At 41.5% G+C, this 144,179-nt stretch overlaps 1 protein-coding gene across 1 annotated transcript; it reads right to left on the bottom strand.

Annotated features, from left to right (window-relative positions):
• Positions 1-30,932: 30,932 nt before the first annotated feature.
• Positions 30,933-140,463, bottom strand: chrna11 (cholinergic receptor, nicotinic, alpha 11). Its single transcript, XM_062985549.1, has 10 exons — positions 140,112-140,463; positions 130,854-131,029; positions 118,675-118,719; positions 117,775-117,884; positions 115,283-115,362; positions 83,966-84,133; positions 77,738-77,932; positions 60,587-60,673; positions 47,841-47,950; positions 30,933-31,676 (listed from the first exon to the last, which is right to left on the bottom strand). Exons 1-10 carry the CDS (start codon positions 140,461-140,463, stop codon positions 30,933-30,935), a joined length of 2,067 nt encoding a protein of 688 aa, XP_062841619.1.
• Between the last annotated feature and the right edge of the window lie 3,716 nt (positions 140,464-144,179).

The raw sequence follows: 144,179 nt of genomic DNA, 5'->3' as shown, positions 1-144,179 counted from the left end.
GGTGCTGGAGCCTATCCCAGCTTTTCAATGGGCGCAAGGCAAACAGTAACCCTGGACGGGGGAGGCCAGTCCATCGCAGGTCAGACACACATACACACACACCTATTCACGTATAGGGCAATTCAGTGTCTCCAATTAACCTGACTACATGTTTTTGGACTGTGGGAGGAAACCCACGCAGACACAGGGAGAGCCTGCAAACTACACACAGAAGGAATCGAACCCAGGACCTTCTTGTTGTAAGGCGACAGTGCTACCCACTTAGCCACCATTAAAAATGAACAAATACTTTTTATTTGGAACTGTAATTTAAAGAGGCAGCATATCATAAATATTATTAACTTAATAATAGCCGATATAACAGCCTGCCTGATGGAATGGGAGCCACACATCTACTGGTTATTATCTGTGAGGCTTTTCACATGTTCTTACCAGTCTGCCTTGGTCTCCTCTGGGTATTCTGGTTGGTTTTCTCTCACCTCCCAACACATGAAGTTAAATTGGCAGCTATAAAGTGGCTCTTGTTGTGAGAGAATCTGTAAGTGTGTGTTGCCCTGTGATGAATCGGTTTGTCCAGGGTATATTACTGCCTTGTGTCCAGTGTTTTTATGTGGTGCAAGATTTGCCACAATCCTGACCAAAATAAAGTGGGTAGTAAAAAAGAATGAAAGACTAATGCTTTGGGTGGAATGGTGGCTCAGTGGGTAGCACTGTCACTTCACAGCAAGAAGGTGGTGGGTTTGATTCCCAGGTGAAACAGTCCGGGTCCTTTCTGTGTGAGTTTCCTCCGGATGCTCTGGTTTCCTCCTACAAGTCTAAAGACATACATTCAGGTTAATTGGAGATACAAAAATTTCCCTAGCTGTACATGTGAGTGTGTTTGCTTTGTGATGGACTGGCGACCTATCCAGGGTGTTTCCTACCTTTCTCCCAATTAATCGTACCCACTGTGACCCTGAATGTGTTCTCCCCTCGTCTCTCGCATAAGCCCATTCGTTACAACCTAACACAATGCAATTTTATTTTACTGACAAAAATGGTTTATTTAGGGGTTACATATCTGTACACACCCTTAGCCTAATACTTGGTTGATGCACCTTTGGCAAAAATTACAGCTTCAAGGCATCTTGGGAAAGAAGCTACGAGCTTGGCACACTTGTTTCTGGACATTTTTGTCCATTCCACTTGGCATATCCTTGCAAGCTCCGTCAGGTTGGGGAGCATCGGTACACAGCCATTTTCAGCTCCTTCCACAGATTTTCAATTGGTTTCAGGTCCTTGAGCCACTCAAGGACATTCACAGACTCTGAAGCCACTCCTTTGTTCTCTTGGCTGTGTGCTTCGGGTCGTTGTCATGTTGGAAGGTAAACCTTCGCCACAGTCCGAGGTCCAGAGTGCTGGAGCAGATTTTCTTCAAGGATCTCGGTGTACCCTGGTCCCGCTGCTGAAAAGCATTCTCACATCGTGATGCTACCACCGCCATGCTTCCCTCCACTGTAGTGATGGCATTAGTCAGGTGATGAGCGGTGCTTGGTTTCCTCCAGACGTGATGCTTGGTATTCACGCCAAAAATTTCAATTTTGGTTTCATCATACCGGAGAATCTTGTTTCTCATGGTTTGAGAGTCCTCTAGGTGCCTTTTACTAAGGCGTGGCTTCCGTCTGGCCACTCTACCATAAAGCCGTGATTCGTGGAGTGCTGCCTGGATGGTTGATCTTCTGGTAGGTTCTCCTATCTCCACAAGGATATGCCGGAGCTCTGTCAGACTGACCCTCGGGTTCCTGCTCACCTCCCTGACCAAGTCCCGTCTTCCCCGATCGCTCAGTTTGGCCAGGTGGTCAGGTCTAGGAAGATTTTTTGTGGTTCCAAACTTCTTCTATTTATGAATGATGGTGGCCATTGTACTCTTTGGGAGCTGTAAAGCTGCAGCAATTGTTTTGTACCCTTCTCCAGATCTATGTTTAACACAATCCTGTTTCTGAGGTCTGCAGATCATTCCTTTGACCCCATGACTTGGAGTTTGCTCTGATATGCGCTGTCAACCGTGGGATCTTATACAGGCAGGTCTTATATAGGCAATCCCCAATCATGTCCAATCTATTAAATTTACCATAGGTGGACTCAAATTAAATTGTAGAAACATCTCAAGCAGTATCAGTGAAAACAAAATGCACCTCAGCTCACTTCTGGGTGTCAAATCAAAGGGTGTGCACACTTGTGTACATATGATATTTTACACTGTGACAAAAATGAACTCTATGTATTATAGAATGAGTCTGTAATGTAATAAAACGTGGAGAAGGTGAAAGGGGTGTGCAGACTTTCCGGCTTGACTGTATTTCCAGTTGTTTAAAGCTAAGAGATTAGACTTGAAGATTTTTTTTAAAAAGCAAGTGTTCCAATCTGTCCAATAATTGTCTATTTTTTGTTTATGATAAATTCAATTCTGCATGCATGTGTCGCTGTAATTTAAGCTGTGGGTCCAGCTCTTCAAAGCGCTGTAGTTCATTTCTCCATAAATCCAACCCAAGGCCAAGAGATCGCTCCGTCTCTCCAGCATCGATCCCCCCCCCTCAACCCTCTCTTCATTCATATCCTCTTCTCGTCCCCCACCCTCCTTCCTGAACGAGCAATCAATTAAAGCCCTGTCCGACGAGGACTCGGCATCAGCATTTCCCCTCTCTTATTTCCTTTCCCCCTCGTCTTCTCCGTCCTTCCATCCTCCTCTCGTTCATTCCCCGGATCGCTTTTTCATCTAATAACGGCGATCCAGTCAAGAAAAGATGGAGTGCGGCTCACAGCGGATTATAACAGAATACTTTATTTAACAATCAGGAAATGGAGTGTGTCTGCGTCTGTAGAGTGTGTTAAAGAGTGAGAGAGAGCGTGAGCATTTATCAGTTTCTGTCACATTTAAACATTAATGTTGAAAAAGGGCATAGAGGAAATCTCTCTGTAAGTGGTTGAAGAGAAGCATTCGCTCATAAAATCAGACATTACATATGCTGTGGAGTTTAGTACTTTATAAACACATCATTTTCTGCCTTTTTACAATATACACCGATCAGCCATAACATTAAAACCACCTCCTTGTTCAGCTCCACTTACCATATAGAAGCATTTTGTAGTTCTACAATTACTGCCTGTAGTCCATCTGTTTCTCTACATACTTTTTTAGCCTGCTTTCACCCTGTTCTTTAATGATCAGGACCCTCACAGGACCACCACAGAGTAGGTATTATTTAGGTGGTGGATCATTCTCAGCGCTGCAGTGACACTGACATGATGGTGGTATGAGTGGATAAGAGTGATGGTGGTGCCATGGTGATGGTGGACGCTGGCGCATTTGGCTGCCGCTACCGTTACCGTATTTTACCGTATTTTACCGTATTTTATTGTATTTTTATCGTTTTTCGTTTTCATCTTTTTACACACCTTGTGGATCTATTTCTTTTATGTTACTTTTGATACTTTTATTTGTGCTTTTGATACTTTTTGTTCTTTCTACTGTACATCGCGTCTGCGGCCGGTGGTGAACGGTGGATGAGTTTTCCTGGGATCGGCACGATGTTGAACTATTCCGTTGACCAGCTGAGGAAGTTCAACAACTGCACTACTCCATCGTGTATTTCAGTCATCAAACAGCTTGGACTCCTTCGCCGGCCTCGTTATATTCACAGGGGCTCCCGGAGAAAGCTTGTTTATCTTCGAAACGGTAACGCTATTCCATCCTTCTGGTCAGCCGTGCGCACTGTCGCTCCGCAAACACGTCATCAGAGCGCTGCTGCCTTGCACACCAGTAGCGGTGTAGTCTCCATGACAACGCTGTCCACGGAGTGGGATAGGAAACGCGGAGTGGACTTAGCAAATCTCCGTTCTCTTCCTCGTTCCTCACAGCCAACTACACAACAATACCACTTGAAAATGGCATTGCTTAATGTTCGTTCACTCAACACAAAAAGTACTGTACTCAGTGAATTTATATCTGACAGTGAACTAGACTTTTTCTGTCTCACTGAAACTTGGCATAAACCCTTGGATTATTTTATGTTAAATCAGACCACGCCAATGGGATACTCGTATATTGATGAACCTCGTATGGAAGGGCGAGGTGGTGGTGTTGCTGCAGTCTATAGGGATGATACAGTGTATCACAAAAGTGAGTACACCCCTCACATTTCTGCAGATATTTAAGTATATCTTTTCATGGGACAACACTGACAAAATGACACTTTGACACAATGAAAAGTAGTCTGTGTGCAGCTTATATAACAGTGTAAATTTATTCTTCCCTCAAAATAACTCAATATACAGCCATTAATGTCTAAACCACCGGCAACAAAAGTGAGTACACCCCTAAGAGACTACACCCCTAAATGTCCAAATTGAGCACTGCTTGTCATTTTCCCTCCAAAATGTCATGTGATTTGTTAGTGTTACTAGGTCTCAGGTGTGCATAGGGAGCAGGTGTGTTCAATGTAGTAGTACAGCTCTCACACTCTCTCATACTGGTCACTGAAAGTTCCAACATGGCACCTCATGGCAAAGAACTCTCTGAGGATCTTAAAAGACGAATTGTTGCGCTACATGAAGATGGCCAAGGCTACAAGAAGATTGCCAACACCCTGAAACTGAGCTGCAGCACAGTGGCCAAGATCATCCAGCGTTTTAAAAGAGCAGAGTCCACTCCTAACAGACCTCGCGTTGGTCGTCCAAAGAAGCTGAGTGCACGTGCTCAGCGTCATATCCAACTGCTGTCTTTGAAAGATAGGCGCAGGAGTGCTGTCAGCATTGCTGCAGAGATTGAAAAGGTGGGGGGTCAGCCTGTCAGTGCTCAGACCATACGCCGCACACTACATCAAATTGGTCTGCATGGCTGTCACCCCAGAAGGAAGCCTCTTCTGAAGTCTCTACACAAGAAAGCCCGCAAACAGTTTGCTGAAGACATGTCAACAAAGGACATGGAGTACTGGAACCATGTCCTATGGTCTGATGAGACCAAGATTAATTTGTTTGGTTCAGATGGTCTCAAGCATGTGTGGCGGCAATCAGGTGAGGAGTACAAAGATAAGTGTGTCATGCCTAAAGTCAAGCATGGTGGTGGGAATGCCATGGTCTGGGGCTGCATGAGTGCAGCAGGTGTTGGGGAGTTACATTTCATTGAGGGACACATGAACTCCAATATGTACTGTGAAATACTGAAGCAGATCATGATCCCCTCCCTCCGGAAACTGGGTCGCAGGGCAGTGTTCCAGCATGATAATGACCCCAAACACACCTCTAAGACGACCACTGCTTTATTGAAGAGGCTGAGGGTAAAGGTGATGGACTGGCCAAGCATGTCTCCAGACCTAAACCCAATAGAACATCTTTGGGGCATCCTCAAGCGGAAGGTGGACGAGCGCAAAGTCTCGAATATCCGCCAGCTCCGTGATGTCGTCATGGAGGAGTGGAAAAGCATTCCAGTGGCAACCTGTGAAGCTCTGGTAAACTCCATGCCCAGGAGAGTTAAGGCAGTTCTGGGAAATAATGGTGGCCACACAAAATATTGACACTTCAGGAACTTTCACTAAGGGGTGTACTCACTTTTGTTGCCGGTGGTTTAGACATTAATGGCTGTATATTGAGTTATTTTGAGGGAAGAATAAATTTACACTGTTATATAAGCTGCACACAGACTACTTTTCATTGTGTCAAAGTGTCATTTTGTCAGTGTTGTCCCATGAAAAGATATACTTCAATATCTGCAGAAATGTGAGGGGTGTACTCACTTTTGTGATACACTGTATTAAAATAACCACTTTGTCTTTTCCTGCTGCTCTTTCTTTTGAACACCTGGCTTTCAAGTTGTCAGGGCCTACTCCTCTGGTCACTGCTGTAGTTTATCGTCCGCCAAAGCCAAACGCTTCCTTTCTCTCTGATTTTTCAGATTTTTTAACCCAGCTTAGTGCCCTCTCATCCTCTGTACTGCTTATGGGTGATTTTAACATCCATATTGATGACAACAACTGTAAATTTGCCAGGGAATTTTTGGAATTGTTACAGTGTTTTAATTTCACACAACATATACATTTTCCAACTCATAAAAAAGGTCATACTCTTGACCTTGTCTGCTCTACTGGTGTCCTAGTTCATCAGCCGTCCAGCCATGACCTTACTGTCTCTGATCATTTGACAATCATCATGGACATTGAGGTCACTAGGCCCATCACTAGAGCTAAACGTAAAATATCCTTCAGGAATCTTCAATATATCTCTCCCTCTGCTTTCTCAGATTCTCTTGTTAAAAAGATGTCTGTCTGTCCTGTACTGTCTAGTAATTCATCTGACCTTGTCGATTACTATAATGACATACTCGCCTCATGTCTTGATGAGCTGGCTCCTTTGAGAACCAAATTTGTTTCATTTAGTCATTCCGCACCATGGTACACAATTGAGCTTCACCAAATGAAATCCCGTAAACGCCAGCTTGAAAGACTTTATAAGAAAACCGGTCTAACAGTACATTATCAGATTTATTCTGATTATCTTCAACATTACAAAGACGCTCTTACGGCAGCCCGATCCACTTACTATTCCGAACTCATACATGCTGGATCAACAAATCCTAAGACTCTCTTTTCCACAATAAATAAACTTCTCAAACCAATTGACAATACTACCAATTCCTTTACAGTTGACAAGTGTAACTCTTACCTCTCATTTTTTCAAACAAAAGTTGAGAATATCCACAATTTTCTGACAGTTTCCCCTGTCATCTCTGTTTCTCCGCCTATCTCATCTCAATTTATTACCCAGCCTCTGTCTCAGTTCTCACCTGTGTCTCTTTTGGACCTATCTGAGATCTTAACAGGGATGCGAAGCTCCACTTGTGTTTTGGATCCTGCTCCATCAAAACTTGTTAAGGGTTGTTTTCCAGTTATCTCATCACTTATCACAGAGATAATCAATTCCTCTCTTAGTTCTGGCTCAGTCCCTCAATCACTCAAATTGGCTGCTGTTACTCCCATACTTAAAAAACCTGGACTTGACTCTAACATTATGAGTAACTTTCGGCCCATTTCCAATCTTCCATTTCTGTCGAAAATACTGGAACGTGTTGTTGCCTCACAGCTCAAAGATCACCTAAATTCCAATAATCTATTTGAATCATTTCAGTCTGGTTTCCGCCCCCAGCACAGCACTGAGTCAGCCCTCCTCAAAGTCACAAATGACCTTCTTCTTTCCTCAGACTCTGGACAAATTAATATTCTCGTCCTCCTTGATCTTACTGCAGCTTTTGACACCATTAATCACTCCATTCTTCTGTCCCGCCTTGAATCCTCTGTCAACATCACTGGTACTGCCCTTTTGTGGTTAAGGTCATATCTCATAAACAGACAACAGTTTGTTAATATCAACAATTGTAGTTCTGCCATTGCTCCACTGTCCCAAGGCGTTCCCCAAGGCTCAGTGTTAGGTCCCCTTTTGTTTATTCTTTATATGCTCCCCCTTGGTGACATCATACGTCGGCATGGTTTACATTTCCACTGCTATGCTGATGATATTCAGCTTTACATCTCCTCCAAATCCATTAATACTGAACTTCACTCCACTCTGACAAATTGCATCACTGAAATGAAATTGTGGATGAAAGCTAATTTCCTCAAATTAAACTGTGAAAAATCAGATATGATCATCGTAGGTCCTACAACCCTGGCAAAAACCACAAAAAATTTTCAAATTACCATTGATAATGACACTTTGTCTCCGTCTTCTAACATCCGAAATCTTGGTGTAATTTTTGATGGCAACCTCTCTTTTGACCGCCATGTAAATCACATCACCAAAACTGCTTTCTTTCATCTAAAAAACATAGCACGTCTACGTCCATCACTCTCCTTTTCTGCCGCCGAAACCTTGATTCATGCTTTTATTACATCCAGAATTGATTATTGCAATAGCATCCTTTATGGTACATCTAACAAAATCCTAAAAAAACTTCAGTATATCCAGAATTCAGCTGCTCGCCTCCTTACTCATACTCGCTCCCGTGATCATATTACACCTGTTCTACAAAAACTTCATTGGCTTCCCGTTGCTCAACGCATTCAATTCAAAATTCTTCTATTCACTCACAAAGCTCTCCATAATCAGGCCCCATCCTACCTCACCGACCTGCTCCATCAGCACATTCCCTCCCGTAGCCTTCGCTCTTCTGAGGCTAACCTACTGTCCATACCCTCTAGGACCAAGCACCGGACCTGGGGTGACAGGGCCTTTTCCATAGCTGCTCCATCTTTATGGAATGCTCTCCCCAAACACCTACGAGATTGTCCTGACCTGTCCAAATTCAAGTCACTTCTCAAAACTCATCTATTCAGAGTGGCATTTAACTTGTAACAACACAAAATAAATGCTTTTATTTTTGCTATTCTTTTTAATAGTTTTTATACTTAGATCACGACAGAAATGTGAAGTCCTAGATCCTAAAACTTGTAAAGTTTTCAGTTTCCTGATTGCATGTAAATCTGTCCTGTTTCTGTCTAATTTTAAGAAATTGTTCTATATTTGTTGTTCTCTCTCATAATTTAGCTAATTTTTAATGAACTGTCTTATGCTGCTCTCTTTGTTTTTATCTTAATTATTCTTGATGTTGATGTACTATTTTGATTTTGTACTATGATTTGTATGGTGTATGTACGTATTTGTTTTGATTATTTGTCTTATGTAAAGCGTCTTTGAGTATCTTGAAAAGCGCTATATAAATAAAATGTATTATTATTATTATAAGACACAGCAGCGCTGCTGGAGTTTTTAAATACCGTGTCCACTCACTGTCCACTCTATTAGACACTCCTACCTAGTTGGTTCACCTTGTAGATGTAAAGTCAGAGCCGATCACTCATCTATTGCTGCTGTTTGAGTTGGTCATCTTCTAGACCTTCATCAGTGGTCACAGGACTCTGCCCATAGGGCACTGTTGGCTGGATATTTTTGGTTGGTGGACTATTCTCAGTCCAGCAGCGACACTGAGCTGATTAAAAACTCCATCAGCGCTGCTGTGTCTGATCCACTCATACCAACAAAACACACACTAACACACCACCACCATGTCAGTGTCACTGCACTGCTGAGAATGATCCACCACCCAAATAATACCTACTCTGTGGTGGTCCTGTGGGGGTCCTGACCATTGAAGAACAGCATGAAAGGGGGCTAACAAAGCATGCAGAGAAACAGTCAGTGGACTATAGTCAGTAATTGTAGAACTACAAAGTGCTCCTATATGGTAAGTGGAGCTGATAAAATGGACAGTGAGTGTAGAAACAAGGAAGTGGTTTTAATGTTATGGCTGATCGGTGTATTTTCACAATATTAAATGTTTATTAATTGACTTTACTGCCTTGTTCTTTTGGGTGTCAAAGATCCCAGTGTTGTGTGGGTAAAATAAAATGACATTGAGTTTAAATTAACCAGATTAATTAACCAGACAGAAAGAGAGAGGTGGAAGTTTAGCTATGAATTGAAAATTTGGGGGATTAAATGTACCTGGCCTCATTCTAAACATTTCTGCCATATTAAACACCTGAAATACAGACGTTCCGACCATTACTCAAATGGCTAGACGACTGGGTCATAGCATCTCCAAAACTGCAGCTCTTGTGGGGTGTTCCCGGTCTGCAGTGGTCAGCATCTATTAAAAGTAATCCAAGGAAGGAACAGTGGTAAACCGGCGACAGGGTCATGGGTGGCCAAGGCTCATTGATGCACGTGGGTGGTCCAATCCAACAGACGACCTGCTGTAGCTCAAATACATAGAAAGGTGTCAGAATACACAGTGCATTGCAGTTTGTTGTGTATGGGGCTGCATAGCAGCAGACCAGTCAGGGTGTCCATGCTGACCCCTGTCCACCACCAAAAGCAGCAACAATGGGCACGTGAGCATCGGAATTGGACCACGGAGCAATGGAAGAAGGTGGCCTGGTCTGATGAATCACGTTTTCTCTTACATCACGTGGATGGCCAGGTGCGTGTGCGTCACTTACCTGGGTAACACATGGCACCGGGATGCACTATGGGAAGAAAGCAAGCCGGCGAAAGGAGTGTGATGCTTTGGGCAATGTTCTTTGTCTCAGCCACTCCAAAACCTTCATCTTGTTTCTTCTAAGCCATACAGAGGTGAACTTGTTTTTGTAAACTGTGCTATGGATCATTGTCCTGCTGCATAGCCTAACTGTGCTTCAGCTTTAGATCATGAACCTTCAGGATTTTCAGATAGAGAGCAGAATCCATAATTCAATCAGTTATGACTAGTCATCCAGGCCCTGCAGAAGCAAAACAGCCCCAGACCATCACACTACCACCACTATGTTTCACTCTTCGTATGATGCTCTTGTAGTGGAATGCAGGGTTAGATTTATACCAGATGTAACAGGACTCATGAATTTGAAAAACTTCCACATTTGACTCATCAGTTTACAGAATTCTATCCTGAAAGTGTTGGGGTCATCTGGATGTTTGAATGTGGCGCCCCCTTATCTCGATAAGTAACCGACAACGCCACCCCTTGATTTAAACCTAGAGCAAAGGGGAGCTCTGATTGGAAGAAACTTAGAAACACGGTTAAAGAATATACAATGTTTTTATTTATTAAACAAGACTGGAAAGCCGCTCAGGTGGCACAGCGGTAAAACACACGCTGTTCACCAGAGCTGAGATCGTTTCGAATCTCGGCTCTGCCTTGCCGGCTGAGGCTGAGTGGCTACATGAACAATGATTGGCCTGTTGTTCAGATAAGGGGTGGGACTAAGCCGGATAGGGACTCTCTCTCAGACTAGTGTGATTACGACCTTTGCTGGCTGGTTGGTGGCACCTGCACGGAGATGGGGAAGGAGTGCGGTAGAGGGTGTGGCTCTCCGTGCACAGCGCTGTACCGCGCTACACTAGTCAAGCGTAGGTGATAAGATGTTCGATTGCTGTGCACGTGTCGGAGGGGGCGTGGAGCAGCCTCGTCCTCCCCAATCAGGAGCAGGGACCAGCATTAGTGAGAGGATGATTGACGGGTAGAAATTGGATCCGCTAAAGTTGGAGAAAAAGGGGTAAAAAATAAAAATACAAAAATACAAAAAAGATGTAAAACTGTAAAGTTACATGTCGCTGTCAGTTTACTCACTTAAAAAGCATAAGAAGCTAAAATGTCACCTATCTAATAAAGTTGGTCAGGCACCACCGGTGCTGGGAGACCAACCAGAGGCTCCAGGCTCATCAACACAGCCCATCAAAAATAGGTGTGGCACCCCAAATTTGGCCCTACAAACCAAATCACTCCAGTGAACACGATACCAGCACCCCAATGACTTAGTCCCCAACTTCAGTCCTGACCAAACTTTAGAATAAAGTGGCAAAGCACTTCTAATGATAACATATAAATATACAGAATTTGGGGTGCAGCAATGAAATAGGTAACACCACAATTAAAAGAACACTGCTAAAAGAGAACAGCTACTAGAGAACAGCAGAAGAGAACAGCAGCCAGCACCCAGCACTGTGGTATCAGCCAAATTCACAGAAGCAATCAACATGATTATAGCATACACTTGGCAACTTCCGAGCCTCCTTGTTGTATTTCTGGTAGATAAACGGGGAGATGCACTGAAGCTATAGGAGCCACACACACTTAGCTCCTTTCTTCCCCTGGACTCGTCTACAAGCATACACACCACAACACTTCTGCCACATGGCTCAAACAAATGTTCTGCTACCGTGAAGGCAGCTTCATCCTGGCTCACCTAGCCTAGCAGCCCAAAGGGGGTCTATATAAATGCCTTCCCCAGGACCCCTGGTCTGACCACACAGCTGCCTGCTCCACCTTTTCCACAAGTAATCACAGGCTACGATTACACCAGCTACACATAGATGCCATTTTTGCCCAATCTCTTTCTTATTGTGGAATTGTGTACATCAACCTTAACTGAGAATAGTGAGTCCTGCAGGTATTTAAATATTCATCCGAGTTCTTTTTGTGAAGTGGAAAAAATATTATCGAGAATTGTTTGTTCTAGTGGGAAAGTACAGGCTGTTGCGATCCGTTAATCGTATGACACTTTTATGATACCATTGTAAGGTTGAGCAGGCTGTTTTTAGAAGATAGAATACACCCTGTCTCAAGGAAAACTATTTAAAACCGGTTCCAACTACTATTGGGGTTTCTTGGAAGAAGCAGACTGTGAATAACCTTAATTGCTTAATCCAGTCCGGGTCCAGGTATTCTTTGTCTTATTTTACAAAGGCTTTTCACCAGAAAAGGAATCGGGAGGAATTTCGGTGCGTAAAGGCCAAGGGCGCAAGCTTAAGCTGAATTCCTGTGATCTTCAATCCCTCACACGGCACTGCATCAAGAACCGCCACTCAACAATAGCTGATATAACCACATGGGTGAAGGATTACTTTGGCAAACCTTTGTCAAGCACTATAATACAGAGTTACATGCACAAATACCACTTAAAACTTTACTGTGCAAAAAAAGAAGCCTTATGTTAACCATGTCCAGAAGCGGCGTCAACTTTTCTAGGCTCGGAGGTATCTAGGATGGACCATCACACAGTGGAAACGTGTATTAAGGTCAGATGAATCAGCATTCCAGGTCTTTTTTTTGGAAAAAAATGGACGCTGTGTGCCATCCAGACTGTTATCAGCAACAAGTTCAAAAGCCAGGGTCTGTCATGGTATGGGGGTGTGTCAGTGCCCTTGGCAAAGGTCATTTACACTTCTGTGATGCAGCATTAATGCAGAAAAGTACATTGAGATCTTAGAGCAACATGTGCTGCCTTCAAGACGTCATCTTTTCCATGGACGTCCATGCAAAACCACATGCTGCACACATTACAAAGGCATGGCTGCAGAAGAAGAGGGTACGGGTACTGGACTGGCCTGCCTGCAGTCCTGACCTGTCCCCAATAGAGAATGTGTGGAGAATTTTGAAAGGAAAAATGCGACAACGACGATCCCGTACTGTTGCACATCTAAAGACGTGTTTGCAGGAAGAATGGGACAAAATAAAAGCTGAAACACTAAATCACTTGAAGTGTGGTGTGGTGAAAAGGAATGGCAACATTACAAAGTGGTAAATGCTTTACTGTACCAACTTTTTTAGGAATGTGTTGCAGGCCTGAAATGCAGGAATGGATGTTTATTAATACATGAAATATATTGTATGTAATGTAATGATGCATTTTTATTTAATTAGCATTTTCCATACTATCCCAACTTTTTCTGATTTGGGGTTGTAGATCGGTCACCAGTGCTCTGTAATGTAATCTTTGAAGAAGCCATAACTTTACAAAAACTTAGATTTTAAGGTCTCACAGCTTATTTGATGGGTTAGAAATTCAATTTCACTTAATGCGGCCTCTTATCCCCTTAAATCTTATGAAAGAGAAAGACATATGCTAAGCTCTTGAATGAGAATCTTAATAAAAGGAAAATGATATTTATGACGGAGCATTAGGTAGGAAATTAATTTGACATAAGCCATTCTTTTAAGGTCAAATAGATATTTCTCTTTAGTATTGTTATCATTGTGCTAAGGATTATTTCCCCAGTGCAAACTCGATTCAAAATTCCTTAAAAAGCTAATAACATTTATACCAGTGCTCTCAGCCTTCTTCAGGTCTGTTTTTACACTCATTGTTCATTTCATTAGCTCCACCTACCATATACTGTAGAAGCACTTTGTAGTTCCACAATTACTGACTATAGTCCATCTATTTCTCTACATACTTTTTTAGCCTGCTTTCACCCTGTTCTTCAGTGGTCAGGACTCTCCCAGGACCACTACAGAGTAGGTATTATTTAGGTGGTGGATCATTCTCAGCACTGCAGTGACACTGACATGGTGAAAATCCAAGGTAAAATCCAAGCTTTCTTAAGGAGGCAATAATTAAAGCTATATCTGTATATACTATATTTCAAACGTTTAGTGCGGACATTACATTACATTTACATTTTCAGCATTTAGCAGACACTCTTATCCAGAGCGACTTACAGAAGTGCTTCCATAGTAAACCTTACTTTACTCCAGTTTAAGTATGTACAGTAAGTAACACCATAAAGTTACTTTTGGTCAGTTCTCTTGATCTCCTTTAAGGGGCAACAGAGAGGGAATTACCTATATCTTTCTTCTGTGAAAGGAAGTAGTCACAGCATTTCCTGATGGAAGCTAAAGTGGTTTGCTACTCTGTTTGTTTGCTGCTTTGCATGTGTGCTGATCGTTTTGAGGATTTTAAAGCTCCTTTCCTTAAACTTAAATGTTTGACGCCTAGATGTAAGTACTCTGAACCATGTTTATTAAGGAAATGGTTGTCATTAATTTTGGTATAGTTTATATTTTGGAAATATTATGGAAGGTAGTAATGCTAATGCTATACGCTAACCTCCATTGTTAATTCACATTGGTAATGTATGTACTGTATATTCTTACTTGTGTAGAAAAGGAGTTTATTTAGGAAATCCATTAACCATATTTAACTGCTGTTTTCCGCAATATTAACCAGATCAGACCAGACCAGACCAGTTTGCCTTAGGAATTAAGAATACCCTTTATTCTTAAGAACGTAACATCAGCGGGAAGGCTTCAGAGCATATCTGACCAGACCTTCCCCGAACTGTTAAAACTTGTGTCTTTCCACGTGAAATGCATACAGTTCGTGGTTTAATTTTATTGGCTAATCCCAAATGTCCATGCGTTTGACCATGCATGTTCACAGGGCAGCTTATATCATTAAACAAATAAAACTGAAAAAAATACTTTTAAACACAAGTTGTAAAATGTAATGAACACAAATGGAAATTGATTGTGAGGAAAAAGTTAGTACACCCTATGTTCTAATAGCTGGCTGAAATAACCTCAATTATGTTTCCTACAACCATCTACCAGTCTCTGACATCGACTGGGAGAAAGTTTTTTTCCCTACTCCTCCATGAAAAAATTCTTCAGATGTATGAAGACCCCACATCATCTCAATAGGATTAAGATCTGGGCTTTGACTTGGCCATTCCAGAACTCTCCATTTATTTCCTTTGAGCCATTCCTTGGTGGATTTACTTGGATGTTTTGGGTTGTTGGCATGTTGCATGGTCCACCTCTGCTTCAGGTTCGGTATTTGGACAGATGGTCTTACATTTTCCTCAAGCACCCTCTGATACAGTGAAGAATTCATCGTGGATTCTATAATGGAGAGCTGGCCAGGCCCTGCTGCTGCAAGGCAGCCCCAAACCATGACATTTCCACCTGCATGCTCCACAGTTGGTATGAGGTTCTTGTGCTCAAATGCTGTGTTTGGTTTGCGCCAAACATGTCTTCTGTTACTGTGCCCAAATAATTCAACTTTGGATTAATATGTCCAAAGCACATTGTTCCAAAAGTCCTGGTCTTTGTCTAGGTGTTCTCTGGCAAACTTTAGTCTTGCCCTGATGTTTTCTTTTTACAGCAAGGGTTTCCTCCTTGCTCACCTCCCATGAAAATCAAACATGTGCAGTCTCTTTCTCATGGTAGATGCATGTATCTTGACATCAACTGTGGCAAGAGCTACCTGTAGGTCCTGTGATGACATTGTAGGATTATTGGAGACTTCTTTACACATCTTGCGGTCTGCTCTTGGACTGAACTTGTTAGGACGGCCTAACCTGGCCATGTTGGCAGTTGTTTTAAATGTTCTCCACTTGTAAATGATTTTCCGGACAGTGGAATGGCTAATTTCTAATTGTTTTGAGATCATTTTAAATCCCTTCCCAGACTCATAAGCATCTACAACCTTCTTTCTGAAGGCCTCAGAGAGCTCTTTAGATCTCACCATGGTGATAACACTCACTTCAACAATCAAGAGCAAACCAAACTAATGTCTGAGGTTTAAATAAAACTCCAATGTCCTCTAACGATGGTCTAATCATGGCAGCTGATGTGGTGACCGGATTCTAATTTTAGACATTTTAAGTAGTAATAAATGTGGGGGTGTCCTAACTTTTTCCTCACAATAAACTTTCATTTTTGTTCATTACATTTTACAACTTGTGTTTAAAAAGTAATTTTTAACATTCTTTAGTTTAATGGTATAAGCGCCATCTCTCAGTACTGTTCAAATGAAGCTCAAATGTTCATATGTTTAAATATGTTTAAAAAGACAAAGGTTTTCATGGGGTGTCCTAACTTTTTCACATGACTGTATATATATATATATATATATTTGTATTAACAGTGTTATTTTATTGTTGTATTTATGTGATATGTATATATGTATGTATATACACACACATACTGTATATATGTATACAGTGAGGAAAATAAGTATTTGATACACTGCCGATTTTGCAAGTTTTCCCACCTACAAAGAATGGAGAGGCCTGTAATTTTTATCGTAGGGACACTTCACCTGTGAGAGACAGAATCTAAAAAAACAATCCAGAAAATCACATTGTATGATTTTTAAATAATTAATTTGCAAGTAAGTATTTGATACAATGAAAAAACAGAACTTAATATTTGGTACAGAAACCTTTACAGAGGTCAGACGTTTCCTGTAGTTCTTGACCAAGTTTGCACACACTGCAGCAGGGATTTTGGCCCACTCCTCCATACAGATCTTCTCCAGATCTTTCAGGTTTCGGGGCTGTCGCTGGGCAACATTGAGTTTCAGCTTCCTCCAAAGATTTTCTGTTGGGTTCAGGTCTGGAGACTGGCTAGGCCACTCCAGGACCTTGAAATGCTTCTTACGGAGCCACTCCTTAGTTGCCCTGGCTGTGTGTTTCGGGTCATTGTCATGCTGGAAGACCCAGTCACGACCCATCTTCAATGCTCTTACTGAGGGAAGGAGATTGTTGGCCAAAATCTCACTATACATGACCCCATCCATCCTCCCTTCAATACGGTGCAGTTGTCCTGTCCCCTTTGCAGAAAAGCACCCCCAAAGTATGATGTTTCCACCCCCATGCTTCACGGTTGGGCGGGTTTGTACTCATCCATCTTCTTCCTCCAAACACGGCGAGTGCAGTTGATACCAAAAAGCTCTATTTTGGTCTCATCTGACCACATGACCTTCTCCCATGCCTCCTCTGGATCATCCAGATGGTCATTGGTGATCTTCAAACGGGCCTGGACATGTGCTGGCATGAGCAGGGGGACCTTGCGTGCCCTGCAGGATTTTAATCCATAGCGATGTAGTGTGTTACTAACGGTAATCTTTGAGACTGTGGTCCCAGCTCTCTTCAGGTCATTGACCAGGTCCTCCCGTGTGGTTCTGGGCTGATTTCTGACCTTTCTCAGGATCATCCTTACCCCACGAGGTGAGATCTTGCTTGGAGCAGCAGACCAAGGAAGATTGACAGTCATCTCGTGTTTCTTCCATTTTCTAATAATTGCGCCAACAATTGTTGCCTTCTCACCAAGCTGCTTGCTATTGTCCTGTAGCCCATCCCAGCCTTGTGCAGGTCTACAATTTTGTCCCTGGTGTCCTTAGACAGCTCTTTGGTCTTGGCCATGGTGAAGAGGTAGAAGTGTGATTGATCGAGTGTGTGGACAGGCGTCTTTTATATAGGTTACAAGTTGAAACAGGTGCAATAAATATAGGTAATGAGTGCAGAATAGGAGGGCTTCTTAAAGAAAAACTAACAGGTCTGTGAGAGCCAGAATTATATATATACTATTATATATATATACTTGAATTATTATATACATAAAATTCCACCACAGTGGATTTTGGAAATTGACATCTAACTTCAACAAGGACTAAATGAAGGTTTGGACAAGGACCGCATCATACTGGTAGCTCAGGATTACATTGATGTGGACTCCTGGTAAGGCTTAAAAGCTTTGAACTTTACCAAGCCTACTGTGGTCAACTTTCTGGACTTATTTTAAATAACACTGGGAAGAGGACATTTGTAAATAATACAGTTTTTTGTTTAATGAGTGTTTTCTGGGAAGGAGTGTATATTTAAAAAACTTAACACAGGATAAGAAGTTCAGGGGAACCTCACTCAGTTTATTTTTCTGTGTACACCTAGTAAACAGTCCAAGAAGACAAATCTGCTGAAACCCTGTTAGAACCAAAGAGAGACTCAGCAGTACGGACAGACAAGGAATATTATTCCACCACTTATGTGCAAGTACAGAGAAGAGCCTTGATGCTGGTCTTCCTTGAGTTCTGGGTGGGGGATCAAGTCGAGCGAGACTAGTGGCTCGGAGGTTGCAGAGTTTTATTAGCCCTCAAAGGTAGCTTGGGGCTGGTCCATTCTTGGCTTTGTAGATGAGCATCAGTGTTTTAAACTGAATGCGTGCAGCTACAGGATGCCAGTGAAGAGAACGCAGCAGTGGGGTGATGTGGCAGTGTTTAGGTTGGTTAAAAACCTGCCAGGAGGGAGTTGCAGTAGTCCAACCGTGAGATTACAAGTGACTGCACAAGAATTCTTCCATGGAGAGAAATGGACGAATCTTCTTGATGTAGAGGAGGAACCGGCACGATCTTGTCATGCTGGCTACATGAGTAGAGGTCGTCAGCTGGTTATCCAAGACAACACCAAGTCTTCTTACATTATCAGACGGTCTGATCTGGGAGTCATCAAGAGAGATGACTAGGTCCTGGTTTGGAGATTGATCTCCAGGAATAAGTAACAGCTCTGTCTTGCTGGGATTGAGTTTTAGATGATTTAGCTGAGACTTGTGTGTCTGAAGGAGGAAATGACAGAATGAGTTGAGTATCATCTGCATAGGAGTGGTAAGAGAAGCCATGGCAGGCTATGACCCTACCCAGAGAGTGGGTGTAGATAGAGAATAAAAGTGGGCCAAGTAGGGAGCCATAACATGCTGGACATGCTACGGATTTTTTGGTCAATAGTACAGAAATGACTACTGGGGAAGGGTTACACATGCTCCCTGGAGACCAATTTTGTCTGCTGCAGGTATTGCCAATTGTTAGGGCCGCCCAGCCGAGTCTCGGGGAGTTTAGAATCCCAGTGCTGGTGCACTAGCGGGATATCCCTCTGCGCCACCTGGGCGCCATTAGGGATTTCTTGTTGAAAAGTGCTCCGTCATCTTTTCCTGGGAGCCCAGTCATTATGGCAATTTGCAACTTTGGACGGATGATTTGTCTTTATAAGTGGCAGGCTCTTTCCAGATTTTTTTGATCCATGCTGAGCACAGGATGCACCAGTCAGTGGAGTGGCTGTCCTGCTCAGTTGATTGCCATCCCCAGTTTGTTCTGGGTTTCCTCTGTTGCTTAAATATTTATGTTGTGTATTAGCAATGTTGTTTTAAGCTATACCGGTGGCCAAATTTCCCTTGTCAATACATCTAGATAGATCCATCTATCAATCTATTAATTGATCTACTATATAGAGCAGAAACATGGTCCTTCACTGTAATGCTACTTGAATTCTTTTTATTTGATGACCACACACCCTGTGTAGTGTTTGGCAACCTTTTATCTATCACAGAATTATACAGTTGTTGTCAACAACCTCCTTGAAATAAGTTCACCACTGTAATTCTCTTGAAGCATTTGTTTGCTAAACCTTTTTGTACAAGCTGATTAAACTCTCCACTGCCGGGCCACCTGTCTATAATATTAAGTGCTGTCAAGCTGATTCAGAGACCTGGCAACCGCATGGATAGTGTTTTCTTTTGTCTGGGTGTTCAGGCATCCTAATGGCTCGTTCATTGTTTATTGATATTCTATCTGTCCCATTTTTTATTGTAGAGCTTTCACATCCATTAAGAACCAAGGGGGCAAGCCATAGCCTAGTGGTTAAGGCACAGGACTAGTAATCCAAAGGTTGCTGGTTCAAGCCCCACCACTGCTAGGTTGCTGCTGTTGGGCCCTTGAGCAAGGCCCTTAACCCTCAGTTGCTCAGACTGTATACTGTAACTGTAATGTAAGTCGCTTTGGATAAAGGCGTCTGCTAAATGCTAAAAATGTAAAAAAATGTAACCACAGAGAAGACCATTGATTGAATAGTTCAGATCTTCGACACGCAGCAAGAGAGACGTGTTCACGTTTGAAGGTATTTTTTTTTCCAGTTCTTTCATTCTTGTTCTGCCTAGTTTCAGTCTGTGTTGTATTTTCTGTTTCTAACTTCTTCCTCCAATCTTGAATATTAATCATCTTTCTCAAATCCTGCTTCTCTTATTATACATATACCATATAGGTATCAAGTTCACATTATCTGTCCCATTAAATTATGTAATTCTCGCCCATTTAATTGTCTATATTGAAAATAATAGAAATGTGACAATATAAAGGCCTTTATTTAGAAATGACATCAGAATTGTTTGATTATTAACTGAGTGTAAATTAAAGATGGTGTACTGTCATTATGAAGTGGAACTGTTCTGTGGAAACTAGAGAATTCCTTTTAATAACAGTCTATATTGAAAATAATAATGTGACAATATAAAGGCCTTTATTAAGAAATGACACATCAGAATTGCTTGATATTAACTGAGTAAACTACTGATGGTGTACTATCATTTTGATGTGAAATTGTTCTGTGGAAACTAGAGAATTCCTTTTAATAACAGTCTATATTGAAAAAAAAAAAGGTTTGTTTGTTTTAGGATTTTAATGTCATGTTTTACACTTTGGTTACATTAATGACAGGAACGGTAGTTACTCATTACACAAGATTCATCAGTTCACAAGTTTATATCAAACACAGTCCAGGACAATTTAGTGTCTCCAATTCACCTCACTTGCATGTTTTTGGACTGTGGGAGGAAACCGGAGCACCCGGAGGAAACCGACACAGACACAGGGAGAACATGCAAACTCCACACAGAAAGGACCCGGACTGCCCCACCTAGGGATGGAACCCAGGACCTTCTTGCTGTGAGGTCACAGTGCTACCCACCACCGTGCCACCCCCTGTGGTCCTGGGAGAGTCCTGAGTGAAAGGGGGTTAACAAAGTATGTAGAGAAATAGATGGACTACAGTCAGTAATTGTAGACCTACAACGTGCTTCTATATGGTAAGTGGAGCTGGAGGTGGTTTTAATGTTATGGTTGATCAGTGTATATATGTACAGTGTATCACAAAAGTGAGTACACCCCTCACATTTCTGCAGATATTTAAGTATATCTTTTCATGGGACAACACTGACAAAATGACACTTTGACACAATGAAAAGTAGTCTGTGTGCAGCTTATATAACAGTGTAAATTTATTCTTCCCTCAAAATTACTCAATATACAGCCATTAATGTCTAAACCACCGGCAACAAAAGTGAGTACACCCCTAAGATAGTACACCCCTAAATGTCCAAATTGAGCACTGCTTGTGATTTTCCCTCCAAAATGTCATGTGACTCGTTAGTGTTACTAGGTCTCAGGTGTGCATAGGGAGCAGGTGTGTTCAATTTAGTAGTACAGCTCTCACACTCTCTCATACTGGTCACTGAAAGTTCCAACATGGCACCTCATGGCAAAGAACTCTCTGAGGATCTTAAAAGACGAATTGTTGCGCTACATGAAGATGGCCAAGGCTACAAGAAGATTGCCAACACCCTGAAACTGAGCTGCAGCACAGTGGCCAAGATCATCCAGCGTTTTAAAAGAGCAGGGTCCACTCAGAACAGACCTCGCGTTGGTCGTCCAAAGAAGCTGAGTGCACGTGCTCAGCGTCACATCCAACTGCTGTCTTTGAAAGATAGGCGCAGGAGTGCTGTCAGCATTGCTGCAGAGATTGAAAAGGTGGGGGGTCAGCCTGTCAGTGCTCAGACCATACGCCGCATACTACATCAAATTGGTCTGCATGGCTGTCACCCCAGAAGGAAGCCTCTTCTGAAGTCTCTACACAAGAAAGCCCGCAAACAGTTTGCTGAAGACATGTCAACAAAGGACATGGATTACTGGAACCATGTCCTATGGTCTGATGAGACCAAGATTAATTTGTTTGGTTCAGATGGTCTCAAGCATGTGTGGCGGCAATCAGGTGAGGAGTACAAAGATAAGTGTGTCATGCCTACAGTCAAGCATGGTGGTGGGAATGCCATGGTCTGGGGCTGCATGAGTGCAGCAGGTGTTGGGGAGTTACATTTCATTGAGGGACACATGAACTCCAATATGTACTGTGAAATACTGAAGCAGAGCATGATCCCCTCCCTCCGGAAACTGGGTCGCAGGGCAGTGTTCCAGCATGATAATTACCCCAAACACACCTCTAAGATGACCACTGCTTTATTGAAGAGGCTGAGGGTAAAGGTGATGGACTGGCCAAGCATGTCTCCAGACCTAAACCCAATAGAACATCTTTGGGGCATCCTCAAGCGGAAGGTGGAGGAGCGCAAAGTCTCGAATATCCGCCAGCTCCGTGATGTCGTCATGGAGGAGTGGAAAAGCATTCCAGTGGCAACCTGTGAAGCTCTGGTACACTCCATGCCCAGGAGAGTTAAGGCAGTTCTGGGAAATAATGGTGGCCACACAAAATATTGACACTTCAGGAACTTTCACTAAGGGGTGTACTCACTTTTGTTGCCAGTGGTTTAGACATTAATGGCTGTATATTGAGTAATTTTGAGGGAAGAATAAATTTACACTGTTATATAAGCTGCACACAGACTACTTTTCATTGTGTCAAAGTGTCATTTTGTCAGTGTTGTCCCATGAAAAGATATACTTAAATATCTGCAGAAATGTGAGGGGTGTACTCACTTTTGTGATACACTGTATGTATATCTGTTGCCTTGTACTGAGCAATGACAAAGTTCTTTCTATCCATCCATACATCCATACATCAAGTATCTATCCATCAAGTATCTATCCATCTATCTCCATCCATTTTTCCATCCATCCATCAAGTATCTATCCATCTATCTCCATCCATCCATCCATCTATCCAAGTATCTATCCATCTATCTCCATCCATCCATCTATCCATCCATCCATCAAGTATCTATCCATCTATCTCTATCCATCTATCTCCATCCATCCATCCATCCATCCATCCATCTATCCATCTATCCCCATCCATCCATCTATCCATCCATCAAGTATCTATCCATCTATCTCTATCCATCTATCTCTATCCATCTATCTCCATCCATCTATCTCCATCCATCCATCTATCCATCCATCCATCAAGTATCTATCCATCTATCTCTATCCATCCATCTCCATCCATCCATCCATCCATCAAGTATCTATCCATCTATCTCCATCCATCCATCCATCTATCCATCCATCCATCCATCCATCCATCCATCCATCAAGTATCTATCCATCTATCTCCATCCATCCATCCATCCATCTCCATCCATCCATCTAAGTATCTATCCATCTATCTCTATCCATCTATCTCCATCCATCCATCCATCCATCCATCCATCTATCTATCCATCAAGTATCCATCAAGTATCCATCAAGTATCCATCAAGTATCCATCAAGTATCCATCAAGTATCCATCAAGTATCCATCCATCCATCCATCCAACCAACCAACCATCCAACCAACCATCCAACCAACCAACCAGATTTTCTTCTTGAATTCTTTCGCTTTTCTATAGCATCCATCTGCAATTATTTCTCTTGTTCCTCTGCCTTTCCTGAATCCTGCTTGCTTGTCAGTGGTGTGCTGAGTTTTAGAAAGCTGTGTGTGTGTTTTCTTCTACCTTCACCATTCTGTTCATGATTAACATAATGCAGGTGCATTAGTCACAAAAACAGAGTAATGAGAGCACAGTCTTAAAAGCCATATGTTCAACCCGGACAAACACAGAGGAAAAAAAAGACATTTTGAGTCAGTTGAAAGACACTTACAGATTACACTTTACAGGATTGTTGTTGACTGTCTTAATAATGCAGCTGGAATTCTTATCAGAGCTTTTATTTGGAATTCAGAAAGCAAAAGAGGAATTTGTGATGATGTATGAGTTGCTTTTCTCAGCGCTTGGCTTGATTGGTGCAGACCACGACATGAATATGCATTTGTGTGGAATAACCGTCAAATCCACTTTGAAAGCATCCACATACACCAAACAGCCATAACATTAAAACCACCTCCTTGTTTCTACACTCTGTCCATTTTATCAGCTCCACTTACCATATAGAAGCACTTTGTAGTTCTACAATTACTGACTGTAGTCCATCTGTTTCTCTACATACTTTTTAAGCTTGCTTTTACCCTGTTCTTTAATGGTCAGGAACCCCACAGAGCAGGTTTTATTTAGGTGGTGGATCATTCTCAGCACTGCAGTGACACTGACATGGTGGTGGTGTGTTAGTGTGTGTTGTGCTGGTATGAGTGGATCAGACACAGCTGTGCTGCTGGAGTTTTTAAACACTTCACTGTCACTGCTGGACTGAGAATAGTCCACCAACCAAAAATATCTAGCCAACAGCACCCCGTGTGCAGCGTCCTGCGACCACTGATGAAGCTCTAGAAGATGACCAACTCAAACAGCAGCAATAGATGAGCGATCGTCTCTGACTTTACATCTACAAGGTGGACCAACTACGTAGGAGTGTTTAATAAAGTGGACAGTGAGTGGACACAGTATTTAAAAACTCCAGCAGTGCTGCTGTGTCTGATCCACTCATACCAGCACAACACACACTAACACACCACCACCATGTCAGTGTCACTGCAGTGCTGAGAATTATCCACCACCTAAATAATACCTGCTCTGTAGCGATCCTGTGGGGGTCCTGCAGAGAAATAGATGGACTACAGTCAGTTGTTGTAGAACTACAAAATGCTTCTATATGGTAAGTGGAGCTGATAAAATGGACAGTGAGTGTAGAAACAAGGAGGTGGTTTTAATGTTATGGCTGATCAGTGTACAGTGGGGACAAAACGTATTTAGTCAGCCACTGATTGTGCAGGTTCTCCTACTTAGAAAGATGAGAGAGGTCTGTAATTTTCATCATAGGTTCAAAAAAATCCAGGAAATCACATTGTAGGATTTTTAAAGAATTTATTTGTAAATTATGGTGGAAAATAAGTATTTGGTCAATAACAAAAGTTCAACTCAATACTTTGTAACATAACCTTTGTTGGCAATGACAGAGGTCAAACGTTTCCTGTAAGTCTTCACCAGGTTTGCACACACTGTAGCTGGTATTTTGGCCCATTCCTCCATGCAGATCTCCTCTAGAGCAGTGATGTTTTGGGGCTGTCGCTGGGCAACACGGACTCCACAAATTTTCTATGGGGTTGAGGTCTGGAGACTGGCTAGGCCACTCCAGGACCTTGAAATGCTTTTTACGGAGCCACTCCTTCGTTGCCCGAGCGGTGTGTTTAGGATCATTGTCATGCTGGAAGACCCAGCCACGTTCCATCTTCAATGCTCTCACTGATGGAAGGAGGTTTTGGCTTAAATTCTCACGATACATGGCCCCGTTCATTCTTCCCTTAACACGGATCAGTCGCCCTGTCCCCTTTGCAGAAAAACAGCCCCAAAGCATGATGTTTCCACCCCCATGCTTCACAGTAGGTATGGTGTTCTTGGGATGCAACTCAGCATTCTTCTTCCTCAAAACACCAAAAAGTTCCATTTTGGTTTCATCTGACCACATGATATTCTCCCAATCCTCTTCTGGATCATCCATATGCTCTCTGGCAAACATCAGACGGGCCTGGACATGTACTGGCTTAAGCAGGGGGACACGCCTGGCACTGCAGGATTTGAGTCCCTCTCGGCGTAGTGTGTTACTGATGGTAGCCTTTGTTACTTTGGCCCCAGCTCTCTGCAGGTCATTAATCAGGTCCCTCCTTGTAGTTCTGGGATTTTTGCTCACCGTTCTCATGATCATTTTGACCCCACGGGATGAGATCTTGACCCCAAGGGAGATTATCAATGGTCTTGTATGTCTTCCATTTTCTTACAATTGCTCCCATAGTTGATTTATTCACACCAACCTGCTTGCCTATTGTAGATTCACTCTTCCCAGCCTGGTGCAGGTCTACAGTTTTCTTCCTGGTGTCCTTCGACAGCTCTTTGGTCTTGGCCATGGTTGAGTTTGGAGTCTGACTGTTTGAGGCTGTGGACAGGTGTCTTTTATACAGATAACGAGGTCCAACAGGTGCCATTAATACAGGTAACGAGTGGAGGACAGAAGAGCTTCTTAAAGAAGAAGTTACAGGTCTGTGAGAGCCAGAAATCTTGCTTGTTTGTGGGTGACCAAATACTTATTTTCCACCATAATTTACAAATAAATTCTTTAAAAATCCTACAATGTGATTTCCTGGATTTTTTTTTTTTCTCATTTTGTCTCTCATAGTTGAAGTGTACCTATGATGAAAATTACAGACCTCTCTCATCTTTCTAAGTAGGAGAACTTGCTCAATCAGTGGCTGACTAAATACTTTTTGGCCCCACTGTATATGCTGAAATAGAGCTGCATGCTGCTCTGAATTCACTGCCACTGATTACATTAGTGGCCGGTCGATTGGTAAACATGGACTGAAGTAAATACTATCCTGGCTGTTGTAATATTGATGAATGTGATTTGTGTTGTAAATCTGTAATGAAATGCCCTTACAAGCCATACATAATAAGAGACTCAGAATGTAGGAGAGTATACTGGAATATACTGCATGCATTGCCTGTTCAAGAATCGATCATTCAAGTCAAATTATTTTTTTAGTCTTATTCATTGTACCACCATTACATGGTCTCACACACAGGGCTAGTTAATGGGCAGCCTAGGGGCATCATTCTGACAGTTTACATTCAAGGATGAGGGAGTTGCTGATATATTCAGACAGGCTAGAGACAAGTAAAGATGATGAAATGTATTTTTATTTTTGGAATACACTAGAAAGCAGCATGTCTAGTTTTGTCCAGGGTGCCTGATTTGCACAGTTCAGCCCTGTTCACATAACAGCTCTAACTCATCCGTCAGAGCACAGACTTTGCCATTGGGACACGCCTTCCCTGTTTACAAAGCACATGGAGGCCAATAAAACCCTGAAGTTTTTGCATTGATTATTCTGGTGGTCTTTGATAGATAAAGATGTACATGTGTACGCCACTGGTCACACTTATAAACTGTTTTCATGACCGGATTCTACCCCCAGAGTTAACCAGAACCTATGGAAAATGCAAATAAAATAAAAACAGTATTCCTTACATTTACTTTGACTTTTATTTGATTGCAGACAGTTTGAACCTGAGATATTTCATGTTTTATCCGCTCAACTTTATTTCATTTGTTAATAAACATCCATTCCTGCATTTCAGGCATGCAACACATTCCAAAAAAAGTTGGGACGGAGGCAATTTAGGGCTAGTAATGAGGTGAAAAAACTACATTATGATGTGTTTCCAAACAGGTGATGTCAACAGCTGATTGTAATCATGGTTTGGTACAAAAGCAGCATCCAGGAAAGGCTGAGTCTTTGATGAGCAAAGATGATCAGAGGATCTCCAGTTTGTCAACAAATGTGTGAGAAAATGATTGAAATGTTTAAAACAATGTACCTCAAAAAAAGACTGGAAGGGATTTGCATATTTCTCCCTCTACAGTGCATAATATCATTAAACCATTCAAGGAATCGAGAGGAATTTCAGTGCGTAAAGGCCAAGAGTGCAAGCTTAAACTAAACGCCTGTGATCTTCGATCCCTCAGACGGCACTGCATCAAGAACCTCCACTCAACAATAGCTGATATAACCACATGGGTGAGGGATTACTTTGGCAAACCTTTATCAAGCACTACAATACAGAGTTACATGCACAAATGCCACTTAAAATTTTACTGTGCAAAAAAGAAGCCTTATGTTAACCATGTCCAGAAGTGGCGTCAACTTCTCTTGGCTCGGAGGCATCTAGGATGGACCATCACACAGTGGAAACGTGTATTGTGGTCAGATCAATCAGCATTCCAGGTCTTTTTTGGAAAAAAATGGATGCCATGTGCTCCAGACCAAAGACGAAAAGGACCATCCAGACTGTTATCAGCAACAAGTCCAAAAGCCAGGGTCTGTCATGGTATAAGGCTGTGTCAGTGCCCTCGGCAAAGGTCATTTACACTGCTGTGATTGCATCAAAATGTCATCTTTTCCAGGGACGTCCATGCATTTTTCAACAAGACAGTGTAAAACCACATGCTGCACACATTACAAAGGCATGGCTGCGGAAGAAGAGGGTACGAGTACTGGACTGGTCTGCCTGCAGTCCTGACCTGTCCCCAATAGAGAATGTGTGGTGAATTTTGAGACAAAAAATGACGACCCCGTACTGTTGCACATCTTACGACGTGTTTGCAGGAAGAATGAGACAAAATAAAAGCTGAAACACTAAATCACTTGGTCTCCTCGGTGCCAAAACGTATTTTAAGTGTGGTGAAAAGGAATATAGATAGATAGAAATATATAAGACAAGAAAGAAACTGGAGTAAAAACATATTTAAAAATATTTTTATTTAGGAAACAGATTAATTCAACACACATCACCCTCTGTTAAAAATTTACTGCCCCCTTAATTTCATTACTGGTTGTTTTACCTTCAAGGCTCTTTAATGCTACCATTCCTTTAATTAGCTGATTCCATTCGACAGTCAGGAATGCCCTTGTATGTGGTGGTGGTGGTTTATAAGCCATGTAGGAAGTCACTTTCTGAACCAGATGCACATAAAATCTGATGCAGTAACTGGTTGAGTGAAGCCATGACTAGGTTGACATGGTACTGTACTAAATAGGGTGCAAAATAGTACATAGTAATTCAACTGTACTAGTTTGTACAGTGTTGTGAGGGGTTGGATGAAGCCCATGGTTTAAGAAATGCCTGCATGGGTACCCAGTGGGCACAGCAGGATATTCCACTTTCACACCTATCCAAGTTTGAATCTTAGCTTTGCTACCGGTTGGCTGGGCGCCCCCTAGCAGGCACAATTGACAGTGCCTGCAGCAGACAAAATTGGCCACTAGTCTGCTGGGTGGCAAAAATATACAGAAGTGGGTGGGGTTTTCGAACGATGTGTAAGGACCCGGAAACGGACTCATGTGACTTACTTTAATGTGGTAAAACTATGACTTACAAATTTCTTTTACACTTTGATATGATGTATTTATAACAATAACATATTATTTGGGTACTTGTACACAAACTGCATTTTGATTTCCAACTATAGAGCAAGAGAACTAAGAGCTACACCGATCCGGCATAACATTATGACCACTGAAAGGTGAAGTGAATAACACTGATTATCTCTTCATCACGGCACCTGTTAGTGGGTGGGATATATTAGGCAGCAAGCGAACATTTTATCCTCAAAGTTGATGTTAGAAGCAGGAAAAATGAACAAGCGTAAGGATTTGAGTGAGTTTGACAAGGGCCAAATTGTGATGGCTAGACGACTGGGTCAGAGCATCTCAAAAGTGGTCCAAGGAAGGAACAGTGGTAAACTGGCGACAGGGTCAAGGCTCACTGATGCACGTGGGGAGCGAAGGCTGGCTCGTGTGGTCCAATCCAACAGATGAGCTACTGTAGCTCAAATTGCTGAAGAAGGTAATGCTGGTTCTGGTTAGGGCTGTTTTGGCAGCAAAAGGGGGACCAACACAATATTAAGAAGATGGTCATAATGTTATGTCTGATTGGTGTAAAAAGCTCCTTCTTGATACGTTGCTAAAAACTTTCTTAAAATACTCCTTACGCACCAATTTTAGATTTTAAAATGTTACTTTTTAAAATTTGATTAGCTCAGGGTCAGAGTCAGCATCAGCAAGTGGAGAAAACAGTATCTAATTCTTTGTGCACTATCAATAAAACTTTCACCCTTTTTCCACTCCTCCCCAATATTTTTTATTTTCAATTTTAATACAGTATTACGGTCTATAAAACCACATTTTCCATCATTATTGTCTTATTGGATCTGACTATTTCACTGAGTAGAACACACTCACCCACACATGCAGGTTCTCCAAATACACAGATCAACCATAACATTAAAACCACCTCCTTGTTTCTACATTCACTGTCCATTTTATCAGCTCCACTTACTAAATAGAAGCACTTTGTAGTTCTACAATTACTGACTGTAGTCCATATGTTTCTCTGCATGCTTTGTTAGTCCCCTTTCATGCTGTTCTTTAATGGTCAGGACTCTCCCAGGACCACTACAGAGCAGGTATTATTTGGGTGGTGGATCATTCTCAGCACTGCAGTGACACTGACGTGGTGGTGGTGTGTTAGTGTGTGTTGTGCTGGTATGAGTGGATCAGACACAGCTGCACTGCTGGAGTTTTTAAACACCTCACTGTAACTGTTGGACTGAGAATAGTCCACCAAAGAAAAATATATCCAGCCAACAGCGCCCCGTGGGCAGCATCCCGTGACCACTGATGAAGGTCTCAAAGATGACCAACTCAACCAGCAGCAATAGATGAGCGATCGTCTCTGACTTTACATCTACAAGGTGGACCAACTAGGTAGGAGTGTCTAATAGAGTGGACAGTGAGTGGACACGGTGTTAAAAAACTCCAGCAGCGCTGCTGTGTCTGATCCACTCATACCAGCATGTTAGTGTCATTGCAGTGCTGAAAATGATACACCACCCAAATAATATCTGCTCTTTGGTGGTCCTGTGGGGGTCCTGACCATTGAAGAACAGCATGAAAGGGGACTAACAAAGCATGCAGAGAAAGTGATTATACTGAAAAAATGGACAGTGTGTAGAAACAAGGAGGTGGTTTTAATGTTATGGCTGATCAGTGTATATTCTGACACATCAGATACATCAGAGCGATCTTGTACTTGTATTTGACATTGTTGCAACAGGAAGGTCCATTTCTGTTCATTTAATTCCTTTACTGAAAGTTGTACAGTAGACATTATTGTTCATTAAAAAAATTCACCTTATTTCCACAACCTAAAGGTCCTTCAGAAGCCGTTAAAAAGATCAGCTACTTAAAGCCAGACCTTCATGCATCTCCAAATTTCTCGTTCCATCCATCTGACCGACTGTTTAAACGAAGTCCTTAGAAACTGCCTCGACAAAGTTGGGTGCTGACATGAGGATCGATATGGTGCAGATGATGTTGAAAACGCTAAAGGCCACCAGGCAGAGTCGGTCTATGACGGCCCCTGCGAACTTCCACTGCTCCGCCACGTTGTCGCTCTCATCCTGTGTTCTGAAGCGCTCTGCAATATAGTGCACCTCGTCGAGGATCACCTGCAGTTGCGGGTCTCCTCCGCTGCCACTGGTGGCCGAGCACGAGCAGCCTCCGGCGCCTCCCGAGACCGTACTGGGGCATCCGGTGGCGTCCAGGTTTGGCGTCGGAGGTGGTGGCGGGCTTCCGAACTGTGAAAGCACGTGTGGGGGAGGGCTGGATGGCACCTGTTGAGTGGAGCCACCTGATGCACTGTTCCTCGGGGCCGTGTCGGACAGGAGTGGCGGCGGCGAGGCTTCGTCCAGGCTCGGGAAGCCGATGTACAGCAGGTTGCCGTTGTTACTGGCACTGTTGCCCTGTAGGGGCAGGTGGTTGGCGTGACCCACTGCTTGCAAGAGGCTTTGAGGGTGGAGAGGGTGTAGGGTGGTGGGTATGTGGTGATGGTGGTGGTCGGTGGTGTTGGGCAGGCTGCCGTTCTGGGAGCCCGAGGAGCAACGGCGAAGGTGGGGTGCGCACGGGGGGCGGTCCGGGTCTTCGCGCTCACCCGGGCGCTTCATGCGCAGAAACCAGGCCACCCACTGGAGCAGAACAAGCTGGACCTTGATAAAAGAGAAGGTCAGGATTTAGTCATGTAAACAAATACATATGACCATATTGGGAGCTTTACAAGCATTAATCAGAAAAAGTTGGGACAGTATAGAAAATGCTAATAAAATAAAATGCAGTGTTCCTTACATTTACTTTGACTTTTATTTGATTGCAGACAGTTTGAACCTGAGATATTTCATGTTTTATCTGCTCAACTTCATTCATTTATTAATAAACATCCATTCCTGCATTTCAGACCTGCAACACATTCCAAAAAAAGTTGGGACGGGGGCAATTTAGGGCTAGTAATGAGTTGAGAAAACTAAATAATGATGTGATTCCAAACAGGTGATTGTAATAATGGTTTGGTACAAAAGCAGCATCCAGGAAAGGCTGAGTCTTTGATAAGCAAAGATGATCAGAGGATCTCCAGTTTGTCAACTGAAAATGATTGAAATGTTTAAAAACAATGTACCTCAAAGAAAGATTGGAAGGGATTTGCATATTTCTACCTCTACAGTGCATAATATCGTTAAACAATTCAAGGAATCGGGAGGAATTTTAGTGTGTAAAAGCCAAGGGTGCTTGTGTGATTTTGCAATGATCTTCGATCCCTCAGACGGCACTGCATCAAGAACCGCCACTCAACAATAGCTGATATAACCACATGGGTGAGGGATTACTTTGGCAAACCTTTATCAAGCGCTACAATACGGAGCCTTTGGTTAACCATGTCCAGAAGCTGCATCATCTTCTCTGGGCTCGAAGGCATCTAGGATGGACCATCACACAGTGGAAAAGTGTATTGTGGTCAGATGAATCAGCATTCCAGGTCTTTTTTTGGAACAAATGGACGCCATGTGCTTCGGACCAAAGACAAAAAATTATCAGCAACAAGTCCAAAAGCCAGGGTCTGTCATGGTATGGGGCTGTGTCAGTGCCCTTGGTAAAGGTCATTTACACTTCTGTGATGGCAGCATTAATGCAGAAAAGTACATTGGGATCTTAGAGCAACATGTGCTGCCTTCAAGACGTCATCTTTTCCAGGGACGTTCATGTATTTTTCAACAAGACAATGCAAAACCACATGCTGCACACATTACAGTCATGACCTGTCTCCAATAGAGAATGTGTGGAGAATTTGGAAAGAAAAAATGAGACAACGACCCCGTACTGTTATACATCTTAAGACGTGTTTGCAGGAAGAACGAGACGAAGTAAAAGCTGAAACACTAAATCACTTGGTCTCCTCGGTGCCAAAACGTCTTTTAATGTCTATAGGAATGGCAACATTACAAAGGGGTAAATGCTTTACTATCCCAACTTTTTTTGAAATGTGTTGCAGGCCTGAAATGCAGGAATGGATGTTTATTAATAAATGAAATGAAGTTGAGCAGATAAAACATGAAATATCTCAGGTTCAAAAGTGACATCTTGATATTAGGCAAAGCAGACAGAAAAAATAATTACAGTCCTATATAACATCTCTCCCTCCTACGTATGGCCTATTAAAGCCCAAGTGTTTAGTCGTTAGCTCAGCATACATTTTTTTTTTCAACCTGACCACATGGAAAAATCTGTATAGTTGTTGGATTTACTACCAAACCCCCGGCCAGATAATTACATAAAATAAACGGTATGTCTGGCATAGTAAGCACTGCCGTCCCCAACAGAAGAAAGTGCTGGCTAAGGAGACAACCCCATTCCTCACATCTACACCAATATTTATAAGGTAATATTTACTCTGCTATCAAACATTCCTTGTAATGATTTTCATTAAATAAATGAAGCACGGTGTGTTCCTGTAAATCATGGCTTAGTTTCCTATTATGTACATTTACTGCTGCTATTAATTATTTGCAAATTAGTGTAAATTTAACAAATCATCTTAATATTTCATGGAAGAATTCATGTATAGTTTTATTTTATGTAAAATAAAGCTGTTTAACATACAGTAGTTCAGTTGAAATTTGTGGGCAAATTAGTAGAAACAATAACAAATAAAGGACATGAACACATTCTCAACGCACAGTGGATAAAGTGTATAGAAAAGGGATAGCGCAGAAATGAGAACTGCTTGTCACAAAATAATAGGCTGCTCTGGCCATCTGCGACAAGCCAGCCCCTGAAACAGACCCAAAATGATTACAACCTGCTTGCTCGGCTATGAATGAACAGAATTTCATTTACATTTTCGGCATTTAGAAAATATAAGAAATGAATCAGTGTTAGTAAGTACATGTTAGTTCTAAGACTAAGTGCTTAGGAAAGTGGTGAGTTTTAAATTGTCTTGAAGACGTTGAGAGACTCGGATGGGAAAACAGACAGAAAAAGTTCGTTCCACCACTTGGGTGCTAGTACAGAAAAGAGCCTTGATGCTTGTCTTCCTTGAGTTCTGGATGGAGGATTATGGATGCATGGTACAGAGCGGGGTGTGCAGAGTTCTCTAAGGTACGCTATATTGCCAAAAGGATTCGCTCGTCTGCCTTCACACTCATATGAACTTGAGTGACGTCCCATTCTTAATCCATAGGGTTTAATATCATGTCGGCCCACCCTTTCCAGCTATAACAGCTTCAACTCTTCTGGGAAGGCGTTCCACAAGGTTCAGGAGTGTGTTTATGGGAATTTTTGACCATTCTTCCAGAAGCGCATTTGTGACGTCAGACACTGATGTTGGACATGAAGACCTGGCTTGCAGTCTCCACTCTAATTCATCTCAAAGGTGTTCTATCGGGTTGAGGTCAGGACTCTGTGCAGGCCTGTCAAGTTATTCCACACCAAACTCGCTCATCCATGTCTTTATGGACCTTGCTTTGTGCACTGGTGCGCAGTCATGTTGGAACAGGAAGGGGCCATCCCCAAACTGTTCCCACAAAGTTGGGAGCATGAAATTGTCCAAAATTCCTCCAGAGTTCCTTTCACTGGAACTAAGGGGCCGAGCCCAACTCCTGAAAAACAACCCCACACCATAATCCCCCCTCCACCAAACTTTACACTTGGCACAATGAAGTCAGACAAGTACTGTTCTCCTGGCCACCGCCAAACCCATCGGATTGCCAGACGGAGAAGCGTGATTCGTCACTCCAGAGAACACGTCTTCACTGCTCTAGAGTCCAGTGGCGGCGTGCTTTACATCACTGCATCCGACGCTTTGCATTCGCTTGACTTGGATGCAGCTGCTCGGAAATGGAAACCCATTCCATGAAGCTCTCTACACACTGTTCTTCAGCTAATCTGAAGGCCACATGATGTTTGACTGTGGAATATTTAGTGGCGAGGAAATTTCACGACTGGACTTGTTGCACAGGTGGCATCCAATCACGGTACCACGCTGGAATTCACTGAGCTCCTGAGATTGCTCCCATTCTTTCACAAATGTTTGTAGAAGCAGTCTGCATGCCTAGGTGCTTGGTTTTATACACCTGTGGCCATGGAAGTGATTGAAATTCAATGATTTGGATGGGTGAGTGAATACTTTTGGCAATATAGTGTAGCTTGGGGCTGGTCCATTTTTGGCTTCATAGGCGAGCATCAGTGTTTTAAACTGAATGTGGGCAGCTACAGGTGGCCAGAGCATATAGCGCAGCAGTGGGGTGATGTGGCAGCTTTTCGGTTATTTAAAAACCAGATGAGTTGCTGCATTTTGTATGAGTTTCAGAGTTTTAATAGTGGACATTGGACCACCTGCCAGGAGGGAGTTACAGTACTTCAAGCTGAGAGATTATAAGTGACTGGACAAGAATCTGAGTGGCTTTCATGGAGTGAAATGGACGAATCTTCTTGATGTTGTAATAAGGGGAATGGCACGATCTTGTCAAGTTGGCTACATGAAAATAGAAGGTCAGCTGGTTATGCAGGACAACACCAAGGTTTCAAGCCTTGTCAGATAGTTTGATCTGAACGTCATCAAGAGAGACGACTAGGTCTTGGGTTGGAGATTGATCTCCAGGAATAAGTATCAGCTCTGTCTTTGATGATAAGATGACATCCATAGTGAGATATCTTGCAGACATGCTGAGATATTCTGCGAGCTGAGACTTGTGTACAGGAGCTCGTCTGTTGGATCAGGCCAGCCTTTGCTCCCCAAGTGCATCAACAAACCTTGGCCACCCATGACACTGTCGTCGGTTTACCACTGTTCCTTCTTCGGACCACTTTTGATAGAGACTGACCACTGCAGACAGGGAACACCCCAAAAGAGCTGCAGCTTTGGAGATTCTCTGACCCAGTCATCTAGCCCTCACAATTTGGCCCTCGTCATTTTTCTTGGTTCTAACACATCAACTTTAAGGATAAAATGTTCACTTGCTGCCTAATATAGCCCACCTACTAACAGGTGCCGTGATGAAGAGATAATCAGTGTTATTCACTTCACCTGTCAGTGGTCATAATGTTATACCTGGTCGGTGTATACTTCTGCTTAAATTACAAAATTCATTCATTGTTTTACCATCGCTTTATCTGTCAGGGTCACGGTAGGTAAAATTCACTGGGCAAAACGCAAGAAACACTATATATCAATCCACTATAGATAATCATATGTTATTTCCCAGTAATAGTTTACCTACAGATTTATACAGTGGAACCTTGACTTACGAGTGACCCAACTTACGAATTTTCTGAGATACGAGCTGTCACTTGGTCGAGCTTATGCCACCCGCCACTAGGTAGCCCAGCGAGCGTTCAGTTCATGTGGTTATCTTGCCGTACAAGCAAGTGAAAGCTAGGAAAGTGTGGTGAAAAAGCCAAAAGTCAGTGAAGAAGAAGATTAAGTGAAGTGAAAAAATAATAAAAAAAAAAAAAGTTGCAATTAAGTTTAGCGATAAAGTGTAGCATAGTGTGTAAGTTAAATTTAGCAATATATTGTAGCATTAAGTGTGTAGCGAGTAAGTTAAGTGATAGAGCACGAAATGAAACACTCCCCCAACTTCCTCCGCCAATCCACTTAATAAATAAATACACTTAATAAAACCAGTTTATTTCTTTACATTCTCTTTTATTATGTAGTATTATTTTTTTATACATTATTTGTTATTTATAAAGTACATTTTTCTTATATAAAAACACGTAACAAAAAAATCGGTGTGGTTTTTGGGGGGCTGGAATGGATTAATAGAGTTTCAATTCATTTTAATGGGGAAATTTGATTTGATATACGAGCAAATTGAGTTACGAGCTTGGTCACAGAACGAATAAAACTTGTAAGTCAAGGTTCCACTGTACTTGTATTATTACCAGTGATTATGGGCCAGTGATAGCTCAGTGGTTAAGGTACTGGACTAGTAAACAGAAGGTTCCTGGTTCAAGCCCCGCTACCACCAAGTTGTCACTGTTGGGTCCCTGAGCAAGGCCCTTAACCCTCAATTGCTCATTGTGTAAGTTGCTTTGGATAAAAGCGTCTGCTAAATGCTAAAAATGTAAATTACCACTTTTTTCATTTACTTATTAACTGTCATTGTATGTGTTATGTTTTTGTTAGTTCACTAAACATTATAATAATTAAAAATTTAGTGCTGTGAGTTTGATTACCTGGGTGAGAGAAATAATAGACTAACTAACTAACCCAACATAAAGTGAGTGATATGTGTCACAAATCCAGCCTCTCTGTGCTCCTATGTGCCACTCCCATCTCTCTGGGAGCACTCTCAGTCTCCTGCCACGCCCCTTCACTGTGATTGGCCTCCAGCTAATCACCTCCAGCTGCACCTTGTTTAAGATCAAGACATATAAGAAGGCAGCTGGGAGACTATTTTGATGTCACTGTTCTGTCGGTTTGGTTTGTTTGAATTTACCATAGCAATTGATTTTGGTCTGTCTGTCCGTCTGTCTGTCAGTTCAGCCTTTGCCTTTGTTTGTTAGACTTAGCCTTTGTCTTTGTTAGCCTTTGCTTTAGCTCTGTTTAGTCCTGTTTAGCTCTATTTAGCCCTGTTTAGCTTTGTTTAGCCCTGTTTGTTAGTGATGGGCAGATGAAGCCTCATTAAAGCTTTTGAAGCTTCTTCTTGATTGTGCTGAAAATGATTTGAAGCGTTGAAAGTGGACATCAGAGCAGAGTTACACCTGGTGGCTTTTTAGAATGTATTGCAGCCTGCAGCTACTCAACACTGTGAAAGATATGAACTCTTGGTGGTTTAATGGATCTTTACTTATTAAAGCATTGCGTTGAAATTTGTCATGTACAATTCTCTGAGTGACCAGAGGTTTGATTGTCTCTTAAATAGTCCGTGAGATAAGGGACAGCAGCACCAAAGCTTTGAATCAGTCCCGCCTATTTCTGGTGGTTCATTGACGTTTTTGAAGCGTCCGACGTCATAGTCACGTGAGGGTAGGGACTTCAATACAAGCTCTGATACACCGAGTCAACTCGGCGAGTGTTACAAAGGTGAAACAAGCTTCGAAGCCTCGGTATTGTAAGCCTACTGTTTGTTCCCGTTAGCCCCTTTTAGCTCATGTTCTGTTTGTCTTAGTCTAGTGCTTGTTTAGCTTAGGATTCATGTTTAACAGTTAGCGTAGCATTTACCTTAGGTCGTGTCTTGTGTCCGTTTGTTTTGTCTTGTCTTTAGTTATTCATAAATCAGTGTAAATGTCTCTGCAAGTGTGTCCACCCCATTTTGTCTTGTCTTGTCATAGCCCATATCATTACAATATGTTATGAATTTGGTTTTCCTTGTAATTTTTCCTTAAAAATGCCAGTGGTACCCCATATTTGATTATTAGCTTTTAATTATATAATTAAATAATCAATTGCTAACCTCTTTTTTCACAACAAAATACAACTTATTCATGTTAAAGAACCATTAAAAGAACCAAGTTTATGCTGCAATGTTGTGGTGCGACTAAATAATAGACTTTTCAAAATGTGAATTAGTATTAAATTTTTTTTTTTTTTTTAACTGTCAAGTTTCCAAGCATTTATTAATAAAAATGAGATGCTAGTAAAGGTGAATGTTTTAGAATTTGCTTCACTGATTAAATACTGTATAATGCAGCATGGTTTTACCTGTGAGTTTGACTTTTTTCTCATGTAATTTAATACACTGCCTCATACATTTTTATAGCCTCATATATTCAGTGTCGTACACAGAGCTGAAAAGATGTCCCACCGACCCTCATGTCGAATCTGCAAATTATACATTTCAGGGCTATTGTTAGCTGTTCAGACGCCTTTGTGATTATTTATCTGTATCATTAGTTCTTCTGTTGTTCAGCATGGCACAGACATAACATCGGAATAAATGATGCTATGCCAGCTGAGAACCCTGGCTAAGATTAAGTTAATACTGTTCATCACAAGGGTGTCATGGTGGGTAACACAACAAGAAAGTCATGGGTTCGATCCCAAGGCAGGGCGGTCCGGGTCCTTTCTTTGCAGAGTTTGCTTGTTCTCCCCGTGTCTGCGTGTGTTTTCTCCTGGAGCTCCGGTTTTCTCCCACAGTCCAAAAACATGCAGTCAGGAATTGCCATATAGGTGAATGTGTGTGCGTGTATGTGTGTCTGCCCTGCAATGGACTGGCGCCCTGTCCAGGGTGTCACTGTGTGCCTTGTGCCCATTGAAAAGCTGGGATAGGCTCCAGCACCGACCAAAGTGACCCTAATTGGATAAGCAGTTAAGAAAGTGAGTAAGTGAGTGTTCATCACAAGTAATTAAAAAACAAATCACATGATTTCTTTAGCTGGTGCTTTTCTCGATTATGACTCGATTTAAGCAATTAAGGGTTTTGCTTAGGAGCCCAACAGTGGCAACTTGGTAGTTGGTGGTGGTGGTGGGGCTTGATACAGCAATATTCTCATTACTAGTCCACTACCTTAACCGCTGACCTACTACTGCCCTCACTATTATTGGATTTTGATTCGATTTTCAGATGCTGAATCCCTTTATTTGATTATAAAGCTGGTCAGGAGGTCTAATGTGCTAGACCACCACCGCTGAAAGATTAAGCTCACAAATGTTAGCAGCAATATCGCCAATCTGAGCATCTAATGCCTAGTTCACACAACACGATTTTTGCCCTGATTTTCGCTCACCGACAGGTTGTTGACAGATGCACCGGCTTGGAGGCAAATCAGCATTTGCTCGAGGCTTGAAAATCAGCTCTCGACCGCTGTGTGTAAACTGTTCAATGACTCAATCGCTCACAGACTCAAGAAAAATATCTAGCATGCTTAACATCTGGACCCGTCGGTGACTCAAAATCCTGTAGTGTGAAAACAAAACGTAGTTTAGGAGACCAGACAGACTCGTCTGTGATTCCTCCTGGTGATAGACGGTGTAGTGTGTGACCCCCTATCGCGGATCAGTCGGGTAGTGTGAAAACCACAACGACTTAAAAGACTCCCGATTACAAGAGATCCAGTTGTGTAGTGTGAACTGTACAGCGATCTGAACACTTTGAAAGTTGTGTAGTGTGAACTTAGCATTGCTGCAGCTGGTGCCGCCTCTGCTGGCTGGTGGTGGGTAATTTAAAGAGGGCGTAGTATGACTTTCTGTATGCCGTAAGGGTCCGCCATGTAAAAAAAAAAAAAAAAGGCCGGCGACTGCAAAATAATTGACTTTATACATTTCTGGATTGATAATGTTCCGACGGATCACTGACTTACTATTTGTAGAGAGTTTATCTTGACCTCTACATGTCCTTGTGGGTTTCTTCTGTGGACTCCAGTGTCTTTTTCCCTTTTTCCCTCACAAAATCGTTCAGAAGATTCAGATCATTGATTCGCAGTGAATGTATTAGTGTGTGTTTCCCTGAAATGGATTTACATCAGGGGCCAGGGTGTATTCCTGCCTTGCACCTAGGGTTTCCAGGTGGATCCGAACCCATGAACCTAATTAGGACTGAGCAATTAGCAAAAATAAATAAGTGGGTTATTTTCTATATTTATTTGACTTTCATTGAAGGACTGATGCTTTGTAATTTACTTTAGGCTTCAGATATTGTTTTAGAGTAATTATAATATTTATAGTCATTGGAATGCCTTAATTTGACATATACACATTTACAGTACAACAGAACTCTTTTTCCATGTATCCCAGCTTGTTTGGAAGTCGCGGTCAGAGCACAGGGTTAGTCATTGTAGGTTTTGTAGGCCTTGTGGGTTAAGGGCCCAACAGTGGCTACATGGCAGAGCCTGGATTCAAACCCTTAACCTTGTTGTTGGTAACCCACAGCTCTATCTAATAGGCTACCAGTGTTGTTGTGTCCAATCTTATAAAACAAAACATTTGTATTTACCACAGTCCAAATCCTATGTCTGCTGATGTTTACGTTTTTCGATTATATATACAGTGCCTTGCAAAAGTATTCAGCCCCCTTGAACTTTTCAACCTTTTGCCACATTTCAGGCTTCAAACATAACGATATGAAATTGTAATTTTTTGTGAAGAATCAACAACAAGTGGGACACAATCGTGAAGTGGAACGAAATTTATTGGATATTTTAAACTTTTTTTAGAAATAAAAAACTGAAAAGTGGGGCGTGCAATATTATTCAGCCCCCTTGCGTTAATACTTTGTAGCGCCACTTTTTGCTGCGATTACAGCTGCAAGTCGCTTGGGGTATGTCTCTATCAGTTTTGCACATCGAGAGACAGAAATTTTTGCCCATTCTTCCTTGCAAAACAGCTCGAGCTCAGTGAGGTTGGATGGAGAGCGTTTGTGAACAGCAGTTTTCAGCTCTTTCCACAGATTCTCGATGGGATTCAGGTCTGGACTTTGACTTGGCCATTCTAACACCTGGATACGTTTATTTGTGAACCATTCCATTGTAGATTTTGCTTTATGTTTTGGATCATTGTCTTGTTGGAAGATAAATCTCCGTCCCAGTCTCAGGTCTTTTGCAGACTGCAACAGGTTTTCTTCCAGAATGGTCCTGTATTTGGCTCCATCCATCTTCCCATCAACTTTAACCATCTTCCCTGTCCCTGCTGAAGAAAAGCAGGCCCAAACCATGATGCTGCCACCACCATGTTTGACAGTGGGGATGGTGTGTTCAGGGTGATGAGCTGTGTTGCTTTTACGCCAAACATAACGTTTTGCATTGTGGCCAAAAAGTTCGATTTTGGTTTCATCTGACCAGAGCACCTTCTTCCACATGTTTGGTGCGTCTCCCAGGTGACTTTTTATAGATATCTTTGAGAAATGGCTTTCTTCTTGCCACTCTTCCATAAAGGCCAGATTTGTGCAGTGTACGACTGATTGTGTCCTATGGACAGAGTCTCCCACCTCAGCTGTAGATCTCTGCAGTTCATTCAGAGTGATCATGGGCCTCTTGGCTGCACCTCTGATCAGTCTTCTCCTTGTTTGAGCTGAAAGTTTAGAGGGACGGCCGGGTCTTGGTAAATTTGCAGTGGTCTGATACTCCTTCCATTTCAATATGATCGCTTGCCCAGTGCTCCTTGAGATGTTTAAAGCTTGGGAAATCTTTTTGTATCCAAATCCGGCTTTAAACTTCTCCACAACAGTATCTCGGACCTGCCTGGTGTGTTCCTTGGTCTTCATGATGCTCTCTGCGCTTTAAGCAGAACTCTCACAGAGTGTCACAGAGCAGGTGCATTTATACGGAGACTTGATTACACACAGGTGGATTCTATTTATCACCATCAGTCATTTAGGTCAACATTGGATCATTCAGAGATCCTCACTGAACTTCTGGAGTGAGTTTGCTGCACTGAAAGTAAAGGGGCTGAATAATATTGCACGCCCCACTTTTTAGTTTTTTATTTCTAAAAAAAGTTTAAAATATCCAATAAATTTCGTTCTACTTCATGATTGTGTCCCACTTGTTGTTGATTCTTCACAAAAAATTACAATTTCATATCGTTATGTTTGAAGCCTGAAATGTGGCAAAAGGTTGAAAAGTTCAAGGGGGCTGAATACTTTTGCAAGGCACTGTATATACAAAGACTTGAACAGTCTAATTTTTATGGAAGGTTTATTTTAACAGAGAGAGACAGAATATCAACAAAAAATCCAGAAAAAAAACATTAAATAAAAGTTATAAATTAATTTGTATTTAATTAAGGGACATAAGTATTTGATCCCCTACCAACCAGCAAGAATTCTGACCCCCACAGACCCGTTATGTGCCCATGAGGCACACGAATTAGTCCTGTCCCTGTATAAAATACTCCTGTCACAGAATCAGTTTCTTCCGTTCAAATCTCTCGACCACCATGGGCAAGACCAAAGAGCTATCAAAGGACGTCAGGGACAAGATTGTAGAACTGCACAAGGCTGGAATGGGCTACAAGACCATCAGCAAGAAGCTTGGTGAGAAAGAGAACACTGTTGGTGCGATAATTCGAAAATGGAAGAAATACAAGATCACAGTCAATCACCCTCACTCTGGAGCTCCATGCTGGAGCTCACCTGGTGGGGTAAGAATGATTCTGAGAAAGGTGAGGTCAGTCCAGAATTACACGGGAGGAGCTTGTCAATGATCTCAAGGGAGCTGGGAGCAGAGAAATGCTGGATATGACCCCAAGAACACCATCCCCACCGGGCATTTCTCTGCCTCTAAACACGGCGAGTGGAGTTGATGCCAAAGAGCTCAATTTTGGTCTCATCTGACCATATCACATTCTCCCAAGCTTTCTCTGAATCATTCAGGTGTTCATTGGCAAACTTCAGACGGGCCTGTACATGAGCCTTCTTGAGCAAAGGGACTTTGCGGGCACTGCAGGATCTCAATCCATTACGGCGAAGTGTGTTACTAATGGTTTTCTTGGTGACTGTGCTCCCAGCTCCCTTGAGATCATTGACAAGCTCCTCCCGTGTAATTCTGGACTGACCTCACCTTTCTCAGAATCATTCTTACCCCACCAGGTGAGATCTTGCATGGAGCTCCAGAGTGAGGGTGATTGACTGTGATCTTGTATTTCTTCCATTTTCGAATTATCACACCAACAGTGTTCTCTTTCTCACCAAGCTTCTTGCTGATGGTCTTGTAGCCCATTCCAGCCTTGTGCAGGTCTACAATCTTGTCCCTGACGTCCTTTGATAGCTCTTTGGTCTTGTCCATGGTGGTCGAGAGATTTGAACGGAAGAAACTGATTCTGTGACAGGAGTCTTTTATACAGGGACAGGACTAATTTGTGTGCCTCATGGGCACATAACGGGTCTGTGGGGGTCAGAATTCTTGCTGGTTGGTAGGGGATCAAATACTTATTTCCCTTAATTAAATACAAATTAATTTATAACTTTTATTTAATGTTTTTTTTCTGGATTTTTTGTTGATATTCTGTCTCTTTCTGTTAAAATAAACCTTCCATAAAATTATAGACTGTTCAAGTCTTTGTAAGGGGGTAAACTTACAAAATCAGCAGGGGATCAAATACTTATTTCCCCCACTGTATATATCTTAGGCTTGATCACATTTGCATTGAGTTTGTGTTACGCTTAGCAGATCATTATGGGGTGGCATTTGGTGTGTTTTGACCTTATAATTGGGCATGATTCGATTAGGAGTTGCTAATTGGCTCACAAAATGCCAAAACAGTATCAATCATCAGAACAGATTGACCCATCTGTTGTTCTGTTATTCATTTCTGCTACTCTGGCAAGTCTAAGAATAATAATAATAATAATAATAATAATAGAATAATAATACTGAAATTGATCACTGTATCAGTGGAGTTTCATGGGCAGTCGTAGCCCAGTGGTTAGGGTACTGGACTAGTAATTGAAAGGGCACTGGTTCGAGCCACAACAATGCCAGGTTGCCATTGGTGGGCCCTTGAGCATGGCCCTTAACCCTTAATTGCTTAGACCATATACTGTCACAGTACTGTAAGTCGCTTTGGATTACAGCGTCTGCTAAACGCGAATAATGTAATGTAGTTTAGCATTCGTTCATCACCAGCAATCACTTCATCAGGGTAAATACTCAGTGCAAGAAAGGGGCAGTGTAAAGAAGCAACCCACCTTCTGCATGTTTTGGGTTTTTTTTTTGTTGCATTTTTTCCCAATTTCTCTCCCAATCTAGTCGTATCCAATTACCCGACTGCATTTCGCTTCCTCTCTACTGATGCAGACTTCCACTCCTGACCGAGGAGAGTCATGACTGACACATGCCCCCTTCCGACAAGTGCAGTAGCTGACTGCATCATTTTACCTGCATGAGGCGTGTTCATATGTGGATCAGCCTTGCACAGAAAGAGTCACGCACTGATCTCCATTATCCCTCATCTCTGTGCAGGTACCACTGATCAGCCAGCAGAGGCCGTAATTGCGTCAGTTATAAGGAAGTTACAATAGACGAGCCAATCATTGTCTGTGTAGTTGACCGACCTGCGGATAGCACAGCTGAAATTCGAACTCAAAAGTTTGAGATGTCAGCTCTGGTGTGCTAGCGTGTTTAACAGCTAAGCTACCTGAGCACCCACTTATGCATGGTTTTAGAAGGTGAATTCAAATTTAAAGATTAAATCCATGTCCTTGGGTCCTTGGTACTGTCTGACACCTACTCTACTCACAGCCAACACTGACTTCCAAATTCTAAAAATCATTATAATAAATATTCTATCAAAACATGAGATAAACAGGAATGTAAACCAACAAGCTCCTTCAGCAGTTAGTTAACGTGAGTTTTACAAATGATGGTAAGAAAAACATAATCATAATCATACACATTTACACTGATCAGCCATAACATTAAAATCACCTCCTTGTTTGTACACTCACTGTCCATTTGTTCAGCTCCACTTACCATATAGAAGCACTTTGAAGGATCTACAATTACTGACTGTAGTCCATCTGTTTCTCTACATACCTTTTTAACCTGCTTTCACCCTGTACTTCAATGGTCAGGACCCCCACATGACCACCACAGAGCAGGTATTTTTAGGTGGTGGATCATTCTCAGCCCTGCAGTGACACTGACATGGTGGTGGTGTGTTAGTGTGTGTTGTGCTGGTATGAGTGGATCACACAGCAGCGCTGCTGGAGTTTTTAAATTCCGTGTTCACTCACTGTCCACTCTATTAGACACTCCTACCTAGGTGGTCCACCTTGTGGATGTAAAGTCAGAGACGATCGCTCATCTATTGCTGCTTTTTGAGTTGGTCATCATCTAGACCCTCATCAATGGTCACAGGACGCTGCCCACGGGGCGCTGTTGGCTGGTGGACTATTCTCAGTCCAGCAGTAACAGTGAGGTGTTTAAAAACTCTGTCAGCGCTGCTGTGTCTGATCCTCTCATACCAGCACAACACACACTAACACACCACCACCATGTCAGTGTCACTGCAGTGCTGAGAATGACCCACCCCCAAATAATACCTACTCTGTAGTGGTCCTGTGGTGGTCCTGACCATTGACGAACAGCATGAAAGTGGAGAACACATCTATGTAGAGAAATAGATGGACAACAGTCAGTAATTGTAAAACTACAAAGTGCTTCTACAGTGGTGTTCAAAAAAATAGCAGTCCATCACCATTAACTTGATAAATCACTGTTTTTAGTAGAAATGCTATTTCTACATAACAAATAATTTACTTGAAAGTGTAGTAGAGTAATGAAAACAAAACAAACCCAACAATTAGGACATGCATGCCGCTCATTCTGAGTAATCGAAGCATTGATTGAAAGGGGCTTGTTCAAAATAATAGCAGTGAGGAGTTCAATTGGTGAAATCATTCATTCTGCAGAAGAATGGGTGTCAATTTTGGCCCTTATTTAATTTAGGAGGGTGGCAAATGTTGCACAGGTTGGTCATAGCGCATTTCCTTCTGAAATACTGGTTAAAATGGGTTGTTCCAGACATTGTTCTGATGAACAGCGTACTTTGATTAAAAAGTTGATTTTAGAGGGAAAAAACATACAGAGAAGTGCAGCAAATTATAGGCTGCTCAGCTAAAATGATCTCAAATGCCTTGAAGTGACAACCAAAACCTGAAAGATGCAGAAGGAAGCGTGGAACTACTGTTCAAATGGATCAAAGAATAGCCAGAATGGCAAATACTCAGCCAATGATCACCTCCAGAAAGATCAAGGAACATCTGAAGTTACCAGTAAGTACAGAAGATGATTAAGTGAAGCCAATTTACCAGCAAGAACTCCTTGCAAAGTCCCGTTGTTAAGAAAAAGACGTCCTGAATGGGTTCAAATTTCCCAAAGAACACATTGACTGGTCCAAAGAGAAATGGCTCAACATTTTGTGGACTGATGAAAGCAAAATTGTTCTTTTTGGGTCAAGTGGCCATAGACAGTATGTCAGACGACCATCGAGCACTGAATTCAAGCCAAAGTTCACTGTGAAGACAGTAAAGCATGGTGGTACAAAACTATGATATGAGGATGTTTTTCATACCATGGTGTTACGTCTATTTATCACATACGAGGGATCATGGATCAGTTTAAATATATCAGAATACTTGAGGAGATCATGTTCCCCTATGTCGAAGAAGAAATGCCCTTAAAATGGGTGTTTTAACATGACAATGACCCAAAACATCTTGGTTACAGACAAACAAGATTGAGGTAATTGAGGTAAGAGTGGCCAGAACAATCCCCTGACTTCAATCCCATAGAGAACTTGTGGGCTGATATCTGAAACGCGTTTGAGGCAAAACCCAAAATTGCAGAAGAACTGTGGAATGTAGTGTGATCATCCTGGACTGGAATACCTGTTCAGAGGTGCCAGAAGTTGATCGACTCCATGCAACACAGATCTTGGAAACAATTGTTATGCCACTAAATATTAGTTCAGTAATTTAAAGTAAAGTGAAACCTCAAACATTTTCAGTTTATAGATAAATTTTTTGAGTTTTTAAAGAAAAATGCTGCACTGCTATTTTTTTGAACAGCCTAATATTCATTTTTCTTAACTTTCTGTAAAGGATTAACACAAACTGGCTAAATGCTGTTAATGTTTTGATTTAGAATTAAAAGTGTAGTATTTTCAGTCATTTGCATTTATGGAAATAAAAGTTATTATAATGACTTTGTGCTTTATTCACTTTTTTAAAATCACTGCTATTTTTTTGAACACTACTGTATATGGTAGGAGAAGCCAATAAAATGGACAGTGAGTAGAAACAACGAGGTGGTTTTAATGTTATGGCTGATCGGTGTATGTTGGATGTGCTATTAACTACTGTGTCAATTACTGTTATGTGCTATCAAGTACTGTATATGGTGTAACGTTTCTGTATGAAGATATAAAAAAAGGGATTTACCCATTTGGGCATGCTTCCTCCATTCGGATCATGATGATGATATTGCAGTACAACCACCGTGGCTATTACGGACATTCCTACGATGATCATAATACTGGCAAAGTATTGACCTGAGGAAGAGAGTGAAATTGACCTTTAAATGGCTTTTGTTTAGGTACAATAGCTTCATACTACAGAGGAAAAACACAATAATTGTCCTAATTGAGACATAATTTACATAGATTACAGTGGACAGCTCAGTACACATAAAAGGTCAATAAATTAAAATGTTAAAATGCCAGAGCAAAGTGAAAGGAAGTGAGAAAATGCTAGCCAAGCCATTAATATGCCCATCACCCATATACACATCACATGTAGAGCAGCTCTCTGCAGATCATGACTTCTGAAGGAACCATAAAAGGCTTAGTGTGTGATATAGGACTTCATTTACCTGTCCCTTCTTCATTTTGTCTTTGTCCATAATTCACCAGTGGACTTTATTCCTGTTTATAACTCCTCATGTCATATACATATACATTATAAGAAATGGTCACCTGAGCATTATACGTAGGTCCTGCTTTTAGGCCATAAAGTGAGCAAAAATAAATGTAAATAATATAATAAATAATGTAATTTATTTATAATATTATACATATTATTTACTATATTATAAATATAACAAAATTGATTAATTATTAAATATTGATTTATATTATTTAAATAATATATTAAATCTAAATAAAAGCGATACATTTTTGGAAGATCTCTTAAAAGTGACACACGTGGACACATATATATATATAGAGAGAGATTTAACTGTATATGTATATGAGAAAAATATTTATAATTTTTTCTCATGTACATAGATTTATAGTTGAATCTCATAAAGCTCATGAAGATGAGCAAAAAATTATATATATATATATTTATATATGAGTGTGTGTATATATATGTATGTATATATATATGTATGTATATACAGTATATGTGTATATATATATATATATATATATATATATATATATATATATATATATATATTCAATATTAAAATGCTACACACGAATATGTAGATGAGCAAAAATTATATAGATCTATAAAATTTAATTATATATTTACACATATGTAAGTAAATTATATATATGTATATATGTATCTATATATATATTCTATATTAAGATATACACGAATATATAGATGAGCAAAAAATTATGTGTATATATATATAAAAGTTAATTATGTGTATATATATATATATATGTGTATAAGTACATTATATACATAATATATATGTGTATATATATTCAATATTCAAATGCTACACAAACATATAGATGAGCAAAAAATTACATAGATGTTTTAATTTTAAATTTAATTATATATACACCACAAGTAAATTACATACATTATATACGTACGTATGTGTATATATGTATCTATTTGAGAACTGCTCGCGCCAAGGTCCAGAGATGTGCTAGGCAATGTGCCAATGAATACTGGCTTCAGCTCTGCTCTCAGATCCAGGCTGCATATGATACAGGTAATGTCAAGGGCATGTATGAGGGGATCAAGCAGGTGCTGGGCCCTATCCAGAGAAAAACTGCTCCTCTGAAGTCTGCCACAGGAGAGGTCATTCAGGATCGAGTACAGCAGATGGAGGTTTGGGTGGAGCACTACTCTGAGCTGTACTCACAGGAAAACATGGTCACTGAAGATGCCCTGAATGCAATTGAGTGTCTGCCCACTTTGGAGGAGCTTGACAGAGAACCTACCCTCTCGGAATTCGATGAGGCCCTCTGCGCCCTCTCTTCTGGAGGGGCCCCAGGAAAGGACGGCATCCCAGTCGAAGTTTTGAAATGCTGCAAGGGTCCCATCCTGCAAGAGCTACACAAGATCCTGTGCCTCTGCTGGAGAGAGGGCAAAGTCCCACAAGACATGAGAGATGCTAACATAGTCACCTTGTACAAGAACAAAGGAGACAGAAGTGACCGCAATAACTACCGCGGTATCTCACTCCTCAGCACTGTCGGGAAGCTTTTTGCCAGAGTTGCACTTAAAAGACTACGTGCAAAGAAGTCCTCGCAGAGAGAATCTACCCAGAATCGCAGTGCGGGTTCTGGAGGAACAGGTCCACCACTGATATGGTCTTCTTCTTGAGACAGCAGAAATGCAGGGACAAAGACAGCCCCTCTACATAGCTTTCATCGACCTCACAAAGGCTTTCGACCATGTCAGCAGGGACGGTCTCTACAAAATCCTCCCAAAGATTGGATGTCCTCCAAGGCTCCTCAGCATCATAGAGTCCTTCCACGAAAACATGAAGGGCACAGTGGTCTATGACGGTTCCACCTCAAGAGCATTTGACATCCGAAGTGGAGTGAAGCCAGGGTGTGTCCTCGCCCCCACCCTATTTGGAATCTTCTTTTCCATCCTGCTAAAGCACGCCTTCAGGTCCTCCACTGAAGGCATCTACCTTTGCACCAGAGCAGATGGAAAGCTGTTCAAGCTCTTCAGACTGAGGCCATTGTCTAAGGTGCAATTAAAATGCCTGCGTGACTTGAGAGGGCGAACTTTAGCTGCTCATGAACCGCTTCAGTGAGGCTTGCTGTGACTTCGGGCTTACAATCAGCTTAAAGAAAACTCAGGTCATGGGACAAGGTGTGGACCTTCCACCTAACATCTGCATATCAGAACATGAACTGGAAGTGGTCCGTGACTTTGTGTCCCTAGGGTCGACAATCTCTGACTCTCTTTCTCTTGACAGTGAGCTGAACAAGCGCATTGGCAAGGCCTCTACAACCATGTCCAGATTGGCAAAGAGAGTGTGGTACAACAGAAAGCTGACAGAACACACTAAGGTCCAAGTCTACAGAGCGTGTGTAGTAAGCACACTCCTGTATGGCATATGGCATTGTCTACGAGCCAGACAAGAACAGCAGCTCAACACCTTTCACATGCGCTGCCTTCGCCGCATCTTCAACATCACCTGGCAGGACAGGGTGCCCAATACCACAGTCCTCGAGAGGGCTGGCACCCCCAGCATGTTCACCCTACTGAAACAACGACGGCTGCGCTGGCTTGGACACGTTGTCCGGATGGACGTGGGGTGCATTCCTAGAGACCTCTTGTATGGAGAGCTGGCCAAAGGAAAGCTTCCCACGGGCAGGCCTCAGCTACGCTACAAGGATGTCTGTAAAAGAGACCTGAAAGCCCTGGACATCAACCTCAACACGTGGGAAGCCCTGGCCACCGAGCGATCATCCTGGAAGCATACAGTGCAGAAGGGTCTCTCCAAGTTTGAAGAGAAAATAGCCCAAAAGACAGAGGTACAACGCCAGAAGAGGGAAGCCCTAAGTGCAGTTGAGAGACCAGCATCAAGCTTCATCTGCGCAAGATGTGGAAGAGACTGTCATTCCTGTATAGGACTGACAAGCCACAACCGATGCTGCAAAAATTGAACAGTGCACAACTCCATAGTCTCCCGAGACTGACGGATGCCTATTCTTATATATACATATGTATAAACGATATTTAGATACACACGAATATATGGATGAGCAAAAAATAATATATACAATGTAATTTTATATATACAGGTCCTTCTCAAAAAATTAGCATATTGTGATAAAGTTCATTATTTTCCATAATGTAATGATAAAAATTAAACTTTCATATATTTTAGATTCATTGCACACCAACTGAAATATTTCAGGTCTTTTATTGTTTTAATACTGATGATTTTGGCATACAGCTCATGAAAACCCAAACTTCCTATCTCAAAAAATTAGCATATCATGAAAAGGTTCTCTAAACGAGCTATTAACCTAATCATCTGAATCAACGAATTAACTCTAAACACCTGCAAAAGATTCTTGAGGCTTTTAAAAACTCCCAGCCTGGTTCATTACTCAAAACTGCAATCATGGGTAAGACTGCCGACCTGACTGCTGTCCAGAAGGCCATCATTGACACCCTCAAGCAAGAGGGTAAGACACAGAAAGAAATTTCTGAACGAATAGGCTGTTCCCAGAGTGCTGTATCAAGGCACCTCAGTGGGAAGTCTGTGGGAAGGAAAAAGTGTGGCAGAAAACGCTGCACAACGAGAAGAGGTGACCGGACCCTGAGGAAGATTGTGGAGAAGGGCCGATTCCAGACCTTGGGGGACCTGCGGAAGCAGTGGACTGAGTCTGGAGTAGAAACATCCAGAGCCACCGTGCACAGGCGTGTGCAGGAAATGGGCTACAGGTGCCGCATTCCCCAGGTCAAGCCACTTTTGAACCAGAAACAGCGGCAGAAGCGCCTGACCTGGGCTACAGAGAAGCAGCACTGGACTGTTGCTCAGTGGTCCAAAGTACTGTTTTCGGATGAAAGCAAATTTTGCATGTCATTCGGAAATCAAGGTGCCAGAGTCTGGAGGAAGACTGAGGAGAAGGAAATGGCAAAATGCCTGAAGTCCAGTGTCAAGTACCCACAGTCAGTGATGGTCTGGGGTGCCATGTCAGCTGCTGGTGTTGGTCCACTGTGTTTTATCAAGGGCAGGGTCAATGCAGCTAGCTATCAGGAGATTTTGGAGCACTTCATGCTTCCATCTGCTGAAAAGCTTTATGGAGATGAAGATTTCATTTTTCAGCACGACCTGGCACCTGCTCACAGTGCCAAAACCACTGGTGAATGGTTTACTGACCATGGTATTACTGTGCTCAATTGGCCTGCCAACTCTCCTGACCTGAACCCCATAGACAATCTGTGGGATATTGTGAAGAGAAAGTTGAGAGACACAAGACCCAACACTCTGGATGAGCTTAAGGCCGCTATCGAAGCATCCTGGGCCTCCATAACACCTCAGCAGTGCCACAGGCTGATTGCCTCCATGCCACGCCGCATTGAAGCAGTCATTTCTGCAAAAGGATTCCCGACCAAGTATTGAGTGCATAACTGAACATAATTATTTGAAGGTTGACTTTTTTTGTATTAAAAACACTTTTCTTTTATTGGTCGGATGAAATATGCTAATTTTTTGAGAGGTTTTCATGAGCTGTATGCCAAAATCATCAGTATTAAAACAATAAAAGACCTGAAATATTTCAGTTGGTGTGCAATGAATCTAAAATATATGAAAGTTTAATTTTTATCATTACATTATGGAAAATAATGAACTTTATCACAATATGCTAATTTTTTGAGAAGGACCTGTATATATATATATATATATATATATATATATATATATATATATATATATATATATATATATATATATATATACTGTATATATACAGTGTATCACAAAAGTGAGTACACCCCTCACATTTCTGCAAATATTTCATTATATCTTTTCATGGGACAACACTATAGACATGAAACTTGGATATAACTTAGAGTAGTCAGTGTACAGCTTGTATAGCAGTGTAGATTTACTGTCTTCTGAAAATAACTCAACACACAGCCATTAATGTCTAAATAGCTGGCAACATAAGTGAGTACACCCCACAGTGAACATGTCCAAATTGTGCCCAAATGTGTCTTGTCCCTCCCTGGTGTCATGTGTCAAGGTCCCAGGTGTAAATGGGGAGCAGGGCTGTTAAATTTGGTGTTTTGGGTACAATTCTCTCATACTGGCCACTGGATATTCAACATGGCACCTCATGGCAAAGAACTCTCTGAGGATGTGAGAAATAGAATTGTTGCTCTCCACAAAGATGGCCTGGGCTATAAGAAGATTGCTAACACCCTGAAACTGAGCTACAGCATGGTGGCCAAGGTCATACAGCGGTTTTCCAGGACAGGTTCCACTCGGAACAGGCTTCGCCAGGGTCGACCAAAGAAGTTGAGTCCATGTGTTCGGCGTCATATCCAGAGGTTGGCTTTAAAAAATAGACACATGAGTGCTGCCAGCATTGCTGCAGAGGTTGAAGACGTGGGAGGTCAGCCTGTCAGTGCTCAGACCATACGCCGCACACTGCATCAACTCGGTCTGCATGGTCGTCATCCCAGAAGGAAGCTGACGCACAAGAAAGCCCACAAACAGTTTGCTGAAGACAAGTAGTCCAAGAACATGGATTACTGGAATGCCCTGTGGTCTGACGAGACCAAGATAAACTTGTTTGGCTCAGATGGTGTCCAGCATGTGTGGCGGCACCCTGGTGAGAAGTACCAAGACAACTGTATCTTGCCTACAGTCAAGCATGGTGGTGGTAGCATCATGGTCTTGGGCTGCATGAGTGTTGCTGGCACTGGGGAGCTGCAGTTCATTGAGGGAAACATGAATTCCAACATGTACTGTGACATTCTGAAACAGAGCATGATCCCCTCCCTTCGAAAACTGGGCCTCATGGCAGTTTTCCAACAGGATAACGACCCCAAACACAACCTCCAAGATGACAACTGCCTTGCTGAGGAAGCTGAAGGTAAAGGTGATGGACTAAACCCAATTGAGCACCTGTGGCGCATCCTCAAGTGGAAGGTGGAAGAGTTCATGGTGTCTAACATCCACCAGCTCCGTGATGTCATCATGGAGGAGTGGAAGAGGATTCCAGTAGCAACCTGTGCAGCTCTGGTGAATTCCATGCCCAGGAGGGTTAAGGCAGTGCTAATAATGGTGGTCACACAAAATATTGACACTTTGGGCACAATTTGGACATGTTCACTGTGGGGTGTACTCACTTATGTTGCCAGCTATTTAGACATTAATGGCTGTGTGTTGAGTTATTTTCAGAAGACAGTAAATCTACACTGCTATACAAGCTGTACACTGACTACTCTAAGTTATATCCAAGTTTTATTTCTATAGTGTTGTCCCATGAAAAGATATAATAAAATATTTGCAGAAATGTGAGGGGTGTACTCACTTTTGTGATACACTGTATATATATATATATATAGGTCCTTCTCAAAAAATTAGCATATTGTGATAAAGTTCATTATATTAAAAGTGTTGTTAATACAAAAAAAGTCAACCTTCAAATAATTATGTTCAGTTATGCACTCAATACTTGGTCGGGAATCCTTTTGCAGAAATGACTGCTTCAATGCGGCGTGGCATGGAGGCAATCAGCCTGTGGCACTGCTGAGGTGTTATGGAGGCCCAGGATGCTTCGATAGCGGCCTTAAGCTCATCCAGAGTGTTGGGTCTTGTGTCTCTCAACTTTCTCTTCACAATATCCCACAGATTGTCTATGGGGTTCAGGTCAGGAGAGTTGGCAGGCCAATTGAGCACAGTAATACCATGGTCAGTAAACCATTCACCAGTGGTTTTGGCACTATGAGCAGGTGCCAGGTCGTGCTGAAAAATGAAATCTTCATCTCCATAAAGCTTTTCAGCAGATGGAAGCATGAAGTGCTCCAAAATCTCCTGATAGCTAGCTGCATTGACCCTGCCCTTGATAAAACACAGTGGACCAACACCAGCAGCTGACATGGCACCCCAGACCATCACTGACTGTGGGTACTTGACACTGGACTTCAGGCATTTTGGCATTTCCTTCTCCCCAGTCTTCCTCCAGACTCTGGCACCTTGATTTCCGAAAACAGTACTTTGGACCACTGAGCAACAGTCCAGTGCTGCTTCTCTGTAGCCCAGGTCAGGCGCTTCTGCCGCTGTTTCTGGTTCAAAAGTGGCTTGACCTGGGGAATGCGGCACCTGTAGCCCATTTCCTGCACACGCCTGTGCACGGTGGCTCTGGATGTTTCTACTCCAGACTCAGTCCACTGCTTCCGCAGGTCCCCCAAGGTCTGGAATCGGCCCTTCTCCACAATCTTCCTCAGGGTCCGGTCACCTCTTCTCGTTGTGCAGCGTTTTCTGCCACACTTTTTCCTTCCCACAGACTTCCCACTGAGGTGCCTTGATACAGCACTCTGGGAACAGCCTATTCGTTCAGAAATTTCTTTCTGTGTCTTACCCTCTTGCTTGAGGGTGTCAATGATGGCCTTCTGGACAGCAGTCAGGTCGGCAGTCTTACCCATGATTGCAGTTTTGAGTAATGAACCAGGCTGGGAGTTTTTAAAAGCCTCAGGAATCTTTTGCAGGTGTTTAGAGTTAATTCGTTGATTCAGATGATTAGGTTAATAGCTCGTTTAGAGAACCTTTTCATGATATGCTAATTTTTTGAGATAGGAATTTTGGGTTTTCATGAGCTGTATGCCAAAATCATCAGTATTAAAACAATAAAAGACCTGAAATATTTCAGTTGGTGTGCAATGAATCTAAAATATATGAAAGTTTAATTTTTATCATTACATTATGGAAAATAATGAACTTTATCACAATATGCTAATTTTTTGAGAAGGACCTGTATATATATATGTACAGTATATATATATACTATATATATATATATATATATATATATATATACTGTATATATACAGTGTATCACAAAAGTGAGTACACCCCTCACATTTCTGCAAATATTTCATTATATCTTTTCATGGGACAACACTATAGACATGAAACTTGGATATAACTTAGAGTAGTCAGTGTACAGCTTGTATAGCAGTGTAGATTTACTGTCTTCTGAAAATAACTCAACACACAGCCATTAATGTCTAAATAGCTGGCAACATAAGTGAGTACACCCCACAGTGAACATGTCCAAATTGTGCCCAAATGTGTCTTGTCCCTCCCTGGTGTCATGTGTCAAGGTCCCAGGTGTAAATGGGGAGCAGGGCTGTTAAATTTGGTGTTTTGGGTACAATTCTCTCATACTGGCCACTGGATATTCAACATGGCACCTCATGGCAAAGAACTCTCTGAGGATGTGAGAAATAGAATTGTTGCTCTCCACAAAGATGGCCTGGGCTATAAGAAGATTGCTAACACCCTGAAACTGAGCTACAGCATGGTGGCCAAGGTCATACAGCGGTTTTCCAGGACAGGTTCCACTCGGAACAGGCTTCGCCAGGGTCGACCAAAGAAGTTGAGTCCATGTGTTCGGCGTCATATCCAGAGGTTGGCTTTAAAAAATAGACACATGAGTGCTGCCAGCATTGCTACAGAGGTTGAAGACGTGAGAGGTCAGCCTGTCAGTGCTCAGACCATACAGTGGTTTAGAAATTAATGGCTGTATATTGAGTTATTTTGAGGGAAGAATAAATTTACACTGTTATATAAGCTGCACACAGACTACTTTTCATTGTGTCAAAGTGTCATTTTGTCAGTGTTGTCCCATGAAAAGATATACTTAAATATCTGCAGAAATGTGAGGGGTGTACTCACTTTTGTGATACACTGTATGTATCTATATATATTCAATATTGAAATGCTACACACGAATATATAGATGAGCAAAAAAATATATAGATATATATATAATAAATATATATATCTATATAATTTAATTATATATACACACGTAAGTAAATTATATACATTATATATATATATATATATATATATATATATATATATACAGTGTATCACAAAAGTGAGTACACCCCTCACATTTCTGCAAATATTTCATTATATCTTTTCATGGGACAACACTATAGACATGAAACTTGGATATAACTTAGAGTAGTCAGTGTACAGCTTGTATAGCAGTGTAGATTTACTGTCTTCTGAAAATAACTCAACACACAGCCATTAATGTCTAAATAGCTGGCAACATAAGTGAGTACACCCCACAGTGAACATGTCCAAATTGTGCCCAAATGTGTCGTTGTCCCTCCCTGGTGTCATGTGTCAAGGTCCCAGGTGTAAATGGGGAGCAGGGCTGTTAAATTTGGTGTTTTGGGTACAATTCTCTCATACTGGCCACTGGATATTCAACATGGCACCTCATGGCAAAGAACTCTCTGAGGATGTGAGAAATAGAATTGTTGCTCTCCACAAAGATGGCCTGGGCTATAAGAAGATTGCTAACACCCTGAAACTGAGCTACAGCATGGTGGCCAAGGTCATACAGCGGTTTTCCAGGACAGGTTCCACTCGGATCAGGCTTCGCCAGGGTCGACCAAAGAAGTTGAGTCCACGTGTTCGGCGTCATATCCAGAGGTTGGCTTTAAAAAATAGACACATGAGTGCTGCCAGCATTGCTGCAGAGGTTGAAGACGTGGGAGGTCAGCCTGTCAGTGCTCAGACCATACGCCGCACACTGCATCAACTCGGTCTGCATGGTCGTCATCCCAGAAGGAAGCTGACGCACAAGAAAGCCCGCAAACAGTTTGCTGAAGACAAGCAGTCCAAGAACATGGATTACTGGAATGCCCTGTGGTCTGACGAGACCAAGATAAACTTGTTTGGCTCAGATGGTGTCCAGCATGTGTGGCGGCGCCCTGGTGAGAAGTACCAAGACAACTGTATCTTGCCTACAGTCAAGCATGGTGGTGGTAGCATCATGGTCTTGGGCTGCATGAGTGTTGCTGGCACTGGGGAGCTGCAGTTCATTGAGGGAAACATGAATTCCAACATGTACTGTGACATTCTGAAACAGAGCATGATCCCCTCCCTTCGAAAACTGGGCCTCATGGCAGTTTTCCAACAGGATAACGACCCCAAACACAACCTCCAAGATGACAACTGCCTTGCTGAGGAAGCTGAAGGTAAAGGTGATGGACTAAACCCAATTGAGCACCTGTGGCGCATCCTCAAGTGGAAGGTGGAGGAGTTCAAGGTGTCTAACATCCACCAGCTCCGTGATGTCATCATGGAGGAGTGGAAGAGGATTCCAGTAGCAACCTGTGCAGCTCTGGTGAATTCCATGCCCAGGAGGGTTAAGGCAGTGCTGGATAATAATGGTGGTCACACAAAATATTGACACTTTGGGCACAATTTGGACACGTTCACTGTGGGGTGTACTCACTTATGTTGCCAGCCATTTAGACATTAATGGCTGTGTGTTGAGTTATTTTCAGAAGACAGTAAATCTACACTGCTATACAAGTTGTACACTGACTACTCTAAGTTATATCCAAGTTTTATTTCTATAGTGTTGTCCCATGAAAAGATATAATAAAATATTTGCAGAAATGTGAGGGGTGTACTCACTTTTGTGATACACTGTATATATATGCAGTGTATCACAAAAGTGAGTACACCCCTCACATTTCTGCAAATATTTCATTATATCTTTTCATGGGACAACACTATAGACATGAAACTTGGATATAACTTAGAGTAGTCAGTGTACAGCTTGTATAGCAGTGTAGATTTACTGTCTTCTGAAAATAACTCAACACACAGCCATTAATGTCTAAATAGCTGGCAACATACGTGAGTACACCCCACAGTGAACATGTCCAAATTCTGCCCAAATGTGTCGTTGTCCCTCCCTGGTGTCATGTGTCAAGGTCCCAGGTGTAAATGGGGAGCAGGGCTGTTAAATTTGGTGTTTTGGGTACAATTCTCTCATACTGGCCACTGGATATTCAACATGGCACCTCATGGCAAAGAATGCTCTGAGGATGTGAGAAATAGAATTGTTGCTCTCCACAAAGATGGCCTGGGCTATAAGAAGATTGCTAACACCCTGAAACTGAGCTACAGCATGGTGGCCAAGGTCATACAGCGGTTTTCCAGGACAGGTTCCACTCGGAACAGGCTTCGGCAGGGTCGACCAAAGAAGTTGAGTCCACGTGTTCGGCGTCATATCCAGAGGTTGGCTTTAAAAAATAGACACATGAGTGCTGCCAGCATTGCTGCAGAGGTTGAAGACGTGAGAGGTCAGCCTGTCAGTGCTCAGACCATACGCCGCACACTGCATCAACTCGGTCTGCATGGTCGTCATCCCAGAAGGAAGCTGACGCACAAGAAAGCCCGCAAACAGTTTGCTGAAGACAAGCAGTCCAAGAACATGGATTACTGGAATGTCCTGTGGTCTGACGAGACCAAGATAAACTTGTTTGGCTCAGATGGTGTCCAGCATGTGTGGCGGTGCCCTGGTGAGAAGTACCAAGACAACTGTATCTTGCCTACAGTCAAGCATGGTGGTGGTAGCATCATGGTCTTGGGCTGCATGAGTGTTGCTGGCACTGGGGAGCTGCAGTTCATTGAGGGAAACATGAATTCCAACATGTACTGTGACATCCTGAAGCAGAGCATGATCCCCTCCCTTCCAAAACTGGGCCTCATGGCAGTTTTCCAACAGGATAACGACCCCAAACACAACCTCCAAGATGACAACTGCTTTGCTGAGGAAGCTGAAGGTAAAGGTGATGGACTAAACCCAATTGAGCACCTGTGGCGCATCCTCAAGTGGAAGGTGGAGGAGTTCAAGGTGTCTAACATCCACCAGCTCCGTGATGTCATCATGGAGGAGTGGAAAAGGATTCCAGTAGCAACCTGTGCAGCTCTGCTGAATTCCATGCCCAGGAGGGTTAAGGCAGTGCTGGATAATAATGGTGGTCACACAAAATATTGACACTTTGGGCACAATTTGGACATGTTCACTGTGGGGTGTACTCACTTATGTTGCCAGCCATTTAGACATTAATGGCTGTGTGTTGAGTTATTTTCAGAAGACAGTAAATCTACACTGCTATACAAGTTGTACACTGACTACTCTAAGTTATATCCAAGTTTCATGTCTATAGTGTTGTCCCATGAAAAGATATAATGAAATATTTGCAGAAATGTGAGGGGTGTACTCACTTTTGTGATACACTGTATATATATATATATATATATATATATATATATATATATATATATATATATATATATATATATACAGTATATATACACATTACAATTCTTTCACATACCAGGTGGTCTAGTATCAAGTAACATGAATACAACAGGGTATCGATGATTGCTGTCATACACAACTTACCTATAAGTGGAATGGAGTCTGATGTGGCGGGCATAATTTCAGCCACCAATAACATGAAGACTGTTAGCGAGAGCAAAACAGTGATACCTGTAGAAAGAGAGAATACAATGTGTTACAAAATCTGCTAAAGCAACTAAATAAATAAAAAAGTAAAAAATGAACTAACGCACATGAAACTGTTCCATTTCAACCCTTAGATTCTGTTCAGGTTAAAAATAAATATTGCTGGTAGTAAACAGGCTACTTGCGTAATCACAAATCCTATATCTGAGAGAGGAAAACTTTTTTTGCTGAGCTAGCAAAACAACACTACTCATTAGCATGATTTCAGGAATCTCTGTTTTGTATGTGGCATTTAGATGGGTAGTTGTTGTCTGTCTGATTATTTTCTTATATTTTGCATTCTATCTGCTGGCAGTGGTTGGAATGAACCTGCATTGTGTGTCATATTCAGGAATGGACTTAACCGTGATATTCAAATTAGTGTGAGGATGAAGATGAAGCATTAGCAAATGTCATCGTCAAATTAAAAAGTAGCTTTGAAGATAACCAGCTTCAAAACCAACCACAGGCAAATCATGTGTCTACGTAATTGAAAAACCTTTTTCAAAGCTTTCATTTCATCTGGGTTGATTTGCTCTGCCAAGTTCATGTTTAAACCTGAGCCAGAAATAAAAAGCTTGTATTTTCAGTCCCAGAACTTTTAGACACAACACCCAATTAATTATTAAACATTACTATTAAATTATTAAATACGTTAATTATTTAAAAATGCATCAGCTGAACACATGATAAACAATTAAAGGTTTTACATGCCTGAAAGAATTCTAACTGAAAGAATCAAGATGACTGATTATTTTACTAAGTACAATGCAAACAATCAACGGTTGCTCAGGGCCCGAACAGGGGCAACTTGACAATAGTTGGGCTTGAACCAGAGACCTTCCAATAGTCCAGTTCTTTAACTGCTAAGCTAACACTGCCAAAAATTATAATAAAATAGCAGTGAAAGGAAACTGTGGCTAGAAGGTAAAAAAATTACAAAAAAATAGTACAATTTTACATCTCTGCGTATGTGTCCGCCCCTCCGTGTCTAGGCCGTTAGCCCCCACGTGACATAATAGTTCCCCAATCAGGACGCAGCGAGATGTTTGTTGGTTCCAAGTTCCCTGAGTTTGACTCCATGGGGTTCCCTCAGACCTTTTTTCTCTATAGGCCACCTCCCTATGATGGAAGCAACCATTGTGTTGAGGGCTTCTTTCTTCAGAGTCAGCTCTACCTGCAAAACCTTCTCGACCCTCAGCCTACTGAAACACAGAAGGTGTTGTTCATGATGTCTCGGCTGAAGGGTGCTGCACGAGAATGGGCTAGGCAGCTCTGGTCTGAGATGGGAGCTGAGCTGAATTCAGTTAAGGTGTTTGAGGGCCTCATGAGAGCCAAATTTACAGGTAGAAACCCTTATGTGGTTGGTATAGAGAAGTTCACTCAACCTCCTATACCCGTTGAAGACGCTACACGCAGCAAAGCGCCCACTGCAGCTTATACTCGGCATCCAGTGCCCACTGGGGAGGTGGAATTTCCCCCAGTGCCCACTGCTGATGTGGTCCGGGTGCCAGTGCCCGCTTAAAATGCTCGTGACCGTCCCAGATCTTTGTTAGGTCAGGATCGTGTGTTTAGTCCTGCTTCTCGTAGTGACCCCAAGGGCTCCAGGGGTCCTTTTGTTTGTTTGCCGGTTCCGTCTGTTTCCTTGACTCGTAGTCAGTCTGAGTCTTTGTCTAGGAAAGTTTCTGACTGTATCCCGCCAGTTCGGGTAGCTTCATGTTCGCCAGTGTCAAGTTCAGTTCAGGTTCAGGTCAGTCAGCCGGTCATGTCTTGTCCGTCTGTCCAAGTCCGTCCTGTCTATAAGTCAGGTTCTATGAGTTCTAGTTTGTCTGGTCCGGTTCCGCGTTCGTCGGTCTCTGTCGGCCATGGATGTCAGTCGGCGGGTCAGTGTTTCAGAGATGGTCTGTCTGTGCTTTCGGGCCCTCCTGCCCCCTAGGCAGAGTCGAACAGTTCCAAGTCCTCTCCAGTTTTGTTTCCTGTTAAAGTTCCAAGCTTTATGTTCCAGTCTGCAGAGTTCAAGCCACAGTCTACTACAGACAATTCTCCTTCAGCTCTGCTGCTGCTGCCACCTGGTTCCAAACAGCTGATTCAATACGAATCTTCAGGTTCTGAGCAGCTGACTCAAGGAGTTTCTCAAGGGTTTTCGCAGCTGACTTCGGACGCCTCTCCAGGGTCCTTGCAGCTGAGTGATGTTTTTCCAGTGTTTTCGCATTTGACTTCGGACGCCTCTCCAGGGTCCTTGCAGCCGAGTGATGTTTCTCCAGTGATTTCGCAGTTGACTTCGGACGCCTCTCCAGGGTCCTTGCAGCTGAGTGATGTTTCTCCAGTGTTTTCGCAGTTGACTTCGGACGCCTCTCCAGGGTCCTCACAGCTGTTTCAAGGAGTTTTTCAAGGATTTTCGCAGTTCACTTCGGGTGCCTCTCCAGGGTCCTCACGGTTGTTTCAAGGAGTTTCTCAAGGATTTTCACAGCTGACTTCAGACGCCTCTCCAGGATCCAAGCAGCTGTTTCAGGACGTTTCTCAAGGGTTTTTGCAGCTGATTCCGGACGCCTCTCCAGGGTCCTCGCAGCTGACTCGAGGAGTTTCTCAAGGGTTTTTGCAGCTGTTTAATGATGTTTCTCCAGTGTTTTCGCAGCTTATTTCGGATGCCTCTTCTTAAGGGTCCTCGCAGCTGACTCCGGACGCCTCTTCTCAAGGGTCCTCGCAGCTGACTCCGGACGCCTCTTCTCAAGGGTCCACGCAGCTGACTCCCGAAGCCTCTTCGCCAGGCTCCACGCAGCTGACTCCGGACGCCTCTTCTCAAGGGTCTTCGCAGCTGACTCCGGACGCCTCTTCTCAAAGGGTCCTCGCAGCTGACTCCGGACAACTCTTCTTAAGGGTGCTCGCAGCTGACTCCGGACGCCTTTTCGCCAGGATCCTCGCAGCTGACTCCGGACGCCTCTTCTCAAGGGTCCTCGCAGCTGACTCCGGACGCCTCTTTCCCAGGGTCCTCACAGCTGACTCCGGACGCCTTTTCGCCAGGGTCCTCGCAGCTGACTCCGGACGCCTCTTCTCAAGGCTCCACGCAGCTGACTCCCGAAGCCTCTTCGCCAGGCTCCACGCAGCTGACTCCCGAAGCCTCTTCGCCAGGCTCCACGCAGCTGGTTTTTGGTCTCAAGTCGGCGCCCCCCGATGGCGCTTTAGTTCTCAAGTCACCACCGCCCGATGGCGCTTTTGGTCTCAAGTCGGCGCCCCCGATGGCGCTTTAGTTCTCAAGTCACCACCGCCCGATGGCGCTTTTGGTCTCAAGTCGGCGCCCCCCGATGGCGCTTTTGGTCTCAAGTCGGCGCCCCCCGATGGCGCTTTTGATCTCAAGTCGGCGCCCCCCGATGGCGCTTTTGGTCTCAAGTCGGCGCCCCCCGATGGTGCTTTTGGTCTCAAGTCGGCGCCCCCCGATGGCGCTTTTGGTCTCTCATCGGCGCCCCCCGTTGGTGCTTCTGGTTTTTCGTCTGCGGCCGGCGTTCCAGCACTTTTGTCATGCCTGCCTCAGAACTTTCTAAATGACTTCAAATTTGCCCCGCAGGGCCCAGGACCTCCTTGTGTGTGTTTTTTTTTTTTTTTTTTCATAAAGGCACTCCTGGAGTAGTGCCTTTGGGGGGGGCATCTGTCACACTTTGAGCCTCTGTGTGTGCTCCTGAGGTGCCACGCCCCCCTCTCCATGAGCACACTGTCTCCTGCCACGCCCCAGCACAGGATTGGTTCATTTGAACTAATTGGTCCCAGCTGCCCTCTCTTTAAGAGAACTATTGGGAACTATTGGACTTTTGTTAGATTTGTGTGCTTTGTTTGGGGCTTGGTATGGTCTCTTGTTTTAGCTATGTTACTAGCCCTCATGTTTAGTTCTTGTTTTAGCTATGTTACTAGCCCTCGTGTTTAGTTCTTGTTACAAGCTATGTTACTAGCTCTTGTGTTTAGCTCTTGTGTTTAGCTCTTGTTACTAGTTATGTTACTAGCTCCTGTGTTTAGCTCTTGTTACTAGCTATGTTACTAGCTTATTTTTTCTTATGTTAAACATTTGTAATCCCAATTTTCAATCCACATATGTTTTTTCCCCCTTTTTTTTTTTCTTTATTATTATTATTATTTTATTATTATTATTATTTATGTTATTTTTTTATTTTTTTATTTTTATTTAATTTTTATTTTTTTTAATTTACAGTCAGTAAAAAAAACAGGTTTGGGCACCTCTGACTATATTTATTATATATTTACGTACTTTTACTGAACACAATGCAATTTGCTCAGGCACCCAACAGTGGCGACTTAGCAGTAGTGGGGCTTGCACCAGAGACCTTTCAATTAATAGTCCAGTACCTTAACTGCTAAGGTAACACCGCCTAAAAATCATTATAAATTATTATAAAATAGCAGTGAAAGGGAACTGTGGCTAGAAGGTGTTTAAATTACAAATATAGTTTGAACTTATTAAATTAGTTAATTATTGAAAATTATATATATATTTTTTATATATATTATTATATTATAATAATATAAAATTATTATATATTAAATAAATGTTAAATCATTACATATTTTTTTCTTTGTTTCTCTAATATTAGTATTTTTAATGAATGTATTTTTTATTTATTTTTATTTTTCAATTTTTATTACTTTTATTTATTTTTATTTATTTTATTTTTTTTAAGCATAAAGGTCCTGTTTTATTCAAACATTACTGGATTGTTGGTAGTTAGATTAGGCAATTTGTCTTTCTCATTTACTCCTGTGTTCTTATCTTTACTTATGTTTATGTCCCTCCTATGTATCCTTTCACAAATCTCCATTTCTCACTGAATCTTCATTAATTTTCTTCTCTCCCCTGTGACAATACCTTAAGTTCAAATCTCAGAATTGCACTACTGGCATAACAGATGCCCAATAAAACACCTGTCACAAGCACCAGTGCTCACCATTGCTCAATAAAATAAGATGAATGGTTTGCTTTAAAGAAACTGCTAATAATGAATAAAGCCTATCAATAACTGTACAGTTCCAGTCTGTGAGAATTATTAATGCCTTTTACCCATGTAAAAGTAATGCGTATGAATGATTATGCAATGTGTGCATGTGCGGTCATTTTTGAAGTGCGGTCAGGGTTGAAGTGTGACATCTACAAATTTATAGACTTTTTATACAGTGCTGACTTCATATAATGTCAGACTCTATGGCTTAGTTCTATTATATGTGAGTTCCCTCGGTATCTCTTACCCCTCTTATCTATTGATTTTCTTTTATTATATCAAAAGAATTATTACTTATATGGGTTAAGAGCAAAGTACCTGTCTTGGAGGTGGCTTCACGAAGAAAAATCATTCCACAGATAAAAATCTTATTCATAAATTGATCTCATTTTTCTTCTAATTTATTTTCTCTTGTGTACTGATTATATATTGTTCTTCTTTATTGCTACTGCTCCCTATGTCCAATCTGAGCATATTTCACTTCAGTACATTGGTTGAATTAAAAGGCATATGGTTAAAAAGGGTATGAAATGAATGAAACTGTTATATATGAAATGAAAACTGATATATATATATATATACAGTGTATCACAAAAGTGAGTACACCCCTCACATTTCTGCAAATATTTCATTATATCTTTTCATGGGACAACACTATAGACATGAAACTTGGATATAACTTAGAGTAGTCAGTGTACAGCTTGTATAGCAGTGTAGATTTACTGTCTTCTAAAAATAACTCAACACACAGCCATTAATGTCTAAATAGCTGCAACATAAGTGAGTACACCCCACAGTGAACATGTCCAAATTGTGCCCAAATGTGTCGTCGTCCCTCCCTGGTGTCATGTGTCAAGGTCCCAGGTGTAAATGGGGAGCAGGGCTGTTAAATTTGGTGTTTTGGGTACAATTCTCTCATACTGGCCACTGGATATTCAACATGGCACCTCATGGCAAAGAACTCTCTGAGGATGTGAGAAATAGAATTGTTGCTCTCCACAAAGATGGCCTGGGCTATAAGAAGATTGCTAACACCCTGAAACTGAGCTACAGCATGGTGGCCAAGGTCATACAGCGGTTTTCCAGGACAGGTTCCACTCGGAACAGGCTTCGCCAGGGTCCACCAAAGAAGTTGAGTCCACGTGTTCGGCGTCATATCCAGAGGTTGGCTTTAAAAAATAGACACATGAGTGCTGCCAGCATTGCTGCAGAGGTTGAAGACGTGGGAGGTCAGCCTGTCAGTGCTCAGACCATACGCCGCACACTGCATCAACTCGGTCTGCATGGTCGTCATCCCAGAAGGAAGCTGACGCACAAGAAAGCCCGCAAACAGTTTGCTGAAGACAAGCAGTCCAAGAACATGGATTACTGGAATGCCCTGTGGTCTGACGAGACCAAGATAAACTCGTTTGGCTCAGATGGTGTCCAGCATGTGTGGCGGCGCCCTGGTGAGAAGTACCAAGACAACTGTATCTTGCCTACAGTCAAGCATGGTGGTGGTAGCATCATGGTCTTGGGCTGCATGAGTGTTGCTGGCACTGGGGAGCTGCATTTCATTGAGGGAAACATGAATTCCAACATGTACTGTGACATTCTGAAACAGAGCATGATCCCCTCCCTTTCCAACAGGATAACGACCCCAAACACAACCTCCAAGATGACAACTGCCTTGCTGAGGAAGCTGAAGGTAAAGGTGATGGACTAAACCCAATTGAGCACCTGTGGCGCATCCTCCAGTGGAAGGTGGAGGAGTTCAAGGTTTCTAACATCCACCAGCTCCGTGATGTCATCATGGAGGAGTGGAAGAGGATTCCAGTAGCAACCTGTGCAGCTCTGGTGAATTCCATGCCCAGGAGGGTTAAGGCAGTGCTGGATAATAATGGTGGTCACACAAAATATTGACACTTTGGGCACAATTTGGACATGTTCACTGTGGGGTGTACTCACTTATGTTGCCAGCCATTTAGACATTAATGGCTGTGTGTTGAGTTATTTTCAGAAGACAGTAAATCTACACTGCTATACAAGCTGTACACTGACTACTCTAAGTTATATCCAAGTTTCATGTCTATAGTGTTGTCCCATGAAAAGATATAATGAAATATTTGCAGAAATGTGAGGGGTGTACTTACTTTTGTGATACACTGTATATATGGAATGAGGACCGATATATATGAAATGAAAACCTATAAATATGGAATGAAACCGATATATATGGAATGAGGACCGATATATATGGAATGAAAACTCTTATATATGGAATGAAACTGATATATATATGGAATGAAACTGATATATATGAAATGAAACAGATATATATGGATTGAAAACCGATATATATGGAATTGAAACTGATCTATATAGAATGAAACCAATATATATATAGAGTAAAAACAAATATATTTGGAATGTAAACCGATATTTATATATGAATATATATATATATATATATATATATATATACAGTGTATCACAAAAGTGAGTACACCCCTCACATTTCTGCAGATATTTAAGTATATCTTTTCATGGGACAACACTGACAAAATGACACTTTGACACAATGAAAAGTAGTCTGTGTGCAGCTTATATAACAGTGTAAATTTATTCTTCCCTCAAAATAACTCAATATACAGCCATTAATGTCTAAACCATCGGCAACAAAAGTGAGTACACCCCTAAGAGACTACACCCCTAAATGTCCAAATTGAGCACTGCTTGTCATTTTCCCTCCAAAATGTCATGTGATTTGTTAGTGTTACTAGGTCTCAGGTGTGCATAGGGAGCAGGTGTGTTCAATTTAGTAGTACAGCTCTCACACTCTCTCATACTGGTCACTGAAAGTTCCAACATGGCACCTCATGGCAAAGAACTCTCTGAGGATCTTAAAAGACGAATTGTTAGGCTACATGAAGATGGCCAAGGCTACAAGAAGATGCCAACACCCTGAAACTGAGCTGCAGCACAGTGGCCAAGATCATCCAGCGTTTTAAAAGAGCAGGGTCCACTCAGAACAGACCTCGCGTTTGTCGTCCAAAGAAGCTGAGTGCACGTGCTCAGCGTCACATCCAACTGCTGTCTTTGAAAGATAGGCGCAGGAGTGCTGTCAGCATTGCTGCAGAGATTGAAAAGGTGGGGGGTCAGCCTGTCAGTGCTCAGACCATACGCCGCACACTACATCAAATTGGTCTGCATGGCTGTCACCCCAGAAGGAAGCCTCTTCTGAAGTCTCTACACAAGAAAGCCCACAAACAGTTTGCTGAAGACATGTCAACAAAGGACATGGATTACTGGAACCATGTCCTATGGTCTGATGAGACCAAGATTAATTTGTTTGGTTCAGATGGTCTCAAGCATGTGTGGCGGCAATCAGGTGAGGAGTACAAAGATAAGTGTGTCATGCCTACAGTCAAGCATGGTGGTGGGAATGCCATGGTCTGGGGCTGCATGAGTGCAGCAGGTGTTGGGGAGTTACATTTCATTGAGGGACACACGAACTCCAATATGTACTGTGAAATACTGAAGCAGAGCATGATCCCCTCCCTCCTGAAACTGGGTCGCAGGGCAGTGTTCCAGCATGATAATGACCCCAAACACACTTCTAAGACAACCACTGCTTTATTGAAGAGGCTGAGGGTAAAGGTGATGGACTGGCCAAGCATGTCTCCAGACCTAAACCCAATAGAACATCTTTGGGGCATCCTCAAGCGGAAGGTGGAGGAGCGCAAAGTCTTGAATGTCCGCCAGCTCCGTGATGTCGTCATGGAGGAGTGGAAAAGCATTCCAGTGGCAACCTGTGAAGCTCTGGTAAACTCCATGCCCAGGAGAGTTAAGGCAGTTCTAAGAAATAATGGTGGCCACACAAAATATTGACACTTCAGGAACTTTCACTAAGGGGTGTACTCACTTTTGTTGCCGGTGGTTTACACATTAATGGCTGTATATTGAGTTATTTTGAGGGAAGAATAAATTTACACTGTTATGTAAGCTGCACACAGACTACTTTTCATTGTGTCAAGGTGTCATTTTGTCAAGGTTGTCCCATGAAAAGATATACTTAAATATCTGCAGAAATGTGAGGGGTGTACTCACTTTTGTGATACACTGTATATATATATATATACAGTGTATCACAAAAGTGAGTACACCCCTCACATTTCTGCAAATATTTTATTATATCTTTTCATGGGACAACACTATAGAAATAAAACTTGGATATAAGTTAGAGTAGTCAGTGTACAACTTGTATAGCAGTGTAGATTTACTGTCTTCTGAAAATAACTCAACACACAGCCATTAATGTCTAAATGGCTGGCAACATAAGTGAGTACACCCCACAGTGAACATGTCCAAATTGTGCCCAAAGTGTCAATATTTTGTGTGACCACCATTATTATCCAGCACTGCCTTAACCCTCCTGGGCATGGAATTCACCAGAGCTGCACAGGTTGCTACTGGAATCCTCTTCCACTCCTCCATGATGACATCACGGAGCTGGTGGATGTTAGACACCTTGAACTCCTCCACCTTCCACTTGAGGATGCGCCACAGGTGCTCAATTGGGTTTAGTCCATCACCTTTACCTTCAGCTTCCTCAGCAAGGCAGTTGTCATCTTGGAGGTTGTGTTTGGGGTCGTTATCCTGTTGGAAAACTGCCATGAGGCCCAGTTTTCGAAAGGAAGGGGATCATGCTCTGTTTCAGAATGTCACAGTACATGTTGGAATTCATGTTTCCCTCAATGAACTGCAGCTCCCCAGTGCCAGCAACACTCATGCAGCCCAAGACCATGATGCTACCACCACCATGCTTGACTGTAGGCAAGATACAGTTGTCTTGGTACTTCTCACCAGGGCGCCGCCACACATGCTGGACACCATCTGAGCCAAACAAGTTTATCTTGGTCTCGTCAGACCACAGGGCATTCCAGTAATCCATGTTCTTGGACTGCTTGTCTTCAGCAAACTGTTTGCGGGCTTTCTTGTGCGTCAGCTTCCTTCTGGGATGACGACCATGCAGATCGAGTTGATGCAGTGTGCGGCGTATGGTCTGAGCACTGACAGGCTGACCTCCCACATCTTCAACCTCTGCAGCAATGCTGGCAGCACTCATGTGTCTATTTTTTAAAGCCAACCTCTGGATATGACGCCGAACACGTGGACTCAACTTCTTTGGTCGACCCTGGCGAAGCCTGTTCCGAGTGGAACCTGTCCTGGAAAACCGCTGTATGACCTTGGCCACCATGCTGTAGCTCAGTTTCAGGGTGTTAGCAATCTTCTTATTGCCCAGGCCATCTTTGTGGAGAGCAACAATTCTATTTCTCACATCCTCAGAGAGTTCTTTGCCATGAGGTGCCATGTTGAATATCCAGTGGCCAGTATGAGAGAATTGTACCCAAAACACCAAATTTAACAGCCCTGCTCCCCATTTACACCTGGGACCTTGACACATGACACCAGGGAGGGACAACGACACATTTGGGCACAATTTGGACATGTTCACTGTGGGGTGTACTCACTTATGTTGCCAGCTATTTAGACATTAATGGCTGTGTGTTGAGTTATTTTTAGAAGACAGTAAATCTACACTGCTATACAAGCTGTACACTGACTACTCTAAGTTATATCCAAGTTTCATGTCTATAGTGTTGTCCCATGAAAAGATATAATGAAATATTTGCAGAAATGTGAGGGGTGTACTCACTTTTGTGATACACTGTATATATATATATATATATAATGAAACTGATATATATGGAATGAAAACCAATATATATGGAATGAAACTGATACATATGAAATGAAAACCGATATACATGGACTGAAATTGATATATACAGTGTATCACAAAAGTGAGTACACCCCTCACATTTCTGCAGATATTTAAGTATATCTTTTCATGGGACAACACTGACAAAATGACACTTTGACACAATGAAAAGTAGTCTGTGTGCAGCTTATATAACAGTGTAAATTTATTCTTCCCTCAAAATAACTCAATATACAGCCATTAATGTCTAAACCACCAGCAACAAAAGTGAGTACACCCCTTAGTGAAAGTTCCTGAAGTGTCAATATTTTGTGTGGCCACCATTATTTCACAGAACTGCCTTAACTCTCCTGGGCATGGAGTTTACCAGAGCTTCACAGGTTGCCACTGGAATGCTTTTCCACTCCTCCATGACGACATCACGGAGCTGGCGGATATTCGAGACTTTGCGCTCCTCCACCTTCCGCTTGAGGATGCCCCAAAGATGTTCTATTGGGTTTAGGTCTGGAGACATGCTTGGCCAGTCCATCACCTTTACCCTCAGCCTCTTCAATAAAGCAGTGGTCGTCTTAGAGGTGTGTTTGGGGTCATTATCATGCTGGAACACTGCCCTGCGACCCAGTTTCCGGAGGGAGGGGATCATGCTCTGCTTCAGTATTTCACAGTACATATTGGAGTTCATGTGTCCCTCAATGAAATGTAACTCCCCAACACCTGCTGCACTCATGCAGCCCCAGACCATGGCATTCCCACCACCATGCTTGACTGTAGGCATGACACACTTATCTTTGTACTCCTCACCTGATTGCCGCCACACATGCTTGAGACCATCTGAACCAAACAAATTAATCTTGGTCTCATCAGACCATAGGACATGGTTCCAGTAATCCATGTCCTTTGTTGACATGTCTTCAGCAAACTGTTTGTGGGCTTTCTTGTGTAGAGACTTCAGAAGAGGCTTCCTTCTGGGGTGACAGCCATGCAGACCAATTTGATGTAGTGTGCGGCGTATGGTCTGAGCACTGACAGGCTGACCCCCCACCTTTTCAATCTCTGCAGCAATGCTGACAGCACTCCTGCGCCTATCTTTCAAAGACAGCAGTTGGATGTGACGCTGAGCACGTGCACTCAGCTTCTTTGGACGACCAACGCGAGGTCTGTTCTGAGTGGACCCTGCTCTTTTAAAACGCTGGATGATCTTGGCCACTGTGCTGCAGCTCAGTTTCAGGGTGTTGGCAATCTTCTTGTAGCCTTGGCCATCTTCATGTAGCGCAACAATTCGTCTTTTAAGATCCTCAGAGAGTTCTTTGCCATGAGGTGCCATGTTGGAACTTTTAGTGACCAGTATGAGAGAGTGTGAGAGCTGTACTACTAAATTGAACACAACTGCTCCCTATGCACACCTGAGACCTAGTAACACTAACAAATCACATGACATTTTGGAGGAAAAATGACAAGCAGTGCTCAATTTGGACATTTAGGGGTGTAGTCTCTTAGGGGTGTACTCACTTTTGTTGCCGGTGGTTTAGACATTAATGGCTGTATATTGAGTTATTTTGAGGGAAGAATAAATTTACACTGTTATATAAGCTGCACACAGACTACTTTTCATTGTGTCAAAGTGTCATTTTGTCAGGGTTGTCCCATGAAAAGATATACTTAAATATCTGCAGAAATGTGAGGGGTGTACTCACTTTTGTGATACACTGTATGGAATAAAAACCAATATATATGGAATGAAACTGATATATATGGAATGAAACTGATATATATACTGTATATACAGTGGGGCCAAAAAGTATTTAGTCAGCCACTGATTGTGCAGGTTCTCCTACTTAGAAAGATGAGAGAGGTCTGTAATTTTCATCATAGGTTCACTTCAACTATGAGAGACAAAATGAGGGGAAAAAAATCCAGGAAATCACATTGTAGGATTTTTAAAGAATTTATTTGTAAATTATGGTGGAAAATAAGTATTTGGTCAATAACAAAAGTTCAACTCAATACTTTGTAACATAACCTTTGTTGGCAATGACAGAGGTCAAACGTTTCCTGTAAGTCTTCAACAGGTTTGCACACACTGTAGCTGGTATTTTGGCCCATTCCTCCATGCAGATCTCCTCTAGAGCAGTGATGTTTTGGGGCTGTCGCTGGGCAACACGGACTCCACAAATTTTCTATGGGGTTGAGGTCTGGAGACTGGCTAGGCCACTCCAGGACCTTGAAATGCTTTTTACGGAGCCACTCCTTCGTTGCCTGAGCGGTGTGTTTAGGATCATTGTCATGCTGGAAGACCCAGCCACGTTCCATCTTCAATGCTCTCACTGATGGAAGGAGGTTTTGGCTTAAAATCTCACGATACATGGCCCCGTTCATTCTTCCCTTAACACGGATCAGTCGTCCTGTCCCCTTTGCAGAAAAACAGCCCCAAAGCATGATGTTTCCACCCCCATGCTTCACAGTAGGTATGGTGTTCTTGGGTTTTTCTTCTTCCTCCAAACACGACGAGTTGAGTTTTTACCAAAAAGTTCCATTTTGGTTTCATCTGACCACATGATATTCTCCCAATCCTCTTCTGGATCATCCATATGCTCTCTGGCAAACATCAGACGGGCCTGGACAGGGGGACACGCCTGGCACTGCAGGATTTGAGTCCCTCTCGGCGTAGTGTGTATACTGATGGTAGCCTTTGTTACTTTGGTCCCAGCTCTCTGCAGGTCATTCATCAGGTCCATCCGTGTAGTTCTGGGATTTTTGCTCACCGTTCTCATGATCATTTTGACCCCACGGGATAAGATCTTGACCCCAGGGGAGATTATCAATGGTCTTGTATGTCTTCCATTTTCTTACAATTGTTCCCACAGTTGATTTATTCACACCAACCTGCTTGCCTATGGTAGATTCACTCTTCCCAGCCTGGTGCAGGTCTACAGTTTTCTTCCTGGTGTCCTTCGACAGCTCTTTGGTCTTGGCCATGGTTGAGTTTGGAGTCTGACTGTTTGAGGCTGTGGACAGGTGTCTTTTATACAGATAACGAGGTCAAACAGGTGCCATTAATACAGGTAACGAGTGGAGGACAGAAGAGCTTCTTAAAGAAGAAGTTACAGGTCTGTGAGAGCCAGAAATCTTGCTTGTTTGTGGGTGACCAAATACTTATTTTCCACCATAATTTACAAATAAATTCTTCGAAAATCATACAATGTGATTTCCTGGATTTTTTTCCCCTCATTTTGTCTCTCATAGTTGAAGTGTACCTATGATGAAAATTACAGACCTCTCTCATCTTTCTAAGTAGGAGAACCTGCACAATCAGTGGCTGACTAAATACTTTTTGACCCCACTGTATATATATTTTTTTTTTTTTCTAGATTAGTGTTAGAGGTTAGCTTAGCATTAAGCTTAGTTTCTATGTGTGTCTTGTCTTGTTCTAACCTGTTTTGTGTATAACCTTGTTTTGTCTTTTGTTATCAATGAGCTCTTTGTCTTGTCCAAGCCCTAATACGTTATACTCATAGCTATAAGATGCTTTTTAGATTTTAACACTTTTGAATGGCCGGTGAAGGTAATAGTTTTGCTGTTACTGTAACCGACTTTAAATCTAACAACAGTCTATTTAGCCTAATGTTCACTCTCTTGTATGTACTAGAATCTATTAAGTTGTGCGCTTGATTGCTTTTATAGCCTGTATAGTGTTGGCTTGCTCTGTGGACTCGGGTGTTTAATTGGAACAGCGTCGGTTTTGAATTTATTATTCATTCACTGTAATTCAATAGTGAACGAAATGTTTTACAAGGGTGTAGCTAAGTTATAACACAAGTACAAGCAGGTCTTAATAATACAGACGGAACATAATTACAAGAAATCTATCAGGACCTGCAATGGTGATAGTAATTTAAACCAAACTATTAGTAATGAATAATTTAACAAAATAACCACCTCCTTGTTTCTACACTCACTGTCCATATTATCAGCTCCACTTACCATATAGAAGCACTTTGTAGTTCTAAATTACTGACTGTAGTCCATCTGTTTCTCTTCATACTTTTTTAGCCTGCTTTTCTCTGTACTTCAATGGTCAGGACCCCCACAGGTCCACCACAGAGCAGGTATTATTTAGGTGGTGGATCATTCTCAGCACTGCAGTGACACTGACATGGTGGTGGTGTGTTAGTGTGTGTTGTACTGGTATGAGTGGATCAGACACAGCAGCACTGCTTGAGTTTTTAAATACAGTGTCCACTCACTGTCCACTCTATTAGACACTCCTACCTCTTTGGTCCACCTTGTAGATGTAAAGTCAGAGACGATCGCTCATCTATTGCTGCTGTTTGAGTTGGCCATCTTCTAGACTTTCATCGGTGGTCACAGTGGGCGCTGTTGGCTGGATATTTTTGGTTGCTGGACTATTCTCAGTCCAGCAGTGACAGTGAGGTGTTTAAAAACTCCATAAGCATTGCTGTGTCTTATCCACTCATACCAGCACAACACACACTAACACACCACCACCATGTCAGTGTCACTGCAGCGCTGAGAATGATCCACCACCCAAATAATACCTGCTCTGTGGTGGTCCTGGGAGAGTCCTGACCATTGAAGAACAGCATGAAAGGGGGCTAACAAAGCATGCAGAGAAACAGATAGACTACAGTCAGTAATTGTAGAACTACAACGTGCTTCTGTATGATAAGTGAAGCTCATAAAATGGACAGAGAGTGTAGAAACAAGGAGGTGGTTTTAATGTTATGGCTGATCGGTGTACAGTTGCTAAGCTGCTTATATTTGATCATCAATTATGAATGCACTTTTAATTGAAGACAGGTTATTGCTAATACTTATGGTCAAATTGGATATGGACACTGAAATCTGACAGAATTTTAATAATTCATACAGACATTGGGTGAGGCTAAATCAAGCATGCCAGTGGGGTCATATTTATAGGTCTTATAGTTCCATTTAATTATGTTTAATGTGAAACATAAAATTACTGTAGCAAATGGATTTAAGTCAGTTCTAATTTCTGGTACTATTTTTTAGATATAAAATGTGTTCTTCATTTTTCTTTTTATTTACTCTTTCCTTCATCAATATATTAACTTTTTAAATTTTTGTATTTATTAATATACCCCTCACCGCTGATTGAGGACGCCTCTCAACTGACATACGCCCCCTCCGGCACGTACAGTCAGTACAGACTGCATTTTTCACCTGCACAAGTCGAGTGCATACACCGACGGGCACTGTGTACGGAGGGCCACACCCCCATCAGCATTATTCTTCAGCCCTGTGCAGGCGCCACCAGTCAGCCAGCCGGGGCCGCAGTCGCACCAGTTATGAGGACCTATGATCCGACTTTTTACCCCCTAACCCTGAACAACAGCCAATCGTTTTTCATGCTGCCACCCAGCCCAGTCGGAAGGCAGAGCCGAGATTCGACACGATGTATTCGAAACCCCAGCTCTGGTGTGCTAGGGTACTTTACCGCTGCGCCACCTGAGCGGCCAACTTTTTTATTTTTAATGCATTGTGTCACATATGTGTCACAGCCTGTCCGTAGAACTGTCACCTCACAGCAAGAAGGTCCTGGGTTCGATCCCCAGGTAGGGAGGTCTGGGTCCTTTCTGTGTGGAGTTTGGATGTTGTGTCTGTGTGGGTTTCCTGACTGTGTTTGACATTAAACTTGTGAACTGAAGAATCTTGTGTAACCAGTAACTACCTGTCCTGTCATGAATGTAACCAAAGTGTGTAAAACATGATGTTAAAACCCTAATAAATAAATACATAAATATCGACACATTAGGTGGGTGTTCTTAATGTTTTGGCTCACCTGTGCCAAATCATAATGGATTTGGACCTTACAAATTCTTATTAATATGCATTTACACCCCATTTATTTTTCACTTACTGTTAATTTTTTTTGTATTTCCACATCACAAAAGTACCCCATTGGACCACAGTTGTGAAGCGTGGTCATCAGAGTTAGCATAGCATTACAGCCTTGCTGCTAGCTACTTTTCTCAGACCATTTTATTAACTAATTAATTGTGGACTAAGGGTGATTTTCAAAGGAAGGTAATAAGATTAGGTTTTGTTATAATACCCTACTGAATACATTTAGACAACTAATGTTTGTTCAATATTAGGCTATAATTGCTAATTAGTATTTCACTCAATCCTCTTAGTACTAATACCTGCCGTATTAACCAGACAGCACAATACACACTGTGCAATAAATCATGGTTAAAATTAAAAATCACCCCCGTCTTCTTTCTTACTCAGTCTCATTACCCAGTGAGATCTTCTCTCCAGATTCAGCAGGCAAGACAAAGATGAGCAGGGTCATGGATGACAGCAGCACACAGGGAATAAGCAAGTTCAGGGCATAATATAGCGTCCGTCTGCGGATGGTCACCACGAACGTCACGTCTGGGTATGGCTCCTTACAGCAGTCGTAGAAAACCTCGTTCCTTGCGCCGGGAACACCTGAATGTATAAAGCAGAAGGGAGGTGAGTAATACTGAATCTACTGTTAACTGAAGAAACTGGATGAATGGGGGTTGTGCACAGTAAGAGCTTATTGCTTCGAGTAAAGTGGCCTGTTTATCTCCAGAGGTCTTCCCTGATGCTCCTCCTCTGGCAGTTTTAAATCATTTGGTTGCACACAGTCCCCTCAGCCTAATATGTGTCATTGATCTCCACCCTTTTCTACCTCTATCAGTAATCCCTGAGGTATCTTTCACAGCTCTGTGAACTGGAACTTCAACAGCTGCTAAGCTTTCTGAGAATTTTTCTTTTCTTTTATATATCCAAGCATACACAATGTTGAGACACTGCCTTTGAGTGTGAGTAAATTATATAATAATTACTATCAATTATTGATTGACTCCTTAAACCTAAACAAAATGACTAAAATAATCTATAAAACAGTCCTGGATAATTATCTATATCTATGTTAAATAATTAGTAATTATTGCTCATCTTTAGGATCTATTTTACAACCACAAATCAGAAAAAGTTTGGACAGTATGGATTTATTTGATTGCAGACAGGATGAACCTGAGATATTTAATTTCATTTATTAATAAACATCCATTCCTGCATTTCAGGCCTGGAACACATTCCAAAAAAAGTTAGGACAGTAAAGCATTCACTACTTTGTAATGTTGCCATTCCTTTTCACCACACTTAAAAGACGTTTTGGCACCGAGGAGACCAAGTGATTTAGTAATTCAGCTTTTATTTTGTCTCATTCTTTCTGCAAACACGTCTTAAAATGTGCAACAGTACGGGGTCGTCATTGTCACATTTTTCGTTTCCAAATTGTTTTCCAAATCTCCACACAATCTCTATTGGGGACAGGTCAGGACTGCAGGCAGGCCAGTCTAATACCCATACCCTCTTCTTCCTCAGCGATGCCTTTGTAATGTGTGCAGCATGTGGTTTTGCATCATCTTGTTGAAATATGCATGGACGTCCCTGGAAAAGATGACGTCTTGAAGGCAGCACATGTTGCTCTAAGATCTCAATGTACGTTTCTGCATTAATGCTGCCATCACAGAAGTGTAAATAACCTTTGCCAAGGGCACTGACACAGCCCCATACCATGACAGACCCTGGCTTTTGGACTTGTTGCTGATAACAGTCTGGATGGTCCTTTTCGTCTTTGGTCGAAAGACACGGCGTCTATTTTTTCCAAAAAAAACTTGGAATGCTGATTTATCTGACCACAATACTTTTGCACAGTGAAGTATTAAGTGGTATTTGTGCATGTAACTCTGTATTGTAGTGCTTGATAAAGGTTTGCCAAAGTAATCCCTCACCCATGTGGTTATATCAGCTATTGTTGAGTGGTGGTTCTTGATGCAGTGCCGTCTGAGGGATCAACGATCACAGGTGTTCAGCTTAAGCTTGCACCCTTGGCCTTTACGCACTGAAATTCCTCCTGATTCCTTGAATCGTTTAATGATCCAGTCTTTCTTTGAGGTACAATGTTTTCACATCATGACTAGCCCTAAATTGCCCTGTCCCAACTTTTTTTGGAATGTGGTAAAGATCTGAAATGCAGGAATGGATGTTTATTAATAAATGAAATGAAGTTGAGCAGATAAAACATGAAATATCTCAGGTTCAAATTGTCTGCAATCAAATAAAAGTCGAAGTAAATGTAAGGGACACTGCATTTTTAGTTTATTTGCATTTTCCATACTGTCCCAACTCTATGTTTTTGGGTTGTATATTAATCTTGTCTTCCCTCCACTAGAAAGTTTTTGTTCTTTTTTTAAGTCATTTAGGGATATTGTAAACCCTGAAGTTGTATAATGGGAATGATTGTAATGTAATGAATACAAAAACAGCATCAAAGATGCAGTCACACAGTAGATAAGAAAAGCAAAGACGTGCAGTTTTTCAGATTAACTTCTCTCTCACTAAAGTAATTCTAACATAATCTAATTGGTCACTGGTAGATCAGACAGAGAAGGTAAGATTGTAGGGTTTAATTAATAATAAGGACGGGTCTTCAGGTTTCATTTAGCTGATCTGAAGAAATTTACTAAGAAGGTAAATTCTTCATTGGGAGCCAGATTAGATTAACTTGTGCTTACTTCACTTCATTTATCTTTTGTAACTGCTTTATTAGGTTTAGGGTTGAGGTGCCTGCAACTCAACCAAAGTTAATGTTTGTTGAACTCTTAAAAAGTTGGGTCAGGCAAAATAAGACTAATGATTGTAAGTTTACCCTTGTGAAACATTCCACAATAAGCAGGTAAATTGATAACAGGTGAGAGTAAATTGATAACCGTGGACTCATCACCCACGGAGATGACTCTGCATACAGGCGGGAGGTAGAGGACCTGACGTCCAGAAGACCAAGGAGATGGTTGGGGATTTCTGCAGTTCTGGCACGGCCCCTCCTCCTCTCTACATCGATGGATCGGCAGTGGAGATGGTCCCCTCTGTCAGGTACCTCGGGGCACACCTGACCGACACACTCACCTGGCGCACCAACATAAGGTTGGCGCAGCGGTAAAGTATGCTAGCGAACCAGAGTTGGGGTTTCGAATACATCGTATCGAATCTCAGCTCTGCCTTTCCGACTGGGCTGGGCGGCAGCATGAACAACGATTGGCTGTTGTTCAGGGTTAGAGGGTAAGAAAGTCGGATCATAGGTCCTCATAACTGGTGCGACTGCGGCCCCGGCTGGCTGACTGATGGCGCCTGCACAGGGCTGAGGGAATAATGCCGATGGGGGTGTGGCCCTCCATACACAGTGCTTGTCAATGTATGAACTCGACTCGTGCAGGTGAAAAATGCACTGTACAGTCTGTACTGACTGTATGTGCCGGAGCGGGCATATGTCAGTTGAGAGGCGTCCTCAGTCAGCGGTGAAGGGTCGAATCAGTATAGAGGACGTATTCAGGGTAATTGGACACGACTAGATTAGGGAAGAAAAACCCACCAATGCTCATATTTCCTGAGGAAGCTGAAGAGGGCAGGTCTACGTACGGACGTATGTCCTTCTACAGCTGTGTGGTGGGGAGCATCCTGACCACCTGCCTCACTGTGTGGTATTTCTTTGATTTATTTTCTTTCTTTATTTTCGCCTTCGGCTCGTGCCTGCCACCGAATCACAGCCGTGATGTTATTTGTGATAACACACTCCCTCTCGTGTTCTATTGCTTAATTAAACACCTTATCAACCACACACATTGCCATACTGAACACAACTGGCACACTGTCACTTTAACCATCTTGTGATTTGTTGCTGCTTAGTTTTGCTGCTATACTTTTTGCATTTATGCACTTTAGACAACATAAGCTATGCCAGTGTTTCCCAACCACTGTGCCGCGGCACATAAGTGTGCCGTGAGAAATCATCAGGTGTGCCGTGGAAGATTATCCAATTTCACCTGATTGGTACTCTAAGGCTTATTACCTGTGGCGTTGTCTCACTTGCAGCATGACTATGCACTTTCGTATTTCTTCTTCGTCTTCTTCTGTTTCACTGGCGGTTGGCAACCCACTTAATTGGAGCAAGAAGTTGTACTGCCCTCTAGTGGAAGAGAATGTAATTGTTCTGCCTGTCACTACACGCCGCTCGCTTAGAGTCTAAGAAATACGAAGAAGAAATACGAAAGTAGTCAATCTGACCTGGGTCCTGGAGAAAATTCCGACCCAGATGAAGGCCCAGGTTTCACACTGAGTAAGTAAATTGAGTAAATTGAGACTTGATTTTCATTATATTTCAATAAATATACTTTTTGTGACATTTTTGTTTGATGGTGTGCCTTGTGATTTTTCTAATGTGAAATATGTGCCGTGGCTCAAAAAGGTTGGGAAACACTGAGCTATGCAATACTTTAAAATGTAAATACTTTTTACTTGTACTTTTTTAGTTTCTTAGTTTATTCTATTTTTATACTTATCCTAGTCTATTATTATTTTATTCATGTCACACACACCGAGGCCTGGGTAACTGTATTTCGTTCTATCATGTACATGGTTGAATGACAATAAAGAGTCTGAGTCTGAGAGTATCATGATAGATATAATAGACCCTCCAAACTTATGACATCAGCGAAAGGTGCAAAAGCTAACATCTGTCACACACAGCATGGGTGTTTTGTGTATGTATTACATTACCATTGATGTGGAGGCATAGTATATTGGGACATTAGAAATACATTCACAAGACATTGGCTGTTTCAGCAAGATAATACCAGGCACAGCCAGCACAAAAGCTATTTTGCTGCTTCTCATGTGAATCCACCTTTACTGAATAGAATGCGGTATTCTAAGACCAATATTTTCACTCTTATTTTGTATTTCACTGTTTCAGTCTTGTCTTTGTGTTATTTTCAGTGTATACATGTCAAAAACAACCCCATTATTTCACATTAGCCTAAAATATATACAGTTCCATGGGAACATGGAACGCATTAACAGGTTTCCCATACATCCTTAGGAGAAAAACAACCTTGAAACTCAACATCTTTTAAACTCAATGCCACTCTCAGAACCAATTTAACCTGCTTTAACTCTGTTCTTCAATGGTCAGGACCCCACAGGACCACCGCAGAGCAGGTATTATTTAGGTGGTGGATCATTCTCAGCGCTGCAGTGACCCTGACATGGTGGTGGTGTGTTAGTGTGTGTTGTGCTGGTATGAGTGGATAAGACACAGCAGTGCTGCTGGAGTTTTTAAACACCTCAGTGTCACTGCTGGACTGAGAATTTATGAATGGAGAAAAATAAAAAAATAGACAACACTGAGTCTGTATCTAGCAGAATAACTTATTTATCAGAAATTAAAGTGGTAGAATAAACTGGTAAGTTTTTGAGAAATTAAAGACAAACAAATTACCCTGATGAAACATGTTAAACTCTAAACAGGATCAAACCGAGGTCCTTGGAACTGTGATGCACCAACACTATTTGCTGCAGAACTATACGTGGTACATTTCAAAAGTAACTAAGAATTAAATCATTACCATATTTAGTTTTACTACAGGTAGGGGGTATTTAAAAATGAAGAGCTGCCGTTGCTGCGCTATTAGTTCTGCCGCGACAGATGGATGCGGTGCCACTGTGCAGTAAAACTGTGTGAAGCGAGACTGATTGAAAAATTGCACTATACTAGAGTCAGATTTCTAGGTTATAATCATTCATTCGTTTTTAATAACCGCTTCTTCCTGATAAGAGTTGTGGTTTGTCGGTAGCCTACATGAAACACCGGGTGCAGGGTCTGCCATCCATCAAAGGGCACTACACACTCAGCCATTTAGTCAATTACTTAAACCTATGGGCAATTTAGCGCCGCTGATCCATCTTCAGGCATGAAGAAAAGTAGGGGGAGAGCAGTGTTTGGGAGTAGTACATGAGATTAGATGTTTAAACAGTGGTCGCCAGGCAGGGGTGTTGTTTTCTGAAGTGAAAGTACTTTGTTACTGTAGTAATTTATTGTTTTTAGGTATCTGTACTTTACAATTCACAAAATTGGCCACTAGTCTGCTGGGTGGGAAAAGACTCAACTAAAATGGGAGTGGGGTCTTTGACGATGTGTAAGGACCCTGGTTCGTAGCCTCCAACACATGTGCAGTACTCGTGCCTGGAGAGTCACGCACTGATCTCCATTATCCCTCGTCTCTGTGCAAGGTCGTAATTGCAGCAGTTATGAGGAATCCCCTCCGGCGTCCAACCAATGAACAAGTCGATCATTGTTCGTGTAGGCGCCCAGCCTGTCAGTAGCAGAGCTGAGATTCAAATCACGAGCTTGAGATAAAAAATATCTTAAATAAGTAATGACAAATGCTTTCCATTTAAATAAAGTGAGCAAAATCAATTCACAAATTAGAAAAATTAAATTTTTAAGACGTTGCTGTTATTTAGTGAATGGTTCATCATTAGAATCTACCAATTCCCACCTGAGATTCCAGCCAAAAACATTTTACAGTCTGGTTTTATATGTTACATATTATAGATCATGATATAGAAGCGGCATATTTTGTCTCCACTCACCCACAAGGTCCCATTCTCCATTAGGCATGAAGCCAGAAATATCAGCATCACTCATCTGGAGGTCCAGCAGCCAGCCATCAAATGTCCAGGAGCCAAATTTCAACTCACACTTTTGGATATCGAAGGGAAACCACCGAACGTCCACGTTACAGGTGCTCATGAAGATACCTAAAGATAGTTTTTAAAGAAAATACTTGTTATTTATGTAATTCACAGTTTCAATGATTTATGTAATTTAATTCTGTAATATCAATGCATTAGTATTTAATTGAGCATTTAATTATGGTAGTGCTTTGACAGGAGCAAATATCACTAAAATCAGCGTACAGCAGGTTCTCTAGATGCGAACCTTCAACCTACGAACTTTTGAAGATGTGAACGTGTGTGAAACAAAGTAAACTAGTGCAAATTCAAAATTGTGGCAGAATTCTAAAATGTGCAGCAGCACTGTAGTTCACATCTGTGGCGCTTGGTGGCGGTGGACTTGTGTAGGATTTATCAACAAGTGGTTATGTTACTGTCACGAATATAGCCTTTGTGTGCTCCCAGTAGAGCTGGGCCGTTCCTGAATCACCCGGGTTAATGATCTGAATCTTTGTACTGAATCAGGAATCACGAGTCCGAGAATCTCGAGATTCCTCTGATTGGTTGCTGTTAAGTACACAAGGCGAGTGAGCAGACTCGCTGGAAACACCACGGACTCATGATTTGGCTGAACCGACTTCACTCCAGTCCGAGTATCTAAGTAATAAGTTAAATATTCTAATAAACAAGCGGTTAAACACACTGGTGTTAGTTATGTGGCTGATTTAATGCACATGCTATTATTATTATTATTATTATTATCAGTAGTAGTGGTATAGATTAGTAATGCAGCATATTTTCTTGTAATATATATATATTATATATTTTTTTAAATATATATATATATTTAAAAAATATATAATATACTGTATATATATATTACAAGAAAATATGCTGCATTACTAATCTATACCACTACTACTGATAATAATATATATACATACCTTTTCAATTTTGGGATTTGAAGCAAAAAACTGATGACCAAAGATACACAAAGTCCTTCGCTTGCGGTGCGCATGGAGGGGCAGTGGGAAAATCGGGGATATATATCAGTTTTCATTCAATATATATCAAATTTAATTATACATATATATATATATATATATATATATATATATCAGTTTTCATTCCATATATATCGAGTTTCATTTTATATACTGTATATCAAATTTCCTTTTATATATATCAGTTTTCATTCCATATATATCGAGTTTCATTTTATATATATAGTTTCATTTTATATATATAGTTTCATTTTTATATATATCAGTTTTTATTCCATATATATCGAGTTTCTTTATATATATGTCGAGTTTCATTTGATATATATCAGTTTCCATTCCATATATATTGAGTTTCATTTGATATACAGTGTATCACGAAAGTGAGTACACCCCTCACATTTCTGCAAATATTTTATTATATCTTTTCATGGAACAACACTATAGACATGAAACTTGGATTTAACTTAGAGTAGTCAGTGTACATCTTGTATAGCAGTGTAGATTTACTGTCTTCTGAAAATAACTCAACACACAGCCATTAATGTCTAAATAGCTGGCAACATAAGTGAGTACACCCCACAGTGAACATGTCCAAATTGTGCCCAAATGTGTCATTGTCCCTCCCTGGTGTCATGTGTCAAGGTCCCAGGTGTAAATGGGGAGCAGGGCTGTTAAATTTGGTGTTTTGGGTACAATTCTCTCATACTGGCCACTGGATATTCAACATGGCACCTCATGGCAAAGAACTCTCTGAGGATGTGAGAAATAGAATTGTTGCTCTCCACAAAGATGGCCTGGGCTATAAGAAGATTGCTAACACCCTGAAACTGAGCTACAGCATGGTGGCCAAGGTCATACAGCGGTTTTCCAGGACAGGTTCCACTCGAAACAGGCTTCGCCAGGGTCGACCAAAGAAGTTGAGTCCACGTGTTCGGCGTCATATCCAGAGGTTGGCTTTAAAAAATAGACACATGAGTGCTGCCAGCATTGCTGCAGAGGTTGAAGACGTGGGAGGTCAGCCTGTCAGTGCTCAGACCATACGCCGCACACTGCATCAACTCGGTCTGCATGGTCGTCATCCCAGAAGGAAGCTGACGCACAAGAAAGCCCGCAAACAGTTTGCTGAAGACAAGCAGTCCAACAACATGGATTACTGGAATGCCCTGTGGTCTGACGAGACCAAGATAAACTTGTTTGGCTCAGATGGTGTCCAGCATGTGTGGCGGCGCCCTGGTGAGAAGTACCAAGACAACTGTATCTTGCCTACAGTCAGGTATGGTGGTGGTAGCATCATGGTCTTGGGCTGCATGAGTGTTGCTGGCACTGGGGAGCTGCAGTTCATTGAGGGAAACATGAATTCCAACATGTACTGTGACATTCTGAAACAGAGCATGATCCCCTCCCTTCGAAAACTGGGCCTCAGGGCAGTTTTCCAACAGGATAACGACCCCAAACACAACCTCCAAGATGACAACTGCCTTGCTGAGGAAGCTGAAGGTAAAGGTGATGGACTAAACCCAATTGAGCACCTGTGGCGCATCCTCAAGTGGAAGGTGGAGGAGTTCAAGGTGTCTAACATCCACCAGCTCCGTGATGTCATCATGGAGGAGTGGAAGAGGATTCCAGTAGCAACCTGTGCAGCTCTGGTGAATTCCATGCCCAGGAGGGTTAAGGCAGTGATAATAATGGTGGTCACACAAAATATTGACACTTTAGGCACAATTTGGACATGTTCACTGTGGGGTGTACTCACTTATGTTGCCAGCCATTTAGACATTAATGGCTGTGTGTTGAGTTATTTTCAGAAGACAGTAAATCTACACTGCTATACAAGCTGTACACTGACTACTCTAAGTTATATCCAAGTTTCATGTCTACAGTGTTGTCCCATGAAAAGATATAATGAAATATTTGCAGAAATGTGAGGGGTGTACTCACTTTTGTGATACACTGTATATCAGTTTCCATTCCATATATACTGTATATATATATATATATATATATATATATACATATATATATATATATATATATATATATATATATGTATGTATATATATGTACTGTAAATGTGCACCTCAACTCTCCTGTTTCCACCAGAACTGTCCGTCGGGAGCTCCACAGGGTCAATATACACGGCCGGGCTGCTATAGCCAAACCTTTGGTCACTCGTGCCAATGCCAAACGTCGGTTTCAATGGTGCAAGGAGCGCAAATCTTGGGCTGTGGACAATGTGAAACATGTATTGTTCTCTGATGAGTCCACCTTTACTGTTTTCCCCACATCCGGGAGAGTTACGGTGTGGAGAAGCCCCAAAGAAGCGTACCACCCAGACTGTTGCATGCCCAGAGTGAAGCATGGGGGTGGATCGGTGATGGTTTGGGCTGCCATATCATGGCATTCCCTTGGCCCAATACTTGTGCTAGATGGGCGCGTCACTGCCAAGGACTACCGAACCATTCTGGAGGACCATGTGCATCCAATGGTTCAAACATTGTATCCTGAAGGCGGTGCCGTGTATCAGGATGACAATGCACCAATACACACAGCAAGACTGGTGAAAGATTGGTTTGATGAACATGAAAGTGAAGTTGAACATCTCCCATGGCCTGCACAGTCACCAGATCTAAATATTATTGAGCCACTTTGGGGTGTTTTGGAGAAGCGAGTCAGGAAACGTTTTCCTCCACCAGCATCACGTAGTGATCTGGCCACTATCCTGCAAGAAGAATGGCTTAAAATCCCTCTGACCACTGTGCAGGACTTGTATATGTCATTTCCAAGACGAATTGACGCTGTATTGGCCGCAAAAGGAGGCCCTACACCATACTAATAAATTATTGTGGTCTAAAACCAGGTGTTTCAGTTTCATTGTCCAACCCCTATATATATATATATAATGCAAATGCTTACAGGCTACTTTGGTACTGTACCGTTTAAAGAGTATCATAGCCCCCTTTACTGACTTTGTTTTGGTGCCACTGTGGCTGCCTGACTGAGTGAAGTTACCATGGCAATTTGTTGTTGACCATCCCCCTTTAATCGTTGACCCATTAATATACCCATCTGATTGGTAGGTGAGTCCACCCCCCTCTCCCCCATGATCAAGATTCCACTTGATCAAAAAAATGTCAACTTGTCACTGACAAGAGAAGTGTGAGGTGCCAAGAGAATTAAGGGAGAAGGATTTATTTACAGAAGATGAGTGCATGTAGGACAAGTGATACTTGGATGCATTTTCATGCAGTAAATCAGTACAAGTGACTCAAGTGAACCGGATCACATTATCTGAGTCAGATTAACCCGAGTCAATAAAATGAACCAAATTTACCACCACTAGCTCCCAGACCTCATGTGCACATATTTTGAAATTTTCTTGTCAAGCCAACGCCCCCTCATCAGGATTTGTCTCCTGCTGATTATTCACAGCTGCACCTCTGAGGTAATGTGCTCATGGCATAAAAGAAGGCAGCTGTGGCGCAGTCCTTGGAGGCTTTTTTGGTTTGGTATGTCATATTCATGTATTATTTTGCTCTTGTCTAGTCTGTGCTCTTGTCCGTGCTATAGTCTTGTTTAGTGTTTAGTCTAGTTCATGTCTTATTATTGTCTTGTTCATGTTTAGCTTTAGTATTGTTAGCTTAGGATTTCATGTTTTTAGCATTAGCGGTTAGCATAGCTTTTCATTTAGCTTTAGCATTGTTTATGTATGTTTAGCTTAGCATTAGTGGTTAGCAGTTAGCATTAGCTTAGGTCATGTATTAATGTCTTGTCCTGTTTGTATAACCTTGTTTTGTCTTCTGTGATATTAAACAATTTGTTAAACGTCCGTGTGTCCCCTCGTCCCCTCTTGTTACGTCTGGCCCATTTGTTACAGTTACTAATTGTGTACCTCCTTTTTGTGTTGACATTGTGCTATTTTAAACCCTGGATGTCTGGTATTAGATGTAAAAGCAGTGATGATCTTACTTGTAATACTAAGAAGTGGCGAGTGATGACAAACACTAAAATGAAAATAGCAGAACCAATGGCTATACCTATAGCATGAATAAATCCACCATCTGCACCACTATCTGTTCTACTTTACATTTATAGATTAATTAAATGTATAAATTTTTTTATCTCTTTTTCTTCAACTAGGAATAACAATTGTTTAACTGTTTTAAAGGTACCTAGAGGACTTGAGTTTGTGAAATGTATTGGTGCACTGTTGACCCCAAACAATAATTCATTTATAATACGTGTTCTTTTTTTAATTGTATTGCATCATGTTTAAGCAGGTTAAACAGTACACGGAGCTTATCCCAGCTTTTCAATGGGTGCAAGGCACACAGTAACACCCTGGATGGGACGCCAGTCCATCGCAGGGCAGACACACACACACACACACACACACCCATTCACTGATGGGACAATTCAGTGTCTCCAATTAACCTTGACTGCATGTTTTTGGACTGTGGGAGGAAACCGGAGCTTCCGGAGACACAAGGAGAACATGCAAACTCTGCACAGAAAGGACCCGGGCCGCCTTGCCTGGGTATCGAACCCAGGACCTTCTTGCTGTGTGGCGACAGTGCTACCCACTAAGCCACCGTGCCACCCAGAAAGTGCAACAATAAATAACAGAATTAAATAAAACCAATATTAGCATACGATCTTTTCATTTGGCGCTTAATATTTTTGGTTTTTTATGATGACTAAGAATTTGCACACCATTTTTTTTATGATGACCAAGATGACCATTGTGCCGCTCAGGTGGCGCAGCGGTAAAAACACACTCTGGAACCAGAGCTGGGATCTCGAATACATCAGATCGAATCTCAGCTCTGCCGTGCTGGCTGAGACTGAGCGACCACATGAACAACGATTGGCCTGTTGTTCATATGGGCGGGATGGCGCCTGCACAGAGATGAGAAAAGAGTGCTCTTAGGGTGTGTCCCTCCGTACACTCAGCTAGGCTGCACTGCACTCGTCAAAGTGTAGGGGATAAGATGCATATGGCATGCTGCCCACGTGTCGCAGGGGCCGTGGGTTAGCTTCGTTCTCCTCAATCAGAGCAGGGATTGGCATTGGTGTAGAGGAAGCATGACGCAATGGGGCAATTGGACGTGCTAAAAAGGGAAAACAAGGGGGAGAAAATGCATAAAGAAAATATATTAAAAAAAGATTACCATTGTAATTTGACTAATTGGACAATTTCCCAAATATTGCTCTGATTGGAAGGGAATTCTAACAATCACGTTTAAATATCTAGTAGAAACCAACTTGATCCAATGAGATCAGATTAGCTGTACTTCTTTAAACCTAAACATCATGCAAACTACTATTTCATTAAAAATATATTGTTTTCTTATTTATTTTATTAAAGGAATGGTTCCAAGTTTGTAAATAAGTTCCAGTCAATGCAATGTGAACATAATACAGGACCAGCAGCAGCAGCGGTGCCAAAATGCATAAGAGTCTGACCTCGCTGCAGGCACAGCAAACAAATCTAAATGAAATTAAATTGAACTTTTCCATTATATCCCCACCAGTGAGCCAACAAAGCAAATAGAATGGAATTCAGGAGGATTTGAATTCATTTGTTTTGAAGATTCTACTCACATACAGACCCAAACTTTCTGCATTTGCAGAGATATTGAGATGTTTGATTATCCTGAAGAGCTCAATAATACATCTAGAGCTAACATTTCAGATCAACGTGTGAAAATAAGCTCATTTAACATACATAGCATAAGCCAGAGCCTTAAACCTACAGTATTTGTCTTAAAATGAACAGTATCATTTAGATGTCATTTACAGTAAATTATGTATAAAAGCATTGAAGTAAATGCATTTGTATTTAAATATAGTATAAAAGTGACAAGGCTATTTCCAAGACTCGCAAGAGGGTCCTGGGTTCGATCCCCAAATGGGGAGGTCCGGGGCCTTTCTGTGTGTAAAGGGGGAAACCATTGCCAACCAAGAGAAATGCCCGAGCTTATCTTAAATCAGCAAAAAGAAAAAGAAAAAATCTAAAAATTAGTTTATTAGTTTTAGTAGTAGGGTAGCACTGTTGCCTCACAGCAAGACGGTCCTGGGTTCGATCCCCAGGCGAGCCAGTCCGGGTCCTTTCTGTGTGGAGTTTGCATGTTCTCTCTGTGTCTGTATGGGTTTCCTCCGGGAGCGCCGGTTTCCTCCCACAGTCCAAAACATGCAGTCAGGTTAATTTGAGACACTGAATTGCCCTATAGGTGAATGGGTGTGTGTGTGTGTATGTGTGTCTGCCCTGTCCAGGGTGTTACTGTGTGCATTGTGCCCATTAAAAAGCTGGGATAGGCTCCAGCACCCCCACTTTTTTTCCCCACTTTTTCCCCCAATTTTTTCTCCCATAATCTAGTCGTGTCCAATTACCCTGATTGCTATACTGATTCGACCCTTCACCGCTGACTGAGGACGCCTCTCAACTGACATACGCCCCCTCCGGCACGTACAGACTGCATTTTTGACCTGCACGAGTCGAGTTCATACACTGACGGGCACTGTGTATTGAGGACCACACCCCCATCAGCATTATTCCTCAGCCCTGTGCAGGCGCCATCAGTCAGCCAGCCGGGGCCGCAGTCGCACCAGTTATGAGGACCTATGATCCGACTTTTTTACCCTCTAACCCTGAACAACAGCCAATCGTTGTTCATGCTGCCGCCCAGCCCAGTCGGAAAGGCAGAGCTGAGATTCGATGATACTGAGCGGCTCTCTAGTAAGGTATCTTAAAATTTCAATGGTATTTTGACTCAAGAACAAGTGAGCATCGGAAGCGTCCTTACTGATCAAGGCAATCCCAGCATTCAGTGCGGCAGCTCTTTTCTCACAAAAAATTTTAAAAAACATGGCAGATGGTGCGAAGAAACTAACAGAGTTATTTTTAAACATAAATAAATTATTATTGATTTTTAACTTGTAGAAACTTGCATGTTTTTATTTGTCAGCGAATTTAACCATTTTCAGTACATGAAAGGAAGATGTTAGTTGACATGCTAGCGCGCTGTGCCACCCCATCCCATTAGATGGAATGGCATGATGCTAACTGTGTTATTTATTATCAGAATTTGAAATTAATTCAAGCTGAAATTAAAAGGTTTAAGCAGTTAAGCAGATACCTCTCAAGCTCCGTTAGACTGGATGACTATCGCCTATAACCTTCCACAGATGTTCAATGATAGATACTGTTTTATATCCAATCCCTGATCTACGCCTTGCCACAATCTGATTGCGGAGATCCCCAGACCGTTCCTTCGATTCTGTGGCTTGGTTTCTGTCCAGACAATGCCATGTTTTGCCTTGTGGGCACTTATAGACTTATTGACCCAGGTTTGTGCCCTTCCAAATAATGTTCAATCAATTCAAATTGCAATACATTGACATCAATTGAGTTCTGGATACATCTCATTGATAATTTGAGCAAATAGAATGCATCTTAACACAATTTGGAGTGCCAGGGCAGTTTATGATTCTGTTCTTTGTTCATCAAATGTTGTTGTAGTTTAAGCTTCTTGGCAAAGGAGCACAGATTTACATTTAAAATCTCCTGGAGTGTGATGCAACAGTGGTTCTCAACCAGGGGGCCTATAGGCCTTGTATGTGGCCTCAGTGAGTCTAGAGAGGGGTCCTTTTACATTAAATTACCTTAAAAAAAAGAGTAAAAAATAATCACACTTAATGGGACGGGAAAATCAATAGGCTGTTGGCATACAGGAGTTTTTTTGTGATGTCATATAGTTATATTTAAATTACCTATAGCCTACAGTGGGTCTTTAAGAATGGACACATATTTGATTTGCCCAACACAAAATGGAAAAGGTCAGTGGACAGCGACTATGAAAGATTCTGATTCAGTTGTTGATGCGGATCCTGTTGAAGCAGACCCAGGTAATGAAGCTCCCACCACCAGTTTATCAGAAGTAAACCCATTATATCAGCTAAAATCAGAAAATGCCAAGATTTATTCCTTCATCATGGATTCACAGAATTTCCCATGAGCAAGAAGAGAAAACCTATCCTTGTTGCAAGTGTAAGAATAACATCATAACCCGTGTGAAGGTGGTCCCAGAATAGTCAATTTGTCTTCTGCTGCTGGGGGATCCCTGATTTTTTGCAGTCGAGGAGGGTATATTGCTGCTCATGCCTCCTCCGACCCACACGCAGCCCTTAACGGAATCTTTTTCCACCCATGCACTCTGCACAGGCGCCTCTATCTACCAATCAGGGTCCTTACACAGCGTTCGAAGACCCCACCCACATATTCCAGTCATCCCACCCTGCAGGCACTGCCAATTATGCCCGCTAGATGGCGCCCAGCCGACCGGTGGCAACGCCGAGGAGTTCAGAATCTCGGTGCTGGTGTGCTAGCGGAATATCCAGCCATTCTAACCTTGTTTTAAAAGTCCAAAAATATTCAGACATTGTACAGTGTAGGTTTTGACACCCCTGATTCTAGGCTTATTAAAAGTCTGCTTTTAAACTTCTGAATCATTGCTGTAACAGTGCCACTTGGCATGTTCCATTTTATCTATTATTGAAGCCATTGGTTCCTAAACACTTAAAATATAAACATGCTTTAGTTGTATTTGATTCAAATTTGATATCAATTTAATCAAGCACAAAGATACAGTATTTTCCCAACAGCTTTTCACCTACTTTTACCAAGGGTGTCAATCATTTTAGAGCTGATCGTATGCATGATGGATTAACGTCACTGAACACTGTGAAAAATGTCATTCATCCATCTTTTTGCAGCCTTACAATCTAGCTTACACTGCTTGTACTGGGACTAATGTCTGCTTCATCAGCAGTCGTTGCTAATCTAACTGCCAGTGGCAGTAAAGCAAGATCGTCAAACATGAAATGAAAATGTTTCTGAATGATAAATGATATATGTTTTTATGCTGATTGACCTGTAGTCTATTAAAAAACAAAGTGCACAGAATATGACAAAGCCAACACAATCTATTCGATCAGCCATAACATTAAAACCACCACCTTGTTTCTACACTCACTGTCCATTTTATCAGCTCCACCTACCATATAGAAGCACTTGCTGACTGTAGTCCATCTGTTTCTCTACATGCTTTGTTAGCCCCCTTTCATGCTGTTCTTCAATGGTCAGGTCTCTCCCAGGACCACTACAGAGCAGGTATTATTTGAGTGGTGGATCATTCTGAGCACTGCAGTAAAACTGACATGGTGTGTTAGTGTGTGTTGTGCTGGTATGAGTGGATCAGACACAGCAGCGCTGATGGAGTTTTTGAACACCTCACTGTCACTGCTGAACTGAGAATTGTCCACCAACCAAAAATATCCAGCCAATAGAGTGGACAGTGAGTGGACACGGTATTTACAAACTCCAGCAGCGCTGATGTGTCTGATCCACTCATACCAGCACAACACACACTAACACACCACCACCATGTCAGTGTCACTGCAGTGCTGAGAATGATCCACCACCCAAATAATACCTGCTCTGTGGTGGTCCTGTGGTGGTCCTGACCATTGAAGAACAGGGTGAAAGCAGGCTAAAAAAGTATGTAGAGAGGAGGCGTGAGCAGCAATATACCCACCTCGACTGCAATCAGGGATCCCCCAGCAGCGGAAGACAGTCTTTAGAGGATAGATAGATTACTTTATTAATCCCATAGGATTAAGTCAGTTATTACAGAAGCTCAAGATACACTAAAGTAAAGGCATCGAAGTATTAAAGTACACAAGCATTATTGTACAACACTATGTAATTAAATAAATAGAATAAGAAATGTAGTATGTAATATATTAAAAAACTTTTAAATAGTGTCATTGCAGTAAATATTATCAGAATATAGCATTTCTTGATGGACCCTTTCCCATATCGCTACCACAAAGCAAAAAAGTATGTAATTCCTGTAATTTTAGGGGAGTTTTCCTTGCCACCGTCACCCTCGGCTTGCTCAACAGGGGTTTTGGTCTGTTGGTCCTGGATTCTGTAAAGTTGCTTTGAGACAATGTCTATTGTAAAAAGCGCTATATAAATAAAGTTGACTTGACTTGTAGAATTCATAGGTCCTTTCAGTAGATTATACACCAACCAGGCATAACATTATGACCACTGACAAGTGAAGTGAATAACACTGATTATCTCTTCATCATGGCACCTGTTAGTGGGTTGGATATATTAAGCAGCAAGTGAACATTTTATCTTCAAAGCTGATGTTAGAAGCAGGACAAATGAACAAGCGTAAGAATTTGAGCAAGTTTGACAAGGAACAAATTGTGATGGCTAGATGACAGAGGGTCAGAGCCTCTCCAAAACTGCAGCTCTTGTGGGGTGTTCCCGGTTCGCAGTGGTCAGTATCTATCAAAAGTGGTCCAAGGAAGAAACAGTGGTAAACCGGCGACAGGGTCATGGGTGGCCAAGGCTCATTGATGCACGTGGGGAGCGAAGGCTGGATCCAACAGATGAGCAACGGTAGCTCAGATTGCTGAAGAAGTTAATGCTGGTTCTGACAGAAAGGTGTCAGAATACATGCCTCTAAGGGTCAAGGATGTTTTGGCAGCAAAAAGGGGACCAACACAATATTAGGAAGGTGGTCATAATGTTATTCCTCATCGGTGTATGTGCTCAGCAACAACCCTAAAGAACTATGCATTCTGCCAAACGTTAAACCCACAAACTAAAAAAGTGGTACTCTTGTTACCACAGTCCTTAGAAATAAAAAATCATACAGGCTGGACTTTCATGACCATTCATGAATACAGTTCTGATGAACAAATACACAGCAAGATATTTCGCTAGCACACCAGTGCTGAGATTCTGAACTCTACGAGTTTAAATCTCAGCTCTGCCACCGGTTGGCTGGGCGCCCCCTGCAGTGCCTTCAGCCAGCACAACTGGCCACTAGTCTGTTGAGTGGGATAAGACCGGACTTAAAAGTGTGTGGGGTCTTCGGATGTGTAAGGACCCTGGTTAGTAGCCCAAGGCACCTGCACAAAAGTGGAGGAACGTGAAGATCAGTGCACGACTCTCACCAAAGCAGAGAGTAGAGAGTATGAATAAGAAGCAGTGGGTGGACTGCACACGCATTGGAGTGAGCGACCAAGAAACACTCCTAGATCCACAGCAACTTGCCACATAGTAAACAACAAGGTATCAGTTTCTGTGCCACCCCTGTGTGAGCAATGGTCTCAGTCTGGCCACCCCTATGAAAATTGTCTGGCTCCGCCACTGCTCTATGAGTTCGAATCTCAGCTCTGCTACCGGTTTGCTGGACGCCCCCTAACAGGTACAATTACCAGTGCCTGCAGCAAGCACAATTGGCCACTAGTCTGTTGGGTGGGAACAGACCAAACTAAAAAGGGGGTGAGGTCTTCAGAGCTGTGTAATATCTAACCCTGGTTAGTAGAAGGCGCCTGTACAAAAGTGGAGGAATGTGAAGATCAGTGCACGACTCTCACCAAAGCAAGTGTGAGAGTATGAATAAGAAGCAGTGGGTGGACTGCACACACATCAGAGTGATATAGATATTGCTTATGTTTGCAAAGCAGTAAAAGCACTGCTTATATATTCCTCAGCTTCCTTTAGTCTTTCAACCTTTATAAGACCTCATTAGTAATTCGACTCACATGTCCAGGTTTTTTTTTAAATATGCTGTACACTTTGAAAAAGTAAGAAATGAAAAAAGGAATTACTTAGTTGTTAGGAACTGACTGCTCCAAAATAAGATCAGTTACTTTCAAAGCAGACTTTTTTGTAATCCTAAAAGCTTTGAAATGGGGTGAAAAGTAACATCAGTCTGCACAGAAGAATTTTAAATCAGGTTAGTATCCTCTACTAAGCTCTAAAAGGTTTAGGCATGTTGTATTGTATATCAAACATGTTTAGAAATACAATATTCACTTAAGAATGTTTAGACATTTTTGAATACGGTACAGCGGTACCTTGAAACTCAACGGCAATTGGTTGGCAAAATATTTTTCCCATAAGCATGTATGGAAAACCTGTTAATGTGTCCCGTGGTTCTGTGGAACTGTATACTGTATTTTAGGCTAATGCGGTTGTTTTTGACACTTTTTGACACACTGATGAGGCATAACATTACGACCACCTTCTTAATATTGCATTGGTCCCCCTTTTGCTGCCAAAACAGCCTGTCGAGGCATGGAGTCTGACACCTTTCTATCAGAACCAGCATTAACTTCTTCAGCAGTTTGACCTACAGTAGCTCGTCTGTTGGATTGGACCCCACGTGCATCAATGAACCCTGTTTACCACTGTTCCTTCCTTGGACCACTTTTGATAGATACTGACCACTGCAGACCGAAGAACACCCCACAAGAGCTGCAGTTTTGGAGATGCACTGACCCAGTCGTCGAGCCATCACAGTTTGGTCCTTAGAAGCACAGTTTGAAACACATCAAGTTTAAGGATAAAATGTTCACTTGCTGCCTAATATATCTCACCTACTAACAGGTGCCGTGATGAAGAGATAATTAGTGTGTTCACTTCACCTCTCAGTGGTCATAATGTTATGCCTAGTCAGTGTAAATCTATACCGTTTGTTATTCCACATGTTATTCCATATAAATCCATATTGTTTGCTTTCTGAGGAAAAAAAACAAGAACTATTGCTTTTTCTACAGTTATTCTCACACACTTGCAATTAAACGTTGCCTAACAGCTAGGAAATAGTTTTGATCCCCATCATCACCCTTGGATTTAAGCTCAACTCTTCCCCAAAGCTGCAAATCTATAGGGCGTCTGGTAGGGTTTTTGCCATTGCTGTTACCCCAGGAACCGTGTGACCAAAATCAGAGGCCAATCACTAACAAATGTTTGCTAGTTTGTAACACCGCTGTGCACTCTGGGTGAAAGGATTCTTTTAGAAAGAAACAGCAGTGGTTGGCAGCGGGAGTTTGTGAGTGCAGCGATAAAAGGAGGACAGAAATGCAGCTGTGTGAAAAGATTTTTAGAAAAAGAAAGAAAAACATTTTTAGAGTTTTTTTATTTGCCTGTCCGCAGTCCGGCGCAATACCTGGAAGGACACGTACACCGACCATGCATAACATTATGATCACCTCAAAGTTGATGTATTAGAAGCAGGAAAAATGGGCAAGTGTAAGGATTTGAGCGAGTTTCACAAGGGCCAAATTGTGATGGCTAGATGACTGAGACAGAGCATCTCCAGAACTGCAGCTCTTGTGGGGTGTTCCCGGTCTCCAGTGGTTAGTATCTATCAAAAGTGGTCCAAGGGAGAAACAAGTGGTAAACCGGCGACAGGTTCATGGGCAGCCAAGGCTCAGTGATGCACGTGGGGAGTGAAGGCTGACCCGTGTGGTCCGATCCAACAGATGAGCTACTGTAGCTCAAACTGCTGCAGAAGTTAATGCTGGTTCTGATAGAAAGGTGTTGTGCATCGCAGTTTGTTGCATATGGGGCTGCAAAAGGGGGACCAACACAAAATTAAGAAGGTGGTTATAATGTTATGCCTGATCTGTGTATTTGTCCTCTTTTGGAAGCTAACTGGATGCTCGTAACAATCTTTTTATTTATTTTTTTTAATGCATTTTCTCCCCTTTTTCTCCCCTTTTAGCGCGTCCAATTGCCCAATTTGCATCACGCCTCCTCTCTGCCTCTGCCGATCCCTGCCCTGACCGAGGAGATCGAAGCTAACCCACATCCCCCCCGACACGTGAGCAGCAAGCCGTATGCATCTTGCCACCCACGCCTTGACGAGTGTGGCGCCACCTAGCGTTGCGTGCGGAGAGACACACCCTAAGAGCACTCCTTCCTCATCTCCGTGTAGGCGCCTCTAATCAGCCAGCAGAGGTCGTAACTGCACCATTCTGACAGAGAGAGACCCACTTCCGACCTTAGTCCCGCCCATCTGAACAACAGGAAACCGTTGTCCATACAGCCGCTCAGCCCAGGTCGGTGAGGCAGAGCTGTATTCGATACGATGTATTCGAGATCCAGCTCCGGTTGCAGCGTGTGTTTTTACCGCTGTGCCACCTGAGCTGCCTGCTCGTAACAATCATAAATAATTTGCCTATTATTGGCTTATGAACATGTCAAAAGAAATGACTTATATTTCATTGGTTCTATGAGGACATCCACCACTTTATTGTGTCACAAGTCGTTCATTATGTTTGGTGCTGTAGACACTATCCTGACTACCCTCTGTCATGCCCTCCTATTTGGGGAGTGGGCGTGCCCTTCTTTTTATATGGAAGTGGCAACCGTAGATGTAGACACTATCCTAACTCCTTACTGTCATGCCCTGGTTATGGGGTCTGATGTCCTCCTTTTTGGGGTTATGGAAGTGGCCACCATAGCTGTAGACACTATCCTGACTACCCACTGTCATGTCCTCCTTTTTGGGGTTATGGAGGTGGCCACTTTAGTATATAAGCAGGCATATATAAGTGAAAGGGCTGGAAGGGGGTTGCAGCATCATCCAGTGACACACAAAACGGTCCATTGCTTTTTATTATACTTCCACACAATAAAGTCTAGTAGTGAAGCATGAAACAACACCACTGTGGCATTTTACTAGATCTGTATTCACTCAAGATTCACTTTTTGCTCCACAATTAATTTTATAACCAGTAAGGGACTATCATTTAGGTCATTCAATATTAAAAGTCTGATATAAAAAGAAGAAATACTACCAAAATCTTTGAGTATAGTGAAAACATGCTTCGATCACATAAGTCTATGTTTTAAAAAACAGATGTTGAGTTCTCAGTGCCAAAGACGGTGCAAAAGCCAACATCTGTCATGGTATGGGGTGCATAAGTGCCCACAGCATGGATGACTTTCTGCTTCTAACATCAACTTTGAGGATAAAATGTTCACTTGCTGCCTAATATATCCCACCCACTAACAGGTGCCGTGATGAAGAGATAATTTTATTTACTAGTGTTATAGTGTTATTTACTTCACCTCTCAGTGGTCATAATGTTATGCCTAGTCAGTGTAAATCCATATTGTTTGTTTTTCCATATAGTTGTTCCATATAGATCCATATTGTTTGCTTTCTGAGGAAAAATAACAGAAAATATTGCTTTTCTACAGTTATTCTCACCCACTTGCAATTAAACATTGCCTAACAGCTAGGAAATAGTTTTGATCCCCATCATCACCCTTGGATTTAAGCTCAACTCTTCTCCAAAGCTGCAAATCTATGGGGCGTCTGGTGGGATTTTGCCAAATATATTTAATATAAAAATATTAATACAAATATATTTATATAAAAATATTTTACCAGATATTTTTTTATCCACATCAATACCTCTGAATTTAAGCTCAGCTCTTTCCCAAAGCTGCAAATCTATAGGGCGACATGGGTGACTTTCATATTTGTGAATGTACCATTGATGTAAAGGCATATATTGGGACTTGAGTGAGATATCAAGGCAACATTTTCCCTGGAAGCCCATGGTTATTTTACACAGGCTACAACAGAGCGGCTTTGTAGACATAAAGTGAAAATTAGGGATGTAACGATACACTTTACGCACGATGCGATTTACAATACTGGGTTCACGATGCGACTTTTTTTAACAAAATTAAATTAAAGACAAATTATGACAAAGTTTCCTTTTACTATTTCTCTTTAAAAAAAAATACTGTATTTGTGCTTATCTTTTATTTATCTTAATAATGAATGCTCTTTTATTTCTGAGGTAGGTACACACTATGCCAAATAATGCTTATTGTGTAAAAAAAAAAACTGAAATGAACTTTTAAAACAAATCCAACATTATATAAATAAATGAATAATACAAATAAAGAAAGTTTCCTCACATAAATACATTTGGCTGGAAAATCCCCTACCTGGCAACTTTGTGAAGTGCCGTCAACCAGGCGAGGTGAACAGCGCCAATGCCCTCTGCTGTTTAAAGTGAATATCGATTCATCTTAAATAAATAATTTATTCGAATCATGGCACACGATTAACTGTCTTCTGAATTGTTACATCACCAGTAAAAAGTGCTAGACTGGCCTGCCTGCAGTCCAGATCTGTCTCTTACTGAAAATGTACAAATCATAAAAAAAAGTGTAATTAATAGGAAGCTACTGAAACACAGAGGTTAACATGCCTTTTTTTTAACCATTACAGGCATCAAATTCTACATTTATTTACAAAATGCAATGAAGTTGGTCAGTAAATTTTTTTAAATATTTGTACTTTCGAAAAGTACTTAACTAAAGGCTTGAGAGAACTGCCAAATATCAGATTCTTGTTTTTTTATTTACAGAGGAACCTCCATTTAACTAATTTTGGATTTAGCGGACAAAATCTGAAAAAGTTTTCCAATTTTCCTACCAATCTAGTCATATCCAATTACCCGACTGCATTACGTGTCCTCTCCACTGATGCTGACCTCCACTTCTGATTGAGGAGCGTGTGACTGACACACGCCCCCTCTGACACGTGCAGTAGACCACTGCATCATTCCACCTGCACAAGGCGAGTTCATATGTGGATCAGCTTTGTGTATGGAGAGCCACACCCTGATCAGCGCATTATTCCTCGACTCAACCAGCCAGCAGAGCTGAGATTCGAACCGCCGAGTTAGCGTGGTAGTCTCTGTTTTACTTTATTATGCCTAATACATTTACAAATTAGACTTTAAGATCTATTTTGGATAAAAAACAAACACTATATCCAATAAAAAACATGTTATTTTATTGTCATTTAACCAAGGTGTTTAATCAGGTCATTTAATTAAACTTTAATTAGCTGAAAATGTGTTGTAATTAGTTAAAAACTCTTTAGACTGATCACTGTTAAATAAATATTAAAAGTATTTGCTGCATTTGCATGACAGGCAGCATGTTGAAAGAAAGATAGAATTGATTTGATATGCTTTTCACCGAGCACATCAGAACCCAAGGTTTTGAATGAAACAATAACAATGTTGATTTTGCTGAAGAGAATCCAACTTGACATCACGACTAATGGTCATGCCAGTATGCCAGTATGTACATGACTTCCATAAAAGAGCCGTAAAAACGCTGGTCAACCTTTTTTATTTGGAAATTCATCGTGTGTAGGCTCTAATGTATTGCTTGCACCAGGATCCAGCTTGACTCTTGAAGTTCTGCCTCAAGGCTCTATAGTGATACGTAAGATGTGGTAGCCTTTGTAGTGCACAGACGTAGTGCACAGATGCAGGGAGTAGGAAACCATTTGGGATTCAGCCTACACTGTACTGCAGCATTAAAATAAATAGGGGCAAAAATAGGTCATGGGTAGGCCTTAGAGATACTACTCGGCTTTAGATTTATGGATGTTAAAGTGTAGCTTTAGCATTTTACAGATGCCTTTTGTAATCTTGCCTTTTGTTGCATTGTACCATAAGCAAGAAAATAAATTGTATCTAATTGTATCTAGTCAATTTTTTTGCAGCTGTATGTACAAAATATAACCCTCATAATCCTTTCATTCATTTCATTTTTAGGGTTGTGTTGGGTCTAGTTTTCTCAGAGTCACTGGGAACAATGCAGTAACACACCATAAACAGGATGCCAATCCAGATTAAATTTAATTAGTGAAATATCTGGCTGGTCCTCAGCCTTTTTTGCACCATGGACCGGTTTCATATAAGATATCATTTCACAGACTGGCAGGGGCGGGAGGATTTAAAATAGAACTATAGAGTGGAAAATCAGTGTGAATCCTAAGCTTTTTTCAATGCAATGAGACAATGCTCCCACCTAGTGGTGATTGGAGACAATAACACCCTAAGAGAATTGGAAATTTAATTACTCTTGTAGCGATCTCTAATTATTTATTCTTTCTGTGTAAGTTCTGGTCTGCAGCCCAGTGGTTGGGGACCATTGCCTTAGAGTAACCATTATAAACCTGCTGATGTACAACCAAATACCTTTGAGATCACACACCAGGTTAACTGGCCCTCAACTGACATCAATTGTAGTGGTATAGATTACATCCATAGATTAAATACAGCTGTTCCTTGAGGATTCCACTACTAGTAGTGTATGGTAAAAAAAATCACCATGGTGAAAAGGTTAGAATTTGAATCTCCGCTCTGCTGACGGTTGACTGGGCGCCCCCTGGCAGGCACAATTGGCAGTGCCTGCAGCAGACAAAATTAGTCTTGCCACTAGTCTGGTGGGTTGGAAAAGACCAGACTAATAATAGGGTGGGGTCTTTGACGCTGTCTAAGGACCCTGGTTAGTAGCCCGAGACATCTGTGCGGAAGTGAATGAACGTGGAGACTAGTGTGTAACTCTCCATGTGCAAGACTGGCTTCACGTGTGAATCCACCGAAATGCGAAACATGCGATACAAACAAAAGGGGTCATGGACTGCACACACATCAGAGGGAGACTAATTGGCTACAGTTGGGAGAAAAAGAGGAATATCCATTAATAAAAACAGAAAAAAGAGGTGAAAACTGTATGTCACCATCAACACCTTGCCAAGATCGGGCCAATTCTTCAAACTGGATGACAGAGCAAGGAGGATATTAATCAGGGAAGCTAATTTAAAGGCCAGTGGCAGCATTGAAGGACTTACAAGTCTGTATGACTGAGATTGGTTGCTTTGTTTACGTGACAAGAATCTTATTTTACACAAAATTGGCAAAAAAGAAGCCACTCCTGAAAAAGTGCCATGCTAAAAGACTTGGATGATTTTTTGCCATGTGGCAAAGATTTTATGCTCAGATGAGACCAAGTTTTAACTAGGGCTGGCACCGATCTGATACTCATATGCCACTGATCTACAACTCATCCACAACAGCCATTCAGATATTAAAACAAACTGATCTACTTCAACTTTTAGCATTTTAAAAAATCATCTACTACTGCCACATCTAAAAACACTGTGTAAACACAATAAAAATCATCTACTACTGCCACATCTAAAAACACTGTTTAAACACAATAAAAATAGCTTTATAAATGATAAATCGCTCACCTGAGATAAAGAAAACCTTGTCACAGCTTGAAGATACACTATATTGCCAAAAGTATTCACTCACCCATCCAAATCATTGAATTCAGGTGTTCCAATCACATGGCCACAGGTGTATAAAACCAAGCACCTAGGCATGCAGACTGCTTCTACAAACATTTGTGAAAGAATGGGTCGCTCTCAGGAGCTCAGTGAACTCCAGCGTGGTACCATGATAGGATGCCACCTGTGCAACAAGTCCAGTCGTGAAATTTCCTTGGTACTAAATGTAATATACCAAGAGATTTTGGACAATTTCATGCTCCCAAATTTGTGGGAACAGTTTGGGGATGGCCCCTTCCTGTTCCAACATGACTGCGCACCAGTGCACAAAGCAAGATCCATAAAGACATGGATGAGTGAGTCTAGTGTGGAAGAACTTAACTGGCCTGTACAGAGTCCTGACCTCAACCTGATAGAACACCTTTGAGATGAATTTGAGCGGAGACTGCGAGCCAGGCCTTCTCGTCCAACATCAGTGTCTGACCAAAAATTCCCATAAACACACTCCTAAACCTTGTGGAAAGCCTTCCCAGAAGAGTTGAAGCTGTTATAGCTGCGAAGGGTGGGCGAACATGATATTAAACCATATGGATTAAGAATGGGATGTCACTCAAGTTCATATGCGTGTGAAGGCAGACGAGTGAATACTTTTGGCAATATAGTGTAGCTAGTTTAACCATGGTGCATTGAGACATGTATTATTACTGCTTAGTTGTTTGAGAGGAGTCCCAGTTGTAGTTGTTTAAACACTGCACACCATCAAAAATACGCCATAGTTACAGCACGGTGGTGGCAATATTATTTTATGTGGATGTTTTTCTTTAGCAGGGACTGGGCAATTACTCAAGATTGAAGGGAAACTAGCAGCTGCCAAGTACATCCAAATTCTAGAGGAAAACATGCAGCCCTATGCTAGACAGCTTACAATGGGCAGGAGGTTTACCTTTCAGCTCAACAACCCTAACACACTGCCAAAAAAAAAAGAGAGGCTTAACAATAGAAAGGTAAATGTCCTTCAGTTGCCAAGTCAGAGCCCGGACCTAAATCCAATGGAAAATCTATGGATGGAATTAAAAAGAGCAGTGTATTGCCAGTCATCACAGAATTTGAATGAACTTGAACAATTCTGCAAGGAAGAATGGCCAGATATCTAATCTAATCTTAATCTTAAGTGTGCAAAACTGGTTGGGACATAAAAGTGACTATTTCAAAAAGGTATGAGGGGTACGGCCGACCAATAGTACCACAGAGATTTGAAGCCAATGGTGGGCTAGCATAATACAACCCCAAATCAGAAAAAGTTGGGATGGCATGGAAAAAGCAATTAATAAAAAACAGTGTTCCTTACATTTACTTTGACTTTTATTTGATTGCAGACAGGATGAACCTGAGATATTTCATATTTTTTCTGCTCAACTTCATTACATTTATTAATAAACATCAATTCCTGCATTTCAGGTCTTCAACTCATTAAAAAAAAAGTTGGGATAGTAAAGCATTTACCACTTTGTAATGTTGCCATTCCTTTTCACCACACTTAAAAGACGTTTTGGCATCGAGGAGACCAAGTGATTTAGTGTTTTTAGCTTTTATTTTGTCTCATTCTTCCTGCAAACATGTCTTAAAATGTGCAACAGTACGGGGTCGTCGTTGTCGCATTTTTCCTTTCAAAATTCTCTATTGGGGACAGGTCAGGACTGCAGGACTGCTCTTCTTCCAAAGCCATGCCTTTGTAATGTGTGCAGCATGTGGTTTTGCATCGTCTTGTTGAAAAATGCATGGACGTCCCTGGAAAAGATGACGTCTTGACGGCAGCACGTTGCTCTAAGATCTCAATGTACTTTTCTGCAATAATGCTGCCATCACAGAAGTGTTAATGACCTTTGCAGAGGGCACTGACACACCCCATACCATGACAGACCCTGGCTTTTGGACTTGTTCCTTGTCTCGATGGTCCTTTTCGTCTTTGGTCCGGAGCACACGGCATCCATTTTTTCCAAAACAGACCTGGAATGCTGATTCATCTGACCAAAATACACCTTTCCACTGTGTGATGGTCCATCCTAGATGCCTCTGAGCCCAGACAATTCGACGCCGCTTCTGGACATGGTTAACATAAGGCTTCTTTTTTGCACAGTAAAGTTTTAAGTAGCATTTGTGCATGTAACTCTGTATTGTAGTGCTTGATAAAGGTTTGCCAAAGTAATCCCTCACCCATGTGGTTATATCAGCTATTGTTGAGTGATGGTTCTCGATGCAGTGCCGTCTGAAGGATGGAAGATCACAGGCGTTCAGCTTAAGCTTGCGCCCTTGGCCTTTACGCACTAAAATTCCTCCTTATTCCTTGAATGGTTTAATGATATTATGCACTGTAGAGGGAGAAATATGCAAATCCCTTCTAATCTGTCTTTGAGGTTTATTGTTTTTAAACATTTCAATCATTTTCTCACACATTTGTTGACAAACTGGAGATCCTCTGATCATCTTTGATCATCAAAGACTGTTGACATCACCTGTTTGAAATCACATCATTATTTAGTTTTTTCACCTCATTACTAGAACTAAATTTCCCCCGTCCCAACTTTTTTAGGAATGTGTTGCAGGCCTGAAATGCAGGAATGAAGGTTTATTAATAAATGAAATGAAGTTGAGCGGATAAAACATGAACTATATGAAGTTCATCCTGTCTGCAATTAAATTAAAGTCAAAGTAAATGTAAGAAACTTTTTATTTCATTTGCATTTTCCATACTGCCCCAACTTTTTCTGATTTGGGGTTGTAGATTGCTGCACCACCTAAGTGCCTTGTTAGAAGATCTGAAACATTTAAATATTACAAATGAGCAAACTAGCATAAATTATGTGAAGGGCAAACAGCACTGTACATTACAGCACTATATTTAATGATCCATCTAAGTCCTTTGATAATGGATGTGTCTATTTCCATGTTCTATAAGATTTTAGTGCAGTGTTTGATACTGTAGATCATAATATTTTACTGGATAGGCTATAAAATACAGTAGATGTAAAAGGACTGGCACTCTTGGTTTTGATCCTGTCTAACCGACCACTAAATTGCTCTGAAACTGCAAAAGTAAAGTATGGTGTTCCACAGGGGTCAGTGTTCTGACCTTTGTTATTTACGCTACATGCTACCATAAGGAAAATCATTTATGTTTCCACTGTTATGCGGATACATACAGTATATCAGTGGAAGCCTAGTAAGATTGAGGATTGTGTAAACACTGTCACTGTCAATTTTATCAGCTCCACTTACCATGTAGAAGCACTTTGCAGTTTTACAATTACTGACTGTAGTCCATCTGTTTCTCTGCATGCTTTGTTAGCCCCCTTTGCATGCTGTTCTTCAATGGTCTGGACCCCCACAAGACCACCATAGAGCAGGTATTACTTGGATGGTGGATCATTCTCAGCACTGCAGTGACACTGACATGGTGGTGGTGTATTAGTGTGTGTTGTGCTGGTATGAGTGGATCAGACAAAGCAATGCTGATGGAGTTTTTAAACACCTCGCTGTCATTGCTGGACTGAGAATAGTCCACCAACCAAAAATATCCAGCGTCCTGTGACCACTGATGAAGGTCTAGGAGATGACCAACTCAAACAGCAGCAATAGATGAGCGATCATCTCTGACTTTACATCTACAAGGTGGACCAACTAGGTAGGTCTAATAGAGTGGACAGTGGGTGGACACGGTGTTTAAAAACTCCAGCAGCGCAACACACACTAACACACCACCACCATGTCAGTGTCACTGCAGTGCTGAGAATGACCCACCACCCAAATAATACCTACTCTGTAGTGGTCCTGGGAGAGTTCTGACCATTGAAGAACGGCATGAAAGCAGACAAAAAAGGTATGTAGAGAAATACAGTCAGTAATTGTAGAACTACAAAGTGCTTCTATATGGTAAGTGGAGCTGATAAAATGGACTGTGAGTGTAGAAACAAGGAGGTGGTTTTAATGTTATGGCTGATCTGTGTATATAAAGCTCTACAAGGTCTGGCTCCACAGTACCACATCGGGGGTAAGAGCGATTTCATACATAACCCCACAACTTTAAATCCAAATCCTGATAAGAGACAGGGAGATTATTCCAATCTTCAAAGGTCCAGATAAAAAAAACGACTTATTTACTCAGGCGTTTGATTAGTTTTTTGAAAAACAGGGGTGGTGTGGTCATGGTGATCTGTGGTCTTAACAGTCTGGTGCGCTAATGTTGGGTTGTCTGGCTATACTGAGCTTCTGCCCTCTGGGAAGGGACTGTCCACCCAAGCTTTAGACAAGAAACAGAGATTTATGGTGATCAGTAACATTAGGTTGCTGTCATTCTGCCTCTCACGTGCGACTACTCAGGTTTGTCGGCAGTGAAGGAGGTGGGCGCTGATGGTTGTGGTTACTTCTAGTTCTTTCCTCTAGTTATGCTGTGATAATTAAAAATGCCAGAGCTGTATGCTAAACTCCGATCAACCGGCATCTTATTATTAATGATTTTGTTATTAGATCAAATTTTATTTTCATGTTGTCCTGGTTAGTTTTGTGGTGATAATGAGTATCACAAATGGAACTCATGCACACCTGCCACGCCCACATGTTTGTTAATGCCAACGCCCCTTTTGTGATTGGGTCCCTGTTAATGATCCACAGGTGCCTCAGTGGGGCATCACAGATCTGTGGGTCAGTCAAGACTTTGATTTGGTTTGCTAGCTCCTGCTAGCTCCTGCTAGCTCCTGCTAGCTCCTGCTAGCTCCTGCTAGCTCCTGCTAGCTCCTGCTAGCTCCTGCTAGCTCCTGCTAGCTCCTGCTAGCTCCTTTTGTCTGTTGTTGATCCATGCTCCTGCTTCTTGTTTAAGTCTTGTTTAGTTAATGTTTAGCTTTGTTCATGTGTGTTTAGTGATAGCATTTAGTTTAGATTTAGCATTGTTCATGTTTAGAGTAGCGTTAGCATTTAGCATTAGCATTTAGCATAGGTCGTGTGTTTGGTCTGGTCTTCTCCTGTTTTTTGTCTTATGTTGTAGAACATCTCTGCGTGTGTGTCCGCCTCTCTTGTAATGTCTAGTCCAAAATACGTTACAATGAGATCTACTTTTTTACTTGTATTACAGTACTTGTACTTAATTATAACTTTTGTTATAATTAGTATTTTTACAGATCTAGTATGTTCATTGTATCTAATCATAATTCACCCAAGGAGGATGGAGGTCCCTCAAGGTGTCTTTCTTGTAATATTTTGGCAGTTTCCTCTTGCCATTGTTGCTTATTAGAAACATTTGGGGATATTCTGCTAGCACACCAGCGCTGGGATTCTGAACTCAGCTGGGCGCACCCTAGCAGGCACAATTGTCAGTGCCTGCAGCAGACAAAATTGGCCACTAAATCTGTTGTGTGGTCTAAAAAGAAGGTGGGGTTTTCAACGCAGTGTAAGGACCCTGGTTGGTAGCCAGAGACGGGGTTGGGAGCATGTGTCAGGCAAATGTATTTGGCATAGCATTAAAACCACCTTCTTGTTTCTACACACACTGTCCATTTTATCAGCTCCACTTATCATATAGAAGCACTTTGTAGTTCTACAATTACTGACTGTAGTCCATCTGTTTCTCTACATGCTTTGTTAGCCCTTTTTCATGCCGTTCTTCAATGGTCAGGACTCTCCCAGGACCACTACAGAGTAGGTATTATTTAGGTGGTGAATCATTCTCAGCACTGCAGTGACACTGACATGTTGTGCTGGTATGAGTGGATGACACAGCAGCACTGCTGGAGTTTTTAAATACCGTGTCCACTCACTGTCCACTCTATTAGACACTCCTACCTAGTTGGTTCACCTTGTAGATGTAAAGTCAGAGACGATCGCTCATCTATTGCTGCTGTTTGAGTTGGTTATCTTCTAGACCTTCATCAGTGGTCACAGGACGCTGCACACAGGGCGCTGTTGGCTGGAGGACTATTCTCAGTCCAGCAGTGAAAGTGAGGTGTTTTAAAACTCCAGCAGCACTGCTGTGTCTGATTCACTCATACCAGCACAACACACACTAACACAGTGTCACTAGTGCTGAGAATGATCCACCACCAAAATAATACCCACACCCAAATAATAATCAGGTCAGGAGTCCTGACCATTGAAGAACAGCATGAAAGGGGGGTAACAAAGCATGCAAAGAAACAGATGGACTACAGTTAGTAATTGTAGAACTACAAAGTGCTTCTATATGGTCAGTGGAGCTGATAAAATAGACAGTGAGTGTAGAAACAAGGAGGTGGTTTTAATGTTATGGTTGATCTGTGTACAACCCCTGGCAAAAATTATGGAATCACTACTCTTGGAAGATGTTCTTTCAATTGTTTAATTTTGTAGAAAAAAAATAAATCACAGACATGCCACAAAACTATCATTTCTCAAACTGTCAACCCTCTGGCATTAAGAAACAATAAAAAAAGAAACAAATATAATAGTTGTGGTCAGTCACAATTGCTTTTTTTTAGATCAAGTAGAGGAAAAAAATATGGAATCACTCAAATCTGAGGAAAAAATTATGGAATCATTAGAAAACACTGCACCATTATTACTTTGTTGCACCACCTCTGGCTTTTATAATGGTTTAAACTCTCTGAGACATGGAGTTAACTAATGACAAACAGTATTCTTCATCAATCTGCCTTCAACTGTCTCTTATTGCTGTTGCCAGATCAGCTTTGCAGGTAGGAACCTTGTCATTGACCATTTTCTTCAATTTCCACCAGAGATTTTCAAATGGATTGAGATCCGGACTATTTGCAGGCCATGCCATTGACATTATATGTTTTCTTGAAGGAAAGTTTTCACGTCCTTTGCCCTATGGCAAGATGCATTATCATCTTGAAAAATGAAGTCATCATCACCAAACATCCTTTCAACTGATGGAATAAGAAAAGCGTCCAAAATTTCAATGTGGACTTTGGCATTTATTGAAGACCATCTCCCCTGTGCCTTTACCTGACATGCAGGCCCATATCATCAACAACTGTGGAAATTAACATGTTTTCTTTAGGCAGTTATCTTCATAAATTTCATTGGACAGACACCAAACAAAAGTTCCAGCATCATCACCTTGCCCAATGCAGATTCGCGATTCATCACTGAAGATCACTTTTATCCAGTCACCCACAGTCCACGATTGCTTTTCTTTAGCCTACTTTAACCTTGTTCTTTTCTTTTTAGGTGTTAATGGTGGCTTTTGTTTGGCTTTTCTGTATGTAAATCCCATTTCTTTTAGGTGATTTCTTACAGTTCAGTCACAGACATTGACTCCACTTTCCGGCCACTTGTTTCTCATTTGTTTTGTTGTGCATTTTCTGTTTTCAAGACATATTGCTTTAAGTTTTCTATCTTGATGCTTTGATGTCTTACTTGGTCTACCAGTATGCTTCCCTTTTACAACCTTCCCATTTTGTTTGTACTTGGTCCAGATTTTAAACACAGCTTACTGGGAACAACCAACACCTTTTGCGACATTCCACAATGATTTATCTTCTTGAAGGAGTTTTATAATCCTCTCATTTGTTTCAACTGACATATCTTGTGTTGGAACCATGATTCATGACAATCTGTTTTGTGCAACAGCTCTCCGAGGTGTAAGCACTCTTTTTAAACTGAAGAATAATTAGCAAATCTAATCTGCTGCAGATGTTTTGTTTTTAAACTGCAAATTACAGAGTGATTCCATAATTTTTTCCTCAGATTTGAGTGATTCCATATTTTTTCCTCTACTTGATCTAAAAAAAAGCAATTGTGACTGACCACAACTATTATATTTGTTTCTTTTTTTTATTGTTTCTTAATGCCAGAAGGTTGACATTTTGAAAAATGATAGTTTTGTGGCATGTCTGATTTATTTTTTTTCTACAAAATTAAACAATTGACAGAACATCTTCCAAGAGTGGTGATTCCATAATTTTTGCCAGGGGTTGTATATATCAATGCAACACAGCATCATTTAGAATCAATGATTAAGTTTATCTTGAGCTAACGTACTACACTCGTTTGTTCCGACATTTGCGGCATAACCTTGAAAATCCATTCTAAAGCTTCTACTTTTTAGAAAAAAAATCAATCACATATTTGTACACAATGAAACTGCTTTTTAGCTGTTAGTTTTTTTAAATGTCTGTGCTCAGAATACTCACAATATACCAATTACGTCAAATATTTCATGAATCCTATTCAGTCTGCACAGTTATTCAATATAATTACACTTCATGTATTTTAGATATTGTATATACTGGCATTGAATAACAAACAGTGCCACAGTGAAACTCAACATTTAGTGAAGGTTTACTCCAGCATGCCTAGGTGTAGAGTGCATGAAGTTATTATACAATGCAAATAATATAAGAATGCAGTGTTTCTTACATTGACTTTTATTTGATTACAGACAGTTTAAACCCAAGATATTTCATGTTTTGTCTGCTCAACTTCATTTCATTGGTTAATATACAGTACCTCCATTCCTGCATTTGATGATCAGAGGATCTTCAGTTTCTGCGTGAGAAAATTATTTAAATCAAGGAATCTGGAGGAATGTTGGTGTGTAAAGTTCAATGCGCAAGCTTAAGCTGAACACCCGTGATCTTCCATCCCTCAGACGACACTGCATCAAGAACCGCCACTCAACAATAGCTGATATAACCACATGGGTGAGGGATTACTTTGGCAAACCTTTATCAAGCACTACAATACAGAGTTACATGCACAAATACCACTTAAAACTTTGCTGTGAAAAAAGAAGCCTTATGTTAACCATGTCCACATGCGGCGTAGACTTCTCTGTGCTCGGAGGCATCTAGGATGGACCATTACAGAGTGTAAATGTATATTGTGGTCAGATGAATCAGCATTCCAGGTCTATTATTTTTTTTTAATGGACGCCATGTGCATTAAAAACCGGACCAAAGACGAAACCGGACCATCCAGACTGTTATCAGCAACAAGTCCAAAAGCCAGGGTCTGTCATGGTATGGGGCTGCGTCAGTGCCCTTGGCAAAGGTAATTTACACTTCTGTGATGGCAGCAGTCCTGACCTGTCCTTTATGGAGAATGTGTGGAGAATTTTAAGACATATAATGTGACAACGACGACCCCGTACTGTTGCACATCTTAAGACGTGTTTGCAGGAAGAATGAGACAAAATAACCTGAAACTCGGTGCCGAAACATCTTTTAAGTGTGGTGAAAAGGAATGGCAACATTTTTGAAATGTGTTGCAGGCCTGAAATGCAGGAATGGATGTTTATTATTAATGAAATGAAGTTGAGCAGATAAAACATGAAATATCTCAGGTTCATCCTGTCTGCAATTAAATAAAAGTCAAAGTAAATGTAAGAAAGTGTGTTTTTTATTATTTTCCATACTGTCCAAACTTTTTCTGATTTGGGGTTGAAGAATGCATAGAATTATTATCTCATGTCCATAGCCTTGCAACCTTCATCCTTTTTCAAACTTGGTCTGACACAGGGTCATAATATATGTATTCATTTTACATAATAAATGTAATAAATAAATGTAATATTTTTCACTTCTGCAGACCCCCACTCTGACCAAGGAGAGACACCTTTTTCTGACACACATGCTGTCTCCAGTGTCTTCTTTTCATCAGCCAGACGTGGAGCCTCACAGAGAGCTGTATCACGTACGGACTCATACTGCTGTTCACAATTGCAGCATCAATGAGGAACTCACTCAACCTCTGACCCTCAGGCACAGCCAAATGTGACTTTTAAGTAAGTAAATAATTATCACTAACAGGGTCTTATGGTTGCCCGGCCAGGTGAATAGTACAGTTAAATTTAAGCTCTTACACCAGCTGTGCCATCCAATCCCCCAAGACAGATGTAGTGGTATTATGTAGGTGGTGGATCATTCTCAGCACTGCAGTGACACTGACATGGTAGTCATTCTCAGTCCAGCAGTGACCGTGAGGTGTTTAAAAACTCCAGCAGCGCTGCTGTGTCTGATCCACTCATACCAGCACAACACACACTAACACACCACCACCATGTCAGTGTCACTGCAGTGCTGAGAATGATCCACCACCCAAATAATACCTACTCTGTAGTGGTCCTGTGTGGGTCCTGACCATTGAAGAACAGCATGAAAGGAGCTAACAAAGCATGCAGAGAAACAGATGGACTACAGTCAGTAATTGTAGAACTACAAAGTGCTTCTATATAGTAAGTGGAGCTGATAAAATGGACAGTGAGTGTAGAAACAATGAGGTGGTTTTAATGTTATGGCTGATGGGTGTATAAAGGAGCTTCTAGTGAACCTAGTAAATGTTTTTACCCTATTTGCACATTTAATAAGCTTGATGTCAATTGGTGTGACATAGGAAGACAAACGTTTCCAGGTAAATGATAGCAAGAACAGTCCATTAACAAACTACATATAGAGAAATATTATTGTAAGGAGGCAGAGCAAAACCCATTTATTAAAAATACCTTGACCTTTAAGAATTCAATAGTGCAAAAACATGGTAAAAAAGACTGATCAGATGAGTCATACTTACAACAAGTGGGATAGAGTGTGACTGGCATACACAGAGATATGGGTACAGGTCTTAATGCTCGACCTCTACAGTGTAAGAGTCTGCTGGCTTTGTAATGATGTGGATTGTGGTGTTTGGGTCCACTTGAACTCTTTAGTAATCTATTCGACCAGCCAGGTGTCAACACGAGCATTACTGGCTGTGTCTGTGGGAGTGAAAAGCTCGAAATACTGTTGCCACAGTAAGTTAGTAAGTCTCTCTGAATGTGATGCAGCTCTCTCTTAGACTCTATTGCAGAAAGGTGAAAAAATGTGACCGCAATTATGTGTGTTGAAGGAGACGTGTGATTGTATCAACGCCTCTTGGCAAGCGTAGAATTGGGATGACTAGATTAGGAGCAGGGCTGGGGTGGAAAAAAAGTAATCCTGCCTGATTAACTAACTAAAATAGTGATTTTTTTTTAAATATGATTGGAATAGATGTTTCCTAAATGACCATACCAACCTAATGACCTTCATGATCATTAGATTTCACCCATCTTTGACATCCATTGGTATCTCATTTCCTAAAAAATCTATGTCAAGGCACAATGCAACTGTTATAATGGCTCATGATGTCTCAACGCTTTGCTTGAGCACTTCATGTTGGTTGTATCTGGTCACCCATTTATATATAGAGATCATAAGCAAACTAACCTGGAGGCAAGTAAGTGCAGTAGCCACTGGAGTTCACCAGCACATTGGTCTTAAAGGTTGAGTCGAAATCGTCATCTGCACTGTAGGGATAAAGAAAAAAAAATCAACAACAGAGAGTCTGTTACAAACATAGGTTTTGAATATATAGACAGTCTATACAACGATGAGGCATAACATTATGACCACCTTCCTAATATTGTGTTGGTTCCGCTTTTGCTCCCAAAACAGCCCTGACCCATCGAGGCATGGACTCCGCTAGACCTTTGAAGGTGTGCTTTGGTATCTGGCACCAAGATTTTAGCAGCAGATCCTTTAACTTAAGTTAAGTTGTGAGTTCATGGTGTGGAACTAGATCAGCCAACTTAAAACTGCAGATGTTAGTGAAATACCAGCACAATCTTGTCATATTGTCATACCAACCTATACACTGCCCCATCACCCCACTGCTGCGTTCTCTTCACTGGCTACCTGTAGCTGCCAGCATTCAGTTTAAAATAGTGCCAAAAATGGACCAGCCCTGCTCATGAAACCCTGTTCTGTTCCACACAACTTTCGAGCCACTAGTCTCGCTCATCTTGATCCTTCAACCAGAATTCAAGGAAGACCAGCACCAAGGCTCTTTTCTGTTCTAGCACCCAAGTGGTGGAACAAACTTCCCCTGTCCAGTCTCAAAAGGCGATTAAAGATCCACCTCTTTACAAAGCATTTAGTCTGAGTAATAGGCACTTCCTTATTTTCCATATCATCTTATTTTTAGTCTAACAGGGTTTTAGCAGATTTGTATCCTTAGACTGTTGTCTATTTACACTAAAGCAGGGAACAGTTTACTTCTGTAAGTCACTCTGGATAAGAGCGTCCGCTAAATGCCGAAAATGTTAATATGAACAAAATTACTTGGAAGAAACAATGACTTTTATGTAACTGCAGACAGTATAAACCAAAGATATTTCATGTTTAGTCCAACCCAAAATTACCCCCATCACAGATTTTATTTGTTCATCTGTTGCAGGTCTATTTTTTCCACACTGTCCCAACATTTCTGATTTAGGTTTGTACAGCAATTTGCCATTTGGCTACTGCTGAACAGTTCAGCATTTCACTTACTCTGTAACCATTAAGTTTAATATTCTGGCAGGGCAGTAGGGCCGACTGTGAAAAATATGACCTTGTACTTGATGGAAGCTGCCTGTATGCTTAATAGCGTTCCTTCATCATGCTGTGAAATGTGACCATGGACTCTTTTCTGCCATGTTGGCTTCAAACCCTGAACTCCAAGGACTGTATTATTCTAAAGCTACGACCACACCAGCATTAGAAGAAATAAACAAGTTATTTACAAATGCAGTGAAGTTCTAATTGTATTAATAAATTCCCAAATTATTTTGTTGAATTAGCATGAGGTTATTTCTCATCAAAATGTGTTCTGTTTAATAAAGTTGCAGAATTAAAGTACAATAACAAGTAGTTAAGGTTGCCAGTTACAGCTTAACCACTACCAATTTGCCGCTGCTGTGTCCCTGAGCAAGGCCCTAAACCCTCAGTTGCTCAAGATTGTATTGTCATACACTGATCAGCCATAACATTAAAACCACCTCCTTGTTTCTACACACTGTCCATTTTATCAGCTCCACTGACCATATAGAAGCACTTTGTAGTTCTACAATTACTGACTGTAGTCCACCTGTTTCTCTGCATGCTTTGTTACCCCCCTTTCATTTTGTTCTTCAATGGTCAGGACCCCCACAGGACCACTACAGATCAGGTATTATTTAGGTGGTGGATCATTCTCAGCACTGCAGTGACACTGACATGGTGGTGGTGTGTTAGTGTGTGTTGTGCTGGTATGAGTGGATCAGACACAGCAGCACTGCTGGAGTTTTTAAACACCTCACTGTCACTGCTGGACTGAGAATAGTTCACCAACCAAAAATATCCAGTCAACAGCGCTCCTCAGGCAGCGTCCTGTGACCACTGATAAAGGTCTAGAAGATGACCAACTCAAACAACAATAGATGAGCGATTGTTTCTGACTTTACATCTACAAGATTGACCAACTAGGTAGGTGTGTCTAATAGAGTGGACAGTGAGTGGACATGATATTTAAAAACTCCAGCAGTGCTGCTGTGTCTGATCCACTCATACCAGCACAACACACACTAACACACCACCACCATGTCAGTGTCACTGCAGTGCTGAGAATGATCCACCACCCAAATAATACCTGTTCTGTGGTGGTCCTGTGGAAGTCCTGACCATTGAAGAACAGCATGAAAGGGGGCTAACAAAGCATGCAGAGAAACAGATGGACTACAGTCAGTAATTGTAGAACTACAAAGTGCTTCTATATGGTAAATGGAGCTGATAAAATGGACAGTGTGTAGAAACAAGGAGGTTTTAATGTTATGGCTGATCGGTGTATACTAAGTGGCCGTGATGCCACAGATGATAAAGACATGGTGTCATATTCAATAATGAATTTGTACAGTGGTCACCTGTTATAGAGCAGGATGTCTGGGGTCCAAATTTGTTCGGTGGTGAATCGAAGATTCTTCACTCCCGGGTATTCCGATTGGTTCCACTGCAGATAGTAGTCATACCAATGCTGTAAACACAGGGCTAAAGGTTAGATTTTAATTTTAATGCATCAACACCTTATTTAATCCCTAATTTAACTACTACGTCCCCTCCGATAGGTGAGCAGTGCACGGAGAGACACACCCTGATCAGCATTATTCCTCTACTCTGTGCAGACGCCATCAACCAGCCAGCAGAGGTCGTAATTGCATCAGTTATAAGTTCTTTATCCGGCTCCCTAACCCTGTATGAACAACAGCCAAATGTTCACATAGCCACCCAGCCCAGCCGGATGGCAGAGCTGAGATTCGATACGATGTATTTGAAATCCCAGCTCTGGTGTGCTAGTGTATTTTACTGCTGCGCCACCAATTTATTCATCTTTGGTTACCCCCTCATTCTGATTAGGGCCACCACAGAAGTACTACATGTAAGGTAGCAATACAATTCATCACAGCTGCATCAATGTACGTACAATGACTTCATTCATGGCCCTATAAAAAATATCTCTTTCACACAACGTACATAAGACTAATAAGCAATCCCCCAACATCCCAGTCAACTCTGGCATCTCATGTAAGAACTAAAATGAAGCCAAATATAGATTGAGCTAGCAAATTTAAGTCCAGTTTCAATGTTCTATTTATGGTAGGTTCTAAATTATGTGCATCTTTGGTAAACAAACCATTATCACAAAATTGCTCTGTATTCACCAACCTCATTAATCACCATATGAAATATTGCATTTTTTCATTTAAAAATATTGTTTTTAATTGACAATGCTTATGGTAGAAGATAAAGAGACAGCTCTGGCTTACCATGTTAAGCCAAATGTTGGTGGTGAGAACCTGATTCTTCTCATCCTGAAAGAAACACAACACAGCCCATGTGTCAGTAATGTATATAGATACTATATTATACTATATTATTACAACTCAAAATCAGAAAAAGTTGGCACAGTATGGAAAATGCAAATAAAATAATAATGCAGTGTTTCTTACATTTACTTTGGCTTTTATTTGATTGCAGACAGTTTGAACCCAATATACCTCATGTTTTATCTGGTGCAATTTAGGGCTAGTAATGAGGTGAAAAAACTAAATAATGATGTGATTTCAAACAGGTGATTGTAATCATGGTTTGGTACAAAAGCAGCATCCAGGAAAGGCTGGGTCTTTGATAAGCAAAGATGATCAGAGGATCTCCAGTTTGTCAACAAATGTGTGAGAAAAGGATTTGCATATTTCTCCCTCTACAGTGCATAATATCATTAAACCATTCAAGGAATCGGGAGGAATTTCAGTGCTTAAAGGCCAAGGGTGCAAGCTTAAGCTGAACGCCCATGATCTTCCATCCCTCAGACGGCTGATATAACCACATGGGTGAGGGATTACTTTGACAAACCTTTTATCAAGCACTGCAATACAGAGTTACATGCACAAATACCACTTAAAACTTGTGCAAAAAAGAAGCCTTATGTTAACCACCACCAACAGTAGCATTGACTTCTCTGGGCTCGGAGGCATCTAGGGTGGACCATCACACAGTGGAAACGTGTATTGTGGTCAGATAAATCAGCATTCCAGGTCTTTTTTTTTTTGGAAAAAGTGGACGTTGTGTGCTCCGGACCAAAGATGAAAAGGACCATCCAGACTGTTATCAGCAACAAGTCCAAAAGCCAGGGTCTGTCATGGTATAGGGGTGTGTCAGTGCCCTTGGCAAAGGTCATTTGCACTTTTGTGATGGCAGCATTAATGCAGAAAAGTACATTGAGATCTTAGAGCAACATGTGCTGCCATCAAGACGTCATCTTTTCCAGGGACGTCCATGCAAAACCACATGCTTAGACATTACAAAGGCATGGCTGCGGAAGAAGAGGGTATGGGTACTGGACTGGCCTGCCTGCAGTCCTGATCCGTCCCCAATAAAGGCAAAATTACAAAGTGGTAAATACTTTACTGTCCCAACTTTTTTTGGAATGTGTTGCAGGCCTGAAATGCAGGAATGGATGGATTTATTAATTAATGAAATGAAGTTCACCAGATGAAACATAAAATATCTCAGGTTCTGCAGGTTTTTTATTATTTTCCATGCTGTCCCAACTTCTTCTGATTTGAGGTTGTAGAACCAGTCCTGCCTACCCTGACAATACACAGAACAATAGCACAGAACATGGGTGTTGCTCACTCAGGTTTGTTGACAGTAAGAGTTGGACGCTGATGTCTTGTGAAAACCCACATGGCTGTGGTACCTCCCTTTTTAGTTATGATGTAATAACTTGTAATAATTTGTTTCAATTTTTTTGCATATATATATATAGTTTGTTTAAATTTAATTCATTTAAATTATCTTTCAGGCCGCCCAAGGAGGATGGGTCCCTGTTGAGTCTGGTTTCTCTTAAGGTTTCTCCTTTGTACTTCTAGGGGAGGTTTTCCTTGCTGTTGTTGCCCCCGGCTTGCTCAACAGGGGGGTTTTAAGTGTTTTTGGTTGTCAGTCCTGGATGCTGTGAAGTTGCTTTGAGACAATGTCTATTGTAAAAAGTGCTATAAAGATACATTTGACTAGATTAAGAGATTTCAGATTGTTTTCCTCAGTTTTTCTCCCAATCTAGTTGTATTAAATGACCCTATTGCATTACACTTCCTTTCTACTGATGTAGACACTCTGACTGAGGAGAGCCAGGACTGATTAACCCTCTAAAGGACTAAAGGACGCCCCCTCTCCGACACGTGTGCAGTAGCCGACTGCATCTTTTCACCTGCACGAGGTGAGGTCATATGAGTATCAGCTTTGTGTATGGAGAGCTACACCCTGATCCTCATTAGCCCTCGATTCAATCAGCCAGCGGAGGTCGTAATTGCATCAGTTATGAGGTCCCCTCCGGCACCCTTCCCTTGAACAATAGCCAAACGTTGTTCTTGTAGGTGACCAGCCTACCGGATGGCAAAGCTGAGTTTCAAACCGACAACTTCATTGTTCTTGATGATTAAATTCGGATTAGTAGATAAAACTGGCAATTGTATTTATTTAAATTCAAACTCAACACAATAAAGTGCTCAAAAAATCAAGGGGTCTGAATACTGTTTACATTTTTTTACATTTAAAAACACGCTAGCACTCCAGAGCTGACATCTCAAAACTCGTGAGTTTGAATCTCAGCTCTGCTACCAACAGACTGGGTGGCTACAGGAACAATGCTTGTCTCGTTCATAGGGAGGGTGCAACTCATAACTGATGCAATGGGGATCAGTGCGTGACTCTCCATGCATTAAACTGAGCCCTGCCTCGTGCAGGTGAGAAGATGCAGTCAGCTACTGCACACGCCACGGCTCTCCTCGGTCAGGAGTGGAAGTCAGCATCAGTAGAGATGAAGCGTAATGCAATCAGGTAATTGGATATGACTAGATCATGTCTTTGTACTTTTTTTATAATTATATTTTGTTTATGCATTTTCTCCCCTTTTCCTCCCTTTTAGCACGTCCAATTGCCCGATTGCGTCATGCTTCCTCTCCACCAATGCCGATCCCCGCTCTGATCGAGGAGAACGAAGCTAACCCACACCCCCTCCGACACCTGGGCAGCAGCCGTATGCATTTTGTCACCTACACTTTGACGAGTGAAATACGGATCAGCACTGTGAGAGAGACACACCCTGATCAGCACTGTTTTCCCGTCTCTGTGCAGGCGCCATCAATCAGCCAGCAGAGGTCGTAATTGCATTAGTTATGAGAGAGTCCCTATCCGGCTTTTTAATATCCCACCCCTATCTGAACAACAGGCCAATCATTGCTCATGTGGTTGCTCAGTCCAGCCGGGAGGCAGAGCTGAGACTCGATACGATGTATTCAAGATCCCAGCTCTGGTGTTTATCGCTGTGTCACCTGAGCGGCCCATAGTTTTTCTAATTAAATGCTGGTCTAAGCTAAAAATTAGCTAATACATTTGCTGTCCAAAGTTGGCTTTTTTAATTTTGCACTAAGTAACCTTACTTAAGCCTTTATCTTAATTCTGGACATTTCTGCATGTCTGCTTTCAGTGTTTGTGCCAGTATTTGTATTAGCTGACCACAGCAAAGCAGAGTTGACAAATAAGTCAACTGGACTGAGGTTTTCTCTCCAGTTCGGTCCAACCCAGTGTCTTCACTTCTTCTACAGTTATAGACCAAACTGTTTATACAGTTGCACATCATCTCCTTCTGGATCTGAGTGCTGCATTTGACACAATTAATCATGACATGCTCATCAACCGTCTTTCAGCCATTGGAGTTACCAATACTGTACTGGTCTTGTTCACTTCCTACATTTCTAATATATCACACTATGTTGCCCTTGGTAAATATAAATCTTACATTCTGTTACTTAAGGAGTTCCTCAGGGTTCAGTCCTTGACCCTCTGCTTTTCATTATTCATATGTTACCCCTTGGTCAGATCATTCGCAGCCATAATGTTCACTTCCATTGTTATGCTGATGACACCCAGATTTACACCGATCAGCCATAACATTAAAACCACCTCCTTGTTTCTACACTCACTGTCCATTTAATCAGCTCCACTTACCATATAGGAGCACTTTGAAGTTACAGTTATTGACTGTAGTCCATCTGTTTCTCTACATACTTTGTTAACCTGCTTTCACCACTGCAGAGCAGGTATTATTTGAGTGGTGGATCATTCTCAGCACTGCAGTGACACTGACATGGTGGTGGTGTGTTAGTGTGCGTTGTGCTGGTATGAGTGTATCAGACACAGCAGCGCTGCTGGAGTTTTTAAACACCGTGTCCACTCACTGTCCACTCTATTAGACACTCCTACCTAGTTGGTCCACCTTGTAGATGTAAAGTCAGAGACGATCACTCATCTATTGCTGCTCATGTATTTATGCTGTTTGAGTTGGTCATCTTCTAGACCTTCATCAGTGGTCACAGGACGCTTCCCAAGGGGGGCTGTTGGCTGTATATTTTTGGTTGGTGGACTATTCTTGATCCAGCAGTGACAGTGAGGTGACCAGCACAACACACACTAACACACCACCACCAGTGTCATTGCAGTGCTGAGAATGACCCACCACCCAAATAATACCTGCTCTTTAGTGGTACTGACCATTGAAGAACAGCATGAAAGGGGGCTAACAAAGTATGCAGAGAAACAGATGGACTACAGTCAGTAATTGTGGAACTACAAAGTGCTTCTATATGGTAAGTGGAGCTGATAAAATGGACAGTGAGTGTAGAAACAAGGAGGTGGTTTTAATGTTATGGCTGATCGGTGGATATCAGCACTAAAGCTAGTGCTGCCTTACCACCCCCTGCTCTTTTGTCTTGTATTCAAGATCTTAAACAGCGAATGAGCAAAAACTTCCTTAAACTGAATCCAGACAAACCTGAAGTTTTACTCACTGGTTCCAAATCCATAATATCTAAACTTTCTGATGTTACTCTCAACCTAGATGGTGCCATTGTCAAACCCACATCGATAGTACAAAACCTTGGTGTTCTCTTTGATTCCCTACTTTCATTTGAACCTCACATCAAGTCTCTGGTTAAAAATGCCTTATTTCACCTTTGTTATATTGCTAGACTCAGGCCCATACTCAGCAAACAAGATGCTGAAACTCTGGTTCATGCTTTTATCACGTCCCGTCTTGACTATTGCAACTCACTTCTCATTGGCATTCCTAACAGGTCCATCCGTTCACTTCGGTATGTTCAAAATTCTGCTGCTAGAATTCTATTACAGGTTAGAAAATCGGCTCACAGTTACAGTTACACTGGCTACCTATCACACAACGCATTTTTTAAACTCCTCCTGCTCACCTACAAGTCTTTGCACGGTCTTGCTCCCTCTTATTTAGCTGAGCTTATACACTCATACTGCCCTGCCCGTACACTCAGGTCCATTGATGCTGGCCTTCTTGCCATCCGTACCTTCAGACTGGTCTCGGCAGGGGGAAGATCTTTCAGTATCATGGCCCCTAATCTTTGGAACTCTTTACCATAATCGCTCCGTTTCTGCTCCTCACTTTCATCCTTCAAAACTCCTTGTTATTATTACTATTATTATATGTTTTTAAGCATTGATAGTATTGATTATTTCTCTTTTTTATGAAGGGATTTATTGCTTAGCACTATACTTTTATGGTTATAGACTAGACCAACATTTTCCATGCCCAGTTCTGGAGGTCCGCTGCATTTCCTACTCCCAACACACCTGATTTGGCTGGTTAACTAATTTCACTTAAGTCCTGTAGAAGGTGGATCAGGTGCGTTGGCAACAGGAAAAGCTGAAAACTCTGCAGGGCAGTCGGACTCTGGCACTTGGGCTTATAAATATACAGATAAAATTTCAATTACTTTGCATAATTGCACATTTGTCACTGAATAAACCATGTGGCAAATGACTAAATGGTAATGTAAAATTCTGCAAAGTCTATTTATCGTTCATTAGGTTGTTGGAGTGTAAATTATTATTTATTGTATTCTGGGACATCTGGCAATTTATATTCATTAATTAGGTACATGCTTTTATTGAAAATTCCATACAAGTGAGATGGAAAAAAACAGCTGGAGTGGCTGAACTCTCTCACTGCCTGAGAGATGCCACTGCTTGATTGTGCAGCACTACAATCATACCTGTCAAGTTTTGAATTTAAAAATAAGGGAAATTTTCCGCCACGCGCTTCGAGCCGTCCCACCAGCCCAACCGAGGTTCAGTATCCCTTACATTTTATGACAGGTTTACAAGAAATCTAAAATAACCACCTGTGAACCACTTACATACTACAATTAGATGATCAGAATCTGATAGGCCTACCTTTGTTGACACTGAAATGCTGTGGACATTCCTACATATGTAATTCTTATAATACAGCCTAAATGAAAACACAGTTACAAACCTTACAGAATGCATAACTCTGCCCCATCCTGCTCCTCTTTAGAAAGGTAAATTCGATGTCCCATTTAGATATTTACATGCAGTCTTTACTTTTTTGGCAGGAATGCCCTCTCTCTCCTTGCATCCATCCATCTCTCCCTGTTCCAGGTTTGTTCCCGCTGTCCGCACTGACCTCGTGAGAACTGCCACTTGCAGCAGCCTGGGTGGCAGTTCTCACGAGGTTAGTGACATTTCAGTTTGGAGAGGCACAGGAATGTTTTTTAAATTATAATTGTAGTATTGTGTAAAGGAAACATACAAATACTTACCTGTAATGGTGAGCTGAACCTGTGGGAGGCACTGTTACCTTTTGTTATTGTTGTGGTGCGGTTAAAGGAGGGTCAGAAGAAAGTTACCGTTCTGAGAGTTTGCACATGCCTTTATTGCTTATCTGAGATTTGTTGGTTAATAATAAAGACACTTAAATATATTATATTTGGATGTGATGATTGAAGATACCACAATAAAATAATACGGGAAATTTACGGGAAAATACTAATACGGGAAGACGGCGGGAAAGAGGGGTAAAATACGGTAGTTTCCCGGCCAAAACGGGAGACTTGACAGGTATGTACAATCACTCAAGGTCGATTTTTCAATATTACAAAATGTATGCAAATAGGTTTAGGGACCTAATCTTTTGACTACTTTTGTCTTATAAAAAGCAAAATATGTTTTAATTTTCCAGCTTTAGCATTTTACAAACCATGTACTATTTACAGAATTATGAAGGGTGATGTGGTGTGCTGACTTTCACTCCCATGTAACAAGCTTATTAACCTCTAATGCCAAGTTCACACTACATGACTTTCCAAGTCGTCAGGTCGCTGTACAGTTCACACTACACAACTGGATCTCTTGTAATCGGGAGTCTTTCAAGTTGGTGCATATTTCACACTACACGACTGATCAGTGATAGGGGGTTTCACACTACATGATCTACACCAACTGGAATTGCAGGTGAATAGTTCTTCAACCAAAAATAAACATGTGATCCCAAACTGTCCAATAATAATAACTAGATTAATTGTGCATAATAAAATAATCTTCTGACCAAATGGCCATTATTAGCACTGCATTGATACTAACATTGTAATAACATAGTAATTACACCTGTTAAACTGGTATGAGTGTATCAGGTGGGATTTTAAACCCCTTGTTGTCAATGCTGGGAGGTGAATAGTGCTCCAACCAAAAATAAACATGTGATCCCAAACTGTCCAATAATAAAAACTAGATTAGTTGCGTATAATAAAATCTTCTGATCAAATTACCATTATTAGCACTGCAATGACACTAACATTGTAATAACATAGTAATTACACCTGTTAAACTGGTATGAGTGGGATCAGGTGGGATTTTAAACCCCTTGTTGTAAATGCTCCAACCAAAAATAAACATGTGATCCCAAACTGTCCAATAGTAATAACTAGATTAATTGTGCATAATAAAACAAAATAGTTCCCAATTAAAAAGCCAATACGTTTAAACAGTATTTTAAAATCTCAGCACCACAGCTGCACCTGATACACTCACACCAGAACAACACACAGTACCATGTTACTGAGATTCATGTTCTCCCAGCATGCTGCTTTCTCTGTTCTAACATGCCCCCATAAATCCTTAATGAGGACGCCACTGTCGAGTCAGGGGAATTCATGGCAGTTAACACATCTTGATCTTCTTTGGTTTTTTAAGTAGTTGCAAAGCTTTAGGTGTGTTTAACTCTTTAGTTCTGTATCTGTGCTGTCATCTCTCAGTGAACAAAGCTTTATGTATTGGATCTCCAATAGTGTCGTCACTTTTGGTCTGCCTGATTGTGATTTAGCTATGACTCGATGCTGACTATTTGGCCCTTTTCTCCCAATTTTTAGCACATTCAATTTTTACCCAATTGCAATATTCCTCCCCTCTACTGGTGCTGACTCCCACCCCGATTGAGGAGAGCGAACTGACACACCCCTTCCGACACGTGCAGTAGCCGACTGCATCTTTTTACCTGCACGAGGCGAGTTCGTATGCAGATCAGCTTAGTGTACTGAGAGCCACACCCTGATCGCATTATCCATCGACTCGCTGAGGCCGCAATTGCATCAGTTATGAGGTCTGTATCAGGCTTTTTTCCCTCCCTGTATGAACAACAATCCAATCATTGTTTAGACATAGCTGCCCAGTTTAGCCGCAAGGCAGAGCTGTGTCAACTCTGGTGCAAGCCATAGCCTAGTGGTTAAGGTACTGGACTAGTAATCAGAAGGTTGCTGGTTCAAGCCTCATCACTACCAGGTTGCTGCTGTTGGGCCCTTGAGCAAGGCCATCAACGCTCAATTGCTCAGACTGTATACCGTAATGTAAGTCGCTTTGGATAAAGGCATCTGCTCAATGCCATAAATGTAAATGGTGCGCTAGTGTGTTTTATCACTGCGCCACCTGAGCGGCTAATTCTAATGTCATATTTATTACTGTAACAATGTATGAAATGTTCTGCTGAAAACCTAAAGCATATAGGTAAGCAATGGCTACACAGTTATTGAGTTAAACAAGCTTTTGTGTAAGTGTCATTTTAGCATTTGCTTAAATCGAAATAAATAAATTACAGCATGAATCCTGAAGCATGCTCACACTTATAATACGTGAGCAATGGCTTTACATTTATTGAGTTAAACAAGCTTCTGATGAGTAAATTCAATCCACTGTGTCATCTGAGTATGTGCTTCAATGGAAATAAAAAAAAAAAATACATATATTATATTAAAAAAACTGGCCTTTTGTTTAAAGGAAATTTAAACTTCTTTAAAAATTATCAAATAATTAATATGTCATATTACATTTTTTTAAACTGAATGCAAGTGCTTTTTAAGTGATATTATTGCCAAAGTATGTTGCCTAAGAGATCCACACAGGAAAACTGGCTACTTCAATAGTGTAAATTTAAATAGCAAATTCAGCATTTACATAAAATATATACAGTAGACCCTTGACTTACGAATTTAATTGGTTCCAAAGGGCTGTTCTTAAGTCAAAATGTTTGTTAGTTAAACCTAGTTTTCCCATAAGAAATAATGTAAATAGAGTTAATCTGTGCCAGACCTCCCACACCACCCCCTTACCTAACCTTTCTACAAGTATATTTTCCCTTAATCTTAAATTATAGAATAGACTGTGGGGGAAATTTTAATATATTTTAAGTAAGTTAGAAGTTTTAATACATTTATACATTTCTCTATAATCTTTAACTTTTTGGTGCAAGTCGTCTGAGGTCAAAAAGTTAACTATTCTGTATGTCTGTAAGTTCTGTTATTTTTGGAGACTAGCTCTGCTGTTAAGACAAGTTCTGCTTTGAAACTAGACAGTACTTCCTGTTTTTTGACAATGTAAAGAGTTTCATCTCCTTATAAATAACAACTTGAGTTAGCTTTGAAATCTGCCCGGAGATAGTATGTTCTAGAAATCGCCATATAAGGCTTCGGCCAACACCCTAGAGTGAGTATAAGTAATGTGACTTGTCTTTGTCTCATCGCACATTCTCTGATGGACTGCAGGTTGACTGTAGATGAGATGTGTCCTATTGCAATAGATCTTGCGCAATAAACCTTTTGCATTAATCCTGGGTGGTCCTGATTTTATTCTGAGTCTTCGTTACTAGGTCTCGTGTTTTTCTACGACAAGACATTAATGTAATAAACAATACTAAACAACAATACACAGTAGTACTGTACTGTACATAAACACACATCACATTTCAGTACAGTACGTGTGCTGTACCATATACCATAATACATTTCCTTCTTTTTTTTTTATAAAATGTATCTACCAGAAACAACAATACCTCTCATATTTCTCTATTATTTCCTTCTTTATTTCAATAGTGTTGTATTTTGTAGGTGAAAGAGAGAATACTTTACTCAGCGGACTTCCTTCTTCTCTCTCTCACTCACTGTCCCCGCTGTCTGATACACAGTGAAAGCTACTGGCAGGAGTAATTATACCACGACAAATGTAATACATTTGTTCATTTTCTCAACACTGCGCTCTCTCTGCACCTTCTTTGGGGACATTTTAATATAGAATTGTACAAAATATAAAGAAAACATAGGAAAAACACCGTCCTCTGTCCGAATGTTTGCTCACTGTATATATATATATATATACAGTGTATCACAAAAGTGAGTACACCCCTCACATTTCTGCAGATATTTAAGTATACCTTTTCATGGGACAACACTGACAAAATGACACTTTGACACAATGAAAAGTAGTCTGTGTGCAGCTTATATAAGAGTGTAAATTTATTCTTCCCTCAAAATAACTCAATATACAGCCATTAATGTCTAAACCACCGGCAACAAAAGTGAGTACACCCCTAAGAGACTACACCCCTAAATGTCCAAATTGAGCACTGCTTGTCATTTTCCCTCCAAAATGTCATGTGATTTGTTAGTGTTACTAGGTCTCCGGTGTGCATAGGGAGCAGGTGTGTTCAATTTAGTAGTACAGCTCTCACACTCTCTCATACTGGTCACTGAAAGTTCCAACATGGCACCTCATGGCAAAGAACTCTCTGAGGATCTTAAAAGACGAATTGTTGCGCTACATGAAGATGGCCAAGGCTACAAGAAGATTGCCAACACCCTGAAACTGAGCTGCAGCACAGTGGCCAAGATCATCCAGCGTTTTAAAAGAGCAGGGTCCACTCAGAACAGACCTCGTGTTGGTCGTCCAAAGAAGCTGAGTGCACGTGCTCAGCGTCACATCCAACTGCTGTCTTTGAAAGATAGGCGCAGGAGTGCTGTCAGCATTGCTGCAGAGATTGAAAAGGTGGGGGGTCAGCCTGTCAGTGCTCAGACCATACGCCGCACACTACATCAAATTGGTCTGCATGGCTGTCACCCCAGAAGGAAGCCTCTTCTGAAGTCTCTACACAAGAAAGCCCGCAAACAGTTTGCTGAAGACATGTCAATAAAGGACATGGATTACTGGAACCATGTCCTATGGTCTGATGAGACCAAGATTAATTTGTTTGGTTCAGATGGTCTCAAGCATGTGTGGCGGCAATCAGGTAAGGAGTACAAAGATAAGTGTGTCATGCCTACAGTCAAGCATGGTGGTGGGAATGCCATGGTCTGGGGCTGCATGAGTGCAGCAGGTGTTGGGGAGTTACATTTCATTGAGGGACACATGAACTCCAATATGTACTGTGAAATACTGAAGCAGAGCATGATCCCCTCCCTCCGGAAACTGGGTCGCAGGGCAGTGTTCCAGCATGATAATGACCCCAAACACACCTCTAAGACGACCACTGCTTTATTGAAGAGGCTGAGGGTAAAGGTGATGGACTGGCCAAGCATGTCTCCAGACCTAAACCCAATAGAACATCTTTGGGGCATCCTCAAGCGGAAGGTGGAGGAGTGCAAAGTCTCGAATATCCGCCAGCTCCGTGATGTCGTCATGGAGGAGTGGAAAAGCATTCCAGTGGCAACCTGTGAAGCTCTGGTAAACTCCATGCCCAGGAGAGTTAAGGCAGTTCTGGGAAATAATGGTGGCCACACAAAATATTGACACTTCAGGAACTTTCACTAAGGGGTGTACTCACTTTTGTTGCCGGTGGTTTAGACATTAATGGCTGTATATTGAGTTATTTTGAGGGAAGAATAAATTTACACTGTTATATAAGCTGCACACAGACTACTTTTCATTGTGTCAAAGTGTCATTTTGTCAGTGTTGTCCCATGAAAAGATATACTTAAATATCTGCAGAAATGTGAGGGGTGTACTCACTTTTGTGATACACTGTATATATATACGTAGAGAGAGAGAGAGACGCTCGGAGTCAACTTGTTCGTGACGTCACGTTGCGCAAATTTCGGTTCGTAATCCGAAATGTGTTGGTACGTTAAGTTGAAAAAGAACGTTCGTAACCCAAAATGTTCATATGGTAAACCGTTCGTAACTCAAGGATCTACTGTATACACTAGTGTCTTATATACTGAAAATATACCAAAGTGAGCTCATTAGAAGAAATTCTTTAACAAAAATGTAAAAAATAATATAATCAAGTACAAGTCCTCACCACATCCATGATCTGCACTAAGCTGAGAGAAAGGACGACTGTGAGAGGCTGCGAGTCATTGGCCACTGGCCGCTCCATACGATTGTAGTCCTTCAGCAGGTTTTTCAACAGAGCCCTCTGGTGAGGGCCCTGCACAGAGACTGCAAGAAAAGGAAAGAGAATCAGGAAAATATGTCCTGTTCATCCTGTTTATAACATCAGTAATCATATCTGCCACAAACATTAATTCATTATTCTATAAGCTAAACCAACTGTACATATAAACTTTGTGGGTATACATTTAAAATCCCAACAACACTGCTGCACCTTATACACTCATACCAGAACATCACACATTACCAACATATGTTATTATTGTGTTAGTGTCAGTGCAGTGCTAAGAATGATTCACCACCCTAACATCACCTGGTCCAGAAGTTTTCACAAGTACCTGTCCAGGGGGGCGTGACTTTTAAAACTACAGCGATTAATTTTGCCCCCACAGGAGGCATATTTGATTAGTCTTGACGACCACACATACACACACACACACACACATATCTAATGTTATCCAGCTCAGTCTGAAAAAGGAACATTGGTTAGCAAAACCTATAGGGCTAACAGTGAAGATAAATCAGTGACAAAAACAATGAGTGCATTGTTTCTACAAAGGACTCCACGAGTGAGGATAGCGCAGATACCGATAAGCAATCTACATCAATAGTTTTGGCTGTCAGTCAAAGCAGAGTGTCCTGAACTGGCAAACTTAGCAGCTGATGTACTTTTGCTTCTACTTGGTTATGTGAAGTAACATTTTCTGCTCTCATCTACATCAAAAGCAAGTACCACTACGATTTACGACTAATTGTAAAGACCCTATCCGGCTTTAAAATCCCACCCCTATCTGAACAACAGGCCAATCGTTGTTCATGTGGCTGCTTAGCCCAGTCGGCAGGCAGAGCTGAGATTCAATGCAATGTATTCGAGATCCCAGCTCTGGTGTTCCGCGTGTGTTTTACCGCTGCGCCACACTGAATTTCTATTATTTCTATGATTTGTATAATTTGTGTGATGTGTATTATTTTAGCTTGTTAAGAGCTTTCGCAATGGTTTCTGGGCGAGGGTTGATGGGGGTGGTGCAAGTTCAAGGTCAGCACACAGAAGGGGACGCATGTCCAAAAAGGTTGATATCCCCTGACCTGGTCAGTGGCGGTCCTGTGGGGGTCCCTTTAGAATGATAAGCAAGGCAGAGAGGGGTAACATAGTGTAAAGAGAAATGGGTGATTGTATACCCAGTAGTTGATCTGTGTGGCAAGTGTAGCTTTTACAGTCTGCGCACATTAAATAGGTGTTCTTAACAATTGCAATAGAAGGCCAAATACCAGGATCTGTAAAGGTCCACAATTTACGCTACGTTGTCAGGACGAAAACAGACAGTACCTTGAAAGCAAACTGAAAGGACTATTCAGGACAATTTCTTAAGCTTTGAGTGTTCCCAGGACAACAGAGCGTCAATAATTCTGAGATAAAAAAAAAAGCTTGGCACAACCCTAAATTGACCATTAAGCCAAATTGTGCATCCAGGCAAGAAGGGGCCATGGTCCAGGAGATAAGAAAGAGCTCTATTGTAACTCTAAAATGCTTTAGAAGTCCTGTGGAGAGTACCAACTTGTACACCGATTAGGCATAACATTATGACCACCTTCTTAATATTGTGTTGGCCTTCCTTTTGCAGCCCCATACACAACAAACTATGATGCACTGTGTTCAGCAGTTTCAGCTACAGTAGCTCGTCTGTTGGATCGAACCACACGGGCATCAGTGAGCCTTGGCTGCCCATGCCCCTGTCGCCGGTTTACCACTTTTGATAGATACTGATCACTGCAGACCGGGAACACCCCACAAGAGCTGCAGTTTTGGAGATGCTCTGACCCAGTCATCTAGCCATCACAATTTGGCCCTTGTTAAACTCGCTCAAATCCTTACGCTTGTCCATTTTTCTTGCTTCTAAAACATGAACTTTGAGGATAAAATGCTGCCTAATATATCCCACCTACTAACAGGTGCCGTGATGAAGAGATAATCAGTGTTATTCACTTCACCTGTCAGTGGTCATAATGTTATGCCTAGTCGGTGTATATGGCATGAAGGAAGCAACTGTCAAGTAAAGGCATATCAAAAACACACTCTGATGCTCTGATGGGATAACAATTGACCTCTTGTCATGAGTTGGGGTTTGTGATGACCTCTAGAGGCCACTAGGAACACTCTTTGGACTCTTTGTTTACTTGGCCATGTGCTTTTGTGTTTGTCTTGGCCCCACCTGCCATTGTTCCGGTTTCCCGCCAGTTTGCTCCTTGTGTCACCTGTGTCTCATTTCTGGCCTGTCATGTGACTAATTAACCTGTGTATTTAAACCGGTGTTTCCTGTTAGTTCTTGCTGAATCTTTGATGTTCGTTGGTGAGTTTGCTGATATCTCCTGAGCTTTTGTCCTCATTTGTTCTTTGATAATGGACCTTAAGTTTGTCGACATCTTCTGAGCTTTTGCCCCCGTTTGTTTTTAATAATAAAATGTTTACTAAAAAGGTTAAAACAAAGGTATTTTTTTCAACTAAGTCTCTGCACTTGGGTCTGTTACTAGTGTAGTGGTTCCGACTTGGGGTTACCACTCATAGTGCTTTTCCACCAAAAGAACAATGGTTCTTGAACCGGTTCTGTTCAGGTCTCTTCGAACCTTGGTGTTTTGTAGAGAACCGACACGCGTTTCCACCAGTTTTGGGGAACCATGCTGCGTCATTAACGGTGGGCGTTACACAGAGAAAGTAAAGAGTAGTAACATGATGATGGAGTGTGTAGATTACCAGTGAGCATTTGTGTTGTTGTTACAGATATTTGTTTTTATGTAAAAGCATCGATCAGCTAAAAACTAACATACTAAATAAAGCATAACATGGCTGAATGTACTAAAAGTACCACACACAAACACTTAACTTCTCTCCGTTATTACAGGTTATAAGAGCTCTGTGCTGCCCAAATTCATCGGTCATTGTTTTAGTACAAGCAGCCACGTTAAGCTTTATTTTTCACATTAAACGTTGTTCGTACTGTCCGGGTCACTTTTACCACGTTATATCACACAGTTCATGTCTTTGAAAATATCAGCGGCAAACTAGCTCAAAATGTAATCAGGTGAACTTTAAAAGATGAAAGTGGTTTAAATTCTATATAATGTTATAATGTCTCAAGTAAAAACGTCCACTCCAAACATCTACACTGTGACACGCCCACAGATGACGTCACAGTTCGCGCTGAAAAAACAGGTATTCTGTGGTGCCAGATTAGAACGCAAGTTCGCAGTCTAGAACCTCTTTTTTTCAGTGGAAACACGTGGAACTGGTTCAAAATCAAGTGCTCAAATCCAGGTGTGTATAGCTTGTAGTTTCATATCCAAGAAAACTTGTAGCTCTAATTACTGGCAAAGGGGCTTCTACAAAGTACAGTAGACCTTTGAGTTACGAAATAGAAATTCGCGAAACACGTGACGTCACGAACAAGTTGACTCCAACCGTCTCTCTCTCTCTCTCTCTCTCTCTCTCTCTCTCTCTCTCTCTCTCTCTCTCTCTCTCTCTCTCTCTCTATATATATATATATATATATATATATATATATATATATATATATATATATATACAGTATATACTGTATATATACAGTATATATATATATATATATATATATATATATATACTGTATATATATATATATATATACACACAGTGAGCGAACATTCGGACAGAGGACGGTGTTTTTCCAGTGTTTTCATTATATTTTGTAAAATTCAATGTTAAATAGTCCCCAAAGAAAGTGCAGTGGTGAGAAAATGAAAAAAAATCACTATTTGTTGTGTTGTGTAATTACTCCTGCCAGTAGCTGTCACTGTGTATCAGACAGAGGGGGACAGTGAGTGAGAGAGAAGAAGGAATTCGGCTCAGTAAAGTATTCTTTCTTTCGTGCAATTACACCTACAAAATACAACATAAAAAATAAAAAATGAGATAATAGAGAAATATGAGAGTTATTGTTGTTTCTGGTAGATACATTTTATATAAAGAGAAGGACATTTATTATGGTGTATGGTACAGCACACGTACTGTACTGAAATGTGATGTGTGTTTTATGTACAGTACTGTGTATTGTTGTTTATTGTTTTTTTTTTTTTTTTATAATATTTTTATTGAGGAGTAAAAAAGACATTACAATAAAATGACAAACTGTATGATAAACAATAGGCATAACAGTAAGTACTGTAGAATAATCTTAGCCTCTGAATTTTAAACATCCTCAAAAAATTTTCAGTTAAACATTTAACCCTAGAACTACTACCACACGCGCTCTCACACACACACACACACACACACACACACACACACACACACACACACACACACACAGACACAGACACAGACACAGACACAGACACAGACACAACAAAGGAGGGGAAAGGGAAATCAATCAGCCGGCACTGCTTCAAGCAAGTTGAAGAATGAAAGAAAAGAATTCCATTTGAAATAAAATGCGGCAGTGTTACCTTTCAACGTAAGTCTTATTTTTTCCAATTTCAGAAAGTGCAAAACATCATGGAGCCACTGTGATATTGAAGGTGGTTTTGCAGATTTCCACAATAATAATATACGTCGTCTTGCCAATAGGGAAGTAAAGGCTAAAATGTCTGTTTGAACACGAGTCAAAAAACACGATCCGGCAGATAAACCAAATATTGCAACAGAAGGGCAGGGAGAGATGCTAATACCTAAAACCTTTGAGATAACCTCAAAGTAGTCTGACCAAAATTTGTGTAATGAAGGACAGAAAAAAAACATGACTTAAGTGACATGGTGAGGCAGAGCATCTGTCACACCGATCATTAAAGGCATTTGGGTAAAATTTGGAAAGCTGGAATTTGGAGCGATGGATCCTGTGCAGAACCTTAAATTGGATCAACTGAAGTCTAGCACAGGGTGCACTGAAACGTATTTTATTAATTGCCTTGTCCCACCACCACTCTGGAAACACTGTGCCTAATTCTTGTTCCCAAGCACTTTTAACTTTATTAAGGCAGTTTGCATCCCAAGTCATGAGATTTAAATAAATCTTGGATATAAATGACTTTTGGGAAGAGTCCATACTCACAAAATCATCCCATAGCTGCCCATTAGGAAGACATGTGTAATTCGAAAACTGGGAAGAAACAAAGTGCCTAACTTGAAAATATCGGAACATGTGTGAGGAGGGCAAATTAAACTCAGTAGATAGCTGGGCAAAACTTCGAAATGTGCCATCTTTATACAGATCAGAGACAGATCTAATACCTCTATCGCACCACACCTTAAAAGCAGGATCACTCAACCCTGCGGGGAACAGATGGTTGCCTAAAATAGGCATTTTAGTGGATGATGACATAAACTTAAAATGACGTCTAAACTGAAACCAGATACGTAGAGTGGAAAGTACCAAAGGGTTACTAGAGCACTTTGATAGCTTATGTGACAAGGGAGATGTGAGCAGAGCCAGGACAGAAGATGGCGAACAAGAATGTGTTTCTAACCTGCACCATAGCAACTCTGGTGTATGAAGCCAATGGAGTGCTTTTTGAATGTGAGCCGACCAGTAGTAAAATAGAAAATTGGGAAGGGAAAGCCCACCATCGGACCTAAATCTCTGTAAAAGTGAATTTCTTACTCTTGGGACCCTCCCATCCCATACAAAATGAGTAATATGTTGATTAAGAGATTTAAAGAACTTCCTGGGTAATAATAACGGAATGTTTTGAAACAGGAAAAGAAATTTTGGCAAGACATTCATTTTAATGATATTTATTCTAGCTATTAATGATAAAGGAAGAGATCTCCATCTTTGTAGGTCTAATTTTAGCTTGCTCAGTAAAGGTGAAAAATTTTTGTCAAAGAGGGATGGCAAAGTGCGGGAAATATGAATTCCCAGATATTTAAATCCAGTTGGAGCAGATTTAAAGGGGATAGCGGATTGATTAAGTGATAATGCTAACGAGTTAACTGGATAACACTCACTTTTTTGTATATTCACTCTGTATCCCGAAAAGGAGCCAAATCTCTTTAAAAGTGACAGGATTGAGGGAAGACTATGTAGAGGATCAGTTACATATAACAGCAAGTCATCAGCATACAATGATAATTTTAGCTCAATACCAGATCGGGAAATTCCTTGGAAGGAAACAAGAGACTTTAATGCAATTGATAGAGGTTCAATGGCAAGAGCAAACAATAAAGGAGACAAAGGGCACCCCTGTCTAGTTCCACGGGACAAGGAAAAATAATCCGAGCGTATACCGTTGGTAGAGACACTGGCTTGAGGAGAGGTGTATAATAATCTAATCCAAGATACAAACTTGTCTCCAAAGCCAAATCTATGTAGGACTGCAAAGAGATAGTTCCACTCAACCCGGTCGAATGCCTTCTCTGCATCTAAAGAGATCACAACTTCAGGAGCAGAGGAAGATTGCTTCGCAAAAACAACATCTAAAAGGGTGCGAACATTAGAGAAAAGCTGACGCCCCTTAATGAAGCCATTCTGGTAAGAGGAAATTATGCCAGGAAGGACATTCTCTAAACGCAACGCCAGAACCTTTAACATTAACATTTAAAAGGGACAGAGGTCTGAATGAAGCGCAGGCTGTGGGATCCTTGTCCTTTTTCAAAAGAAGGGATATAGAAGCTTGAGTCATAGTTGGTGGTAAAGCCCCGAATGATAGGGATTCGTTATAAACTTCTAAAAGAAGAGGAGCTAACTTATTAATAAATTTTTTAAAGAACTCAATGGGGAATCCATCAGGGCCTGGTGCCTTATTAGTCTGCATAGTTTTGACAGCAGTAGTAATTTCATCTAGGTGTAAGGGTGAGTCAAGATCACCCGCAGTCCCTGAGTCTACGGCGGGGAACACCAAACCCTCCAGAAATTCAGTCATATGATCTGCAACATATTCTGTCTGATACAGATTTAAATAAAAAGATTTAAAAATCGTATTAATTAACAATGGGTCAGTGCACAGCCCCCCGGAAGAATCCTTTATTTGACGAATCAAACGAGATGCAGCACGTCTCTTCAGCTGATGGGCCAGTAGTCTAGAGGGCTTGTCACCATGCTCATAGTAATTACAACGTGTACGAAGCAATAATTTTTCTGCGTCAGTCGTTGTGGTGAGGTTGAATTCGGTCTGTAGCTCAAGCCGCCTCTTCAGTAAAGCAGGTGACGAGTTGATTGAGTTAAGTTTATCCAAGTTCGCAATTTTTTGCATCAAATCTTGTAATTTGGATTTCTGTAGTCTTTTTGAATATGCAGTGTAGGAGATTATCTGTCCACGCTAATAGGCCTTAAGAATTTCCCACAATAAAGAAAATGAGGTTGTCATTTTTGTTAATAGCAATAAAATCATCAATCGAAGTTGAGATGAAGGTAGTGAAAGCCTCATCTGATAATAGTAATGTGTCAAATTTCCAGGGAGGCGAAATGACGGGGCGACACAAAAAACGTATATTCATAGTGAGAGGGGCATGATCTGAAATAACTATAGGATGATACTCAATAGAACCAACCTTAGAAATAAGAGAGTTATCCACAAAAAAATAATCAATGCGGGAGTAAGTTTGATGTGGGTGAGAATAAAAAGAGAATTCTTTGGCGCCAGGGTTATGAAATCTCCAAGGGTCAGTGACAGCATTTCTAGTTATGAAATCAAAAACTGATGGAGACATTAAGGATCGAGTTAAGTTACGGGGATCTGAATGATCTAATATTGGGTCCATTATACAATTAAAATCACCACCCATTATCAAAAAATGTGTATTCAGAGAGGGAATGGAACTAAATAATGTATTCATAAAGTTAGGATTATCAAAATTAGAAGCATAGACATTTACCAATAAGACTGGGGTGTTAAATAACGAACATTGAATAATCAGATGTCTACCATTTGTATCTGCAATGACTATCTGCTGTAAACTGAATACCTCTTTTGACCAAAGTTGCCACCCCTCTAGTTTTAGAATTAAATGTTGAATGAAAAGTTTCGTCTATCCAAGAAGATTTTAATCTAGAATGATCACTATTTCCAAGATGGGTTTCTTGTAGAAATATTACATCAGCATCTAATCGTTTCAAATGAGCAAATATCCTTAACCGTTTAACTGTATTGTTTAAACCTTTGACATTCCAACTCACAAATTTCACAGAGGCCCCATTTCTTAAATTATATGAATAGGAATCAGTCATTCTATTTAACTTGGTAAATGTGAACAATTAAATGAAAACAGCGCCAGCTGATGAAAAGAAAAAGGGGTAATAGACATACAAACAGTCACACACACAAGCATGCACACACACACACAACTAAACCCATCCCATCGAGAATAACCCACCCTAAGTCCTCTGCACACCCAAACATAAGGACTATTTAGGCTCAACCTGGAGCCAAACCCATAGGAACAGTACCCCCGCCTGTACAGCATGGTTCAACAGGCGGGCCCAAGGGATAAGTATTTACCAGTAAACGAAAATAAAACAGCATACACCAACGGTGTACAACAAATGGTGAATGAAATAACATAGAAAACTGTTATTCAATATAGTTCTGGATACTGACCGTTTAAGAAGGGTGCAAATTTGGCGTAAAAAAAAGAGCATATATACAGTACATTAAAAGAAATAAAGAAAAAGAAAAAAAAAAAAAAAAAAGATCACCCTCAAATACAGTAATCCAGTCCAAAGAATATAATATGATCGAAAAGTTATCCTGTACACAGCTTGCTCATGAACAGTCAGGCATAGATCCATTAAAAGCTCCAGATTGAATACAATTCCTCAAAAATAGAAAGAAAGAAAAAAATCCACAAAGAGCAAGGTGCAATAATCAGTTTATGAATCCAAATAATGCGATTACTTAGCTATTGAAGTGACAAACTGCGTGGCCTCCTCGGGAGAAGTAAAATCGCGATGCTTGCCATCCTGAGTTATCCGAAGCCGAGCCGGATAAAACAAACTGTATTTAACTCCTTCAATGTTGCGGAGAAGTTTACGGACATTGTTAAAAGCTGCTCGTGCTTTCGCCGTTTTAGCGGTGAAGTCGGGAAAAACAGAAAGCGTCATGCCCGAAACCGCAACCCGCTGTTGTCGTCTAGCTTTACTGAGAATGTCTACACAGTCTTCATAATAGTGTAATCTCGCTATTATGGAGCGTGGAAACTCACCAGGCCTCGGCATGGGTGCGAGCGATCGGTGCACCCTGTCCACCAGTGGGCATTTATCCATGGAAAAAGCTTCTTTAAGGAGCTTTGAAATATTGAGAGAAGTCAGGGAAAACGAATCACCCTCTGGAATCCCCACAATTCGGACATTTTGGCGGCGCGATCTAGCTTCCAAATCCTCACATTTAGCATCCAGTTTAACGAGTTCTTTAGACAGAAATTCAACTTTGTTCTGCAGCGCCGCCGTATCGTCGGTACATGCAGACAGAGAATGTTCGATGTCCGAAATCGTGCTTTTCACGCTGGCCAACTCGGACCTCAGCGAAGCAAAGTCTCGTGTTAGCTCGGCTTTCATGTCCTGCAGTTCTGTTTTTATCTTGGAATGATGGTCATTCAAAACGGCTTGTAGTTCAGCCACGACAGCGCGAACCAGCTCAGATTTTAACGCATCAATATCTAATGTGGAAGCTGGTGTTGCGCGTGTCTCCGCTGCGGGAACTGAAGCACCTGACGGCGAGGATGCAGCGTGTATAACAGGCCGTATGAGCGACTGTGTAGAACTCGTCGATTTATTTAATTTTGGAGGCATGGCAGTTTAAGCAGTAAGCACAACTAAAACAACTAAGTAAAAGTAATAACTGATGTGTATAAATAAACGAATAAAACGTTATCAAAATAATAAAATATTACTTTCCCTACGGGCACCACCAAACACACGTCTACTCCATGCCGCACCAAACCGGAAGCCCCCGTTTATTGTTTTTTATTACAGGAATGTCTATTCTATAATTTAAGATTTAAGGGAAAATACACTTGTATTTATAACAAAAAAGACCTTTTAGCCAGTGGAGGCAGTGTGATGCTTTGGGCAATGTTCTGCTGGGAACCCTTGGGTCCTGCCATCCATATGGATGTTAATTTGACACGTCCCACCTACCTAAGCATTGATGCAGATCATGTACACCCTTTCATGGAAACGGTATTCCCTGATCGCTGTGGCCTCTTTCAGCAGGATAATGCGCCCTGCCACAAAGCAAAAATGCTTCAGGAATGGTTTGAGGAGCACAACAATAAGTTTGAGGTGTTGACTTGGACTCCAAATTCGCCAGATCTCAATCCAATCGAGCATCCGTGGGATGTGCTGGACAAACAAGTCCGATCCATGGAGGCCCCACCTCACAACTTACAGGAGTTAAAGAATCTGCAAAAAGGTGACCAACACAATATTAGGAAGGTGGTCATAATGTTATGTCTAATCGGTGTATTATTGCAGAAAAAATGTTCTGGTTTCATCATTAAGAATGATCGCTGGGCATTTGGGTGGTGGTGCAGTCTGTTACGCTAGCCCACTTCTGCTGAAATCTGGGCTCAGATCTCAGTGGTGCTATCTGCCAGCTAGGCAACTACACAGACATGATTGGATATGTCTGACGGGGGGATGGCCGAAGCACTGAGATCCTCTGTGACCCTGAGCAGAATAAATTAGTTGATGGAAATTAAATTACATTTTAAAAAAAACATTGCAACAAGTACTAACCATAGTAAATATAAATGAGCTTTTTTAAGTTCTTAGAAACAAGACTGATGTAGAAAGGAAAAAGCTACCCACAAAATCTCTGTGAGTACAAGTGGTTCGATAATCTGCAAGTGAAAAGTGTGCCACACAATATTTCACAGCGTGCTCTTAAACTAATTAGGAAACCCAGCAATTATTTGATTTGCAGGACAAACTGAAAACAGCAGGAACAGCAATTTACTGAGAACAATAAAGCAATTGTTTCTACATCTAACGCAATACTCTTTTGCTACTACACTACAGAAATGTGCATTTTAATGTACACACAGGCAGTTTATGTACTGGAAGTTTATTAAATAACAAAATAAACCTGGTTTCACACTTCCTTATCCTTGATTTTTAGGACTGGCTATAAAACAGTAATTGCTACTCCGACAAGGCATAACATTATGACCACTGACAGGCGAAGTGAATAACACTGATTATCTCTTCATCACGGCACCTGTTAGTAGGTGGGATATATTAGGCAGCAAGTGAACATTTTATCCTCAAAGTTGATGTGTTAGAAGCAGGAAAAATGGTCAAGCGTAAGGATTTGAGCCAGTTTTACAAAGGCCAGATGACATCTCCAAAACTGCAGCTCTTGTGGGGTGTTTCCGCTCTGCAGTGGTCATTATCTATCAAAAGTGGTCCAAAGGAGCCGCTCAGGTGTTGCAGCGGTAAAACACATGCTGTTCACCAGAGCTGAGATCTCGAATACATTGTATCGAATCTCAGCTCTGCCTTGCCGGCTGAGGCTGAGTGGCTACATGAACAATGATTTGCCTTTTGTTCAGCTAAGGGGCAGGACTAAGCCAGATAGGGACTCTCTCTCTCAGACTACAGTAATCCCTCCTCGATCGTGGGGGTTGCGTTCCAGAACCCTCCGCGAAAGGTGAAAATCCGCGAAGTAAAAACCATGTGTTTATATGGTTATTTTTATAACCCGATTCCATTGGCTTTAGCATGTAGCATCTCGTCATTAAAACCAATGGATTGAGGTAGCACAGCATGCTAACGTCAATATAACATTTCCCTTCATGTAACGATAACGGTTACATTTCCTGACAAGCCCGAACTTGCAAATAAAAACACTCGGTACAAGTTTATACAAGTTAAAAATCAGTAATATTTTATTTACGTTTGAAGAGAACTCGTTTGTCCGCACCGTCAGCCATGTTTGAACATCCTCCTTATCGGGAGTGCGCACAGGATGACGTAAAATGCGTCTATGTAGAGAGAGAGCTAGCTTTTCGAACACACCCCCCTTGTCTGCAGAACTTTATCAAGTTCTCTCTCTCTCCCTCCTGTTCGTGTGCACGCTGTCTGTGCATGCCACTACGCATCTTGACCAATCACGTGCGGCTTTAACAGAAAAAAAACGAAAAAAAAAAAAAACGGAAAAAAAAAAAAACTAATCGGCTCCCAACCAGGAGCCAAATCCCATCGTTCACTTTAAAGAGCCGGATCGTTCGCGACCGACCCATCACTAGCAGAAATCCGCGGTTTATATTTAGACATGCTTGCAAATAAAATCCGCGATAGAGTGAAGCCGCAAAAGTCGAAGCGCGATATAGCGAGGGATTACTGTAGTGCGATTACGACCTTTGCTGGCTGGTTGGTGGCACCTGCACGGAGATGGGGAAGGAGTGCGGTAGGGGGTGTGGCCCTCTGCACTCGTCAAGTGTGGGTAATAAGATGTTCGATTGCTGTGCACGTGTCGGAGGGGGTGTGGAGCAGCCTCGTCCTGCTCAATCAGGAGCAAGGACCAGCATTAGTGAGAGGATGATTGGTAGAAATTGGATCCGCTAAAGTGGGAGAAAAATGGGTAAAAAAAAGTGGTGCAAGGAAAGAACAGTGGTAAACCGGTGACAGGGTCATGGGCGGTCAAGGCTCATCGATGCACTTGGGGAGCGAAGGCTGGTCTGTGTGGTCCGATCCAACAGATGAGCTACTGTAGCTCAGATTGCTGAGGAAGTTAATGCTGGTTCTAATAGAAAGGTGTCAGAATACACAGTGGATCACAGTTGATGGGCTGTTTTGGCAGCAAAAGGGGACCAACACAATATTAGGAAGGTGGGGTGGTCATAATGTTATGCCTGATCAGTGTATATTGCTGGTACTTAGATTTGCAATTATGGACAACCATGCTTGAGATGGGTTTCCTCTCGCACCTGGTCTAACTAATGAGGAATCTGTATTGCCAACAATACGCTGCTGTCAGGACAGCTAATTACATGTCACATGGTTCCGAATAAGACAGGGTAAGACAGGGTAAGACGTATCACCATGTCTGTTTAACATCCTTGGAGAACAAGTGATGAAAAAGGCGCTACAAGGATTTGCTGGAGGATTTGGGATTGATGGAAAGACCATTAGCAGTCTTTCAGGTATGCTAATGACATCACAACATCACCAGAAGAACTACAGAAGCTGCAGTGATGAACACTCAAGAAGTACAAGTGGACTCTTTATATTTGGGAAGTTGAGTACTTTGTAGTTCTACAATTACTGAC

This window comes from Trichomycterus rosablanca, chromosome 2 (assembly GCF_030014385.1).
Source record: "Trichomycterus rosablanca isolate fTriRos1 chromosome 2, fTriRos1.hap1, whole genome shotgun sequence".
Classification (NCBI taxonomy): domain Eukaryota; kingdom Metazoa; phylum Chordata; class Actinopteri; order Siluriformes; family Trichomycteridae; genus Trichomycterus; species Trichomycterus rosablanca.
This window is presented reverse-complemented; position numbering and strand designations above follow the sequence as displayed.

Bases quoted from the DNA above. Each gene is read 5' to 3' on its own strand.
- chrna11 (XM_062985549.1), bottom strand. From the start codon at position 140,463: ATGAAAGCCGAGCTAACACGAGACTTTGCTTCGCTGAGGTCCGAGTTG. The intron at 131,030-140,111 runs GTGAGTTTCCAC...CAGGATGAACAG, and splicing joins CGCACCCATGCCGAGGCCTG to GACATATTTTCCTGATTCTC. The intron at 31,677-47,840 runs GTAAATCCCTTT...TCTTTTATCAAG, and splicing joins GAGGAAGCATGCCCAAATGG to GTCCAGCTTGTTCTGCTCCA.